This window comes from Chiloscyllium plagiosum, unplaced genomic scaffold (genome assembly GCF_037043375.1).
Source record: "Chiloscyllium plagiosum isolate Xiang-an unplaced genomic scaffold, Cpla_swu_hap1 HiC_scaffold_27, whole genome shotgun sequence".
NCBI lineage: Eukaryota > Metazoa > Chordata > Chondrichthyes > Orectolobiformes > Hemiscylliidae > Chiloscyllium > Chiloscyllium plagiosum.
This window is the reverse complement of record NW_028270165.1, coordinates 91,195,788-91,339,966: the sequence shown is the minus strand read 5'-3', so window position 1 is coordinate 91,339,966 and position 144,179 is coordinate 91,195,788. Positions and strand designations below refer to the sequence as shown.

The window sequence follows — 144,179 nt, the reverse complement described above, 5'->3', positions numbered from 1 at the left end:
TATCCAAAGGAGTCGAGCGTCATGGAAATGTGACACATCAAACAATTTTAGATTAAATCCTTCATCTTTTAGAGTAGGTTTCTGCTCTTTGGTTTGTTAATCCCAGAACTTGTTTTTTGTTACCTTCTCAAGAATGTCATTCAAATGCAGAGCTTTTCTAACAATACGTGTGAATTCTGTCTGCGCCTGAATGTTGAGTCAGACTCACATTTTTCTACATTTAAATTACATTTTTGAGAAGGTAATTTACAGATTAGGGTGTAGAGGTTAGGGTGGATAGGCTGTGCTAAATTACCCATAGTGACCAGGGATGTGAAACTTAGGGTGGATTGGCCATGGGAAATACGGAGTAAGGGGGTGGGTATGTGTGGGATGCTCTTCAGAGGGCCAGTGTGGAATAGATGGGCTGAATGGCCTGTTTCCACATTGTTGGGATTCTATGACTCCCACCACAAAGGAGCATTTTATCTGCATCAATCCTGTCAAGCCCCTTTCAGAATTCTTCTGGTTTCAGTAAGAGCACTTCTGGTTCAGAGAGGTAGACAGCACAAAAATAGACCCTTCGGTCCAACTCATCCATGGCGTCCAGGGTTCCCAAACTAAACTAGTCCCACTTACCTGCGTTTGGCCCATATCCCTCTCAACCTTTCTATTCATGTACCCATCCAAATGTCGTTTAGACTTTGTAAACGTACCTGCATTGATCACATCCTCAGCAAGTTCATTCCACGTGTAAACCGTCCTCTGTCAAAACGTTGCCCCTCGGGTTCCTTTTAAATCTCTCTCCTGTCACTTTAAAGAAATATGCCCCCTAGTCTTGAGCGACCCTACGCTAAGGAAGAGCCCTTTGCTATTCACCTTACCTCCACTCCTCATGATTTTATCAATCTCAATCATGTCACCTCCCAACCTCCTGTGCTCCAGTGAATAAAGTCCCAGCCCCTCCTTATAACTCAAACCCTTCCAGTCCTGGCAACATCCTGGTAGGGGAAACTCCTCAATCCACAAACAACTTATTTATACAGGCCCACAGAACGCTCTTCACCCCAGAGGCAGTAGTATGTTATTCCTCTCTATCAGGACATGACTTACTTGCCCCGTCCCCAGTCCCCGATTCCAATCTATTCATCAGACTTCCTACTGCCGACCCTGCGAAGAGAAATATCACTTTCCAATAGCTCCGGTCTGGGTATACAAACAGCTGGTGTAACACTGGCTGGGGTACAGCAGGCCTTATGCGGCACATGGACCTGGAAGGGAACCCTTCCCTTGTGCATTTACAGGCCTTTTCTCTTTTCAGAACCTGATACTGTCACCAAGACCATGTACAACAGAGTTAAAGGAGAGCCCAATGGGAATAGCATTCTGAGGACCATTGTCTCCCATACAGTGCGAGTGCTCGAGTCACTTGGCCCATTTTTTACAGAGCTCAAGCAACTCCTCTTGCAAAACGTTGACCCTTTACTCCTGTAGACCTGACCAGACCCCCTGCTGTAACATTTCAGTAACCGATTTTGACAAACTCTCCCGAATATACACCAAACCAGACTATTATTTCTTCAGCTAAGGTAAAGCTACCACTTTCCTTGTCCTGGATGGCAAAGATGTCCCTCATAAGGTCACTATCCCACAACAGTACCTTGTCCTGGCCAGTGGACAAGTCGATGGAACCTCCATCTGAGGAGGATGCAGCGGTCAGTCTCAGCCAACCTTGCTCCAACTGGAAGGATCCCAAGGGACTGGGTGACAATACAGGACACCCGATAGGCTGGGGAATCCAGAGTACCCTGGGGTTGGAAGGATCGGCAGGGGTGACAAGTCAACAGAATCGCAATTCTCTCTTTTGCGGCCTGACCATTTGAGGAAATAAGACTAAAGAGGCTCTGGAACAGAGTAAACTGGGATTATCAGAACTGTGTCTTTACTCTGTGCAGAATAGGTATGCCTTAGACTATATACTCCCCCAGGAGGGTGAGGTCTGCACCATTGTCCAAGATAAATGCACTATGGGCATTCCCAATCTCACTGGCAATATTACTAAGATACAAGAAGAGATCCAGGCATTCCTTGACAGAATGACTGAAGGGACCAGTTGGGGAATCTGCAGGTCGGGCTGATGGTACAATTGGCTTATCAATTTAGCTATGTCTGTTTGTCGGTATTGGTATTGTTAGGTATTTAATTGCTCGGCTTATGAGGTCCCTTAGTGATATAGATTTGCCCCAGAAGATGCTCCTTTTGCGATCCGATGGCTCACCCACACGTGTCGATGGCGATGATAAATATGACCAGATGAGCTGCGAAGATGGTGGTGCCGCTCTACAGGATGTTGATGGCTGGACCACCTTGAAGGGCATTTGTTTGGACTGGCCTTTTCTTTCAGTGATCGTGGTGCAATCAAAGGGAGGCATGAGGGTGTGGACATCTGGGTGAGAAAGTCTATAGCCTTAAAACTTGTCTTTAAACATTCAGACTAAAATGTAATGCTGAATTATTGAATACATTTATTGCACTAGAAAATAAACAGGCAGGAAGGCTCAGAAAGAGGAGAGAACTTAAAGATAGAGACACCTAGGCTCACCAAGTGATAACAGGATGCTGTAAGGCAATTATGAACATTTGCCTCAGCATCGGTGAATCTATGTGAACAAGACCCCAAGTGATAACATTCACAGCCGTTCCCTTGTGAAATGAATGATAGTCTTTGAATCTGACCCTGAAACAAGACTCGGTACTATCCATAGCTTTGTAATTAATGGGTGGAGCTTGTCCATTGTGGGCGGCACGGTAGCACAGTGGTTAGCACTGCTGCCTCGCAGCGCCAGAGACCCGGGTTCAATTCCCGACTCAGGCGACTGACTGTGTGGAGTTTGCACGTTCTCCCCGTGACTGCGTGGGTTTCCTCCGGGGGCTCCGGTTTCCTCCCACAGTCCAAAGATGTGCAAGTCAGGTGAATTGGCCATGCTAAATTGCCCGTAGTGTTAGGTAAAGGGGTAAATGTAGGGGTATGGGTGGGTTATGCTTCGGCGGGTCGGTGTGGACTTGTTGGGCCGAAGGGCCTGTTTCCACACTGTAAGTAATCTAATCGAATCATTGTAATAGATTCTTACTACCCCTTGCAAGGGGGCATTCACAAAATAATTCTTTGCTGTCTTGAGATTTCAAAAGGACACGAGAGAGAGAGAGAGAGACCATTTTATTGCTGAGGCTGTTGAATCCCGTAGAGAATTAACTTAGTGCTTATCTGCTATGGATTGAATTGAATTGCATTTTGGGACTTTATGATGAGAGATTTTTATTCCAGGTTTCCAAAGAGTATGATCTCCAGGACAAACCAAGAGAGAGGCTTTACAGGTCTGAGTTCTCAAAGGATTCCCTGCGCCATCTCAATCTCCACTTTAACATGGGAGGTAGGACAAAATGGCTTCTGCTTGGCTAACTCGGTGGGACTGAGTCAGGCAGATACTCACGACTCAGAACAAACAAGAAACCACAGACTGATGTCAATCCAGTGAAAAAAACTGCAAATGTGAACCTAACCATCAATCGCAGAAGTAACGGTTTAATCCTAACCGCCAGACAGGACAAATACGATTCCAAGAACAGGTTGTCTACAAGAAATTATGATAGATTAAATTAGATTCCCTACAGTTTGGAAACAGGCCCTTCGGCCCAACCAGTCCACACTGACCCTCCGAAGAGTAACCCGCCCAGAACCATTTTCCCTCTGACTAATGTACCTAACACTACGGGCAATTTAGCATGGCCAATCCACCTGACCTGCACATCTTTGGACTGTGGGAGGAAACCGGATCACCCGGAGGAAACCCACGCAGACACGGGGAGAATGTGCAAACTCCACACAGACGGTCACTCAAGGCTGGAATCGAACCTGGGACCCTGGTGCTGAGAGGCAGCAGTGCTAACCACTGAGCCACCGTGCCGCCCTAGGCTAAGTCAAAAATGCATGAGGACCTTGCGGGATCTGACTGGTTGTTACTATGTGATCATGCTCAATGTCTGACTCTAAACAATGTACATAAGTTCTATCCAAACTCTGTATAATTTGGTGGATTCTTTTGGCACACTAGAAGTACTCATCGGTGGCCCAGTGGTTAGCACTGCTGCCTCACAGCACCACGGTCCCAGGTTCGATTCCAGCCTTGGGGGACTGTGTGGAGTTTGCACATTCTCCCCATGTCTGCTTGGGTTTCCTCCCACAATCCAAAGATGTGCAGGTTTGGTGAATTGACCATGCTAAACTGCCCATAATGTTAGGTGCATTAGTCAGAAGGAGTTGGGTCTGGGTGGGCTACTCTTCAGAGGGTCGGTGTAGACTGGTTGGGCCGAAGGGCCTGTTTCCACATTGTTGGGAATCTAATCTAATCTAATCTAATCCTTCTGGGCTGATCAGAGTCTACCGTCCGGGCCATATCAAAGAATAAACTATTGCTTGTATGATTGACAAAGTCACTTCCAGGTGTGTTTATTGACCAATCCCAGAAATCCGAAGATCCAGACAGCAGTCCAGATCAGAACAACCAGATAGGAAATGGTTAATGTCCCCAGGATGTGGGGAGCAAAATAAGACACCAAGGCGTTAACACCAACATCAGGGAAAAACTGAACAGACGTGACAAACATTCGTGGCAAGCCAGAATCACAGAAACAGTCCCTTCAGTCCATGCTGACCAGATATCCTAAATCAATCTAGTCCCATTTGCCAGCACTTGGTCCATGTCCCTCTAAATGTTTCCCAACATATACCCATCCAGATATCTTTTAAAGGTTGTAATTGTACCAGGAGCCACTACTTCCTCTGGCAGCTCATTCTTTACACACACCACCCTCTGTGTACAGGAGTTGCCCCTTAGGTTTCTTTTAAATCTCACCCTAAACCTATGAGCAATCCCAGATCAAAGATCTTGTCTACTGACCCTCGCCATGCCCCACATTATTAATACAAGGTTGTAGGGTCACCCCTGTGGGATATAGGTAAAGCAGTGTTACTTCTGCAACCATAATTGCTTCTGCAAGGTAAATGAACTAACGCCAGGGTATAATTGTTTCAGCCAAGAGTGGAGTTAACAAGAATGAAAGCAATGTGAAGGAAATATATCATTGCGTTTGTATTAGCTAAAATGTGCATACATGAAATGGTCCTGCAAACAATGGAAAATGTTACAGACAAACAGATAAGGTGCTGTGAGGGGAGGGGGTGTAGATTAAGCTAGATATGCTCGTATAAACATTTATAAGCATCTGTTTCCTGCTTCTGCAAAAACAAAAAAAACACAATCAGGGAGGTCAGAAGGCTCAGTGTCGGCGAAAAATGTGAGGAAACGTTGCTTTCGCAAACGAGGAAGCAGCTGGCGGTGAAAGAGGATATACGCTAACACTTTGTTCACGCACAAGGCTGAATAAGGCAAGAAATAGACAAGAGTAATGGACGCCACCGGGAAAGAATGGAGGGACAAACCGATCTTTTGAGGATAAGCTTGGAACATCGGGGGGGGGGGGGGGGGCAGGGGGAGGAATGTGAATGAGGGAAAGAAGGTGAATGTGCTGGAGCAAGGTGGAGGAAGAACAGAGGATGTAAAACCGGCTTGAAGCTGCAATGAGGAATATTGCATGTGCTGTACTTGTACCTGTGGCAGTTACTGGTGGGAATCGGTTGCATTTTAAACATCAAAACAGGAGATATCCAGCCCTCCCCCTTCCCAATCTCTATCCTTCAGTCCCTCCTCACCCGGGTAACTAAGACACATACCTGAGTTTGCGGAGGCTGCTCCCTCCCTGCATTCACTCCAGTTGCTACAAGTGACCAATTTCCCCTCCTCCCATCTCTGTCTCCCTCCCAGGATGAAGAGTCGGCCAGAGGGCGGGAGATTCACTTTGAAACTGACAGGGCCACTTCCGCCTTGTGACGTCACAACGGAACTAGGGGCGGGGCTGGGAAAAGTGACGGTTGAGGGGGCGGGGCCATGGCCAACAGCGGGCGCATGCGCTGCGCCTGCAGCAGACCAGGACCGGAACACACTTTCCAAAAAAACCCCTCCCTTCAGAGAATCCCCACAGTGTGGAAGCAGGCCACTCGGCCTCACCGACCCTCAAGGGTCACCCACCCGCACCCATTCCCCTGCATTTAACCCTGAGTAATGCACCTTACCTGCACATTATGCCTAATTTAGCATGGCCAATCCACCCTAAACTGCACATCCCTGGGTACTATGGGTATTACAGCATGGCCAATCCACTTTAGATTAGAGTGGTGCTGGAAAAGCACAGCAGTTCAGACAGCATCCGAGGAGCAGGAAAATCGACGTTTCAGGCAAAAGCCCTTCATCAGGAATAGAGCCTGCAGGGTGGAGAGATAAATGAGAGGAGGGTGAGGGTGGAGGGTGAGGGTGGAGGGTGAGGGTGGAGGGTGAGGGTGAGGGGGGGGGGTGAGGGTGAGGGGGGGGGGTGAGGGGGGGGGGGTGAGGGGGGGGGGTGAGGGGGGGGGGTGAGGGGGGGGGGGTGAGGGGGGGGGGTGAGGGGAAAGTACCATAGAATACAATAGGTGGGGGTGGTGAGGGTGGGGAGAAAGTACCATAGAATACAATAGGTGGGGGTGGTGAGGGTGGGTGTGGGGAGAAAGTACCATAGAATACAATAGGTGAATGGGGGTGGGGATTGAGGGGATAGGTCAGGAAGGAGGGTGGGGGAAGGTAGCAAAGAGTACAATGGGTGAATAGGGGTGGGGATGAAGGTGATCCGGAATCCGTGTAGGATGAGTTGGTTACGGAGGCAGGCACCAAGGAAACAAACGTGGCTGTGGTAGCGAGTCAGGGCAGAGGAAATGCAGTGGGAGAGGGATTCCTTGAGATTCTTGTAGAGAGAGGAGGAAAACTTCTTCAAGGCAGGCATTCTTGCAAGAGGATTCACAGTAGGGTTAAAATCAACTAGGTAAAAACAAGGACTGCAGATGCTAGAAACCAGATTCTAGAATCACACAACTCCAGGTTGTAGTCCAACAGGCTTCTTTGGAAGCAGTAACCTTTGGAGTGCTGCCTCTTCATCAGGTGGTTGTGGAGGATAAGATCTTAAGACACAATTTAGAGCAAAACAGTCCAGTGTCCTGCCACTGAAATGGTATATTGAACAAACCTGGATTGTTAAGTCTTCCACCTTTTCAAATAGGTTACAGGTCTCATTACAATGTCAATCACAGAACATCTTGTTGTCACCTTGAGATAACAAGGTTTTATAGCAAAAGCTCACATCTCAGCTCAGACAATGCATTAAAGGTGTGAGGTCAGAGTCTGCCTGTATCCCAATCTTGAGTCAGACTGGTTCTGTTTCCAAAGTCGAATTTACAAACTATTACATGTATTGACTGCCTGCAGATTTTTCCTTAAAAAAAAAATGCACATAGAATGTATCTGCAAATATACATCGCCAATTTATTTCTAATTTTGTTTCATTTTTCTTGTTTAATTCCCTTCGATGATGTGGGAGAATTGTTAGATTTGGGTCAGCCATTTGGTCACATATTAAAGCCTAGAAACCATTTTGAATCTCAGCTTAGTGCCTGCTTGCTAAAGCTTGTGTTTCCCAGGCTCAGCGGAGACGGTTGGCCTTGCAGCTGTACTGCTTCCTGATAAACAAATTCTTTCCTGACATGGGGCTTTATTTCCATCCCCCACAGTTGGCGAGTCCTGCCAGGTCACCGGCCGATATCCTTTGAGAGATGAAATATAGAGGGTAGTTGCTGCTTTTGTTGTGTCCAAAATAAAGAGGAAAGCTGGCCAGGGACAAAAGTGCTGTGAGAAATTGAGAGACACGATTTCGGTACAAATAGTTAAGATGTGCATGACCTCAGAGTCTAAGGGGAATAGAGCCGTGGGGGTAGGGTAAAACATGCTTCTCTATAATAAAGGACGAGACAGAGTAGAAAAACAAGTCCTTGATTGATAAGACCACTAACTCTGACAGAGAAGAATAAGTCCTTGACTGATAAGACTGCAGGCTAGAAAAACAACTAGGGAGACATATACTGCAGATTTTGTGATAAGGGTCCAGAATGGAAAAATAATGAATGTTCAGAATGTGAACCTCGTGACTCTTTAGAGCTATAGAAGGGAGGAGCTTGAACTGTATTTAATCAGAAACATTGTTAGCCTGGCGTGCCTTTTTTTTCAAGGGTGCCCAACTCTGCAGACTTGTTAATAAAACTTTGTTTTCCTGAATTTGTCTAGAGCGATTATTGAGAAGCGATTTTCGTTTCTAACAAACTTGGGGGCTCGTCCGATCAATACTCCGGCCGCGAGGGGGGGCTGAGGAAGGACATCGGAGAAGGTGCACCCTGCCGAGTTCGGCAGTCCCTGATTCCTTGCTTGTCGCCCCGCGCGGCTTGAGCGAGTGATATCCGGAAGGCTCAGGAGAACAAAGGAGGGGTGTGGTCGAGGCAGTGGGGACGGTTAACGATCGAGTAATTTCGGTGCACCGAACCCAGGTAAGAACAGATTTGCGGGAACCGTCTTTCCGGAGGACTGGGGACCTGCGGAGTGCCTGTAGATTTTTCTACAGAGACGTGGGACTCAGGAATCTAGAGACCGGGGCTCGTCTGTGCGGGATTTTGCAGAGACCGTGTTTGCGGAGGAACGTGGACCTACGGGGTGCCTGTGATCTGTTTCACAGAGACGTAGGACACAGGAATCCAAAGACCGGGGGTGCCTGCAAAGGGACCTGGACGATCACGGGACTGAAGGTCTGGGAATTGGCTAAATAGTGATAGATTATCACGGGATAATACAGGAATCTCCGATTTTACAAAGTCCTCGGCAATGGGAAATAAGGGATCCAAGGCGAATAAGGGAAAGGTAGGCTTGAGCGTAGACAATGAAAAATACCCCGGGGTACCTGACGATAGTCCGTTAGGAATAATGTTAAATAATTGGGATCAGGGTAGGAGAAAAGGAAAATCTAGAAAGAAGATGGTGAGATACTGTCAAACGTGGTCCCAAACACCTATTCAGGGAGACTCAGTGTGGTGGCCTAAATTCGGCACTGATGAAGACTGGGTCCGGCAAGCTCTAATTTTATATGTCAATTCGAAACCTAGTGTTACTCGGGAGGAAAGTGATTACGCCCTTTGTTGGCTGCCAGTCACACTATCTTGCAAAATGAAGGTAACCAATGAAGACTCGACAGGGCAGAAAGAATGGGAACCTTTAGATCACTTACCGCCGCCCTACGTGACCCCGTCGGCCCCGCAAAATGGTCCTTCGGGTGGCGACGATTCAGGGGAAGGGGAAGAAAGCGGGGAGGAACCACCAGGTGCCTCAGGAGTACAGACTAGATCTCAAGCTGAAAAGAGTCACAGACGGAACTCTGTCCCGATTGCAAGAATGAATCCACTCCGGGAAGTGCCCATGGGAGGCGCGGAAGGAGGGACGGGATATGTGAACGTCCCCTTAACGAGTACTGAAGTACGGAATTACAAGCGGGAGATGAAGGGCCTACTGGAGGACCCCATGGGCCTGGCTGAACAATTAGATCAGTTCCTGGGGCCAAATACTTATACGTGGGATGAGATGTATTCCATCATGGGAACATTGTTCTCTAGCCAGGAGCGACAGATGATACGTCAAGCTGCGCTGTTGGTCTGGGAGAGAGGGAGGAGCAGGAGGGGAGCAGAAATTTCCCCTCACCGACCCCGAGTGGGATAAGCAAACGGAAGAAGGAAGACGCAACATGAGGGATATGCGGGAATATTGGATAAAAGGAATAAGGCAGTCAGCCCCGAAGGGGCACAATTTTACCAAGGCCTTTGGGAATCATCAAAACCCGGAAGAAACCCCGACAGACTTCCTAGACAGGATTAGGAAGAACTTGCAGCAGTTCGCTGGGGTGGACCCTGAGACGGAAGTGGGACAGCAACTCATACGGGTAGAGTTTGTGTCAAAAGCCTGGCCGGACATACGAAAGAAGTTAGAGAAAATGGATGATTGGGATAGTAAACCTCTGAGTGAACTACTACGGGAGGCGCAAAAGGTGTTTGTGAGAAGGGACGATGAGAAGCAAAAGAAGGCGACAAAGATAATGATGCAGACGGTGCAACAAGTGACAGCTGGAAGGAGGGAAAAGGGGGAGCCGTGGCAGGAACAGGAAAGGGGAGAGTCGTGGCAAGAGCAGAGGAAAAGAGGACCGGGGCCGGAACAAAGGAAGGGTGGAGGAACTCGAGGCCGCGACAGGGAAACGAGGAGGATACTCCGATGTTACTACTGTAATGAAGAGGGACATTTTAAGCGAGAGTGCCCCCGCTACAAGCGGGCAGCGGTCGAAAAATCCGTCCAATTATTAACATTAATACCGTTGAGGGAAGGGCTCGCTAAACAACCCGTCTTCACCCAGGGGGAGATTGATAAAATGGATCAATTGGGTGCCCGGCTAGAAACTAACGGGAAGTGGACGGTTCCCGATGGGAGACAAGTACTAAACAAACAGATCACCCGGAGTATTCTGCACCGATTACACCATCAGACCCACTGGGGGGTGCAAGCCATGTGTGACACGATCCTGAGAGACTATGTATGTAGGGGGATATACACGTTAGCCCAACAAGAAGTAGTCGGATGCCCCACCTGCCAGCGAATTAACAAGAAAGCCATGCGTTCTATGCCAGCTGGTGGTCAGCCCCTCGCAATTAGGCCATTCCAGAGGATCCAAATTGACTTTACAGACTTACCCCCAGTACAGAGATGGAAGTATCTGCTAGTAATAGTAGACCATTTCACTCACTGGGTAGAGGCTTTCCCAACCGCCAAAGCCGATGCACCAACCGTGGCCCGTCTATTGTTCGAGAACATAATCCCGAGATATGGCATGATGGAATCTATAGACTCAGACTGCGGGACACATTTTGTTGCTAGGCTACACCATTTGATCTGTACTGCCCTGGGTATCCAATGGAAATTCCATGCACCCTGGCATCCCCAGAGCTCGGGTCGAGTGGAGAGAATGAATGGCACACTCAAGACCCAATTGACTAAGCTGATGTTAGAAACTAAGTTACCATGGCCAAAGTGCCTTCCCATTGCCCTATTGAGAATACGTACAGCACCTCGCCAGGATATCGGGGTCTCCCCCTATGAGATGCTGTTCGGATTACCATATTGGAGTAAGGTTGATGGGTGTCCCACTCTACAAGGGGGAGATGTATTTGTCAGAGACTATTTACTGGCCTTATCCCGTTCTTTTGCAGAACTCCGGAGGAAGGGTCTCCTGGCTCAAACTCCGCCGCTCGACTTCCTCTTACATAAGGTGGAGCCCGGAGATTGGGTACTTGTAAAGACCTGGAGGGCCGAAAAGCTCCAGCCGCAGTGGGAAGGACCGTTCCTGGTCCTGTTAACAACTGAAGCCGCTGTTCGGACGAAAGAAAAAGGGTGGGCCCACGCATCGAGGATAAAGGGGCCTGTTCCGCCAGAAGGAGAGAGCACTTGGACATGCGGGCCAGGGGACAAGCCATTGGTGGTAAAGCTGAAAAGACAGCGACAATGAACTCTACCTGGACTGTATTGGTGGGGATATTGATCGGTTTACTCCTGTATGTGGGGGAGGGCGAGGGGAGATGTGACAAATGTCGGACTACGGTGAGGCTTGGGAGTCAGATCTACTCGGGATCATTTGTGTCTCACTCCCATGTGAACGATCGGTGTTACGATGTGAATGCACGGCAAGAATGTTGGGAGGATGGAAAACCCTATTATCAAGTGTATAATAAAGGGTACGGTGGCAAAGTCCGTGGGTGCCCTAAAAATGACCGCTGGGTGTGTGTTAACAAAGATGGGCAGTGGGGCCTACCCTCCGTGTTGCTCAGAGAGCAGGTTGACAGAGTCAAGGAGACCAGAGTTCAGAACACTGAACGGGAGTTAGAGAAAGAGAACGACCGTCAGAGAACGGTCGTTGTCTCTAAAGTGCCGTCTATATACAAAGAGGTAGAAGAGCAGATTGAGCTCCCTGATGTAACACAAAACCTGTTTATTGATCTCACCTCTAGGATTGCCACTGTTTTAAATGTTAGCAATTGCTGGGTTTGTGGGGGGCCACATATGTCAGAACAATGGCCGTGGACTGGGCAAAGCTTAGACATATGGGAATTGCTTCAATACAATTGGACACATGTCAACGAAAGGAAAAGCCAGGGGTGGAGACTGACAAATAGCCCCGAGGGCCAGTTAGGTGTTGAAGGCAAGGGGACCACAAGTATGGTGGCCTGAGAATATTGCTTGGTACATTGCAAACCGAGATCATCAAAATTGCATTCGGTTACGTTCTGATTCCTCCTCTTATGAGCTAAGTGCTGACCCTTCCGATGGCATGAAAAGAGTGTGGAGCGGTGGTTGTCAGGGGAATCAATGCTGGAATAATCCTGTCCAGACTCTGCCACGGGGCCAACAATCCGAATACTGGAATTGCAGTGGTCCTGGTCCTTATGAGGGCGTCCCTGGGGTAAAGGAGTTGTGGGATGACGTTGTGAGGCAGGGAGGGCCTGCTCCAGATGGCCTATTTTGGATATGCGGTAATCAGGCATATTCCAAACTGCCCATGGGATGGGCTGGTGTATGCTTCCTGGGTCTAATAAGACCTGAATTCTTCCTATTACCCCGGGAGGAAGGCGATGATTTGGGAGTTAAACTCTTTGACTCCCTGCGTAGGTCGCCAAGGGATATCCAAGTCGGTGATTGGGGGGGATGAGTGGCCACCGGCCCATATTATTGAATACTACGGGCCTGCTACGTGGGCACAGGACGGATCATGGGGATACCGTACTCCTATCTATATGTTAAACCGAATTATCAGGCTCCAAGCAGTCGTAGAGGTCATTACTAATCAGACCGCCCTGGCCCTGGAGTTGCTGGCTATGCAGCAGGATCAGATGAGGGCTGCTAAATACCAAAACCGGCTTGCCTTGGATTATCTGTTGGCCTCGGAAGGGGGCGTGTGCGGGAAGTTTAACCTGACTAACTGCTGTCTGAAAATTGACGATAATGGTAAAGCGGTTTTGAAGATTACCAATAAAATTCGGAAACTGGCCCATGTGCCGGTTCAATCCTGGCGCCCTCTTGGTGGGATGGTCTCCTAGGTGGTAGTTGGTGGCGCACGGCGTTACTGGTGGCTGGGGGGGGCGTAATGCTTCTACTCATCTTACCCTGCCTGATCCCCTGTGTTCAATCTTTAATCCAGAAAAATATTTCCCAACTCCAGGCAGTGGCGGTACCCCAACATGAAACGCAGGAACTTAAGGTGCTGTTGCTGCGAAAGACCAAGGGTTTCCCGGGCCCCTGATGGGAGGACGCTTATCTTTGTCATGCACATCTTAAAAACAGAAAGGGTGGAATTGTGAGAGACGATTTCGGTACAAATAGTTAAGATGTGCATGACCTCAGAGTCTCAGGGGAATAGAGCCGTGGGGGTAGGGTAAAACATGCTTCTCTATAATAAAGGACGAGACAGAGTAGAAAAACAAGTCCTTGATTGATAAGACCACTAACTCTGACAGAGAAGAATAAGTCCTTGACTGATAAGACTGCAGGCTAGAAAAACAACTAGGGAGACATATACTGCAGATTTTGTGATAAGGGTCCAGAATGGAAAAATAATGAATGTTCAGAATGTGAACCTCGTGACTCTTTAGAGCTATAGAAGGGAGGAGCTTGAACTGTATTTAATCAGAAACATTGTTAGCCTGGCGCGCCTTTTTTTTCAAGGGTGCCCAACTCTGCAGACTTGTTAATTAAACTTTGTTTTCCTGAATTTGTCTAGAGCGATTATTGAGAAGTGATTTTCGTTTCTAACAGAAATGTTGATACAATTCTCCCTACTCAGCCACAAGATACTAGTGAGAGAACTCAACAGGGTCCTAGCATCTGGACGTAATGCTGCTGAGGGCACTTGTGCTTTACAAAGTTAGTAATAAATAATTTGCTTACCGCAGGGTTATGAGAGGTGAAACCCTATTTGATAAGCCCTGGACCCACACTGAGGTCCGTGGCATGCTTCAAGATGCCCTCAATCTGTTCGAGTGCCCAACATTAGTTTTAATTGGCAAGTAGAAATCTGAAGTATAATTGCTCACTTAAGGATATCCAGATTTAAATGAATTTGGCATACAGGACACATTGGGCAACTATTAAAGACTCTGTTGTATTTCCCTGGGTTATGGACTCATGCAGAGACACAAACAACTTGTATTGAAAAGTGTTCGATTTGCAAATAGAACAAAGGAGAGGTATGTAGAGTTTGCACACTTGGTTAAGCAGCAATGTGTCACAGCCAGGATTTATCAGGCTCAATTCCCTAACTTGGGCTGCTCTGGAATGTGAGCGCCTCATTAGCCTTGGAAGGAAGGAAGGAATAAACAAAAGCTGACAAACTGAGATATGAAGCAAGTTAGAAAATGTTACAGAGAGACACACACAGGCAGAAGTTTGCAGGAAAGTTAACACTTCATAATCTGGTTTCAATGCACATTAGCCTGGGTATGGTACTGATATCACAGGGGTCTCAAATAGGGTACTCCCTCAATACGCAAACCAAAACATGGGTGCCCCCTGCTGGACTGGTTTGTGTTCATTCTTTGCTGCTGCCTATTTCAGTTGATGATGTCCATTATTGTGGCACCCAGATTTTCGGAAAGCAGCTAGGAAAAGATCTGAAGCGTGTTATTCAGCTTTTGTACTGGTTTACAACTTGCGTATATAGTATCACCTCGCTTACATTGTCATGAATATTGTCTAATATGAGTAGATGTATTTAGTAGATGAATCAAAACCATCCCAATGACTGAAACAGCTGACACTGCATTGTTGAACAAATGGGAAATATTTGCATCAGTTAATGAAAACTCTTCAAAGTTTACAGTCACGGGTACGTCAAGCTGAAGAATTAGGACCGGGGCATATTGGAGCCTGCTTCCTCGGGCAGAGAATTCCGCAGATACACTACTCTCTGGGAAAACCAGCAGCCCTCACTTCCTCCTCCTCATCTCTGTCCTAAACCTACTCCCCCAAAGCTTGGGGCCTCGTCTCAGCCACCAGCAGAAATGACTGGATAGGGTAGGGCTTCATCCTCTCAGTGCAATGAATTCCCACTTTCCACCAAAATCCCGGATGTACTCACTTAGTTGCTTGCTGTCTCACAAATGAAAGATTTTGTTGTAACTTCTTCCGGTCCCAGTAGGGCAAAACATCTTTGAAAGCTGCTCTGAAAGCCCTGTCTTCACAACCACACTTCTGCTTTCACCGAAGACAGTAAGAGTCATACACCACAGAAACAGATCCTTCCACCCAACTCGTCTATGCCAACCATATATCCAAAATCAATCTATTCCATTTGCCAGCATGTGGCCCATATTCCTCAAAAACCTTCCTCTTCATGTACCCATCCAGATGCTTCTTAATTGTTGTAATTGTACCAGCTTCCACCACTTCCTGTCAGCTCGTTCCATAAATGCAAAACCTTCTGAGAAAAAGTGGCCCCTCGGGTCCCTTTTAAATCTTTGCTCTCTGAGCTCAAACCTCTGCCTTCTAATTTTGCACTCCCCTACCCGCAGGAAAAGACCTTGGCTATTTACCCCTATCCATGCCCCTTATAAACTTCTATAATGTCACCCCTGAGCCTCCGACACGAAGGGAAAACAGCCCCAGCCTATTCAGACTCTCGCTCAAACCCTCCAACTCTGACACCAGCCTTATAAACCTTTTCCAAAACATTTCAAGTTTCACAACATCCTTCCATAGGATGGAGATCAGAATTACACACAATATTCCAAAAGTGGCCTAACCAATGTCCTGTACAGCCACAATATGTCCTCCCAACTCCTTCACTCAATGCTCTGACCAGTAGAGGAAAGCATACCAAACATCATCTTCACTATCCTGTCTACCTGCGACTCCACTCACAAGGAACTATGAACATGCACTCCAAGGTCTCTTTCTTCTGCAACACTCCCCCTGTCTAAGTCCTGCCTGCATTGCTTGACCAAAATGCAACACATCACATTTCTCCAAGTTCAACTCCATCTGCCCCTCCATAGCTTATCAGCTCATCCAATCAATTCTAATTTATCGTGAACTTTCTTTCCTCTCTTATTCCTTAGAAGCTGAAGATCTCCATCCCACACACTCTCCCTCCATTTCCAATTTGCTGAACCTAATCCCTGCTGTACCTCATCCTGAAGGGTTTGGTTCATGCTGATTAACAGGGCCATATTCAGGGGAGATCTAATTGAAACACATAATACTGAACAGCCTGGACAGAGTGGATGTTGGGAAGATGTTCCCCTCGATAGGAGAAACTAAGACCCGAGGGCACAGCTTTAGAGTAAAGGGAAGACTTTTTAGAATGGAGATAAGGAGAAACTTCTTCAGCCAGAGAGTGGCGAATCTATGGAATTCATTGGCACAGAAGACTGCAGAGGCCAGGTCACTGAGGATATTTAGACTGAGATAGCTAGGTTCTTGAGTATTGAGGGGATCAAAGGTGACAGGGAGAAAGCAGAATGGCGCTCAGAAACTGATCAGCCACGATTGAATGGTATGAGCAGACCTGATGGGCTGAATAGCCTACTTTCTACTCCTTTGCCTTATCGTCTCTTGCTGTCCAGGACACAGAATTGGGAGCAGGAGTCGGCCATTTGGTCTTTTAATCCTGCACCAGCAGTGAACAGATCACAAATGGATATGGACCTCCCGACATTGAGATGCAGAGGCTGGAATTTTTCTCACTGGAGCAGAGGTTAAGAGGTGTCCTTAGAGAGGGTTAAAAAATCATGAGGGACTGTGCAAATGGCAGGTGTCATTTCAAGATTAGGAAGCAAATGTCTAAAGTGAGAGTAGAACGAGTCTAAAGACACGAGGAGCACATATTTTTTTAAAGAAAGAGTGTGGTTGTTGTGGAATGAATGTCTAGAGGAAGTGGTGGATTCAAGTACAGATACAATGTTTAAAATACATTTTGATAAGTACGTGAATAGGAAAGGTTCGGAGGGATATGGGTCAAACAGAGGCAGATGGGATTAGTTTGTGAATATAGTCAGCATGGATTCGTTGACCTGAAGGGTGTGTTTCTATGCTGTATGACTGTCACTGTTCTGTACTAGCCTTAAAACTATTTTCTTGCCTTCCCCTATAACCATCCACTTCTCTGTTGTTCAAAAATGATATGAACTCAGCCTTGAATATATTCAATGACCCCCTAACTGCAAGAAGGCACCCCCACTTCTGAACTCAATTCCTCTTGCTAATACACCACTTGTTTTGCTGAATGCTTGTTGCACCTGTCTGACAACTGGCAGTGACTGGTGTAGGAGGACGCTGAGGCTCCTTTGTCCATCCACACATCATTCCTGATGAAGGGCTCTTACCCGAAACGTCAACTATCCTACTCCTTGGATGCTGTCTGGCCTGCTGTGCTTTTCCAGCGCCACACAATTTGACTCTGATCTCCAGCATTGCAGTCCTCACTTTCTACACTTCCCAATATATCACCATTTAAACAATACATCTCATTTCTGCTTTGTTTTTTCCACAGCAAAGACTATAACTTCACCCCGTGGTACTGCACTTGCCAGGTGTTGAGGTGCAGACCTGGACCAGCTTTTCCAGAGTCTGTCCTCTTTCTGGATTCACTCCCTTTCTTCTCAGTTGCTGCAATTCAACAATTGGATCCCAGCATGAAAATAAAAGAAATAGAAAAGGCAGTGAGAGAAGAGTGTGCTGTTGGACAGAGGAAGGAAATTACAGTCTTGGATGAATGTCAATCTTCATTCAGACATAGAGGAGCAGCAACAGCTTCAGAAGCTCATGGGTTAAGATTAAAGTGGTGCTGGAAAAGCACAACAGGTCAGGCAGCATCCGAGGAGCAGGAGAACGGCAAAAGAAATTCATGCACCATTTTTACAGACAGATAGAAGCATGTGCAGTTTTTTGCAGACATCGGCGAACATGCGCAGCGCTTGCTGAACTGAGGGGCACGTGCAGTAGAGGCTTTGTAGATATGCTCGTGTAACTGACAGATTCAACTGGCCAAATGTCAATAGGAGGAAAAAAGGGTAGAGCCACAATTTTGTTTCACCTTCCCACCTCTGGCTCTACATAACCACGCATGTTCCTCGCTTTTCTCCTTACCCTCACCCCTCGTGATTTTTCAAATCTCAATAAGGTCATCCCTCAACCTCCTCCGTTCCAGTGAAAAAGTCCCAGCCTCTCCCGATAACTCAAACCCTCCAGTCCTGGCAACGTCCAAGTAAATCTTTACCGAACCCCCTCTAATAATATTCTTCCTATTACAGGGTGACCAGAACTGTACTCAGTACTCTAAACAAAATGGCCTCACCAACACCCTGTATAACCTCAACATAGAACAAAGAAAATTTACAACCCAGGAACAGGCCCTTCAGCCCTTCAAGCCGAAGCCGATCCAAATCCCCTGTCTAAACCTATCGCGCAATTCCTGAATCTGTATCCCTCTGCTCTCCCCCTACTCATGCATCTGTACAGATGCACCTTTTCTTTTTATAGATATTTTTATTGAAAATTTAACATTTTTACAAGTTTACAAATTAAAAAAAGACAAGTACAAACATTAATATACAATTAAATTTTAAATAAATAGTCAAAACCTGTCAAACAAAAAGAGATACAGAGAAGAAAAAGAAAAAGACAAAACTCATCTAGCTACTAATCTAACCTATAAATAAGGTAAAAACAATAACTGCAGATGCTGGAAACCAGGTCTAACCTATAACTAACCAGAGCGTATGATCAAATATCTTACATTATTCAAAAGAAAACAGGATAACATAGTAATTAAGTAGTGAAGTACACACTCGTAATGAGTTCACATCAAGTTGTAATAAAACCCGTATTCATGTGGGATTCCTCTCCCAAGGGGCCCCGGACCAGCCAGAACTGTTACCTCAACTAGATGAAAGCCCTCAAAAGAATGGCCGAAATATCTATATCCATGTAATTCAAAGAGGGCTGCCATATTTTATAGAATAATTCAGTTTTTTGGTGCACCATATTTGTCAGGAAGTCAAGGGGAACACATTCCATGATTAATCTGTGCCAATTCCGAAGTCCTAGAGGGCCCTCAGCCACCCAGTTTACTAAGATATTTTTCCCTTCATAGAAGGAGAGAATGGAAAATAATTTCCTCCCGTGCACATCCAGAGAAGGTAAGCTCGAGAAGCCCAGAAGAGGAGATACTGGATCTACTGTAATTTCCATTCCCAAGATTTCTGTCAGGGCGTTTACTACTTCGGTCCAGTATTTGTGGATCTTATGGCATGTCCATAAGCGGTGTGTAAGAATGCCCACCTCTTTTACATTTGGGACACATTGGAGATACTCCTACCCTAAATGTTGCCAATCTTTCCGGTACCATATGGGCCCTATGAAGTATCTTTAACTGAATGGCCTGAGTTCTGTTATAAATGGAGATTTTTTTGGCATTTTCCCAGATGTCATTCCACATTTCTGTAGAAATTTCCAGCCCCAAATCCTGATCCCATGTTCTAAGCAGACGGTCCATATCTTCCGATACTTCATCACGTAATAAATGATAAAGAGTGCTGACTGAGGGTACGCCCACTGGCCACAACACTCTTCATTCTCTATCTGATTTATAGAGACTATTTAATAGCGTAGTCGTCTTCTGTATGTAGTCTCGTATTTAGAAGTATCAAAAGAGGTCTCCATTAGGTAATCCAAATTTCTGATGCAGCTGTTCAAAAGACAACAGGACCCCCCCTTCTCAAACAGATCCTCTAAACAGGAGATACCCCTGGATCTCCAGGATTTGAATGTGGCATCTGTAAGCCCCGGTTGAAAACCCCATGCCCCCACTATAGGAGTATAGGGGGATGTTTTATGTGAATTACCCTCGTTTTGCCGCATGAAATTCCAAGCTTTAATTGTGTTTAGTATTATAGGGTTTCACAGTGGTCCGTAATGATTTTCATCTAATCTAAAAATAAGAGGTTAATAAGAGAGCACTGTACTTGAGAAGCCTTGATGTCCATCCAGATTGATTGCGGGTCAGACGTGACCCAATCGGCTATGTAGCTTAACAAGGAACTTAACTGATACTTCCTAAAGTCTGGAAAATCCAGCCCCCCTCCCCCCCATTGCCTGTGGAAGCTGTAGCTTCCTTAACTTAATGAGGGGCTGTCTAGGACTCCAGATGAACGAACCCAGCCAACCATACAATTTGCACAGTGCCAGCCTCAGCAGCATCACCGCAAGCATTCTCATAGGGTATAAGAGACGGGGAAAGACATTCATTTTAATTAGGGCTATTCTACCTAGCCAGGAAATTGGAAGGTCTCCCCAGCGTGAAGGTCCTGCCTTACCCTTTTCAAACAGATGTACAAAATTGGCCTTGTATAGCTGGCCAAATACTGGGGTGATAAAAATGCCGAAGAATAAGAAACCCTCCAGAGACCACCGAAAGGGGAAGTGGGATCCGTCCAATAAGTGGGAAATACTAGTGAGGCATGGCCTCCGATTTTGAAAAATTAATTTTGTAGCCTGAAAATGCACTAAATGTATTAATAACTTGGATTAAGTGAGGCATGGACATCAGAGGATTACTAAGAAAAAGGAGATCATCATCTGCATATAGGGTAATTTTATGTTTACCTGTACCAACCCTCGGGGCCGTTATATTAGAGTCAGCCCGTATCGCTTCCGCCAGTGGCTCAATTATTAACGTGAATAGCAACGGTGAGAGAGGACATCTCTGATGGCAGCCCCTACCCACACTGAAGCTACCTGAGCCTAATCCATTGGTGATCACAACTGCTTTGGGATCATTATACAGTGTTGAGACCCATTTGGCAAATAAGTTTCCAACACCAAACCTTTCTAATGTATAGAACAGGTATGACCATTCATCCTGTTAAATGCCTTCTCCGCGTCCAATGAGACGACTATTTCGGGTATTTTTTCCTGATGACAGACTTGATTCACATTCAAGACCCTTCTAATATCATTAAATGATCGACGGCCCTTAATAAACCAAGTCTGCTCCTCTTTTATGATATATGGCAGTACCCTCTCCAGCCTCAATGCTAATGTTTTAGAGAGAATGTTAAAATCTACAGTTAGCAAGGATATTGGTCTGTGTGATGCACAATCTTCTGGATCTTTTCCTATTTTGAGAATAAGGGAGATATTCACCTCATTCAGTGAAGGCAGGAGGCAGCCCTGACTATTTCTGTAGTTTTACATGTTCATAAGTGGGCCACCTAATACTCCTGCGAACTCTTTGTAAAATTCAACCTGAAAGCCCTCTGGGCCAGGTGCCTTACCGCTCTGAAGTTGCCTGATTGCTAAACCTCACTTATATCCATACCCCTCTCATACAGACGCTCTCTCTCAGACATACACATACAGCACCTTCTCAACACACACACCCTCTCGCAAGCTCATTCTCCATCACAATCACACTTTATCAAGCATGCACACACACAAATACACACTCACTGATGCACAGTCTTATACACAAACTCACATACAAACTCACTTTCCTGATGAAAGGCTTTTCCCCGAAACGTTGATTTTCCTGCTCCTCGGATGCTGCCTGACTTGCTGCAACACCACATTCTTGATCCTAAACTTATTACCCTTTAGTTCTGGGCTCCCCCATCCAAAGGAAAATACCATGTTTATTTACCCTATCCATGTCCCTCATGACGATATAAAAGTGTATAAGGTCACTCCTCAGACTCTGGCACGCTACGGAAAACAGTCCCAGCCTATCCTTATGTCTCTCCTCACCCGGGTAACCATGACACATACCTGAGGTCGTAAAGTCTGCTCCCTTCCTGGATTCAATCCAGTTGCTACAAGTGAGCCTGCTCCACGATCATTAAGATCATGGCTGACCTGTCCATCGTCTCATCTCCTCCTCCTCCCTGCAGTCACGAGGAACTCCTTCATTCCCCTCCCAGACAAAAACCCACCCAACTGTGTCTTGAATATACTTAATGAAGCTGCCTCTATTGCTTCCTTGGCCAGAGTATTCCATAGATTTTGATGGAAGCCCTTTTGCCCAAAACATCGATTTACCTGCTCCTCGGATGCTTCCTGACTTGCTGTGCTTTTCCAGTATCACTCTAATCATGACTGTTCCATAGATTCACAACCTTCGGGGAAAAGCAGTTCCTCCGCATCTCTGTCTGAAAGCTACTCCCTCTAACCTTGAGGCCTAGTCTCACCCACCAGCAGAAATGACCAGACAGGGTAGTGCAATGACATTGGGAAGATGTTTCCATTGGTAGGAGAGACTAGGACCAGAAGGCACAGCTTTAAGAATAAAGGGAAGACCATTAGGAACAGAGATAAGCGATGTCGCCTTTCCTGCCAACAGCGAGGAGCATGGACACCAGCGGGCATGCGTGTTGTTCACACCGAGGAGCAGACACCATATGCTCTGTAGCGATGCTGGTGTTATTGACAGAATTTAAATGTTCAAATGCCAAGGGGAGAAATAAAGGGTAGAGCCACAGTTGTTTTTGCTCATTTTATAGCTTTCGCATTTTGTCTGGCTGCTCAACTATTTTTATTAATGTCTTTTCGTCAGTGTAGGGTTGAGGTTCACAACAAGAGGGCATAGGTTATAGGGTGAGAGCAGAACGATATTAAAGGTATCTAAGTCGCAACTTTTCCATGCAGAGGGTGGTGCATATGGAATGAACTGCCAGAGGAAGTAGTGGAAGCCGGTATAATTACAGCACATAAAACACATCTGGATGGGTATATGAATAGGAAGGGATTAGTGGGATATGAGCCAAGTGTTGGCAAATGGGACTAGATCAATTTAGGATATCTGGTTGGCATGGACAGGTTGGATCAAACGGGTCTGTTTCCGTGCTGCACATCTGTGTGACTCTCAATAAGAAAGTCTACATTTCCAAATAACAAACTATATCCATGTTAACAAGGCTTAGTGCACAACATGCTTTACTAACCATTCTCAACAGGTCCGGCCCCTTCAATGACTGAGGAACATATACATGCTGGTGTATAATCTCCTTCACTAGTATTTACACACTGCCATCAGCAATGGCAAACAGCACAAGGATTAAACCAAACAGTGAGGTGCAAACAGCACAAGGATTAAACAAACAGTGAGGGGGTAAACAGCACAAGGATTAAACCAAACAGTGAGGGGTAAACAGCACAAGGATTAAACAAACAGTGAGGGGTAAACAGCACAAGGATTAAACACAGTGAGGGGCAAACAGCACAAGGATTAAACACACAGTGAGGGGCAAACAGCACAAGGATTAAAACACACAGTGAGGGGCAAACAGCACAAGGATTAAACACACAGTGAGGGGTAAACAGCACAAGGATTAAACACACAGTGAGGGGGTAAACAGCACAAGGATTAAACACACAGTGAGGGGTAAACAGCACAAGGATTAAACACACAGTGAGGGGGTAAACAGCACAAGGATTAAACACACAGTGAGGGGCAAACAGTACAAGGATTAAACACACAGTGAGGGGCAAACAGCACAAGGATTAAACACACAGTGAGGGGCAAACAGCACAAGGATTAAACACACAGTGAGGGGCAAACAGCACAAGGATTAAACACACAGTGAGGGGGAAACAGCACAAGCGCCAGTAAAAGCCGATGGAAAGTGAGTGTAAAATGTCACTATGACAGGACAGGCCCCACATTCCTTCCCCTCCGTCCCCCCCACAACCTGCCTCACCTTTCACGTCCCGGGCCCAGTACCTTCCAGGTGGCCCCATAGTTGACACAGGGGCCGCCCCACGACCAGTAGAACTCCACCACCCCGGCGGCCGACGAGTTCCCAAGCAGGCCCTTAACCCCATCCGCCTCCAGAATGCTCACCGGCTCCTGGCTGCTGTACAGCCGCCCGGTGTGGCCGTGACACAGCAGCTGCGCCAGGAAGGCGGCGGCGGCCAGTGACGGGTGTCTGCCCCGGGCCGCGCGGCGCCATTTTCCTAACGGCCGCCCTCCCGCCGCTTCCTCGCTCGAGCGACTTCTCCTCCCAACCGCCTTCGCCCCCGCGTGACGTCTGCACGGGACGATGGGCGGGGCCGGGCCGGGGGGTGGGCGGGGCCGGGCCGGGGAGCCTCACCGTCACCAAGCAACAGCCACCTCGCGTTACAACTGCTCATTCACAAAAACAAACGCTCCTGTCTCGCTCTGCAGCTGCAGGGGGGACACTGCCACGTTTCCAGGAGCCCTGTCTACATTGGGAAAGCTCACGGCTCAATTTAAACAGATATTCCCACATCTAACGGAACGGCGTCATATCGAAAGGGGGCAATCTGCATTTTAAAGGGACGTGGACATTTTAACGGGTATTTCTGCAAATAAAGAGGTTTAAATGGAAGAGATTATATTTCAAAGGGATGTGGCACATTCAAAGGGATATCTTCATATGTAAAGTGACGCAGTTATATCTAAATGAACCTACATTTCGAAGAGACGTTGCCCTATTTATAAGTCGAGACAGTAGGTGTGAATTCTGTCTGTGTCCCAATGTTGAGTCAGACTGACATTTTTCTTAGAAAAGCTCTGCATTTAAATTACATTCTTGAGAAGGTAATTTATAGATTCGGGTGGAGGTTAGGGAGAATTGGCTGTACTAAGTTACCCATAGTGACCAGGGATGTCCAGGTTAGGGTGGATTGGCCATGGGAAACACTGAGTAAGGAGTTGGGTATGGGTGGGATACTGTTCGGAGGGCCAGAGTGATAGAGATGGGCTGAATGGCCTGCTTCCACATTGTCGGAATTCGATGACCCTCCCCACAAAGGAGCATTTTATCTGCATCTATCCTGTCAAGCCCTGTACAGAATTCTACTGGTTTCAATAGAGGTATACAGCACAGAAACAGATACTTCGGTCCAATTCGTCCATGCCGACCAGGATTCCAAACTAAACCAGTCCCACTTGCCTACATTTGGCCCATATCCCTCTCAACCTTTCTATTCATATACCCATCCGAATGCTGTTTCAATGTTGTCACTGTACCTGCATCTACCACATTCTCAGCAAGGTCATTCCATATGCAAATCACCCTCTTTCAAAATGTTGCCCCTCCGGTTCCTTTTAAATCTCACTCCTTACATTCTAAAAAAATGCCCCCCCCCAGGTTTTGAGTTCCCTGACGCTAAGCAAGAGCCATTTGCTGTTCAGCTTACCTCCACTCCTCATGATTTTATCAATCTCAATGAGGTCACCCCCCACCAACCTCCTGTGCTCCAGTGAATAAAGTCCCAGCCTCTCCTTATCACTCAAACCCTTCCAGTCCTTACAATATTCTGGTAAGTCTTTACCGAACCCTCTCTGATTGTAATTGGAAGAATACTGGGCCATCAGAACTGTACTCAGTACTCTGAAAGTGGCCTCACCATCAGCCTGTACAACCTCAACATGATATCCCAACCCCTATACTTAATGGTGTGAACAATGAATGCTATGCTGCTAAATGCCTTCTTAACTGCCCTGTCTACCTGTGATGCAACTTCCAACGAACTATGTACCTGAACACCACTCCCCCCCATGCCTGTCTGTTCTATAACATGACCCAGGGCCCTACCATTATCTGTACAAGTCCTGCCCTTCCTTGTTTTAGCAAAATGCAACCCCTTGCTTGTATTAATACCTCTCACACACATGCTCCCCCTCAGACACACACACACACGTTTTCCCCTCCCCCAATACTCTCTCAGGCTTATACTCCATCACACACACACACTTTACCAACCATGTACACACACTCACACACAAACTCACATGCACGCGCACACAATTCTTTGGGGTGAATTTGTATTGGCAGAATTATATTTGCAGATACATTCAATTTTGCTTATAAAGCACACAATTTCCAGGCAGTCAATCCATGTAATATTTTATGAATTCCTCCTTGGAAATAGAACCAGTCTGATTCAAGATTGGAATATTGACAGACTCAAATCTCACACCTTTAATGCATTGTCTGATCTGAGATGATATCTTTTTTTTTTTATAAAACCTTAAGTCATCTCAAGAATGTGACTTAAAAGAATGTAACTGTTCTGGCAGTTACACATTAATGAACCAAAACCCGCACCCATTCTAAGAGATGAAAGACTTCACAGCAATCTCGGCTTGTTCAATATATTCTATCAGTTGCATGTCACTGATCTTTTGATATACGTTCTGTGTCTAACGATGCTGCTCCACAGCTACCCGATGAAGGAGCAGCACTCAAAGCTAGTGCTTCCAAATAAACCTGTTGGACAGTAACCTGGTATTGTATGATTTTTTTTAACTTTATCAACCCAGTCTAATACCGACATCTCCACATCGTTTCTAGTGAACACAGCCCACACCTCCTGGTGCTGCCAGTAAACTTTACAATGCTAATGAAACAATGCAGTACCTGAAAGATTTACAATTTCTAACGATACCAGCTACTCATTCACTGCTCCATCTGTTACACGAAATTGGAAACTCTGCAGGAGGTTGAAAGAGAGGAGCAGCTGTAAACAAACAATCTCTTGGAGCTCAAAGCTTTCAATGAGAGTCTGAGCCCGGCGGTAAGTTCAGGTAACCTTTATTGTGACCCGACTCTGTAACAGCTTCAGATGGCCCCCCTGCAAAAAGGCATAGACAAAGTACAGCTTTTTAAACAGCTCAAGAGCAAAGCCCATACACACCCCACTGTCTTTACTATTAGGCAGCACCAGGTTGTAATTGGATCCTTGGCACAGCCGTAATCCAGAGGAAGTATTGCCTCACTCTGCAATTTCAACCCATTCCCTCTCTCCTAGTTAGTTTCTCCCCGCTCAGTTGCCTGTGGGGGAAGGGCAGTGTAGAGTCAACCACACTGCTGTGGGTCTGGGGTCACGTGTAGGCCAGACCGAGTGAAGAATGCAGCTGGAACGACTGAGTGAATCCTTTCCCACAATGGCGGTTCCCTTCCCTAACAAGGGAGAGAGGGAAGCAGATGGGGGCTTTCTCCCCCGTACCACCCTCTCCCTGAAACGGTCTCATCGTTAGATTCCGAACTCCACATTTCTGACCAAATACCAATTCTGCCATCTGTCGTGGCGGGATTCGAACCCGGGAGTCCCCAGAACCGGGTTGATATCCAATCGATAAAGGCACTCGGCCGTCACTCCTTCAATCCCCCTGTGATGGCACGTGAACTCGCTGGTGCTTCCGCAGGTGGGAGGAGCGGGTGAAGCCTTTCCAGCACCAAGAGCAGGTGAACGGCCTCTCCCCCGTGTGGATCCGCTGGTGCCTTAGCAGGGTGGAGACCTGGGTAAAGGCCTTCCCGCACTCGGGGCAGCTGAAGGGCCTCTCCCCTGAGTGAACCCGTTGGTGCCTCAGCAGGTCGGAGGAATAGTTGAAGCCCTTCCCACACACAGAGCAGCTGAACGGTCTCTCCCCCGTGTGGACCCGCCTGTGGGCCAACAGGGCAGAGAAAATTTGAAGACCTTCCCACAATCTGGGCAGCTGAAGGGCCTTTCCCCCCGTGTGGTCCCGCTGGTGGGCCAGTAGGTGAGAGGAATGTCTGAAGGCCTTCCCGCAGACAAGGCAGGGGAATGGCCTCTCCCCAATGTGACTGCGCCGATGACTCTCCAGAGCAGATGGAAAATGAAAGCCTTTCCCACAGTCGCCACACTTCCATCGTTTCTCCACGAGGCGGGATTCCTCAGGTTTCTCCATGGCCGAAGCTTCAGCTGCACATAAACGCATTTCCAGCCCCTCCCTGCTGTGAATTCCTCTTCCCAGGCCGTATAACTGTTTCAGGCTCCACACTCAGTGCGCTGCAACAGTGGGGTCTCTCATCTAGTCCCACTGATGCTGAAAACATACTCAGACAGGACCAAAAAGCTTTGATCCCTCTCACAGAAATCAGTCGAAAATCGTTGCGGTCCTGGTGGACTGAGTGACTGTCAGACATCGATGTTGAAGTGAGGACCGCAAATGCTGGAGAGTCAGTCACAATATGTGGCACTGGAAAAGCATGGGGATGTCAGACAGTATCCGAGGAGCAGGAGGGTCAGGAAGCCCTTCATCTGTTGATTGAGAAACTTCCGCCATCAGATCTTCAAATACGCTGTAAAAAGAGATTACAAAAGTCATCACTGTCAGTGCAGGGTAGAAATTCAGAACAAGCAATTCTACTTTCTGTGGAATATTCTTTTATTATTCCACACAATTGAATGCACCATCCCACTCTCTCCCCCACCAATCTGTTCTCACTCAGCTCTAACTAATTCTCCTGAAGGTGCTGATTCAGGATCTTACAGGGGCAGAAAAGCAAAAATGTCAAGACTGACATCTCAGAACAAGAGGGCAGGTTTAGGGTGAGAAAGAAACAAGAGATCTGAGGGGCAACCTTTTCACACAGAGGGTAGTACATGTATCGAATGAGCTGCAGGAGGAAGTGGTGGAGGCTGGTCCAATTGCAACATTTAAAAGCCATCTGAATGGGTATATGAATGGGAAGAGTTTGGAGGGATATGGGCGAGGTGCTGGCAGATGGGACTAGATTGGGTTGTGATATCTGGTCGGCATGGACGAGTTGGACCGAAGGGTCTGTTTCCATGCTGTATATCTCTATGACTAGTTGGACGTAAGGGTCTGTTTCTGTGCTGTATGACTCTAACTGTTCTGTACTGGTCTTAAACCATGTCCTTGCCTTCCCCCACAAACATCCACTTCTTTGTTGTTCAAAAATCAGATGAACTCAGCCTTGAATATATTCAATGATCCCCTAACTGCAGGAAGACATCCCCACTTCTGAACTCAATTCCTCTTGCTAATATACCACTTGCCTTGCTGATTGTTTGCTGCACATGTCTGACAACTGGCAGCGACTGATGTAGAAGGATGCTGAGGCTCCTTTGTCCATCCACACATCATTCCTGATGAAGGGCTCGTGCCCAAAAAGCCAACTGTCCTGCTCCTCAGATGCTGCCTCACCTACCGTGCTCTTCCAGTCCCACACTTTTTGACTCTGATCTCCAGCATCTGCAGTTCTCACTTTCTCCACATCCAATTACATCTCCATTTAAACAATGCACTTCCTTTCTACTTTTTTTCCACAGCAAAGGCTATAACTTCATATTGTGGTACTGCATTTGCCATGTGTTTGCCAGTTGTGGTCTTCTCTATATCGGGGAGAGCGAGCACAAACTTGGGGAATGGTTCACTGAGCATCATATCCGGGTCCACAGAGCCGACCAGAGTTCCCAGTCACCACCCATTTCAATTCCCCTTCCCACCCCCTTTCTGACATTACCATCTTTGGCCTCCTCTATTGCTACAACGAATCAAACCGCAAATTGGAGGGACAACACCTCAGGGAAGGAAGTAAGCAATAAATAATAGATCCCTACAGAGTGCTCAGGAACAAAAGGACCTTACTGTCCAAGTTCAGAGATCCCCGAAGGTATCAGTACAAGTAAAACGGGGAATGAGGAAGGCATAGATTTGTACTTTTTCACACAGTGTGATGCGTGTGTGCAATGCGCTGCGAGAGGAAGTGGTGGAGGCTGGCACAAATACAACTTTTAAAAGGCACCTGGATGGTACGTGAATGAGTAGGGTTTAGAGGGATATGGGCCAAGTGCTGGTAAATAGGATAGATTAATTTCAGATATCTAGTCAGCATGGACGAGATGGACTGTTTCTGTGCTGTACAGCTCTATGGCCATCCACTTCATTTTGAAATGTTTGCACTACCACTTGGAACATCCTGTTAGGGTTCAGAGAGTGCCAGGTCCTGACATCTCCTTCCTCATGTCTCCCGTGTATTTTAAATCAATAATACCATTTGTATGTTCCTGGGTTCATACTTTAAACACACAGACACATACAATATAATCAGAGTTTCTACTCGGTACAGACAGTGATGATTTATTTCAACTTTGCTAACAGGGTATCAGAAGGGGAGGATCTGCAGACAGAAATCTTGGAAGAAATTCCATAACAAGATCTGACAGGGTCACTCAATATCATTGGTGGTTGAATCTGGAAAGAGAAATCCATTCGACCTGCTTCAAAGAGGAACTACCAGTGAACTGAGCTTTAACTGGTTACACAGAATGAGTGTATGTGTCCCAGTGAGCTGACAAAGGGAAGGAGCTTTCACCAGTTGCACAGACAGAGAGGGGCTGGGGCATTTATTTTATCCCTGGAGCATCAGAGCCTGAGGGGTGACCGTAGAGAGGTTTATAAAATCATGAGTGGCATAGTTAGGGAAAATAGCCTAGGTCTTTTCCCCCAGGGTGGGGGAGTCGAAAACTAGAGGCATAGGTTTAAGGTGAGAAGGGAAAGATTTGAAAGGGACCTAAGGGACAACTTTTCATGCAGAGGGTTGTGCAGGTATGGAATGAACTGCCAGAGGAAGTGGTGGAGGTGGGTACAATTGCAATGTTTAAGAGGCATTTGGTTGGGTATATGAATAGGAAGGGTTTGGAGGGATATGGCTTGGGTGCTGCCAGGGGGAATTAGAGTGGATTGGAATATCTGCTCGGCATGGATGAGTTGGACCGAAGGGTCGGTTTCTGTGCTGTACACCTTTATGTCTCTATGACGAGCACTCGGGGCATGGCTCCTTCATCAGGTGATTGTGGAGTATAAAATCATAAGGCAGAGAATGGATGGAAAAACATTACAGTGCACTGAAATGATATACTGAAAAACCCTGGATTGTTAAGTCTTTCATTTTTTAGTATGAGCTGCTCATATCATTCATTTGAAAATCGCGGAATTTCCTGAAAGACATCTTCTTGAGATAACAAGGTTTTGGAACAAAATGTGACATCTCAGCTCTGACAATGCATTAAAAGTGTGAAGTCAGAGTCTGTCTGCATCACAATCTTGAGTCAGACTGGTTCTATTTCCAAAGTGGAATTTACAAAATATTACATGGATTGAACAGCCTGCAGATTTTATTTTTCTCAAAAAATGCACAATGTCTCTGCAAATATAATTCTGCAAATACAAATTTACCCCCATGGATGTATGTGTGTGAATGAGACAGAGAAAAGTCTATTTTGTGCTGTATATGCCTATGTCTACTTGATAACAGATGCTTTATTTCTGTTGATGTAAATATTGTTGTAAATCATAGCTGGGTATGAATAGTTAGATGTTAGGGAGAGAGAGTGCCTCAAGAGGGGCACTATAAGAATCCTGGGAGAGCCCTATTTCTGGTTTACTTCCTCATGAACAAACATTAAGCACGAGCAATTATTTATTTCTAATTTTATTCTATTTCTCTTGTTTGATTCCCAGCTAGGACTACACTCTGTCTGGATGGTTGACAGGCTGGGAGATTGTGGCTTGAGTCTTGAATAACTGAATGTTTTATTGTTCCAGAAGGTGTGGGGATGCAGGTCAAGGCTTCAGCAGAAATCTAGCAGAGCAGAGAACAGACCAATATCTTACTCTGTGGGAAACTGAAATCCGAGCTGATCGTGGCCGATATATCCATTGGCTCAGATCTTCCTCCCTGCATTATCGCAACTACCCTTAATTCCCTGACCATGAAAACCCATCCAATTGTGTCTTGAATATACTTAATGAAGATGCCTCTCCACTGCTTCCTTGGGCAGAGAATTCCATAGATTGACTACTCTCCAGGAAAAGCAGTTCCTCATCTGTCCTAAATGGCACGGTGGCACAGTGAGTAGCACTGCTGCCTCACAGTGCCAGAGACCCGGGTTCAATTCCTGCCTCGGGCAACTGTCTGTGTGGGTTTCCTCCGGGTGCTCTGGTTTCCTCCCACAGTCCAAAGATGTGTGGGTTAGGTGAATTGGCCATGCTAAATTGCCTGTAGTGTCAGGTTAAGGGGTAAATGTAGGGAAGTAGATCTGGGTGGGTTGCTCTTCAGAGGGGTGGGGAGGTCTTATTGTGGTGAAGGGCCTGTTCCCACACTAAGTAATCTAATATAATCTAAAATCTACTCCCCTCAACTTGAGGCCTGGTCTCATCCACCAGCAGAAATGACTGGATAGGATAGGGGTAAAAACAATGATTGCAGATGCTGGAAACCACATTCTGGGAATAGTGGTGCTGGAAGAGCACAGCAGTTCAGGCAGCATCCAAGGAGCAGGGAAATCGACGTTTCGGGCAAAAGCCCTTCATCAGGAATAAAGACAGTGAGCCTGAAGCGTGGAGAGATAAGCTAGAGGAGAGTGGGGGTGGGGAGAAAGTTGCATAGAGTACAATAGGTGAGTGGGGGAGAGGATGAAGGTGATAGGTCAGGGAGGAGAGGGTGGAGTGGATAGGTGGAAAAGGAGATAGGCAGGTAGGACAAGTCCGGACAAGTCATGGGGACAGTGCTGAGTTGGAAGTTTGGAACTAGGGTGAGGTGGGGGAAGGGGAAATGAGGAAACTGTTGAAGTCCACATTGATGCCTGGGCTGAGATCGCCTGATTTTTGAACAACAAAGTGTGGATATTTATGTTGTGTGGTTGAGGTGGTTTTTTTGACCGCTTTGTGTGTTGGATGCAGGTACAGTAACCACGTTTAAAATGGAAGGCAAGAAAATGGTTTTAAGACCACAACAGAACAGTTACGTTAGACAGCACAGAAACGGATCCTTCAGCCCAACTATTCCAAGCTGACTATGTTCTCAAACTGAACTAGTGCCACTTGCCAGTGTTTAGCCCATATCCCTCCGCACCGTGCCTATTCAGGTATTTATCCAAATGTCTGTTAAACGTTGCATCTGTATGTGCATCCACCACTACCTCTGGACATTCATCCCATACATGAACCACTCTCTGTTCATGAAAACCTTTTCCCGAATCGGTCCACGCCGTGCATTCATTTGCAGCAACCGAAAGGAAAGGGAAGTCAAAGATTGAATCCAAGAATGAAAAAAAAGGAAAAGGAGTTGGGAAGAGAGTGCCGTACTCACAGATGGTTGACAGGGGAGGGAGGTTACAGTCTGGAACAAACTCACTCTTCATTCACAGACAGAGCAGCAGCTGCTTCCGAAGCTCGTGTTGCAACTTCTGCATTCAGACAATAGGAAGGCTCTGATTGGCAGGAGGACCAGTCACCTTCCGGTCCTCCAAGGCTTCCGATTGGCCCACCAGAAGAAAGTCGCGACGCGCGCTTTGCGTGCAGTGAGGAGCATGCGCAGTTTCATCCTTGTACCGGCGAGCACGCGCAGTCTGCTCTCTGGCGATGCTGCTGTTACTGACAGAATTTAAGTGTCTGAATGCCAAGAGAAGTTAAAAAGGGGAGAGCCACCCTTTCTTCCCCCTGTGATATTTACCTTTCCTACACGCCCCATGACTTTATACATCGAAATAAGGTCACCCGACAACTTGTGGTCGTCAATAGGGCGACCAGAATTGTACTCAGTACTCTCCACGTGGTCTCCCCAATATCCTGTACAACCACAACGTGATGTCCCAACTCCTACACTGAACGGGGTGAACAATGAAGGAAAGTGTGCTAAACGCCTCCTTCACAACCCTGTCTACCAATGATGCAACTGCCAAAGAACTATGTCCCCGATTTGGAGATGCCGGTGTTGGACTGGGGTGTACGAAGTTAAAATTCACACCACACCAGGTGATACTCCAACAGGCTCATTTGCAAGCATTAGCTTTTGGAGCGCTGCTCGTTCATCAGATAGTTGTGTCTTATGATCCTGTTCCACAAACACCCCATGAAGGAGCAGCACTCCGAAAGCTTGTGCTTCCAAATAAACCAGTTGGACGATGACCTGGTGTTTAGAGATTTTTAACTTTATGTACCGGAACCCCTCCACGCCACTGCCCCGCCCCCCACAATGCAGGGCCCTACCATTCATGGTCCAAGTCCTGCCCTTCCTTGTTTTAGCAAAATGCAACCCCTTGCCTTTATCTCTCGCTCTCTCAGACACACACACACACCCTAACACACTCACCAACTCACAGGCTTATATTCCATCTCACACACATTTCATTTGCATGTATGCGCAAACTCGCATACGCACGCACATACACTCCTGCAGATACAGTCACACATAAGTCAATGGAGTGAACTTCCATTTGCAGAATTATATTTGCAGATATATTCAATTTTGCTCAAAAATCATACAAACTGCAAACAGTCAATCCGTGTAATATTTATAAATTCCTGCTTTGGTTAGTAGAACCAGTCTGATTCAAGATTGGAATACAGACACTTTTGTGCAGTATCTGAGCTGCGATGTCATCTATTTTTATAAAACCTTGAATCATCTCAAGAAGGTGAATTAAAAGTAGTTCGGGGGATTACATATTAATGAACTGAAACGTGCAACCCATACTAAAAGATGAAAGATTAATCTGCAATCTAGATTTGTTTAATATGTCCTATCTGTTGCATGACACTGTGATCTTTTGCTATAAATTCTGTGACTTATGACCATGCTCCACAGCTACCTGATTAAGCGCTCTGAAAGCTCATGCTTACAAATAAACCTGTTGGACTATTAGCTGGTGTTGTGTGATTTTTAACTTTATCCACCCCAGTCCAACACCAGCACCTCCACATAGTTTCCAGTGGACACAGCCCGCAACTCCCAGTGCTGCCAGGAAACTGTGCAATGCCGATGACATGATGTAGTACCTGCACTCTTGAAAAATTTACAATTTCTAACAATACTGGCTACTCATTCACTGCTGCAACCGATACACAACATTGGAAACATAGAACAGGAGGCTGTAAGAAATGGGCACAGCAGGTCAGGCAGCATCAGAGAAACAGGAAAATCAAAGTTGCCCGAAAAATGTCGATTTTCCTGCTCCTTGGATGCTGCCTGACCTGCTGTGCTTTGCCAGCACCACTCTAATCTTGACTCTGATCTCCAGCATCAGCAGTTCTCACTTTCACCTGTAAGAAATGAGCACTTTAAAAACAAAAAACAGTTGCAGTTCAAAGCTCTCAACGAGAGTCTGAGATCGGCGTGAAGCTCAGGTAATCTTTATGGCGACCCAACTTTGTTCCAGCTTCAGAATCTCTCAGCAGAAAGGTGTAGAAAAAGTAGAAATTTTTTAAAAACACCTCAAGGCCAAAAAGCACACACCCCCTCCAACCCCTCACTTGCTTCATTATTGATCACTACCCAGTTGACCCTTTGTAATTGGATCCTTGGTACAGCCTTAACCCGGAGAAAGTATTGCCTCACTCAGCAATTTCAACCCGTATCCTGTATCCAAGTAAGTTGGATGGGCAGTGTAGAGTCAACCAGACTGCTGTGGGTCTGGAGTCACGTGTAGGCCAGACCGGGTAAAGGATGCAGCTGGGACAACTGAGTCAATCCTCTCCCACAATGACAGTTTCCTTCCCTAAAAAGGAACTGAGTGAATGAGATGGGGGATTTCTTCCACCCCAACCCCACCAACATTGGTTTCACCGTTAGATTCTGAACTCCAGATTTCTGACCAAATTCCAATTCCACCATCTGTCGCAGTGGGAATTGAACCCGGGATCCCTGGAACTGGGTCGATAGTTCAGTCGATAATGGCACTCGGCCATCATTCCTTCAATCACCCTGCAACAGCACGTGAACTCGCTGGTGGCTCCGCAGGTAGGAGGAGCGGGTGAAGACCGGCCCGCACTCGGGGCAGCTGAAGGGCCTCTCCTCTGTGTGGATCCATTGGTGGGTCACCAGGGCAGAGGTGTGGGTAAAGACCTTCCCACATTCGGGGCAGCTGAATTGCCTCTCCCATCTGTGGATCCGCCAGTGCCTCAGCAGGTTGGAGGCCTGGGTAAAGGCCTTCCTGCACGCGGGGCAGGGGAATGGCCTCTCCCCCTTGTGGACCCGCTGGTGAGTCAGCAAGTTGGGGGAAATCACTGAAGGCCTTCCCGCACTTGGGACAGCTGGAGAGACTCTCCCCCGTTTGGACCGGCCGGTAGATCAGCAGGGAAAATACCTGCATAAAGGCCTTCCCAAGAGGTGTGGGAAGGTGAAGGGCCTCTCCCCCTTCTTTGGTGCCTCAGCAGCGTGGATGAATTAGTGAAGGCCTTCCCGCAGCTAAAGGGCCTCTCCCCTGTGTGGATCCGCTGGTGGGTCAGCAAGTTGGAGGACTTGCTGAAGGCCTTCCCGCAGACAGGGCAGGGGAATGGCCTCTCCCTGGTGCGACTGCGCCGATGAATCTCCGGGAAAGGCGGGGCACGAAAGCCATTCCCGCAGTCGCCACACTTCCACGGTTTCTCCACGGGGTGGGATTCCTCAGGTTTCTCCATGGCCAAAGCTTCAGCCACACACAAATGCGTATGGAGCCCCTCCCCACCGTGAGTTCCTCTTCCCAGGTTCTGCACTCAGGGCCTGCAACAGTAGAGTATCTCATCCAGTCGGAGCTGGAAACGTGTTGCTGGAAAAGCGCAGCAGGTCAGGCAGCATCCAGGGAACAGGAGAATCGACATTTCGGGCATAAGCCCTTCTTCAGGAATGAGGAAAGTTTGTCCAGCAGGCTAAGATAAAAGGTAGGGAGGAGGGACTTGGGGGAGGGGCGTCGGAAATGTGATAGGTGGAAAGAGGTCAAGGTGAGGGTGATAGGTCAGACTGGGGTGGGGGCGGAGAGCTCGGGAAGAAGATTGCAGGTTAGGAAGGCGGTGCTGAATTCGATGGATTTGACTGAGACAGGGTGGGGGGAGGGGAAATGAGGAAACTGGTGAAATCCGAGTTCATCCTTTGTGGTTGGAGGGTTCCTAGGCGGAAGATGAGGCGTTCTTCCTCTAACCGTCGTTTTGTTGTGGTCTGACGATGGAGGAGTCCAAAGACCTGCATATCCTTGGTGGAGTGGGAGGGGGAGTTGAAATGTTGAGCTACAGGGTGGTTGGGTTGGTTGGTCCGGGTGTCCCAGAGGTGTTCTCTGAAACGCTCCGCAAGTAGCCGGCCTGTCTCCCCAATATAGAGGAGGCCACATCGGGTGCAGAGGATGCAATAGATGATGTGTGTGGAGGTGCAGGTGAATCTGTGGCGGATATGGAAGTTTCCTTTGGGGCCTTGGAGGGAGGTGAGGGGGGGGGGGGGGGAGGTGTGGGCGCAAGTCTTGCACCTCCTGCGGTTGCAGGGGAAGGTGCCGGGAGTGGAGGTTGGGTTGGTGGGGGGTGTGGATCTGACGAGGGAGTCACTGAGGGAGTGGTCTTTACGGAATGCTGATAGGGGAGGGGAGGGAAATATATCCTTGGTGGTGGGGTCCGTTTGGAGGTAGCGGAAATGACGGCAGATGATGCGCTGTACATGGAGATTGGTGGGGTGGTAGGTGAGGACCAGTGGGGTTCTGTCCTGGTGGCGGTTGGAGGGGCGGGGCTCAAGGGCGGAGGAGCGGGAAGTGGAAGAGATGCGGTGGAGGGCATCGTCGACCACGTCGGGGGGGGGGGAAATTGCGGTCCTTGAAGAAGGAGGCCATCTGGGTTGTACGGTTTTGGAACTGGTCCTCCTGGGAGCAGATGCGGCGGAGTCGAAGGAATTGGGAGAATGGGATGGCGTTTTTTCAGGGGGCAGGATGGGAGGAGGTGTAGTCCAGGTAGCTGTGGGAGTCGGTCGGTTTGTAGTAGTTTGTAGTAGTTGTAGTAGTGGTTTGTAGTCAGTTTGTAGTTTCTCATCCAGTCCCACTGCTGCTGAAAACGTGCTCAAACAGGAACCAAACTGCTTTGCTCCTTCTCACAGAATCAGTCAAAAATCATTATGTTCCTGATGGATTGATGTCAAAGTGAGGACAGCAGATGCTAGAGAGTCAGAGTCGAAAAGTGCACTGCTGGCAAAGCACAGGAGGTCAGACAGCATCCGAGGAGCAGGAGAATCGACGTTTCAGGCACAAGCCCTTCCTCAGGAATGATGTGTGGATGTAAAAAGTGGCCTCAGCGTCCTTCCACACCAGTCACTGCCAGTTGTCAGACGGATGCAGCAAGCAATCAGCAAGGCAAGAGGTATATTAGCAAGAGGAATTGAGTTCAGAAGTCGGGATGTCTTCCTGCAGTTAGGGGGTCATTGAATATATTCAAGGCTGAGTTCATCTGATTTTAGAACATCAATGAAGTGGATGTTTATGGGGGAAGGCAAGTAAAATGATTTTAAGACCAGTACAGAACAGTTACAGAGTCATACAGCACAGAACAGACCCTTTAGCCCAACTAGTCCATGCTGACTATATTCACAAACTAAACTCGTCCCACCTGCCTGTGTTTGCCCCATATCCCCCTGAACCTTTCCTATTCATGTACTTATCCAAATGTCTTTTAAATGTTGTTACTCAACCTGCTTCCACCATTTCCTCTGGACATTCATTCCACACAAACCACTGTTTAAAAAAAAAGGTGCTCCTCATGTGTTTTTTAAGTCTTTCTCCTCTCACCTTAATTTGCAGCCTCATCTTCAAACGACACATGCCGTTCACCTTATCTATGCCCCTTGGGGTTTTGTAAACCTCTATAAAGAGAACAAAGAACCTTACAGCACAGGAACAGGCCCTTCAGCCCTCCAAGGCTATGCTGATCGAGATACTCTATCTAAACCTGCCACCTATTTTCTAAGGATCTGTATCCCTCTGCTCCTTGCCCATTCATGTATCTGTCTAGATACATCTTAAATGATGCTATCGATCCCACCCCTACTGCCTCCGCTGGCAATGCATTCGAGGCGCCCACCACCCTCAGTGTAAAGAACTTTCCATGTATATCTCCCTCAAACCTTACTCCTCTTACTTTGAACTCGTGACCCTGAGTAATTAAATCTTCCCCTCTGGTAAAATAATTCTTCCTATCCACCCCTGTCTACACTCCTCATGGTTTTTATGCCTCAATCAGGACCCCCCCCCCCTCAACCTCCTTATTTCCAATGAAAATAATCCTAATCTACTCAACCTCTCCTCATAGCTAGCGCTCTCCATAACAGGCAACATCCTGGTGAACCTCCTCTGCACTCTCTCCAAACGTATCCACATCCTTTTTGAAATCTGGCGACCCGGAATTGTACGCAGTATTCCAAATGCGGCCGAACCAAAATCTTATATAACTTTAACATGACCTGCCAGCTCTTTTACTCAATCCGTCCGATGATGGAACGCGTGTTGTATGCTGCCTTGACCACTCTATTGACATGCATTGCCACTTTCAGAGAACAATAGACCCGAAATCAGATCTCTCTGTACATCAATTTCCCCCCGGACCTTTCCATTTACTGTATAGCTCACTCTTGAATTGCATCTTCCAAAATGCATCACCTCGCATTTGTCTGGATTGAACTCCATCTGCCATTTCTCTTCCCAACTCTCCGATCTATATTCTGCTGTATCGTCTGACAGTCCCCTTCACTATCTGATATTCCATCAATCTGAATGCCCATCTGCAAATTTGCTAATGAGGCACCCGATACCTTCACCTTTCAACCTCCTGTGCGCCAGTGAAAAAAGTCCCAGCCGACCCACCAATAGGTGTGAATTCTGTCTGGGTCCCAATGTCGAGTCAGCCTGACATTTTTGATAGAAAAGCTCTGCATTTAAATTACGTTCTTGAGAAAGTTACTGAAAACAGGTTCTGGGATTAACATACCAAAGAACAGAAACAGTTAAGCAGTTAGATAACACTTTCGAGTGGGAAGTGTGTATAACATGATCGCACAACTCCTATACTCAATGCTATGAGCAATGAAGGAAAGCAAACCTAACGCTGCCTTCACTAATCTGTCCACCTGAGACTCCAGCACTCCAAGGTCTCTTTATTCTGCAACACCCCCCTTAACTGTGTCAGTCCTGCCTGGATTGCTTGACCAAAATGCAAACCTCTGATTTCTCTAAATTAACCTCCAACTGACACGCCTCGGCTCATCAACCGATCCCATAAATTCTAATTTATAGTGAACTCTTTCCTCTCTTGTTCCTTGGAAGCTGAAAATCTCCATCCCACAATCAGTCCCTCCATTTTCACTAGTTGGACTGAAGGGTCTGTTTCTGTGCTGCATGGCTCTGTAACTCGGCCCTGTACTAGTCTTAAAACCATTTTCTTGCCTTCCCCATAAACATTCACATAAAAATCAGATGAACTCAGCCTTGAATATATTCAATGGCCCCCTAACTGCAGGAAGACATCCTCACTTCTGAACTTAATTCCTCTTGCTCATATACCACTTTCCTTGCTCATTGCCTGCTGCACCTGTCTGACAACTGGCACAGAAGGACACGAAGGGTTCGTGCCCAAAACTTCGACTGTCCTACTCTTCGGATGCTGCTTGACCTGCTGTGCTTTGCCAATTGTGGTCTTCTCTACATCGGGAAATCGAGCGTAAACTTGGGGAACGGTTTGCTGAGCATCACAGCCGGGTCCGCAGAGGCTGAGCTGACTTCCCAGTCTCTACCCATTTTAATGCCCCTTCCCACTCCCCTTCTGACATGACTATTTTTGGCTTCCTCCATTACCACAACAAACCAAACCACAAATTGGAGGAACAAAACCTCATCTTCTGTCTGAGCAGTCAACATCCCGGAGGACTCAACATTGAGTTCTCCAATTTCAAATAATCTCCCATCCCATCCTCTTCCACTCTTCCCTGCCAACTAGATTCCTTCCTCCCATTCACCAACCAGGTCGTACCAGGTTTTGGGGATAAAGCAGGAACGGGATACTGATTGAGGATGATCAGCCATTATCACAATGAATGGTAGTGCTGGCTCGAAGGGCAGAATAGCCTACTCCTGCACCTAATGTACCCTCTACCTGTCTCCACCTATCCCCACTTCAATACCCTGACCCCAGCACACCCTTGTTCCACAGCTCTCCCTCTACCCACCCCAGACCTGAACAAGGGTACACCAGATCCCTCGACTTCTCCACCTCCTGATACTGCCTGGCTTGCTGCGTTCTTTCAGTCTCCTACCTGTCTATTTTGCTAATTGAGAACAAAGGCCTGGACTAACTTTTCCAGACTCTTTCCTCTCACTGGATTCACTCCCATTCCATTCAGTTGCTCCAAGTCAACAACTGAACTTCAGAATGAAACGTAAACGGAAATGGGGGTCAGAAAAGAGAGTGCCGCACTCTCAGATGTTGGACAGAGGAAAGAAGTTGCAGTCTGAGGTGAAGCTCAATCTTCATTCAGAGAGAGGAGGAGCAGGAGCTTCAGAACCTCATGGTCCAACTTCCACATTCACCAATAGGGGAGCTCCGAATGGCAGGAGGACAATTCTCCCTCCGGTCCTCCTTATTTGTCCATCAAACGTAGGTCTCGCCCCTTTTCTGCCGACAGCAAGGAAAACGCCCAATATTTTGGTGACACCAGCAAACGTGTGCCCTGCTTGTTGACACTGAGGAGTGTACACAATATGCACTGTAGCAATGCTGGTGTCATTGACAGATTTTAAGTGTCCAAATTCCTATGGGAGAACAAAAAGTGCACAGTCGTAATTTTTTTTCCATGTGGCTCAATATTTGATTGCTTTTGCATTTGTCTGGCTGCTCAATGTTTTGATGTCTTTTCCCCAGTGTTGGGGTGAGATTCACAACTAGAGGGCATAGGTTTAGGGTGAGACCACAAAGGTAACTGAGGGGCAACGGTTCGATGCAGAGGATGGTGCATCTATGGAATGAGCTGCCAGAGGAAGTAGTGGAAGCCGGTATAATTACAGCATTTGAAAGGTATCTGGCTGAGTATCTGAATAGGAAGGGTTTAGAGGGATGAGTCAAGTGCTGGCAAAGGGGACTATATTAATTTAGGATAGCATGTTGGCATGGACAGGTTGGACCGAATGGGTCTGTTTCCGTGCTATACATCTCTATGACTCAAAATAATAAAAAGTCTACTTTTCCAAATAACAAACTATATCCATGTTAACAAGGCTCAGTGCACCACATGTTTTACTAACTATTCGCAACAGGTCCTGCCCTTCAATGACTGAGGAACATATACATGCTGGTGCATAATCTCCTTCACCAGTATTTACACACTACCCTCAGCAATTGCACAAGTAACAGCAAAGGGTACACAGGACAAGGATTAAACACACAGTGAGGGGTAAACAGCACAAGGATTAAACACACAGTGAGGGGGCAAACAGCACAAGGATTAAACACACAGTGAGGGGGCAAACAGCACAAGGATTAAACACAGTGAGGGGCAAACAGCACAAGGATTAAACACACAGTGAGGGGGAAACAGCACAAGGATTAAACACACAGTGAGGGGGAAACAGCACAAGGATTAAACACACAGTGAGGGGGAAACAGCACAAGGATTAAACACACAGTGAGGGGGAAACAGCACAAGGATTAAACACACAGTGAGGGGGAAACAGCACAAGGATTAAACACACAGTGAGGGGGAAACAGCACAAGGATTAAACACACAGTGAGGGGCAAACAGCACAAGGATTAAACACACAGTGAGGGGCAAACAGCACAAGGATTAAACACACAGTGAGGGGGAAACAGCACAAGGATTAAACACACAGTGAGGGGGAAACAGCACAAGGATTAAACACACAGTGAGGGGGAAACAGCACAAGGATTAAACACACAGTGAGGGGCAAACAGCACAAGGATTAAACACACAGTGAGGGGCAAACAGCACAAGGATTAAACACAGTGAGGGGTAAACAGCACAAGGATTAAACACACAGTGAGGGGGAAACAGCACAAGCGCCAGTAAAAGCCGATGGAAAGTGAGTGTAAAATGTCACTATGACAGGACAGGCCCCACATTCCTTCCCCTCCGTCCCCCCCACAACCTGCCTCACCTTTCACGTCCCGGGCCCAGTACCTTCCAGGTGGCCCCATAGTTGACACAGGGGCCGCCCCACGACCAGTAGAACTCCACCACCCCGGCGGCCGACGAGTTCCCAAGCAGGCCCTTAACCCCATCCGCCTCCAGAATGCTCACCGGCTCCTGGCTGCTGTACAGCCGGCCGGTGTGGCCGTGACACAGCAGCTGCGCCAGGAAGGCGGCGGCGGCCAGTGACGGGTGTCTGCCCCGGGCCGCGCGGCGCCATTTTCCTAACGGCCGCCCTCCCGCCGCTTCCTCGCTCGAGCGACTTCTCCTCCCAACCGCCTTCGGCCCCGCGTGACGTCTGCACGGGACGATGGGCGGGGCCGGGCCGGGGATGGGCGGGGCCGGGCCGGGGATGGGCGGGGCCGGGCCGGGCGAGCCTCACCGTCACCAAGCAACAGCCACCTCGCGCTACAACTGCTCATTCACAAAAACAAACTCTCCTGTCTCGCTCTGCAGCTGCAGGGGGGACACTGCCACGTTTCCAGGAGCCCTGTCTACATTGGGAAAGCTCACGGCTCAATTTAAACAGATATTCCCACATCTAACGGAACGGCGTCATATCGAAAGGGGGCAATCTGCATTTTAAAGGGACGTGGACATTTTAACGGGTATTTCTGCAAATAAAGAGGTTTAAATGGACGAGATTACATTTCAAAGGGATGTGGGCACATTCAAAGGGATATCTTCATATGTAAAGTGACGCAGTTATATCTAAATGAACCTACATTTCGAAGACTCGTTGCCCTATTTATAAGTAGAGACAATAGGTGTGAATTCTGTCTGTGTCCCAATGTTAAGTCAAGACTGACATTTTTCTTAGAAAAGCTCTGCATTTAAATTACATTCTTGAGAAGGTAATTTATAGATTCGGGTGTAGGTTAGGGAGGATTGGCCGTGCTAAGTTACCCATAGTGACCAGGGATGTCCAGGTTAGGGTGGATTGGCCATGGGAAACACGGAGTAAGGAGTTGGGTATGGGTGGGATACTGTTCAGAGGGCCAGAGTGATATAGATGGGCTGAATGGCCTGCTTCCACATTGTCGGAATTCTATGACCCTCCCCATAAAGGAGCATTTTATCTGCATCTATCCTGTCAAGCTGCCATCAGAATTCTACTGGTTTCAATTGAGGTATACAGCACAGAAACAGATACTTCGGTCCAATTCGTCCATGCCGACCAGGATTCCAAACTAAACCAGTCCCATTTGCCTACATTTGGCCCATATCCCTCTAAACCTTTCTATTCATGTACCCATCCAAATGCTGTTTCAATGTTGTAAATGTACCGGCAACTACCACATCCTCAGTAAGTTCATTCCACATGCAAATCACTCTTTCAAAATGTTGCCCCTCCAGTTCCTTTTAAATCTCTCTCCTCACATTAAAAAAAAGCCCCCTAGTTTTGAGTTCCCCTACGCTAAGCAAGAGCCATTTGCTATTCACCTTACCTCCCACTCCTCATAATTTAATCAATCTCAATGAGGTCACCCCCCCCAACTTCCTGTGCTCCAGTGAATAAAGTCCCAGCCTCTCTTTATAACTCAAACCCTCCAGTCCTGACAACATCCTGGTAAATCTTTATCAAACCCTCTCTAATAGTATTCTTCCTATTACAGGGCCACCAGAACTGTACTCAGTACTGTGAAAGTGACCTCACCAACATCCTGTACAACCTCAACATGATGTCCCAACCCCTATACTCAATGGGGTGAACAATGAAGGCAATGTTGCGAAATGCCATCTTAACCACCCTGTCGAGCAGTGATGAAACTTCCAAGGAACTATGTATCTAAACACCCCCCGCCCCCCCATGTCTGTCTATGAGACCATAAGACATAGGAGCGGAAGTAACGCCATTCGGCCCATCGAGTCCACTCCACCATTCAATCATGGCTGATGGGCATTTCAACTCCACTTACCCGCATTCTCCCCGTAGCCCTTAATTCCTTGTGACATCAAGAATTTATCAATTTCTGCCTTGAAGACATTTAGTGTCCCAGCCTCCCTGCACTCTGTGGCAATGAATTCCACAGGCCCACCACTCTCTGGCTGAAGAAATGTCTCCGCATTTCTGTTCTGAATTTACCCCCTCTAATTCTAAGGCTGTGTCCACGGGTCCTAGTCTCCTCGCCCAATGGAAACAATTTCTAGCGTCCTCCCTCTCCAAGCCATGTATTATCTTGTAAGTTTCTATTAGATCTCCCCTTAATCTTCTAAACTCCAATGAATACAATCCCAGGATCCTCAGCCGTTCCTCATATGTTAGACCTACCAGTCCAGGGATCATCTGTGTGACTCTCCGCTGGACACGCTCCAGTGCCAGTATGTCCTTCCTGAGGTGTGGGGACCAAAACTGGACACAGTACTCCAAATGGGGCCTAACCAGAGCTTTATAAAGTCTCAGTAGCACAACAGTGCTTTTATGTTCCAACCCTCTTGAGATAATTGACAACATTGCATTTGCTTTCTTAATCACGGACTCAACCTGCATGTTTACCTTGAGAGAATCCTCAACTAGCACTCCCAGATCCCTCTGTACTTTGGCTTTACGAATTTTCTTACTGTTTAGAAAGTAGTCCATGCTTCTATTCTTTTTTCCAAAGTGCAAGACCTCGCATTTGCTCACATTAAATTCCATCATCCATTTCCTTGACCACTCCTCCAAACTGGCTAGATCCTTCTGCAGCCTCCCAATTCCTCAGTACTACCTGCCTGTCCACCTAACTTTATATAATCGGCAAACTTCGCTAGAATGCCCCCAGTCCCTTCATCCAGATCATTAATATATAATGTGAACAGCTGCGGCCCCAACACTGAACCCTGCAGGACACTGCTTGTCACCGGCTGCCATTCCAAAAAAGACACTTTTATCCCAACTCTCTGCCTTCTATCAGACAGCCAATCCTCAATCCATACCAGTTGCTCACGCCGAACACCATGGGCCCTCACCTGGCTCAGCAGTCTCCCGTGCACACACTCTCATTCTCTCATGCACACACACTATTCTATGGGGTGAAATTGTATTGGCAGAATTATATTTGCAGATACATTCAATTTTGTTCAAAAAGCACACAATCTGCAGGCAGTCAATGCATGTAATATTTTACAAATTCTGACTTTGGAAACAGAACCAGTCTGATTCAAGATTGGAATACTGACAGACACAAATCTCACCTTTAATGCATTGTCTGAGCGGAGATGTCTTTTTTTTTAAATAAAACCTTAAGTCATCTCAAGAACATTGTTACATATTAATGAACCAAAGCCCGCACCCATTCTAAGAGATGAAGACTATCTAAGTTTGTTCAATATATTCTATCAGTTGCATGACACTGATCTTTTGATATAAGTTCTGTGTCTTATGATGCTGTTCCATGAGGCTTATGTATTGATGAGGCAATATGGTACACATGAGGTGATAGAGAATTACAGATCATCGAGGAAGGATTGAAAGAGAGAGTTAAGAAGAGCAAAGAGAGGACCGAAGCAGTCTTTATTCTATTTGCTAAATGAAATAGAATAAAGGGGGAGGGGAAGGTCTTATGAGGAAAGGCTGATAGACTTGGGTCTTTTCTCAATGGAAAGAAGAAGGCTTAAGGGGGGATTTGAAAGAGACATACAAGATGATCAGAGGATTAGATATGGTAGACAGTGAAAGACTCTTTCCAAGGATGGCAACGTCAGCTTGTACGAGAGGGCATAACTACAAATTGAGGGGTGATAGATTAAAGACAGATGTCAGAGGCAAGTTCTTTTTGCAGAGAGTGGGAAGGATGTGAATGCCCTCCCTGCTAAAGTAGTCAACTCAGCCACATTGGGGAGATTTAAACATTCCTTAGATAAGTGCATGGTTGTTTTTCGGATAGTGTAGGGGGACAAGCTGAGAATAGTTCACAGGTCGGCGCAACATCGAGGGCCTGTTCTGCGCTGGATTCTTCTATGTTCTATGTTCTAAACTTAGTGCAGGAGGTGGAAAGAAATGAGCAGCTTTAAAACTGCTCTTGGAGCTCAAAGCTTTCAATGAAAGTCTGAGCCCGGTGTTAAGTTCAGGTAACCTTTATTGCAACCCAAACTTTGTTGCAACTTCAGATCCCCCCCCAGCAAAAAGGCAGAGAAAAAGTAGTTGCTTTTTGAACATCTCAAGGTGAAAGTGCACACACCACACCTCCCCTTGTCCCACCCCCCTCACTGTCTTTACTATTGACCAGCACCAAGTTGTCCCTTTGTAATCGGATCCTTGGTACAGCCGTCACCCGGAGGAAGTATTGCCTCACTCAGCAATTTCAACCCTTACCCTGTCTCCAACTAAGTTTCTCCCTGCTCATTTGCCAGTGGGGGGAGGGCAGTGTAGAGTCAACCTGACTGCTGTGGGTCTGGAGTCACGTGTAGGCCAGACCAGGTAAAGGGTGCAGCTGGAACGACTGAGTGAATCCTTTCCCACAACGGCGGTTCCCTTCCCTAACAAGGGAGAGAAATGGGGGCTTTCTCCCCCCCACCCCCAACCCCCTCCCTGAAAGGGTCTCATCGTTAGATTCCGAACTCCACATTTCTGACCGAATACCAATTCTGCCATCTGTCGTGGCGGGATTCGAACCCGGGAGTCCCCGGAACCGGTTGATAGTCCAATCGATAATGGCCCTTGGCCGTCACTCCTTCAATCTCCCTGCGATGGCACGTGAACTCGCTGGTGCTTCCGCAGGTGGGAGGAGTAGGTGAAGCCCTTCCCGCACTGAGAGCAGGTGAACGGCCTCTCCCCTGTGTGTATCCGCTGGTGCCTCAGCAGGGTGGAGGATGTGCTGAAAGCCTTCCCACACTCGGGGCAGCTGAAGGGCCTCTCCCCCGTGTGGACCCGCTGGTGGCTCCGCAGGTTGGAGGAGCAGGTAAAGCCCTTCCCGCACTGAGAGCAGGTGAATGGCCTCTCCCCCGTGTGGACATGCTGGTGGGTCAGCAGGGTGGAGGAACTGCTGAAGGCCTTCCCACACTTGGGGCAGCTGTAGGGCCTCTCCCCCGTGTGGACACGCTGGTGGGTCAGCAGGGTGGTGGCCTGGGTAAAGGCCTTCCCGCACTCGGGGCAGGTGAAGGGCCTCTCCCCTGTGTGGATCTGCTGGTGCCTCATCAGGGAGGAGATGTGGCTAAAGGCCTTCCCGCACTCAGGGCAGCTGAACGGCCTCTGCCCTGTGTGGACACGCCGGTGACTCCGCAGAGTGGAGGAATCGCTGAAGGCCTTCCCACACTCGGGGCAGCTGAAGGGCTTTTCCCCCGTGTGGACACGCCGGTGGCTCAGCAGGGTGGAGGAATACCTGAAGGCCTTCCCACACTCAGGGCAGCTGAACGGCCTCTCTCCTGTGTGGACCCGCTGGTGGGCCAACAGGGCCGAGAAAAACACGAAGGCCTTCCCGCACTCGGGACAGCAGAAAGGCCTTTCCCCAGTGTGGTCCTGCTGGTGGTCCAGCAGGTGGGAGGAATGTCTGAAGGCCTTTCCGCAGTCGGTGCAGGGGAATGGCCTCTCCCCGGTGTGACTGCGCCGATGAGTCTCCAGGGCAGACGGGAAACGGAAGCCTTTCCCACAGTTGCCACACTTCCACGGTTTCTCCACAGGGCGGGATTCCTCAGGTCTCTCCATGGCCACAGCTTCAGCTGCACACAAACACGTGTAGAGCCCTCCCTGCCGTGAAATGCCTTTTCCAGGCCGTATCACGGTTTCAGTCTCCACGCACAGTCCCACCTGATGCTGAAAACATACTCAAACAGGAACCAAAAAGCTTTGATCCCTCTCACAGAAATCACGGTCTAAAATGTTTGCTGGCCCCAGTGGATTGAGTGACCGTCAGACATTGACATCAAAGTGAGGACCGGAGATGCTGGAGAGTTAGTTGAAAAATGTGGCACTGGAAAAGCACAGCAGGTCAGGCAGCATCCGAGGAGCAGGAGGGTCAATATTTCGGGCATAAGCCCTTCATCTGTTGATTTTGAAATTTTCCTCTTCAAATCTTCAAAAACTCTGTCAGAATAGATTACAAAGCTCATCACTGCCAGTGCAGGGTAGAAATTCTGAACAAGCAATTCTACTTTTTGCAGAATATTCTTTTCTTTTATTATTCCACAAAATTGAAAGCACCATCCCACTCTCTCCCCCCCCCCCCCTCTGTTCTCACTCCGCTCTAATTCTCCTCATCAGGATCTTACAGGGACGAAAAAGCAAAAAAAATGCCAAGACATGACTCCTCCCTGCCACCAACCAGACTCATTCCACCCATTGACCAACCAGGTGGTACCCTCTAACTGTCTCGACCTATCCCTACTTCACCACCACCCCCTTTTATCTGCAGCTTCTGCACCCAGCCCCAGCCCTGAAGAAGGATTACACCCGATACGTCGACTTCTCCACCATCTGATGCCTCCTGCCGAACTATTTTGCCAATTGAGATACAGACTTGGATCAATGTTTCCGGAGTCTGTACCTGCCGAATTCACTCTCTTTCCTTTCAGTTGCTGAAAGTCAACAATTGAATCACAGAATGAAAAAAGATGGAAAAGGGAGCGAGATAAGAGAGTGCCGTACTCACATATCTGGGACACAGGAAGGAATCTGCAGTCTGGGTAAAGCTCAATCTTTACTCGGAGAGAGAGGATCAGGAGTCGCAGCTTGAGAAGTTCATGGTCCAACTTCCGTATTCAGACAATGGACTGGCTCTGATTGGCAGGAGGACCAGTCTCCTTCCAGTCCTCCAATGCTGCCTATTGGTCAATCAAAAGAAGGTCTCGCGCCTTGTTTGCGTTCAGCGATGAGCATGCCCAGTGTTTTGCTGACACTGGCCAGCATGCGCACTGCGTTGCTGACACCGATAAACATGCGCAGTATGCTCTACGGGGATGTTGGTGTTACTGACAGATTTTAAGTGTCCAAATGCCAACAGGGGAAAAAAGATAGAGCCACAATTTTTTCCCCCTGTGGCTCGGTATTTTATTCCTTTTGCATTTTGTCTGGCTGCTCAATTTTTGTATGTTTTTCCCCCTTATTGTGGGGGCAAGACGCCGAGACCAGAACTGGAGGGCATAGATTTAGGGTGAGAGGGGAAAGATTTCTGAGGGTCCTAAGGGGCAATCTTTTCGCACAGAGGATGGTATGTATATGGAATGAGCTGCCAGAGGAAGTGGTGGAGGCTGGTACAATTACATTATTTAAAATGCATCTGGATGCAGATATGAATAGGAAAGATTCAGAGGGATAGGGGGCAAATGCTGGGAAATGGGTCACTAGATTAATTTAGGACATCTGGTCGGTGTGGACCGAAGGGTTTGTTTCTGTGCTCTACAACTCTGAGCCTATTTTTAGATAGTATGGAAAATAAAGAGCATGAAAGCATGGGAAGGGTTAGAGCATGGAGACCACTGCCGGTTTGTTGCAAAGGATAGTGGAAAGCTCTTACACGAATTACCAGAGTAAGGTTGAGGCTGAAAGGTCACTATGGCAAGATGAGATAACAGTCAGTAAAGTTAGCCTCACCTGCTAAATATGATTGACAGGATTGGGACAATAAATATTTGGGACATGATATTAAATATCTAATTAATAATTAGTAGAGTCAGCCTGCTTGAGACTATTGATAATAAATATCTAATCATGACATGAGGAAAATATTAAGTAGGGTCTGGAATGCAAGACCATTGTTCCAAAAGCTGACATTAAATCTCTAACCGTGATATTAGAATACCATTAAGTAGAATGTAGGAAAAACTATAAGGGCGCAACTAAAGAGATAATGGGAACTAACATCATGGTTTATTGTATAGCTAGCGTGAGGTACTTTTAATTAATATAGTTGAACATGCTGATTAGCTAACAAACACACTGCTGAGCTGGAGACAGTGCTGTCCCCTCTGTCCAGGAGTAAATGCTGGAAAGGTGGTATTGTTCATAGGGAGGAGGATGGTCTCCGGCTACACTCTGATATCTATCAGCTAGTAAATGGGGCAGAACTATGGAATTTAATCTGCAGGCAGTTTGGGAAATTTAATAAGGGAAGGAAGTAAGCAATAAATAGTAGATCCCTACAGAGTGCAGTGGAACAAAGGGTCCTTGCTGTCCAAGTTCAGAGATCCCCGAAGGTATCGGTACAGGTAAAACGGGGGATGAGGAAGGCATAGATTTGTACTTTTTCACACAGAGGGTGGTGCGTGTGTGCAATGAGCTGCTAGAGGAAGTGGTGGAAGTTGGCACAAATACAATTTTTAAAAGGCAGCTGGATGGATATGTGAATAGGCAGAGTTTAGAGGAATATGGGCAAGTGCTGGTAAATTGGATAGATTAATTTCGGATATCTATTCAGCATGGACGAGATGGACTGTTTCTGTGCTGTACAGCTCTATGGCCATCCACCTCATTTTGAAATGTTTTGGAACACCCTCTTAGGGTTCAGAGTGTGCCAGGACCTGACACCTCCCTCCTCACGTCTCTTGTGTATTTTAAATCAATAGTACCGTTTGCATGTTACTGGGTTAGTACTTTAAACACACAGACACAAACAATATAATCAGAATTTCTATTCGGTACAGACAGTGATGACTTGTTTCAACTTTGCTAACAGGGTATCAGATCTGCAGACAGAAATCTTGGAAGAAATTCCAAAATAAGATCTGACAGGGTCACTCAATATCATTGGGGGGGGGGGGGGGGTTGAATCTGGAAACAGAAATTCGACCTGCTTCAAAAGGAACTGGACATCAATGTGAGCAGAGAAGCACTCAGAGAGGAACACACCAGTGAACGGAGCTTTATCTGGTTACACAGAATGAGTGTATGTGTCCCAATGAACTGACAATGGGAAGGAGCTTTAACCAGTTACACAGACTGAGAGGGGCTGGGGCATTTATTTTACCCCTGGAGCATCAGTGCCTGGGGGGTGACCTTAGAGAGGTTTATAAAATCGTGAGGGGCATAGACAGGGCAAATAGCCTAAGTCTTTTCCCCCCAGGGTGGGGGAGTCAAAAACTAGAAGGCATAGGTTTAAGGTGAGAAGGGAAAGATTTAAAAGGGGCCTAAGGGACAACTTTTCATGCAGAGGGTTGTGCAGGTATAGAATGAACTGCCAGAGGAAGTGGTGGGTAGAATTGCAATGTTTAAGAGGCGTTTGGTTGGGTATATGAATAGGAAGGGTTTGGAGGGATATGGGCTGGGTGCTGCCAGAGGGGATTAGATTGGGTTGGGATATCTGGTCGGCATGGGTGGGTTGGATGAAAGGTTTGTTTCCATGCTGTACATCTCTATGACTAGCACTCGGAGCATGGCTCCTTCATCACGTGATTGTGGAGAATAAAATCATAAGGCATAGAATGGATGGAAAAACATTACAGTGCACTGAAATGATATATTGAAAAACTCTGGATTGTTAAGTCTTTCATCTTTTAGTATGGGCTGCTTGTATCATTCATTTGTAAATCGCAGAATTTCCTGAAAGACATCTTCTTGAAATAACTCAAGGTTTTAGAACAAAAGGTGACATCTCAGCTCTGACAACGCATTAAAGGTGTGAAGTCAGGATCTGTCTGTATCCCAATCAGACTGGTTCTATTTCCAACGTGGAATTTACAAAATAATACATGGATTGACTGCCTGTATATTGTACATTTTTTGAGAAAAATAGAATGTATCTGCAAATACAAATTCACCCCCATGGATGTGTATGTGTGTGAATGAGACAGAGAAAAGTCTATTTCATGCTGTATATCCCAATGTCTACTCGACAACAGATGCTTTAATTCTGCTGGTGTAAATATTGTTATAAATCATAGCTGGGTATGAATAGTTAGATGTTAGGGTGAGAGAATGCCTCAAGAGCGGCACTATAAGAATCGTGGGAGAGCCCTATTTCTGGTTTACTTCCCCATGAACAAACATTAAGCATGAGCATTTATTTATTTCTAATTTTGTTCTGTTTTTCTTGTTTGATTCCCCGCTAGGACTACTCTCTGTGTCTGGGGATGGTTGACAGGTTGGGAGATTGTGGCTTGGGTCTTGAATAATTGAATGTTTTATTGTTCCAGAAGGTGTAGGGGTGTGGGGTCAAGGCTTCAGCAGAAATCTAGCAGAGCAGAGAATAGACCAATATCTGACTCTGTGAGAACAGGGACATCCCAGAGGACAGAGAAATCAGGACCTGAATCCAAGCTGACACCTGTGATTAGTACTTTGATGAGCAGCGTCAAGCCTCTACCTTCACCTAGCTTCCGATTTGACTACTACCTCGATATTCAGGATCCAATCCTTGTCATCCTGAAGCCATGCCTCTGTAAGGAGTCTCAGATCATAATTATTCTCTTCAATGTGTGCAGTCAATTTTGTTACAATGCACACCATTCAGAAACATCGTTTTTAGTTTCAAGTTTTGTGACCTTCAGAATCCAGTTTTGATTGTTGGTACATTTACTCACCTTGTCCCTTTCTATCGTTCTCAAGAGACGGGAGAGTTTGTTTTTGTGAATGAGCAGTTGTAGCGCGAGGTGGCTGTTGCTTGGTGACGGTGAGGCTCCCCCGCCCCGCCCACCCTCCGGCCCTGCCCCGCCCCGCCCACCCCCGGCCCCGCCCCGCCCACGCCCGGCCCCGCCCACGCCCGGCCCGGCCCCGCCCACCCCCGGCCCCGCCCATCCCCGGCCCCGCCCATCCCCCCGTGCAGACGTCTTGCGGGGGCGATGGCGGTTGGGAGGAGAAGTCGCTCGAGCGAGGAAGCGGCGGGAGGGCGGCCGTTAGGAAAATGGCGCCGCGCGGCCCGGGGCAGACACCCGTCACTGGCCGCCGCCGCCTTCCTGGCGCAGCTGCTGTGTCACGGCCACACCGGCCGGCTGTACAGCAGCCAGGAGCCGGTGAGCATTCTGGAGGCGGATGGGGTTAAGGGCCTGCTTGGGAACTCGTCGGCCGCCGGGGTGGTGGAGTTCTACTGGTCGTGGGGCGGCCCCTGTGTCAACTATGGGGCCACCTGGAAGGTACTGGGCCCGGGACGTGAAAGGTGAGGCAGGTTGTGGGGGGGACGGAGGGGAAGGAATGTGGGGCCTGTCCTGTCATAGTGACATTTTACACTCACTTTCCATCGGCTTTTACTGGCGCTTGTGCTGATTGCCCCTCACTGTGTGTTTAATCCTTGTGCTGTTTGCCCCTCACTGTGTGTTTAATCCTTGTGCTGTTTGCCCCTCACTGTGTGTTTAATCCTTGTGCTGTTTGCCCCTCACTGTGTGTTTAATCCTTGTGCTGTTTGCCCCTCACTGTGTGTTTAATCCTTGTGCTGTTTGCCCCTCACTGTGTGTTTAATCCTTGTGCTGTTTGCCCCTCACTGTGTGTTTAATCCTTGTGCTGTTTGCCCCTCACTGTGTGTTTAATCCTTGTGCTGTTTACCTCCTCACTGTGTTTAATCCTTGTGCTGTTTACCCCTCACTGTGTTTAATCCTTGTCCTGTTTCCCCCTCACTGTGTGTTTAATCCTTGTGCTGTTTGCCCCTCACTGTGTGTTTAATCTTTGTGCTGTTTGCCCCTCACTGTGTGTTTAATCTTTGTGCTGTTTGCCCCTCACTGTGTGTTTAATCTTTGTGCTGTTTGCCCCTCACTGTGTGTTTAATCTTTGTGCTGTTTGCCCCTCACTGTGTGTTTAATCCTTGTGCTGTTTCCCCCTCACTGTGTTTAATCCTTGTGCTGTTTGCCCCTCACTGTGTGTTTAATCCTTGTGCTGTTTGCCCCTCACTGTGTGTTTAATCCTTGTGCTGTTTGCCCCTCACTGTGTGTTTAATCCTTGTGCTGTTTGCCCCTCACTGTGTGTTTAATCCTTGTGCTGTTTGCCCCTCACTGTGTGTTTAATCCTTGTGCTGTTTGCCCATCACTGTTTAATCCTTGTGCTGTTTACCCCTCACTGTGTGTTTAATCCTTGTGCTGTTTGCCCCTCACTGTGTTTAATCCTTGTGCTGTTTGCCCCTCACTGTGTTTAATCCTTGTGCTGTTTACCCTTCACTGTGTTTAATCCTTGTGCTGTTTGCCCCTCACTGTTTGGTTTAATCCTTGTGCTATTTGCCCCTCACTGTTTGGTTTAATCCTTGTGCTGTTTGCCCCTCACTGTGTGTTTAATCCTTGTGCTGTTTGCCCCTCACTGTGTGTTTAATCCTTGTGCTGTTTGCCCCTCACTGTGTGTTTAATCCTTGTGCTGTTTGCCCCTCACTGTGTGTTTAATCCTTGTGCTGTTTGCCCCTCACTGTGTGTTTAATCCTTGTGCTGTTTGCCCCTCACTGTTTGGTTTAATCCTTGTGCTGTTTGCCCCTCACTGTGTGTTTAATCCTTGTGCTGTTTGCCATTGCTGAGGGTAGTGTGTAAATACTAGTGAAGGAGATTATACACCAGCATGTATATGTTCCTCGGTCATTGAAGGGGCCGGACCTGTTGAGAATGGTTGGTAAAGCATGTTGTGCACTTGGCCTTGTTAACATGGATATAGTTTGTTATTTGGAAATGTAGACTTTATTATTGAGAGTCACACAGATGTGCAGCACGGAAACAGACCCATTTGATCCAACCTGTCCATGCCAACCAGATATCCTAAATTGATCTCGTCCCATTTGCCAACACTTGGCTCATATCCCACTAATCCCTTCCTATTCATATACCCATCCAGATGTGTTTTATGTGCTGTAATTAAAGCGGCTTCCACTACTTCCTCTGGCAGTTCATTCCATATGCAACACCCTCTGCATGGAAAAGTTGCGACTTAGATACCTTTTAATATCGTTCTGCTCTCACCCTATAACCTATGCCCTCTTGTTGTGAACCTCAACCCTACACTGACGAAAAGACATTAAAAAAAATAGTTGAGCAGCCAGACAAAATGCAAAAGCTATAAAATGAGGAAAAACAACTGTGGCTCTACCCTTTATTTCTCCCCTTGGCATTTGAACACTGTCAATTCTGTCAATAACACCAGCATCGCCACAGAGCATATGGTGTCTGCTCCTCGGTGTGAACAACAGCACGCATGCCCGCTGGTGTCCATGCTCCTCGCTGTTGGCAGGAAAGGCGACATCACTTATCTCTGTTCCTAATGGTCTTCCCTTTATTCTTAAAGCTGTGCCTTCTGGTCCTAGTCTCTCCTACCAATGGAAACATCTTCCCAATGTCATTGCACTACCCTGTCCGGTCATTTCTGCTGGTGGGTGAGACTAGGCCTCAAGGTTAGAGGGAGTAGCTTTCAGACAGAGATGCGGAGGAACTGCTTTTCCCCGAAGGTTGTGAATCTGTGGAACAGTCATGATTAGAGTGATACTGGAAAAGCACCGCAAGTCAGGAAGCATCCGAGGAGCAGGAAAATCGATGTTTTGGGCAAAAGGGCTTGCATCAAAATCTATGGAATACTCTGGCCAAGGAAGCAATAGAGGCAGCTTCATTAAGTATATTCAAGACACAGTTGGGTGGGTTTTTGCCTGGGAGGGGAATGAAGGAGTTCCTCGTGACTGCAGGGAGGAGGAGGAGATGAGACGATGGACAGGTCAGCCATGATCTTAATGATCGTGGAGCAGGCTCACTTGTAGCAACTGGATTGAATCCAGGAAGGGAGCAGACTTTACGACCTCAGGTATGTGTCATGGTTACCCGGGTGAGGAGAGACATAAGGATAGGCTGGGACTGTTTTCCGTAGCGTGCCAGAGTCTGAGGAGTGACCTTATACACTTTTATATCGTCATGAGGGACATGGATAGGGTAAATAAACATGGTATTTTCCTTTGGATGGAGGAGCCCAGAACTAAAGGGTAATAAGTTTAGGATCAAGAATGTGGTGTTGCAGCAAGTCAGACAGGATCCGAGGAGCAGGAAAATCAACGTTTTGGGGAAAAGCCTTTCATCGGGAAAGTGTGTTTGTATGTGAGTTTGTGTATAAGACTGTGCATCAGTGAATGTGTATTTGCGTGTGTGCATGCTTGATAAAGTGTGATTGTGATGGAGAATGAGCTTGCGAGAGGGTGTGTGTGTTGAGAGGGTGCTGTATGTGTATGTCTGAGAGAGAGCGTGTGTCTGAGAGGGGTATGGATATAAGTGAGGTTTAGCAATCAGGCAACTTCAGAGCGGTAAGGCACCTGGCCCAGAGGGCTGTTAGGTTGAATTTTACAAAGAGTTCGCAGGAGTATTAGGTGGCCCACTTATGAACATGTACAACTACAGAAATAGTCAGGGCTGCCTCCTGCCTTCACTGAATGAGGTGAATATCTCCCTTATTCTCAAAATAGGAAAAGATCCAGAAGATTGTGCATCACACAGACCAATATCCTTGCTAACTGTAGATTTTAACATTCTCTCTAAAACATTAGCATTGAGGCTGGAGAGGGTACTGCCATATATCATAAAAGAGGAGCAGACTTGGTTTATTAAGGGCCGTCGATCATTTAATGATATTAGAAGGGTCTTGAATGTGAATCAAGTCTGTCATCAGGAAAAAATACCAGGAATAGTCGTCTCATTGGACGCGGAGAAGGCATTTAACAGGATGAATGGTCATACCTGTTCTATACATTAGAAAGGTTTGGTGTTGGAAACTTATTTGCCAAATGGGTCTCAACACTGTATAATGATCCCAAAGCAGTTGTGATCACCAATGGATTAGGCTCAGGTAGCTTCAGTGTGGGTAGGGGCTGCCGTCAGGGATGTCCTCTCTCACCGTTGCTATTCACGTTAATAATTGAGCCACTGGCGGAAGCGATACAGGCTGACTCTAATATAACGGCCCCGAGGGTTGGTACAGGTAAACATAAAATTACCCTATATGCAGATGATGATCTCCTTTTTCTTAGTAATCCTCTGATGTCCATGCCTCACTTAATCCAAGTTATTAATACATTTAGTGCATTTTCAGGCTACAAAATTAATTTTTCAAAATCGGAGGCCATGCCTCACTAGTATGTCCCACTTATTGGACGGATCCCACTTCCCCTTTCGGTGGTCTCTGGAGGGTTTCTTATACTTAGACATTTTTATCACCCCAGTATTTGGCCAGCTATACAAGGCCAATTTTGTGCATATATTGGAAAGGGTAAGGCAGGACCTTCACGCTGGGGAGACCTTCCAATTTCCTGGTTAGGTAGAATAGCCCTAATTAAAGTGAATGTCTTTCCCCGTCTCTTATACCCTATGAGAATCCTTGCGGTGATGCTGCTGAGGCTGGCACTGTGCAAATTGTATGGTTGGCTGGGTTCGTTCATCTGGAGTCCTAGACGCCCCCTCATTAAGTTAAGGAAGCTACAGCTTCCACAGGCAATGGGGGAGGGCTGGATTTTCCAGACTTTAGGAAGTATCAGTTGCTTGTTAAGCTACATAGCCGATTGGGTCACGTCTGACCCGCAATCAATCTGGATGGACATCAAGGCTTCTCAAGTACAGTGCTTTCTTATTAACCTCTTATTTTTAGATTAGATGAAAATCATTACGGACCACTGTAGAAACCCTATAATACTAAACACAATTAAAGCTTGGAATGTCATGCGGCAAAACGAGGGTAATTCACATAAAACATCCCCCTATACTCCTATAGTGGGGGCATGGGGTTTTCAACCGGGGCTTACAGATGCCACATTCAAATCCTGGAGATCCAGGGGTATTTCCAGTTTAGGGGATCTGTTTGAGAAGGGGGGGTCCTGATGTCTTTTGAACAGCTGCATCAGAAATTTGGATTACCTAATGGAGACCTCTTTTGATACTTCTAAATACGAGACGACATACAGAAGACGACTACGCTATTAAATGGTCTCTATAAATCAGATAGAGAATGAAGAGTGTTGTGGCCAGTGGGCGTACCCTCGGTCAGCACTCTTTATCATTTATTACGTGATGAAGTATCGGAAGATATGGACAGTCTGCTTAGAATATGGGATCAGGATTTGGGGCTGGAAATTTCTACAGAAATGTGGAATGACATCTGGGAAAATGCCAAAAAAATCTCCATTTATAACAGAACTCAGGCCATTCAGTTAAAGATACTTCATAGGGCCCATATGGTACCGGAAAGATTGGCAACATTTAGGGTAGGAGTATCTCCAATGTGTCCCAAATGTAAAAGAGGTGGGCATTCTTACACACCGCTTATGGACATGCCATAAGATCCACAAATACTGGACCGAAGTAGTAAACGCCCTGACAGAAATCTTGGGAATGGAAATTACAGTAGATCCAGTATCTCCTCTTCTGGGCTTCTCGAGCTTACCTTCTCTGGATGTGCATGGGAGGAAATTATTTTCCATTCTCTCCTTCTTCTATGAAAGGAAAAATATCTTAGTAAACTGGGTGGCTGAGGGCCCTCTAGGACTTCAGAATTGGCACAGATTAATCATGGAATGTGTTCCCCTTGACTTCCTTACAAATATGGTGCACCAAAAAACTGAATTATTCTATAAAATATGGCAGCCCTCTTTGAATTACATGGATATAGATATTTCGGCCATTCTTTTGAGGGCTTTCATCTAGTTGAGGTAACAGTTCTGGCTGGTCCGAGGCCCCTTGGGAGAGGAATCCCACATGAATACGGGTTTTATTACAACTTGATGTTAACTCATTACGAGTGTGTACTTCACTACTTAATTACTATGTTATCCTGTTTTCTTTTGAATAATGTAAGATATTTGATCGTACGCTCTGGTTAGTTATGGGTTAGATCTGGTTTCCAGCATCTGCAGTTATTGTTTTTACCTTAGTTATAGGTTAGATTAGTAGCTAGATGAGTTTTGTCTTTTTCTTTTTCTTCTCTGTATCTCTTTTTGTTTGACAGGTTTTGACTATTTATTTAAAATTTAATTGTATATTAATGTTTGTACTTGTCTTTTTTTAATTTGTAAACTTGTAAAAATGTTAAATTTTCAATAAAAATATCTATAAAAAGAAAAGGTGCATCTGTACAGATGCATGAGTAGGGGGAGAGCAGAGGGATACAGATTCAGGAATTGAGCGATAGGTTTAGACGGGGGATTTGGATCGGCTTCGGCTTGATGGGCTGAAGGGCCTGTTCCTGGGTTGTAAATTTTCTTTGTTCTATGTTGAGGTGATACAGGGTGTTGGTGAGGCCATTTTGTTCAGAGTACTGAGTACAGTTCTGGTCACCCTGTAATAGGAAGAATATTATTCGAGGGGGTTCGGTAAAGATTTACTTGGACGTTGCCAGGACTGGAGGGTTTGAGTTATCGGGAGAGGCTGGGACTTTTTCACTGGAACGGAGGAGGTTGAGGGATGACCTTATTGAGATTTGAAAAATCATGAGGGGTGAGAGTAAGGAGAAAAGCGAGGAACATGCGCGGTTATGTAGAGCCAGAGGTGGGAAGGTGAAACAAAATTGTGGCTCTACCCTTTATTCCTCCTATTGACATTTGGCCAGTTGAATCTGTCAGTTACACGAGCATATCTACAAAGCCTACTGCATGTGCCCCTCGGTTCAGCAAGCGCTGCGCATGTTCGCCGATGTCTGCAAAAAAACTGCACATGCTTCTATCTGTCTGTAAAAATGGTGCATGAATTTCTTTTGCCGTTCCTCTGCTCCTCGGATGCTGCCTGACCTGTTGTGCTTTTCCAGCACCACTCTAATCTTGACCCATGAGCTTCTGAAGCTGTTGCTGCTCCTCTCTGTCTGAATGAAGATTGAGATTCATCCAAGACTGTAATTTCCTTCCTCTGTCCAACAGCACACTCTTCTCTCACTGCCTTTTCTATTTCTTTTATTTTCATGCTGGGATCCAATTGTTGAATTGCAGCAACTGAGAAGAAAGGGAGTGAATCCAGAAAGAGGACAGACTCTGGAAAAGCTGGTCCAGGTCTGCGCCTCAAACACCTGGCAAGTGCAGTACCACAGGGTGAAGTTATAGTCTTTGCTGTGGAAAAAACAAAGCAGAAATGAGATGTATTGTTTAAATGGTGATATATTGGGAAGTGTAGAAAGTGAGGACTGCAATGCTGGAGATCAGAGTCAAAATGTGTGGCGCTGGAAAAGCACAGCAGGTCAGACAGCATCCAAGGAGTAGGATAGTTGACGTTTCGGGTAAGAGCCCTTCATCAGGAATGATGTGTGGATGGACAAAGGAGCCTCAGCGTCCTCCTACACCAGGCGCTGCCAGTTGTCAGACAGGTGCAACAAGCATTCAGCAAGGCAAGTGGTGTATCAGCAAGAGGAATTTAGTTCAGAAGTGGGGGTGCCTTCCTGCAGTTAGGGGGTCATTGAATATGTTCAAGGCTGAGTTCATATCATTTTTGAACAACAGAGAAGTGGATGGTTATTGGGGAAGGCAAGAAAATAGTTTTAAGGCGAGTACAGAACAGTGACAGTCATACAGCATAGAAACACACCCTTCAGGTCAACGAATCCATGCTGACTATATTCACAAACTAATCCCATCTGCCTGTGTTTGGTCCATATCCCTCCGAACCTTTCCTATTCACGTACTTATCAAAATGTATTTTAAACATTGTATATGTACTTGGATCCACCATTTCCTCGAGACATTCATTCCATAAACAACCACGCTCTTTCTTTAAAAAAACACGTGCTCCTCATGTCTTTCGACTCGTTCTACTCTCACTTTAGACGTTTGCTTCCTAATCTTGAAATGACACCTGCCATTGTCTCTCACCTGCCATTTGCACAGTCCCTCATGATTTTTTAACCCTCTCTAAGGACACCTCTTAACCTCTGCTCCAGTGAGAAAAGTTCCAGCCTCTGCATCTCAATGTAGGGAGGTCCATATCCATTTGTGATCTGTTCACTGCTGGTGCAGGATTAAAAGACCAAATGGCCGACTCCTGCTCCCAATTCTGTGTCCTGGACAGCAAGAGACGATAAGGCAAAGGAGTAGAAAGTAGGCTATTCAGCCCATCAGGTCTGCTCATACCATTCAATCGTGGCTGATCAGTTTCTGAGCGCCATTCTGCTTTCTCCCTGTCACCTTTGATCCCCTCAATACTCAAGAACCTAGCTATCTCAGTCTAAATATCCTCAGTGACCTGGCCTCTGCAGTCTTCTGTGCCAATGACTTCCATAGATTCGCCACTCTCTGGCTGAAGAAGTTTCTCCTTATCTCCATTCTAAAAAGTCTTCCCTTTACTCTAAAGCTGTGCCCTTGGGTCTTAGTTTCTCCTATCGAGGGGAACATCTTCCCAACATCCACTCTGTCCAGGCTGTTCAGTATTCTGTGTTTCAATTGGATCTCCCCTGAATATGGCCCTGTTAATCAGCATGAACCGGACCCTTCAGGATGAGGTACAGCAGGGATTATGTTCAGCAAATTGGAAATGGAGGGAGAGTGTGTGGGATGGAGATCTTTAGATTCTAAGGAATAAGCGAGGAAAGAAAGTTCACGATAAATTAGAATTGATTGGATGAGCTGATAAGCTACGGAGGGGCAGATGGAGTTGAACTTGGAGAAATGTGATGTGTTTCATTTTGGTCAAGCAATGCAGGCAGGACTTAGACAGGGGGAGTGTTGCAGAAGAAAGAGATCTTGGAGTGCATGTTCATAGTTCCTTGTGAGTGGAGTCGCAGGTAGACAAGATAGTGAAGATGATGTTTGGTATGCTTTCCTCTATTGGTCAGAGCATTGAGTGAAGGAGTTGGGAGGACATATTGTGGCTGTACAGGACATTGGTTAGGCCACTTTTGGAATATTGTGTGTAATTCTTATCTCCATCCTATGGAAGGATGTTGTGAAACTTGAAATGGTTTGGAAAAGGTTTATAAGGCTGGTGTCAGAGTTGGAGGGTTTGAGCGAGAGTCTGAATAGGCTGGGGCTGTTTTCCCTTCGTGTCGGGAAGTTTATAGAAGTTTATAAGGGGCATGAATACGGGTAAATAGCCAAGGTCTTTTCCTCCGGGTAGGGGAGTGCAAAATTAGAAGGCAGAGGTTTGAGCTCAGAGGGCAAAGATTTAAAAGGGACCCGAGGGGCCACTTTTTCTCAGAGGGTTTTGCATTTATGGAACGAGCTGACAGGAAGTGGTGGAGGCTGGTACAATTACAACAATTAAGAAGCATTTGGATGGGTACATGAAGAGGAAGGTTTTTGAGGAATATGGGCCACATGCTGGCAAATGGAATAGATTGATTTTGGATATATGGTTGGCATAGACGAGTTGGGTGGAAGGATCTGTTTGTGTGGTGTATGACTCTTACTGTCTTCGGTGAAAGCAGAAGTGTGGTTGTGAAGACAGGGCTTTCAGAGCAGCTTTCAAAGATGTTTTGCCCTACTGGGACCAGAAGAAGTTAGAACGAAATCTTTCATTTGTGAGACAGCAAGCAAATAAGTGAGTACATCCAGGATTTTGGTGGAAAGTGGGAATTCATTGCACTGAGAGGATGAAGCCCTATCTTATCCAGTCATTTCTGCTGGTGGCTGAGACGAGGCCCCAAGCTTTGGGGGAGTAGGTTTAGGACAGAGATGAGGAGGAGGAAGTGAGGGCTGCTGGTTTTCCCAGAGATTAGTGTATCTGCGGAATTCTCTGCCCGAGGAAGCAGGCTCCAATATGCCCCGGTCCTGATACTTCAGCTTGACGTACCCGTGACTGTAAACTTTGAAGAGTTTTCATTAACTGATGCAAATATTTCCCATTTGTCCAACAATGCAGTGTCAGCTGTTTCAGTCATTGAGATGGTTTTGATTCATCTACTAAATACATCTACTCTTATTAGACAATATTTATGACAATGTAAGCGAGGTGATTCTATATACGCAAGTTGTAAACCAGTACAAAAGCTGACCAGGCAAGGAAGTGGTTAACAAACACAGGGCATCCCTCTTCGAGTATGCACCTTGTTTGTTTACAAATTAAACACGCTTCAGATCTTTTCCTAGCTGCTTTCCGAAAATCTGGGTGCCACAATAATGGACATCATCAACTGAAATAGGCAGCAGCAAAGAATGAACACAAACCAGTCCAGCAGGGGGCACCCATGTTTTGGTTTGAGTATTGAGGGAGTACCCTATTTGAGGCACCTGTGATATCAGTACCATAGATGGAAATGTGTTGCTGGAAAAGCGCAGCAGGTCAGGCAGCATCTAGGGAACAGGAGAATCGACGTTTTAGGGCATTAGCCCTTCTTCAGGAAATTTTCCTGAAGAAGGGCTAATGCCCGAAACGTCGATTCTCCTGTTCCCTCGATGCTGCCTGACCTGCTGCATTTTTCCAGCGACACATTTCCATCTCTGATCTCCTCCAGCACCTGCAGACCTCACTTTCTCCTCAAAGATATCAGTACCATACCCAGGCTAATGTGCATTGAAACCAGATTATGAAGTGTTAACCTTCCTGCAAACTTCTGCCTGTGTGTGTCTCTCTGTAACATTTTTTAACTTGCTTCATATCTGAGTTTGTCAGCTTTTCTTTATTCCTTCCTACCTTCCAAGGCTAATGAGGCGCTCACATTCCAGAACAGCCCAAGTTAGGGAGTTGAGCCTCATAAATCCTGGCTGTGACACATTGCTGCTTAACCAAGTGTGCAAACTCTAAATACCTCTCAGCTGTTCCATTTGAAAATCGAACACAAATTGTTTGTGTTTCTGCATGAGTCCATAACCCAGGGAAATACAACAGAGTCTTTAATAGTTGCCCAATGTGTCCTGTATGCCAAATTCATTCAAATCTGGATATCCTGAAGTGAGCAATTATACTTCAGATTTCTACTCGCCAATTAAAACTAATGTTGGGCACTCAAACAGATTGAGGGCAACTTGAAGCATGCCACGGACCTCAGTGTGGGTCCAGGGCTTATCAAATAGGGTTTCACCTCTCATAACTCTGCGGTAAGCAAATTATTTATTACTAACTTTGTAAAGCATAAGTGCTCTCAGCAGTATTACGTCCAGACGCTAGGACCCTGTCGAGTTCTCTCACTAGTATCTTGTGGCTGAGTAGGGAGAATTGTATCAATATTTCTAACAGCACTTTTGTCCCTGGCCAGCTTTCCTCTTTATTTTGGACACAACAAAAGCAGCAACCATCTTCTATATTTCATCTCTCAAAGGATATCGACCGGTGACCTGGCAGGACCAGGGTATTTCCTGCCTGACTCGCCAACTGTGGGGGATGGAAATAAAGCCCCATGTCAGGAAAGAATTTGTTTATCAGGAAGCACTACAGCTGCAAGGCCAACCGTCTCCGCTGAGCCTGGGAAACACAAACTTGAACAAGCAGGCACTAAGCTGAGATTCAAAATGGTTTCTAGGCTTTAATATGTGACCAAATGGCTGACCCAAATCTAATAATTCTCCCACATCATCGCAGGGAATTAAACAAGAAAAATGAAACAAAATTAGAAATAAATTGGCGACCATGCTTAATGTTTGTTCATTATGAAGTAAACAGGAAATAGCAGTCTCCCAGGATTCGTATGGTGCCCTACTTGAGAAATTCTGTCCAACAAGTTTAATTGGAAGCAGTAGCTTTCGGAGTGCAGCTCCTTCATCAGGGGATTGTGGAATATAAAATTGTAAGACACAGAATTTATAGCAACAGTTTATAGTGTGATGTAACTGAAAGTACATATTGAAAAAGACTTGGATTGTTTAAGTCTTTCATCTGTTCAAATGACCATGATAGTTTCAGTTCTTTCAAATGTAAATCACAAAACCTTTTAAAATAGTTAAATCCTCAAGTGAACTTTACCAATTGGTGTCGCGTCAGCCCAGATAATGTATTGAAGGTGTGAGCTCCCCTGTGTGAGACTCTGTGCCACAATGGTTAAACTGATTTACAGAATCTTACATGGATTCATGCAGTTTTTCAGCAAAGTAAGACATAATTCTGCAAGTACAAATTCACCCAACAAACTTGCGCGTGCACGCGTGTGTGTGTGTGTGTGTGTGTGGGGGGGGGGGGGGGGAGGGGGGAGAGATGTATATTTGCAGATACATTCTATGTGCATTTTTTAAAGGAAAAATCTGCAGGCAGTCAATACATGTAATAGTTTGTAAATTCGACTTTGGAATCAGAACCAGTCTGACTCAAGATTGGGATACAGGCAGACTCTGACCTCACACCTTTAATGCATTGTCTGAGCTGAGATGTGAGCTTTTGCTATAAAACCTTGTTATCTCAAGAAGATGACAACAAGAAGTTCTGGGATTTACATTGTAATGAGACACGTAACCTATTTGAAAAGGTGGAAGACTTAACAATCCAGGTTTGTTCAATATACCATTTCAGTGGCAGGACACTGGAAAGTTTTGCTCTAAATTGTGTCTTAGGATCTTATCCTCCACAACCACCTGATGAAGAGGCAGCACTCCAACAGCTCCTGCTTCCAAAGAAGCCTGTTGGACTACAACCTGGAGTTGTGTGATTCTAGAATCTGGTTTCTAGCATCTGAAGTCCTTGTTTTTATCTAGTTGATTTTAACCCTACAGTGAATCCTCTTGCAAGGATGCCTGCCTTGAAGAAGTTTTCCTCCTCTCTCTACAAGAATCTCAAGGAATCCCTCTCCCACTGCAACTCCCAGGTCATTTCCTCTGCCCTGAAGCTCTTCAACCATGTCCTGAAACAGACTCGCTACCACAGCCACATTTGCTTCCTCAGTGCCTGCCTCCGTAACCAACACATCCTACACGGATTCCGGATCACCTTCATCCCCACCCCTATTCACCCATTGTACTCTTTGCTACCTTCCACCACCCTCCTTCCTGACCTATCCCCTCAATCTCCACCCCCATTCACCTATTGTACTCTATGGTACTTTCTCCCCTCTGCACCCTGCATGCTCTATTCCTGATGAAGGACTTTTGCCTGAAACGTCGATTTTCCTGCTCCTCGGATGCTGTCTGAACTGCTGTGCTTTTCCAGCACCACTCTAATCAAAAGTGGATTGGCCATGTTGAATTACCCATAGTGCTGTGAGAAACGAACCCCACTTAATCAATAATTTTCAGTCAGAGTCAGAGTTCTGAAGCAGCACATTTATTCAAACATCTTGCAAGATGGGTGGCTGTATGAAGAGAGACATACCCGACAGTAAAATACAGAGCTTTTTATACTTTTGAGGGCTCTCTCGACACCCCTACACTGAGCAATAAACCTATTATGATTGTCTATTTCATTCTATCCCTTTATTTGGTTATTACTTGCACCCGTTATTCCTTCATTTGGTAATTCCCTGCACCCAAGCCTAAGCCTATCATACTTATTAATTACCGCGCTTGTTTTTCTTTAAATCTGCCTTATTTGGCTGTCCTTGTTCGTTACAGCCTTCCTGTTACTTTGTCCAGTTCCCCTTATCTTATCGAACCGTCTGACTTCTGAGATCATCCTTTACTATCTTGATAGTCCAAAAAGCAGACCTACAAACTGAGCTTATTGCGAAATGCCCCTGCTGCCCTTTTTTTGTGGTCAGCTACAAGTAATTTCTCAGCTTCAAAGTATCCATTAAAATCAATATACAACTGACAACCTGAAATTTATCTCTATCAATCCCCACCCCCACTCCCGCGCCCCTCTCATTTATCTCTCCACCCTGCAGGCACTCTGCCTCTATTCCCAAGGGCTTTTGTGCGAAAACGTCAATTTTCCTGCTCCTCGGATGCTGCCTGAACTGCTGTGCTTTTCCAGTACCACTCTAATCTAAAGTGGATTGGCCATGCTGTAATACCCATAGTACCCAGGGATGTGCAGGTTAGGGTGGATTGGCCATGCTAAATTAGGCATAATGTGCAGGTAAGGTGCATTACTCAGGGTTAAATGTAGGGGAATGGGTGTGGGTGGGTGACCCTTGAGGGTCGGTGAGGCCGAGTGGCCTGCTTCCACACTGTGGGGATTCTCTGAAGGGAGGGGTTTTTTTGGAAAGTGTGTTCCCGTCCTGGTCTGCTGCAGGCGCAGCGCGTGCGCCCGCTGTTGGCCATGGCCCCGCCCCCTCAACCGTCACTTTTCCCCGCCCCGCCCCTAGTTCCGTTGTGACGTCACAAGGCGGAAGTGGCCCTGTCAGTTTCAAAGTGAATCTCCCGCCCTCTGGCCGACACTTCATCCTGGGAGGGAGGCAGAGATGGGAGGAGGGGAAATTGGTCACTTGTAGCAACTGGAGTGAATGCAGGGAGGGAGCAGCCTCCGCAAACTCAGGTATGTGTCTTAGTTACCCGGGTGAGGAGGGACTGAAGGATAGAGATTGGGAAGGGGGAGGGCTGGATATCTCCTGTTTTGATGTTTAAAATGCAACCGATTCCTACCAGTAACTGCCACAGGTACAAGTACAGCACATGCAATATTCCTCATTGCAGCTTCAAGCCGGTTTTACATCCTCTGTTCTTCCTCCACCTTGCTCCAGCACATTCACCTTCTTTCCCTCATTCACATTCCTCCCCCTGCCCCCCCCCCCCCCCCCCCCCGATGTTCCAAGCTTATCCTCAAAAGATCGGTTTGTCCCTCCATTCTTTCCCGGTGGCGTCCATTACTCTTGTCTATTTCTTGCCTTATTCAGCCTTGTGCGTGAACAAAGTGTTAGCGTATATCCTCTTTCACCGCCAGCTGCTTCCTCGTTTGCGAAAGCAACGTTTCCTCACATTTTTCGCCGACACTGAGCCTTCTGACCTCCCTGATTGTGTTTTTTTTGTTTTTGCAGAAGCAGGAAACGGATGCTTATAACTGATTATACGAGCATATCTAGCTTAACCTACACCCCTCCCCTCACAGCACCTTATCTGTTTGTAACATCTACAATTGTTTGCAGGCACATTTCATGTATGCACATTTTAGCTAATACAAACGCAATGATATATTTCCTTCACATTGCTTTCATTCTTGTTAACTCCACTCTTGGCTGAAACAATTATACCCTGGCGTTAGTTCATTTACCTTGCAGAAGCAACACTGCTTTACCAATATCCCACAGGGGTGACCCTAATAATGTGGAGCATGGCGAGGGTAAGTAGACAAGATCTTTGATCTGGGATTGCTCATAGGTTTAGGGTGAGATTTAAAAGAAACCTAAGGGGCAACTCCTATACACAGAGGGTGGTGTGTGTAAAGAATGAGCTGCCAGAGGAAGTAGTGGCTCCTGGTACAATTACAACCTTTAAAAGATATCTGGATGGGTACATGTTGGGAAGCATTTAGAGGGACATGGACCAAGTGCTGGCAAATGGGACTAGATTGATTTAGGATATCTGGTCAGCATGGACTGAAGGGACTGTTTCTGTGATTCTGGCTTGCCACGAATGTTTTTTACGTCTGTTCAGTTTTTCCCTGATGTTGGTGTTAACGCCTTGGTGTCTTATTTTGCTCCCCACATCCTGGGGACATTAACCATTTCCTATCTGGTTGTTCTGATCTGGACTGCTGTCTGGATCTTCGGATTTCTGGGATTGGTCAATAAACACACCTGGAAGTGACTTTGTCAATCATACAAGCAATAGTTTATTCTTTGATATGGCCCGGACGGTAGACTCTGATCAGCCCAGAAGGATTAGATTAGATTAGATTAGATTCCCAACAATGTGGAAACAGGCCCTTCGGCCCAACCAGTCCACACCGACCCTCTGAAGAGTAGCCCACCCAGACCCATCTCCTTCTGACTAATGCACCTAACATTATGGGCAGTTTAGCATGGTCAATTCACCAAACCTGCACATCTTTGGATTGTGGGAGGAAACCCAAGCAGACATGGGGAGAATGTGCAAACTCCACACAGCCCCCCAAGGCTGGAATCGAACCTGGGACCGTGGTGCTGTGAGGCAGCAGTGCTAACCACTGGGCCACCGATGAGTACTTCTAGTGTGCCAAAAGAATCCACCAAATTATACAGAGTTTGGATAGAACTTATGGACATTGTTTAGAGTCAGACATTGAGCATGATCACATAGTAACAACCAGTCAGATCCCGCAAGGTCCTTATGCATTTTTGACTTAGCCTAGGGCGGCACGGTGGCTCAGTGGTTAGCACTGCTGCCTCACAGCACCAGGGTCCCAGGTTCGATTCCAGCCTTGAGTGACCGTCTGTGTGGAGTTTGCACATTCTCCCCGTGTCTGCGTGGGTTTCCTCCGGGTGATCCGGTTTCCTCCCACAGTCCAAAGATGTGCAGGTCAGGTGGATTGGCCATGCTAAATTGCCCGTAGTGTTAGGTACATTAGTCAGAGGGAAAATGGTTCTGGGTGGGTTACTCTTCGGAGGGTCAGTGTGGACTGGTTGGGCCGAAGGGCCTGTTTCCAAACTGTAGGGAATCTAATTTAATCTATCATAATTTCTTGTAGACAACCTGTTCTTGGAATCGTATTTGTCCTGTCTGGCGGTTAGGATTAAACCGTTACTTCTGCGATTGATGGTTAGGTTCACATTTGTTACTTCTGCATTTGCAGTTTTTTTTCACTGGATTGACATCAGTCTGTGGTTTCTTGTTTGTTCTGAGTTGTGAGTATCTGCCTGACTCAGTCCCACCGAGTTAGCGAAGCAGAAGCCATTTTGTCCTACTTCCCATGTTAAAGTGGAGATTTGAGGTGGCCCAGGGAATCCTTTGAGAACTCAGACCTGTAAAGCCTCTCTCTTGGTTTGTCCTGGAGATCATACTCTTTGGAAGCCTGGAATAAAAATCTCTCATCATAAAGTCCCAAAATGCAATTCAATTCAATCCATAGCAGATAAGCACTAAGTTAATTCTCAACAGGATTCAACAGCCTCAGCACTAAAATGGTCTCTCTCTCTCGTGTCCTTTTGAAATCTCAAGACAGCAAAGAATTATTTTGTGAATGCCCTGCTTGCAAGGGGTAGTAAGAATCCGTTACAATGGACAAGCTCCACCCATTAATTACAAAGCTATGGATAGTACCGAGTCTTGTTTCAGGGTCAGATTCAAAGACTATCATTCATTTCACAAGGGAACGGCTGTGAATGTTATCACTTGGGGTCCTGTTCACACAGATTCACCGATGCTGAGGCAAACGTTCTTAATTGCCTCACAGCATCCTGTTATCACTTGGTGAGCCCAGGTGTCCCTATCTTTAAGTTCTCTCCTCTTTCTGAGCCTTCCTGTCTGTTTATTTTCTAATGCAGTAAAGGTATTCAATAATTCAGCATTACATTTTAGTCTGGATGTTTAAAGGCAAGTTTTAAGGCTATAGACTTTATCACCCAGATGCCCCCACCCTCATTCCTCCCTTTGATTGCACCACGATCACTGAAAGAGAAGGCTAGTCCAAACAAATGCCCTTCAAGGTGGTCCAGCCATCAACATCCTGTAGAGCGGCACCACCATCTTCGCAGCTCATCTGGTCATATTTATCATCGCCATCGACACGTGTGGGTGAGCCATCGGATCGCAAAAGGAGCATCTTCTGGGGCAAATCTATATCACTAAGGGACCTCATAAGCCTAGCAATTAAATACCTAACAATACCAACAAACGGACATAGTTAAATTGATAAGCCAATCGTACCATCAGCCCGATCTGCAGTTTCCCCAACTGGTCCCTTCAGTCATTCTGTCAAGGAATACCTGGATCTCTTCTTGTATCTTAGTAATTTTGCCAGTCAGATCGGGAATGCCTGTAGTGCATTTATCTTGGACAATGGTGCAGATCTCACTCTCCTGGGCAAGTATATAGTCTAAGGCAGACCGATTCTGCACAGAGTAAAGACACAGGTCTGATAATCCCAGTTTAGTCTGTTCCAGAGCCTCTTTAGTCTTATTTCCTCGAAAGGTCAGGCCGCACAAGAGGGAATTGTGGTTCTGTTAACTTGTTACCCCTGCCGATCCTTCCAACCCCAGGGTACTCTGGATTCCCCGGCCTATCGGGTGTCCTGTATTGTCACCCAGTCCCTTGGGATCCTTCCAGTTGGAGCAAGGTTGGCTGAGACCGACCGCTGCATCCTCCTCAGATGGAGGTTCCATCGACTTGTCCACTGGCCAGGACAAGGTACTGTTGTGGGAACATGGGCTCTGATAGTGACCTTATGAGGGACATCTTTGCCATCCAGGACAAAGAAATTGGTAGCTTTACCTTAGCTGAAGAAATAATAGTCTGGTTTGGTGTATATTACGGAGAGTTTCTCAAAATAGGTTACTGAAATGTTACAGCAGGGGGTGTGGTCAGGTCTACAGGAGGAAAGGGTTGACGTTTTGCAAGAGGAGTTGCTTGAGAGCTGTAAAAAATGGGCCAAGTGACTCGAGCACTCGCACTGTATGGGAGACAATGGTCCTCAGAATGCTGTTCCCATTGGGCTCTCCCTTAGCTCTATTGTACATAGTCTTGGTGACAGTATCAGGTTCTGAAAAGAGAAAAGGCCTATAAATGCGCAAGGGAAGGGTTCCGTTCCAGGTCCATGTGCCACATAAGTCCTACTGTACCCGAGCCAGTGTTACACCAGCTGTTTGTATACACAGACCAGAGCTATTGGAAAGTGATATTTCTCTTCGCAGGGTCGGCAGTAGGAAGTCTGATGAATAGATTGGAATCGGGGATTGGGGGCGGGGCAAGTGAGTCATCTCCCGATAGAGAGGAGAGAAATACTACTGCCTCTGGGGTGAAGAGCGTTCTGTGGGCCTGTATAAATAAGTTGTTTGTGGATTGAGGAGTTTCCCCTATCTGGCTTCCCTTTTCTCGAGTCGGCCTTCCTGCAAAAAGGGATGGTGTTCCTGAGTTGATCATTTTTATCCTCACTAGGCTTGCGTCTGCAGGTAAAATAAAAAAAAATGGTAACTCCCACTGATTTCTACTGTCCAGATGGACCATCTGGTCTTTCTGATCGAAGAGTCCATTGCAATAGTCAATCTTCATCACGTTCCACACGTCAAAGGCGTCTGGTCCGGTGCACTGGACAACATCATCTCAGCATGGGTGGTGGATAATCTCTGATCATTCCTGGTCGCATCCATACTTAGTAGCTTTACCCATCAGAATGTTGTACGTGATCAGAAAGGTAAGGAGATAGGCGATCCCCCACAAGTCCCTCCTCTTAGTTCAAGTATCTGTCATAAGATTAACATGAGAATAACAGCAAGATTCAAAAACCCAACAGGACAAGGTCCATTCCTTTTGTTGGGATTCCAGGATTCTCTCCTCCTCTTCCCCCCTTTTGATTGGTGCGGTCAATCAATTGACAATGGTGCAGTTGGACCCAAGCTGAGCGCCCAACGACTGCGACTGCCGTAGGGGTGGGAAGTAAAACCTGGAAGGGGCCATCACAACAAGGTTGGAGACCTTTGACAGTTCAGTTCTTGACAAGCACCAACGAACCAGGCTCGACCCGTGACGAGGTTGAAAGGGAGGGAACATCGCTGTAGGCCGCACGCTCCTGGGAGTGAAAGGCACGCATCATGTTAGAGCAAGAACATAACCACTCATTGCTTCGGTCATGTGGTGGAAGTGGACTGAGAAGGGAGCCGAATCGTTCCAAGGGGTACGGAGGGGGTGATCAGAGAGACTCTCAGCTGGAGACAGTCGTGTCTTGCTCGCAGACATGGATCGCATCTTGAATAAGGCCACAGGGATTAGCATAACCAGGAGAGGCCAGACTCTGCCATCCATTTGGCAAGTTTAGTCTTGAGTCTGGTTAAAACATTGAATAAGGCCGGACGCCTGAGAATGATAAGCACCATGCAGTTGCCGACAAACACAAAGCTGGGAACAGAGTTCTCCGTTAATATTACCTACAAAGTGTGGTCGATTGTCCGAGCTAATGCACGCAGGTATACTGAAGCAGGGAATTATTTCCTTGAACAAAATCTACACCACAGTCTCAGCAGTCGCGTTAGGAGGAGGGGAGGCTTCAATCCACTCAGAAAAGACATCAGCAATAAGCAAAACACATTTATAGCAACTCAACTGATTTCTCCAACTCAATGAAGTCCAGTTGAAGTGTCTCCAAGGGACCCTCCAGCAAGGGAGTTCTCATAGAGATACTTGAACTAAGAGGTGGGCGATCGCCTACTCACTGACCTGTTTGATCACGTACAACATCCTGATCGGGAAAGCCACTGACTGAGTATCGATGCGATCTGGAACGATCTGAGATTATCCTGGTGTCATCTGGTGCAACAGACCAGACGCTTTCAACGTGGAGTCACTTGAGCAATGGCATGAGCTGCCAGAGGTAGTAGTGGGTGCTGGTACGATGACAAGTTAATAGGCTCCAGGATGGGCATCTGAATATGAAGGGTTCAGATGGGTCAGGGCCAAGTGATGGCAAACGGAACTGGAGTCATAGAGATGTACAGCACAGAAACAGACCCTTCGGTCCAACTCGTCCTTGCTGACAAGATAGCCAACCCAATTGAGTCCCAGCTGCCAGCACCCGGCCTTAATAGAGGCCAAGTGATGGCAAACGTGACTAGATTAATTTAGGATATCTGGGCAGGTTGGGCCAAAGGGTCTGTTTCTGTGCTGTGTGATTCTAATTGTCTTCAGTGAAATCAGAAGTGTGGTTGTGAAGGCTGGACTTTCAGAGCATGTTTTGCCCTGACTGGGAGCAGAAGAGTTTGACTGAGGTGTGTTGGTGTTAATGCCTTGATGTCTAATTTTGCTCCCACCTTCCCGGGGTCATTAACCATTTTGTGTCTGGTCCTTCCTCAAGAAGTTGTTTTGCAGGTTTACCCTGAATGGACACTTTTTTGCTTCTCAAAATCAGACCTGCTCACTCTCAGCAGGATCCCAGTGTTGTGAAAGATATTAACTTTCAGGTGGAGGTATCCAAAATTCAGAGAGATGTCAGTCTTGATGTTTTTGCTTTTTCTGCCCCTGTAAGATCCTGAATCAGCACCTTCAGGGGAATTAGTTAGAGCGGAGTGAGAACAGAGCGGGAGAGAGAGTGGGATGGTGCTTTCAATTTTGTGGAACAACAAAAGAATATTCCACAGAAAGTAGAATTGCTTGTTCTGAATTTCTACCTTGCACTGATAGTGATGACGTTTGTAATCTCTTTTTGCAGAGTATTTGAAAATCGGAAGACTGAAGTTTCAAAATCAACGGATGAAGGGCTTATGCCCGAAACATTGACCCTCCTGCTCCTCGGATGCAGCCTGACCTGCTGTGCTTTTCCAGCGCCACATTTTTCGACTGACTGTCCAGCATCTGCAGTCCTCACTTTGATGTCAATGTCTGACAGTCACTCAATCCATCGGGACCGCAACGATTTTTGACTGTGATTTCTGTGAGAAGGATCAACGCTTTTTGGTTCCTGTTTGAGGATGTTTTCAGCATCAGTGGGACTGGACGAGAGACCCCACTGTTGCAGTGCACTGTGCGTGGAGCCTGAAACAGGAATACGGCCTGGGAAGGCATTTCACGGCAGGGAGGGGCTCAACACGTGTTTGTATGCAGCTGAAGCTGTGGCCATGCAGAAATCTGAGGAATCCCACCCCGTGGACAAACGATGGAAGTGTGGTGACTGTGGGAAAGCCTTCCGTTTCCCGTCTGTCCTGGAGACTCATCGGCGCAGTCACACCGGGGAGAGGCCATTCCCCTGCACCGACTGCGGGAAGGCCTTCAGCACATCCTCCCACCTGCTGGCCCACCAGCGTGTCCACACGGGGGAGAGGCCCTTCAGCTGCCCCGAGTGCGGGAAGTCCTTCAGCACATCCTCCCACCTGCTGACCCACCAGCGGATCCACACGGGGGAGAGGCCGTTCACCTGCTCTCAGTGCGGGAAGGGCTTCAGGTATTCCGCCCATCTGCTGATCCACCGGCGGGTCCACACGGGGGAGAGGCCCTTCAGCTGCCCCGAGTGCGGGAAGTGCTTCAGCACTTCTTGCAATCTGCTGACCCACCAGCATGTCCACACGGGGGAGAGGCCGTTCACCTGCTCTCAGTGCGGGAAGGGCTTCACCTGCTCCTCCAACCTGCAGAGCCACCAGCGGGTCCACACGGGGGAGAGGCCCTTCAGCTGCCTCAAGTGTGGGAAGGCCTTTACCCAGGTCTCCACCCTGCTGACCCACCAGCGGGTCCACACCGGGGAGAGTCCGTTCACCTGCTCTCAGTGCGGGAAGGGCTTCACCCGCTCCTCCCACCTGCGGAAGCACCAGCGAGTTCACGTGCCATCGCCGGGGGATTGAAGGAGTGACGGCCGAGTGCCATTATCGATTGGATATCAACCCGTTTCCGGGGACTCCCGGGTTTGAATCCCACCGTGACAGATGGCAGAATTGGTATTCGGTCAGAAATGTGGAGTTCGGAATCTAACGATGAGACCGTTTCAGGGAGGGGGTGGTGCGGGGGAGAAAGCCCCCATCTGTATCACTCTCTCCCTTGTTAGGGAAGGGAACCGCCGTTGTGGGAAAGGATTCACTCAGTCGTTCCAGCTGCATCCTTTACCCGGTCTGGCCTACACGTGATTCCAGACCCACAGCAGTCTGGTTGACTCTGCCAGTGTGGGGAGGCCAGTGTAAAGGAGCCGGGAGAAACTTAGTTGGAGACAGGGAATGGGTTGAAATTGCTGAGTGAGGCAATACTTCCTCCGGGTTATGGCTGTACCAAGGATCCAATTACAAATGGACAACTTGGCGCTGGCCAACCTTGAAGAAGTCTTCCTCCTCTCTACAACAATCTCCCACTGCAACTCTCAGGTCATTTCCTCTGCCCTGCAGCTCTTCACCCATGTCCTGAAACAGACTCGCTACCACAGCCATATTTGCTTCCTCGGTGCCTGCCTCCGTAAGCAACTCATCCTACACGGATTCCGGACCACCTTTAAACCAGCCGAGTTCGGACCCAACAGGACAAACAGTACAGACTACAGATTCAAAAACACCAGCAACGGTTCTCCGTCAAGATCCTCTACTCCACGCTTGCAGCAATGCGCCGGCACCTAACCTCTCTCCAGTCTGCCCTGCCTCAGCTGAGGGCCACACTCTCTCAGAATTGCAAAGGACCCACTCGACTACATCCTCAGGAGAATTCATACTCTCAACAAACAGTATTTCAACTCCATCTCAAACATCAAAAACTGTAAGTACAACAAACTTTTATCTATCCACCTCCATAACCAGTGCTCCTCAAACATTCCAGAAGGTTCCCCCGGCCTCTGAAACTGCTCGGATGCCATTAGCCATACGGCTGGTGCAGCTGCCACCCCCACGCTGATTGATGTCACTTCTGCCCCCATCATGGCCACTCCCACAGCCACTTCCACCCCTCTCAATTCCTCATGCATCACGTGACATCACTTCCGCCCCTCACATCATCGCTGATGTCACACGCTCAGTGACTTCCGCCACCCCTACTGCTGTGTCTGCCATCACTTCCGCCCCCACCAGCGCCACTCGCCTGCATTCTGCTGACATGCCCCCCACTGATCCCACTGTCACCATTCCTGGCCCCCAGAACTCTGAGGGGAACAGCACCCCTGCTCATGACTCCACCCCCATTCCCTCCACCATCACACCCACTCCAGTTACCGGCTCCGCCACCACTCCCAGCTCCAGACCCACACCAGATCCCAGCTCTGCCGAGTTTTCACCATCCGTCCAGACCTCCCCCTCACTGAGGACGAACGATCAGTCCTCACAAAGGACTCACCTTCATCCCCCTCCGTCCACGCATCAATGAATTTAATACACGCCGTGACATCAAACACTTCCGCCGCCTCTGCCTCCGAGCTTACTTTCACAATCTGGACTCCTGCCCACCTTCCGAGGACCCCTTCACCCACCTCCAACGCACTGCATCCACCTGGACACCCCGCGCTGGCCTATTACCTGCTCTCGACCTCTTCATTTCCAACTGCCGCTGGGACATTAACCACCTCAACTGTCTACCCCCATCCCCCACTCCAACCCCTCACCCTCACAACTCGCAGCACTCCAATCCCTCTGCTCCAATCCTGAAGAAGGGCTTATGCCCGAAACGTCGATTCTCCTGTTCCCTGGATGCTGCCTGACCTGCTGCGCTTTTCCAGCAACACATTTTCAGCTCCAATCCCGACCTCACCATCAAGCCAGCAGATAAAGGGGGCGCAGTGGTAGTCTGGCGCACTGACTTCGACACCGCTGAAGCCAAACGCCAACTCGATGACACCTCTTCCGACTGCCTCCTCGACCATGACCCCAACCCCCATAACCAACCCATCATCTCCCAGACCATACAGAACCGCATCACCTCAGGAGATCTCCCACCCACAGCTACCAACCTCATAGTCCGGGAACCCGCACTACCCGGTTCTACCTCCTTCCCAAGATCCACAAGCCTGGCCGACCCATTGTCTCAGCATGCTCCTGCCCCACTGAACTCATTTCTACCTACCTCGACACTGTCCTAACCCCCCTAGTCCAGGAACTCCCCACATACGTTCGAGACACCACCCATGCCCTCCAACTCTTCCAAGACTTCCGTTTCCCCGGCTCCTAACACCTCCTCCTCATCATGGATATCCAATCCCTCTACATCTCCATTCGCCACGACCAGGGCCTCCAAGCCCTCCATTTTTTCCTCTCCCAACGTCCCCAACAGTACCCTTCCACCGACACTCTCATTCGTTAGGCTGAACTGGTCCTCACCCTTAACAATTTCTTCTTCGAATCCTCCCACTTCCTCCAGACCAAAGGGGTAGCCATGGGCAACGTATGGGCCACAGGTATGCCTGTCTCTTTGTTGGCTACGAAGAGAATTGATGTTCTGTAATTACACTGGCACCACTCCCCACCTCTTCCTCCACTACATTGATGACTGCATTGGTGCCACCTCGTGCTCCCGCGAGGAGGTTGAGCAATTCATCAACTTCACCAACACATTCCACCCTGACCTTAAATTTACCTGGACCTTTCCATCTCCATTAGTGACGACCAACTTGACACCGACAGTTTTTACAAACCCACCGACTCCCACAGCTACCTGGATTACACCTCTTTCCACCCTACCTCTTGCAAAAATGCCATCCCGTGTTCCCAATTCCTCCGCCTCTGCCGTATCTGCTCCCAGGAGGACCAGTTCCACCACAGAACACACCAGATGCCCCCCCCTTCTTTAGAGACCGCAATTTCCCTTCCCACGTGGTTAAAGATGCCCTCCAATGCATCTCGTCCACATCCCGCACCTCTGCCCTCAGACCTCACCCCTCCAACCGTAACAAGGACAGAACGCCCCTGGTGCTCACCTTCCACCCTACCAACCTTCGCATAAACCAAATCATCTGCCGACATTTTCGCCACATCCAAAAAGACCCCACCACCAGGGATATATTTCCCTCCCCAGCCCTTTCTGCCTTCCGCAAAGATCGTTCCCTCAGTATCTACCTGGTCAGGTCCACGCCCCCCCCCACAACCCACTCTCCCATCCTGGCACCTTCCTCTGCCACCGCAGGAATTGCAAAACCTGCGCCCACACCACTTCCCTCACCTCCATCCAAGGCCCTAAAGGAGCCTTCCACATCCATCAAAGTTTTACCTGCACATCCACCAATATCATTTTATTGTATCTGTTGCTCCCGATGCGGTCTCCTCTACATCGGGGAGACTGGGCGCCTCCTAGCAGAGCGCTTTAGGGAACATCTCCGGGACACCTGCACCAATCAACCAAACCGCCCCGTGGCCCAACATTTCAACTCCCCCTCCCACTCTGCTGAGGACATGGAGGTCCTGGGCCTCCTTCACTGCCGCTCCCTTGCCACTAGATGCCTCATTATTTGCGTCGGAACACTTCAACCCCAGGGCATCAATGTGGACTCAACAGTTTCCTCAGTTCCCCTTCCCCCACCTCACCCTAGTTCCAAACTTCCAGCTCAGCAATGTCCCCATGACTCGTCCTACCCGCTTATCTTCTTTTCCACCTATCCACTCCACCCTCCTCCTTGACCTATCACCTTCATCCTCTTCCCCCACTCACCTATTGTACTTTATGCTACTTTCTCTCCACCCCCCCCCACCCTCCTCTCACTTGTCTCTCCACCCCCCCCACCCTCCTCTCACTTGTCTCTCCACCCTTCAGGCTCTCTGCCTTTATTCCTGATGAAGGGCTTTTGCCCGAAACATCGATTTTACTGATCCTCAGATGCTGCCTTAACTGATGTGCTCTTCCAGCACTAATAATCCAAAATCTGGTTTCCAGCATCTGCAGTTATTGTTTTTACCCAATAGTACAAACAGGGTGGGGAAGTGTGGTGTGGGGGGGTGAGGAGGGGGGCAAGTGTGGTGTGGGGGGGGGGGAGAGGAGGAGGGCAAGTGTGGTGTGTGCACACTTGAGCTGTTCAAAAGGCAACTGCTTTTTCTCTGCCTTTTTGCTGGGGGGATCTGAAGCTGTAACAAAGTTTAGTTGCAATAAAGGTTACCTGAACTTCCCGCCGGGCTCAGACTCTCATTGAAAGCTTTGAGCTCTAAGAGGTTTTTGTTTTAAAGCTGCTCATTTCTTTTAGCCTCCTGCACTAAGTTTAGAACATAGAACAATCCAGCGCAGGGGAACTCAACTAGGCGGGCATTTTTTTTAATGTAAGGTGAGAGATTTAAAAGGAACCGGAGGGGCAACATTTTGAAAGAGAGTGATTTGCATGTGGAATGACCTTGCTGAGGATGTGGTAGATGCAGGTACAGTTACAACATTTAAACGACATTTGGATGGGTACATGAATAGAAAGGTTTAGAGGGATATGGGCCAAATGCAGGCAAGTGGGACTGGTTTAGTTTGGAATAATGGTCGGCATGGACGAATTGGACCGAAGGGTCTGTTTCTGTGCTGTATACCTCTATTGAAACCAGGAGAATTCTGAACGGGGCTTGACAGGATAGATGCAGATAAAATGCTCCTTTGGTGGAGAGGGTCATCGATTTCTGACAATGTGGAAGAAGGCCATTCAGCCCATCTATTTCACTCTGGCCCTCTGAACAGGATCCCACCCGTACCCAACCCCTTACTGCGTATTTCCCATGGCCAATGCACCCTAACCTGTACATCCCTGGTCACTATAGGTAACTTAGCACGGCCAATTCTCCCTAACCTACACCAGAATCTATAACTTACCTTCTCAAGAATGTAATTTAAATGCAGAGCTTTTCTCAGTAAAATGTCAGTCTGACTCAACATTGGGACACAGACAGAATTCACACCTACTGTCTCTACTTATAAATAGGGCAACGTCTCTTCGAAATGTAGATTCATTTAGATAAAACTGCGTCACTTTACATGTGAAGATATCCCTTTGAATGTGCCACATCCCTTTGAAATATAATCTCGTCCATTTAAACCTCTTTATTTGCAGAAATACCCGTTAAAATGTCCACGTCCCTTTAAAATGCAGATTGCCCCCTTTCGATATGACGCCGTTCCGTTAGATGTGGGAATATCTGTTTAAATTGAGCCGTGAGCTTTCCCAATGTAGACAGGGCTCCTGGAAACGTGGCAGTGTCCCCCCTGCAGCTGCAGAGCGAGACAGGAGAGTTTGTTTTTGTGAATGAGCAGTTGTAGCGCGAGGTGGCTGTTGCTTGGTGACGGTGAAGCTCCCCCGCCCCGCCCATCCCCCGGCCCGGCCCCGCCCACCCCGGCCCGGCCCCGCCCCCGCCCATCCCCCCGTGCAGACGTCACGCGGGGCCGAAGGCGGTTGGGAGGAGAAGTCGCTCGAGCGGGGAAGCGGCGGGAGGGCGGCCGTTAGGAAAATGGCGCCGCGCGGCCCGGGGCAGACACCCGTCACTGGCCGCCGCCTTCCTGGCGCAGCTGTTGTGTCACGGCCACACCGGCCGGCTGTACAGCAGCCAGGAGCCGGTGAGCATTCTGGAGGCGGATGGGGTTAAGGGCCTGCTTGGGAACTCGTCGGCCGCCGGGGTGGTGGAGTTCTACTGGTCGTGGGGCGGCCCCTGTGTCAACTATGGGGCCACCTGGAAGGTACTGGGCCCGGGACGTGAAAGGTGAGGCAGGTTGTGGGGGGGACGGAGGGGAAGGAATGTGGGGCCTGTCCTGTCATAGTGACATTTTACACTCACTTTCCATCGGCTTTTACTGGCGCTTGTGCTGTTTCCCCCCTCACTGTGTGTTTAATCCTTGTGCTGTTTGCCCCTCACTGTGTTTAATCCTTGTGCTGTTTGCCCCTCACTGTGTGTTTAATCCTTGTGCTGTTTGCCCCTCACTGTGTGTTTAATCCTTGTGCTGTTTACCCCTCACTGTGTGTTTAATCCTTGTGCTGTTTACCCCTCACTGTGTGTTTAATCCTTGTGCTGTTTGCCCCTCACTGTGTTTAATCCTTGTGCTGTTTGCCCCTCACTGTGTGTTTAATCCTTGTGCTGTTTTCCCCCTCACTGTGTGTTTAATCCTTGTGCCGTTTGCCCCTCACTGTGTGTTTAATCCTTGTGCTGTTTGCCCTTTGCTGTTACTTGTGCAATTGCTGAGGGTAGTGTGTAAATACTAGTGAAGGATACTGTGCACCAGCATGTACATGTTCCTCAGTCATTGAAGGGGCAGGACCTGTTGAGAATGGTTAGTAAAGCATGTGGTGCACTAAGCCTTGTTAACATGGATATAGTTTGTTATTTGGAAAAGTAGACTTTTTATTATTTAGAGTCATAGAGATGTACAGCACGGAAATAGACCCATTCGGTCCAACCTGTCCATGCCAACCAGATATCCTAAATTAATCTAGTCCCCTTTGCCAGCACTTGACTCACATCCCTCTAAACCCTTCTTATTCAGATACCCAGCCAGATACCTTTCAAATGCTCTAATTATACCGGCTTCCACTACTTCCTCTGGCAGCTCATTCCATAGATGCACCTCCCTCTGCATGGAAACGTTGCCCCTCAGTTACCTTTGTGGTCTCACCCTAAGCCTATGCCCTCTAGTTGTGAATCTCACCCCAACACTGAGGAAAAGACTTACACATTGAGCAGCCAGACAAATGCAAAAGCAATCAAATATTGAGCCACATGGAAAAAAAATTATGGCTGTACCCTTTTTGTTCTCCCATAGGAATTTGGACACTTAAAATCTGTCAATGACACCAGCATTGCTACAGTGTATATTGTGTACACTCCTCAGTGTCAACAAGCAGGGCACACGTTTGCTGGTGTCACCAAAACATTGGGCATGTTCCTCGCTGTCGGCAGAAAAGGGGCGAGACCTACGTTTGATGGACAAATAAGGAGCACTGGAGGACCGGAGGGAGAATTGTCCTCCTGCCATTCGGAGCTCCCCTATTGGTGAATGTGGAAGTTGGACCATGAGGTTCTGAAGCTCCTGCTCCTCTCTCTGAATGAAGATTGAGGTTCACCTCAGACTGCAACTTCTTTCCTCTGTCCAACATCTGAGAGTACGGCACTCTCTTTTCTCACCCCCATTTCCATTTACGTTTCATTCTGAGGTTCAGTTGTTGACTTGGAGCAACTGAAAGGAATGGGAGTGAATCCAGGTGAGGGGACAGAGTCGGGAAAAGTTGGTCCAAGCCTTTGTTCTCAATTAGCAAAATAGACCGGCAGGAGATTGAAAGAACGCAGCAAGCTAGGCAGTATCAGAAGGTGGAGAAGTTGAGGCATCTGGTGTAACCCTTGTTCAGGACTGGGGGTGGGTATAGGGAGAGCTGTGGAACAAGGGTGTGCTGGGGTCAGGGTATTGAAGTGGGGAAAGGTGGAGACAGGTAGAGGGTACAATAGACAATAGGTGCAGGAGTAGGCAATTCTGCCCTTCGAGCCAGCACCACCATTCGTTGTGATAATGGCTGATCATCCTCAATCAGTATCCTGTTCCTGCTTTATCCCCATAACCTGGTACGACCTGGTTGGTGAATGGGAGGAAGGAATCTAGTTGGCAGGGAAGAGTGGAAGGGGTTGGGAAGTGTGTTGGGGGATGGGATGGGAGATTATTTGAAATTGGAGAACTCAATGTCGTGTCTTCCGGGCTGTTGACTGCTCAGACAGAAGATGAGGTTTTGTTCCTCCAATTTGTGGTTTGGTTTGTTGTGGTAATGGAGGAAGCCAAAGATAGTCATGTCAGAAGGGGAGTGGGAAGGGGCTTTAAAATGGGTGGAGACTGGGAAGTCAGCTCAGCCTCTGCGGACCCCTGCTGTGATGCTCAGCAAACCGTTCCCCAAGTTTACGCTCGGTCTCCCCGATGTAGAGATGACCACAATTGGCAAAGCACAGCAGGTCAAGCAGCATCCGATCAGTAGGACAGTCAAAGTTTTGGCCACGAACCCTTCATCAGGAATGATGCGTGGATGTTCAGAGGCGCATCAGTGTCCTTCTGTGGCAGTTGTCAGACAGGTGCAGCAGGCAATGAGCAAGGTAAGTGGTGTATTAGCAAGAGGAAATAAGTTCAGAAGTGGGGATGTCTTCCTGCAGTTAGGGGGTTATTGAATATATTCAAGGCTGAGTTCATCTGATTTTTATGTGAATGTTTATGGGGAAGGCAAGAAAATGGTTTTAAGACTAGTACAGGGCCGAGTTACAGAGCCATGCAGCACAGAAACAGCCCCTTCAGTCCAACTGGTGAAAATGGAGGGACTGATTGTGGGATGGCGATTTTCAGCTTCCAAGGAATAAGAGAGGAAAGAGTTCACTATAAATTAGAATTTATGGGATCGGTTGATGAGCCGAGGAGTGTCAGTTGGTGTTTAATTTAGAGAAATCAGAGGTTTGCATTTTGGTCAAGCAATCCAGGCAGGACTGACACAGTTAAGGGGAGTGTTGCAGAATAAAGAGACCTTGGAGTGCTGGAGTCTCAGGTGGACAGATTAGTGAAGGCAGCGTTAGGTTTGCTTTCCTTCATTGCTCATAGCATTGAGTATAGGAGTTGTGAGATCATGTTATACATACTTCCCACTCGAACGTGTTATCTAACTGCTTAACTGTTTCTGTTCTTTGGTATGTTAATCCCAGAACCTGTTTTCAGTAATTTTCTCAAGAACGTAATTTAAATGCAGAGCTTTTCTATCAAAAATGTCAGGCTGACTCGACATTGGGACCCAGACAGAATTCACACCTATTGGTGGGTAGGCTGGGACTTTTTTCACTGGAGCATAGGAGGTTGAAAGGTGAAGGTATCGGGTGCCTCATTAGCAAGTTTGCAGATGGGCATTCAGATTGATGGAATATCAGATAGTGAAGGGGACTGTCAGACAATACAGCAGAATATAGATTGGAGAATTGGGAAGAGAAATGGCAGATGGAGTTCAATCCAGACAAATGCGAGGTGATGCATTTTGGAAGATGCAATTCAAGAGCGAGCTATACAGTAAATGGAAAGGTCCTGGGGGAAATTGATGTACAGAGAGATCTGGCTGTTTGGGTCTATTGTTCTCTGAAAGTGGCAATGCATGTCAATAGAGTGGTCAAGGCAGCATACAACACGCGTTCCATCATCGGACGGATTGAGTAAAAGAGCTGGCAGGTCATGTTAAAGTTATATAAGATTTTGGTTTGGCGCATTTGGAATACTGCGTACGATTCCGGGTCGCCAGATTTCCAAAAGGATGTGGATACGTTTGGAGAGAGTGCAGAGGAGGTTCACCAGGATGTTGCCTGTTATGGAGAGCACGAGCTATGAGGAGAGGTTGAGTAGATTAGGATTATTTTCATTGGAAATAAGGAGGTGGAGGGTGGGGGTCCTGATTGAGGCCGAAAAACCATGAGGGGTCTAGACAGGGGTGGATAGGAAGAATTGTTTTCCCAGAGGGGAAGACTTAATTACTCAGGGTCACGAATTCAAAGTGAGAGGGGAAAGGTTTGAGGGAGATGTACATGGAAAGTTCTTTACACTGAGGGTGGTGGGTGCCTCGAATGCATCGCCAGCGGAGGCAGTAGGGTTGGGATCGATAGCGTCATTTAAGATGTAGCTAGACAGATACATGAATGGGCAAGGAGCAGAGGGATACAGATCCTTTGAAAATAGGCGGCAGGTTTAGATAAGAGTATCTCGATCAGCATAGCCTTGGAGGGCTGAAGGGCCTGTTCCTGTGCTGTAAGGTTCTTTGTTCTCTTTATAGAGGTTTACAAAACCATGAGGGGCAAAGATAAGGTGAACGGCATGAGTCGTTTCAAGATTAGGGAGCAAATTAAGGTGAGAGGAGAAAGATTTAAAAAACACATGAGGAGCACCTTTGTTTTAAACAGTGGTTTGTGTGGAATGAATGTCCAGAGGAAATGGTGGATGCAGGTTGAGTAACAACGTTTAAAAGACATTTGGATAAGTACATGAGTAGGAAAGGTTCATGGGGATATGGGGCAAACACAGGCAGGTGGGACTAGTTTAGTTTGTGAATATAGTCAGCATGGACTAGTTGGGCTGAAGGGTCTGTTTCTGTGCTGTATGACTCTGTAACTGTTCTGTACTGGTCTTGAAACCATTTTACTTGCCTTCCCCCATAAACATCCACTTCATGGTTGTTCTAAAATCAGATGAACTCAGCCTTGAATATATTCAATGACCCCCTAACTGCAGGACGACATCCCGACTTCTGAAATCAATTCCTCTTGCTAATATTCCTCTTGCCTCGCTGATTGCTTGCTGCATCCGTCTGACAACTGGCAGTGACTGGTGTGGAAGGACGCTGAGGCCACGTTTTACATCCACACATCATTCCTGAGGAAGGGCTCATGCCTGAAACGTCGATTCTCCTGCTCCTCGGATGCTGTCTGACCACCTGTGCTTTTCCAGTGCCACACTTTTCGACACTCATCTCCAGCATCTGCAGTCCTCACTTTCTCCACATCCCAATATGTCACCATTTAAACAACGTACCTCCTTTCAGCAGTTATTTTTTCATAACCGAGGCTATAACTTCACACTGTGGGCCTGCATTTGCCGTGCGTTTGCCAATTGAGACACAGTCCTGGACAAACGTTTCCCGACTCTGTCCCTTCCCTAGATTCACTCGCTTTCTTTTCAGTTGCTGCAAGTCAACAATTTAACCCCAGAATGAAAAAACGAAATGGTAAAGACAGTGCCGTACTCACAGATGGCGGAGAGAGGAAGGGCGTTGCAGTCTGAGGTGAAGCTCGATCTTCATTTGGAGAGGAGCAGCAGCATCAGCTTCAGAACCTGATGGTCCATCTTCCGCATTCAGACAGTTGGGGAGCTCTGATTGGCAGGAGGACCAAGCTCCTTGTCTGGCTTCTCATTGATCCATTTACAGAAGGGTTTGCACTGTTTCTGCAGACAGAGCATGCGCGGCTTTTGCTGAACCAGCATAGAGTCAGAAGTGTACAGCATGGAAACAGACCCTTCGGTCCAACCCGTCCATGCCGACCAGATATCCCAACCCAATCTAGTCCCGTTCCTCAACACCTAGCCCACATCCTTCCAAACCTTTCCTATTCATATACCCATTCAAATGCCTCTTAATTGTTGCATTTGTACCAGCCTCCACCACTCCCTCTGGCAGCTCATTGCATAAACGTACTACGCTCTGTGTGAAAAAATTGCCCCGTAGGTTTCTTTTCTATTTTTCCCCTCTCACCCGAAATCTATGCCCTCTAGTTCTGGACTCCCCAACCCAAGGGAAAAAACTTTGTCTATTTATCTTGTCCATGCCCCTCATAATTTTTTAAACCTTTATAAGGTCACCACTCAGCCTCTGACACTCCAGGGAAAACAGCCCCAGCCTGTTCAGCCTCTCCCTCCAACTGTACCTCTTATGCTCGCATCCAAATCATTTATATAAGTGACAAAAAGTAGAGGACCGAGCACCGAACCTTGTGGCACTCCACTGGTCGCAGGCCTCCAGTCTGAAAAACACCCCTCCACCACCACCCTCTGTCTTCTACCTTTGAGCCAGTTCTGTATCCAAATGGCTAGTTCTCTCTGTATTCCTTGAGATCTCACCTTGCTAATCAGTTTCCCATGGGGAACCTTGTCAAACGCCTTACTGAAGTCCATATACATCACATTACTGCTCTGCCTTCCTCAATCCTCTTTGTTACTTCCTCAAAAAACTCAATCAAGTTTGTGAGACATGATTTCCCACACAAAACCATGTTGACTATCCCTAATCAGTCCTTGTCTTTTCAAATACATGTACATCCTCTCCCTCAGGATTCCCTCCAACAATGTGCCCACCATTGATGTTGGCCTCACTGGTCTATAGTTCCCTGGCTTGTCCTTACCACCCTTCTTAAACAGTGGCCCAATGTTAGCCAACCTCTAGTCTTCTGGCATCTCACCTGACATGCACAGTATGCTATATGGAGATGCTGTTCCTGATGGATTTAAAGTGTCCAACTGCCACAATTTCTACCCACCCCCTCCTCCCCCCAGTCACTTGACATCACCGTGCAGGCTCCTCGCTATTTTTGATGTTCATGTTACCTAGAACCTCATGATTATATCAATCTCAATGAGGTCACCCCTCAACCTCCTGTGCTCCAGTGAAGAGATTCACAGCCTCTCCTTATAACTCAAACCCTCCAGTCTTGGTAATATCCTGGTGAATCTTTACTGAACCCTCTGTAATAGTATTCTTCCTATTACAGGGCCACCAGAAACGTTCTCAGTACTCGACAAGTGGCTTCACCAACATCCTGTACAACTTCTAAATGATGTCCCAACTCCTTTATTTAATGGTGTGAACAAATAAGGTAAGTGTGCTGAATGCCTTCTGAAGCACCCTTCCAACCAGTGATGCAACTTTCAATGAAGTGTGTACCTGAACCCCCACCCCATATCCCTCTGTACAAGTCCTGCCCTTATTTTAGGAAAATGCAATCCCTCACTTTTATCTGTACCTCTCTCATACACACGCTCTCTCTCAGATGTACACACACCCTCTTACAGGCTTCTCCTCCATCACACTCCCTTTACAAAGCATGTGCACACATTCTCTCTCGCGTGCGCGCACACACACATAACGATGGGGTGCATTTGCAGAATTATATTTACAGATCTATTCAACTTTGCACAAAAAGCGCACAACATGCAGGTAGTCAATCCATGTAATATTTTATAAATTCCTAGTTTGGAAATAGTACCAGTCTGATTTAAGATTGGGATACTGACACACCTTTCATGCATTGTCTGGGCTGAGATGTCACCAGTTTAAAAAAACCCTTGTGATCTTGAGAATATGACTGAATAGTAGTACTGCGATGTACACATTAATGAAATAAAACCTGCAACCCATTCTAAAAGATGAAAGACTTAACAGCAATCTACATTTGTCAATATATCATATCAGTTGCATGACACTGTGACCTTTTGCTCTTAACTCTGTGTCTTATGATCCTGCTCCACAGTTACCCGATGAAGGAGCAGCGCTCCGAACGCTAGTGCTTCCAAATAAACCTGTTGGACTATAACCCGGTGTTGTGATTTTTAAACCGTGTCCCACCTAGTCCAACAGCAGCACCTCCACCTCCTTTCTAATGAACACAGCCCACACTTCCCAGTGCTGTCAGTAAACTGCCGCTGAAACAATGCAGTGCCTGCACTCCCGAAAAATGTAAACTTCTAACGAAACCAGCTACTCAGTCACTGCTCCATCTGATATACAACATTGGAAACTTAATGCAGAAGGCTGCAAGAAATGAGCAGCTTTAAAACAAAAACCGCTTGGAGCTCTAAGCTTTCAATGAGAGTCTGAGTCCGGCCGAATGTTCAGGTAACCTTTATAGTGTCCCAACATTGTTACAGCTTCAGTTGCCCCCAACAAAAAGGCAGAGAAAGAGTAGATGTTTGTTAGACAGCTCAACAACAGGGGGAGGAGCAAGGGGTGGAGCAAGGCCAACAGCAGGCCCCCGCACTACGCCTGCATTGCCTTGCACATTTTACAAAAATCCCTTTCCCTTCAGAGACTCCAAACAGTGTGGGAGCAGGCCACTCGGCCCAAAGACTACACACTGATTCTCCGAAGGGTAACCCACCCACGCAATTCCCCTGCCCGTATTGCTCAACATTTACCCGTGACTAATGCACCGAACCTGCACATCCCTGTGCATGATATCCCAATCCCATCTCGTCCCGCCTGCCAGCACGGGGCCCATATCCCTCCAGTTGCTTTTTAAGTGTTGTAATTGTACCAGTCTCCACCACTTCCTCTGGCAGCTTATTCCATACACGTACCACCCTCTAAATGAAAAGGTTGCCTCTTAGGTCTCTTTCATATCTTTCCCCTCTCACTGTAAACCTATGCCCTCTATTTCTGGACTCTCCCACCTCAGGGAAAAGACTTTGTCTATCTATCCTATCCATGCCCCTCATGATTTCATAAACTTCTATAAGGTCCCCCCTCAGCCTCTGACGTTCCAGGGAAAACAGCCCCAGTCTGTTCTGTCTCTCCCTATAGCTCAAATCTTCCAGTCTTGGCAACATCCTTGTAAATCATTTCTGAACCCTTAAGTTTCATAACATCTTTCTGATAGGAAGGAAACCAGAATTGCACGCAATATTCCAACTGTACAGCAGTAACATGAACTCCCAACTCCTGTACTCAATATTCTGACCAAATAAAGGAAAGCATACAAAACACCATCTTCACTATCCTATCAACCTGCGACTCCACTTTCAAGGAGCTATGAACTTGCACTCCAAGGTCTCTTTGTTCAGCAACACCCCCTAGGACCTTACCATTAAGTGTATAAGTCCTGCTAAGATTTGCTTTCCCAAAATGCAGCACCTCATATTTATCTAAATTAAACTCCATTTGCCACTTCTCAACCCATTGGCCCATCTGATCAAGATCCCATTGTAATCTGAGGTAACCTCCTTCGCTGTCCACTACACCTCCAATTTTGGTGTCATCAGCAAACTTACTATACCACTTATGCTCACATCCAAAAAGTAGTGGGCCCATTATCTATTTTCCAAGCGGAATTGACAATATATTACATGTACTGACTGCCTGCAGATTGTGCAGTCTTTCAGCAAAGTAGAATGTTTAGGGTGCAGGTTTGCTCGCTGAGCTGTAGGTTTGATATCTGGACGTTTCATTACCTGGCTAGGTAACATCATCAGTGGTGACCTCCAAGTGAAGCGAAGCTGTTGTCTCCTACTTTGTATTTATATGTTTGTTCTGGATGGGGTTCCTAGGATTTGTGGTGATATCAAAGTTATGAAGAGAGATACATATTTTGTTGAACCAAATACAATGGCAGAGCAGAGAATTTCAGAAAAGGGCAATAAATATTTACTTTTTACCCCTTATTCAACTCATTCAAGAATTTCAAATTGAATCTGAGTGAACTTGAGAGCAAATGGCAACATTCGTTTGTTAATAGACTCACTATAAATTATGAAAGATCACTTTTATCTAAGTCACAATGTTTAATCCCAAATGGAGCAATTCAGTGCAAAGTTACTTTCAACCATTTAATAAAACACTGCAAATTTTATTTCATATGAAAATACATTCATTTTATAATTTGGATACGATCTTTACAAAGGAAATATACGAAACAAAATAGCTTTCCTGAATATCAATATTGACAACAGTTATGCAGCTATTATTTGGCAATTGACCAACTAATTGAAATGATTTCAGAATAAATGAGCTGCTTCATTATTATACATTGAGATATTGCATATCTTGGCTCTCACCCAAGTATTCTCCGAAGAAAAAAATGCATCTGGATGGGGACATGAATAGGAAGAATTCAGAGGGATATGGGCCAAATGCTGGCAAATGGGTCATTAGATTAATTTAGGATATCTGGTTGGCCTGGACTGAAGGGTTTGTTTCTGTGTGCTCATTACAGACTCCCCTCTTCTGGGATCCCCATACCAGCTGTTATTTTCATGAAATAATCTGACAATTGTTGACTTCCATCAACCTATTCCATCCAGAGAAATTTCCTCTCTCTGCAAAGTATGGTTCACGTTGGCAAATTCAATCCTCCTCCGGTCCTCAAGAACGCAATCTATAATGCGCAACGTTCTCAATACCTGTTTCACGTTCAGTGGGGAAACTATTTTCAGTCCAACAGTTACACAGAATTCCTCCGAAATGTTTTGGCAAATGCACTGCTCCCACGAGAGCTCATGGGCCCACAGTTCAAATGCTTTTAACAGCTTTTTTTCTCATTTCCCTGCCTTCCCAGGATGCAGAATTTCTCCCACCAGAAATTGTTTGTCCTGAAAAAAATCCAGCAGGAACGTGATTATGGAGCTATCAGTAAAAATGCTTCATATGGGTCAACCAAGGTTAGAAATGGAAGAACATCTCTGTTCAAAGTTACTGTTCATTTGCCCTTTGTTATTCACCTTACCTCCACTCCTCGTGATTTTATCCATCTCCATGATGTCACCCCCCAACCTCCTGTGCTCCAGTGAAAAAAGTCCCAGCCTGTCATTATAACTCAAACCCTCCAGTCCTGGCAACATCCTGGTAAATTTTTACCGAACCCTCTCTAATAGTATTCTTCCTATTACAGGGACACGAGAACCATACTCAGTACTCTGAAAGTGGCCTCACCAACATCCTGTACAACCTCAACATGATGTCCCAACTCCTATACTCAGTGGGGTGAACAATGAAGGCAAGTGTGCTAAACGCCTTCTTAACCACCCTGTCTCGCAGCGAAGCAACTTTGAAAGAACTGTGTACCTGAACCCCACCATGTCTCTCTCTTACAGCATGACATAGGGCCCTACCATTAACTGTACAAGTCCTGACCGTCCTTGCTTTAGCAAAACGCAAGCCCTTGCTTTTATTCATACCTCACTCATACACACGTGCTCTCTCAGACACGCACATACACCCCCAACATACTCACAGGCATATACTCCATCACACTCTTATGTGCACTCATGCATAAACTCACATATCATTTTTGGGTAAATTTGTATTGGCAGAATTATGTTTGCAGATACCTTCAATTTTGCTCAAAAAGTGCACAGTCTGCAGGCAGTCAATCCATGTAATATTTTATAAATTCATACTTTGGAAATAGAACCAGTCTGATTCAAAATTGGGACATTGACAGACTCGAACCTCACACCTTTATCTGGGCTGAGTTGTGACCTTTTTCAAAAAAAAACTGAAGTCATCTTGAGAATGTGAATCAAAAGATGTTATGGGATTTACATATTGTTGGGGAGATTTCACTGGGATGTTTAATGTAGGGCTAGGGAGGGTGACACTAGTTCTGCAACAGACACTTCTAGTTCCAGCCCTGAAATGGTTAACAACAGCCAAGCGAGCTGCTGCTGGCGACTGCATGACTACCTGGCTGGAACTTGTAAGGGATATGCATAATGTTAATTAAATCTTGGAGCCTGTAAATACCAGCCAGTATCAATTGCCCCATCGAAACTCGGGATTAATAAAGAAACCGATCGGAATCTGTAACTGTTAGACAAGTGTGAATTGCTCATCGGAACCTGTAACTGTTAAGTGTGAATGGCTCTATTTAAGTCTAAAGTTGATAAGTGTAATTGTCAATTTAGTTAAACTGAAACTATTGAAAATGGCTAGCCTGTCAGACGCATAGTAATTCCTTGAAACAATGAACTATTGAATACGGGATCGGAACCGCTCCCGGGGATGGCTGAGCCATTGTCAAGCACAGCAGGAGCTGGACAGGCACTTCGATGCGGCCAATAGGAGGACGGATCCCCAGCGCGCGCAGATGAATGGACCAATGGGGAAGGCGAACTGACCGGGAACTCCAGGCAGCGCGAAGTATAATTGTGTCAAGTTTGAACGAGAAGACAGAACGCCTTCTCCAACGAATGCATGCTTGTAGATTCATTGTACCAGTTAAGATTCTGTGAATAAACGGCTGTCTGCATCTAACCATAGTTGCCAGTGTGAGTCTCTCCTTCCGAAAGAACACGCAAAGACGGGACCCCGCGGGTCCGTCTTAACATTTGGTGAGCCCGACGCGTGAAGGAAAAGAGACAACGGCAAGTTGGCAACGTTGGCGGAACAGGGAGCAGACAACCTTCGGTCGAAGTTTTCTAAAGGTGGGGGAAGCGCCTGTTAAATCTAAGGCTTCCAGTAGTTAGATTTACTCTGTTAGTTTCTTGTCTGCTCTCTGACCCTCACCAGCCCAAAAAGCCTGATCAATTTGACAGCAGCATCGCAGAGTCCTGATTGGTAAGCTTTTCCTAACCTTTTAACTTACCTAGAGTGTTTATTTCACTAACGCCTAACTGTTTTTGCCTGAGTCCCTTGCGCAGCTTTCGGAGCCGGAGCGCATATCTGTTTTTGCCTGAGTCCCTTGCGCAGCTTTCGGAGCTGGAGCGCATATCTGTTTTGCCCGATTTTGCAGATTGTTCTGCCTGACAATTACCTGATGTTACCTACCTGAGCGCTGACCATATTCGACTTCCTGGATCCATGTTACTGAGCACTTAAAACTGACAAATTTTTTGTTTGCATATTCGTTGTGACCACCGAACATACCCGGGGTGACAGAGGTTGGAACTCTTCTCCTAAAGAGGATTTAACCGTACAGACGTCTACCTTAGACCAGTTGTTAAGAGCAGAGATCTTTGAGGAGAAAGTGAGGTCTGCAGATGCTGGAGATCAGAGCTGGAAATGTGTTGCTGGAAAAGCGCAGCAGGTCAGGCAGCATCCAGGGAACAGGAGAATCGACGTTTCGGGCATAAGCCCTTCTTCAGGAATGAGGAAAGTTTGTCCAGCAGGCTAAGATAAAAGGTAGGGAGGAGGGACTTGGGGGAGGGGCGTCGGAAATGTGATAGGTGGAAAGAGGTCAAGGTGAGGGTGATAGGTCAGACTGGGGTGGGGGCGGAGAGGTCGGGAAGAGGATCTCAGGTTAGGAAGGCGGTGCTGAATTTGATGGATTTGACTGAGACAGGGTGGGGAGAGGGGAAATGAGGAAACTGGTGAAATCCGAGTTCATCCCTTGTGGTTGGAGGGTTCCTAGCCGGAAGATGAGGCGTTCTTCCTCCAACCGTCGTTTTGTTGTGGTCTGACGATGGAGGAGTCCAAAGACCTGCATATCCTTGGTGGAGTGGGAGGGGGAATTGAAATGTTGAGCCACAGGGTGGTTGGGTTGGTTGGTCCGGGTGTCCCAGAGGTGTTCTCTGAAACGCTCCGCAAGTAGCCGGCCTGTCTCCCCAATATAGAGGAGGCCACATCGGGTGCAGAGGATGCAATAGATGTGTGTGGAGGTGCAGGTGAATCTGTGGCGGATGTGGAAGTTTCCTTTGGGGCCTTGGAGGGAGGTGAGGGGGGAGGTGTGGGCGCAAGTCTTGCACCTCCTGCGGTTGCAGGGGAAGGTGCTGGGAGTGGAGGTTGGGTTGGTGGGGGGTGTGGATCTGACGAGGGAGTCACGGAGGGAGTGGTCTTTACGGAATGCTGATAGGGGAGGGGAGGGAAATATATCCTTGGTGGTGGGGTCCGTTTGGAGGTAGCGGAAATGACGGCGGACGATGCGCTGTACATGGAGATTGGTGGGGTGGTAGGTGAGGACCAGTGGGGTTCTGTCCTGGTGGCGGTTGGAGGGGCGGGGTTCAAGGGCGGAGGATCGGGAAGTGGAAGAGATGCGGTGGAGGGCATCGTCGACCACGTCGGGGGGGGGAAATTGCGGTCCTTGAAGAAGGAGGCCATCTGGGTTGTGCGTTTTTGGAACTGGTTCTCCTGGGAGCAGATGCGGCGGAGTCGAAGGAATTGGGAGAATGGGATGGCGTTTTTACAGGGGGCAGGATGGGAGGAGGTGTAGTCCAGGTAGCTGTGGGAGTCGGTCGGTTTGTAGTAGATGTCCGTGTTGATTCGGTCACCTGAGATAGAAATAGAAAGGTCGAGGAAGGGGAGGGAGGAATCTGAGACTGTCCAGGTGAATTTGAGGTCGGGGTGGAAGGTGTTGGTGAAGTGGATGAACTGTTCAACTTCCTCGTGGGAGCACAAGGCGGTGCCAATACAGTCATCGATGTAGCGGAGGAAAAGGTGGGGGGTGGGGCCAGTGTAGTTGCGGAAGATGGATTGTTCCACATATCCTACGAAGAGGCAGGCATAGCTGGGGCCCATGCGGGTGCCCATGGCTACTCCTTTCGTTTGGAGGAAGTGGGAGGATTGGAAAGAGAAGTTGTTCAGTGTGAGGACCAGTTCAGTCAGTCGAAGGAGGGTGTCAGTGGAAGGGTACTGGTCGGTACGGCGGGAAAGAAAGAAGCGGAGGGCTTTGAGTCCTTCGTGATGGGGGATGGAGGTGTACAGGGACTGGATGTCCATGGTGAAAATAAGGCGTTGGGGACCGGGGAAGCGAAAATCATGGAGCAGGTGGAGGGCATGGGTGGTGTCCCGAACGTAGGTGGGGAGTTCTTGGACTAAGGGGGACAGGACGGTGTCAAGGTACGCAGAGAGGAGTTCGGTGGGGCAGGAGCAGGCGGAGACAATGGGTCGGCCGGGGCTGTCAGGTTTGTGGATTTTGGGCAGGAGGTAGAAGCGGGAGGTGCGGGGTTGTGGGACTATGAGGTTGGAGGCGGTGGATGGGAGATCCCCCGAGGTGATGAGGTTATGGACGGTCTGGGAGATGATGGTTTGGTGGTGGGGTCATGGTCAAGAGCAGAGATCTGCCACGCGAAGGTCAGGCTTTGAAAGACGTACTGTTCTTGAAGCGGTTCCCTTCAGGGGAAATCCGACATGGGGAACCTGAATTTCGGACCACCTAAGTTGACTCACCTCAGGACAGCACGTCCCGGAGTGCCCTGGTGGCACTGCAGGGACGGTGGGGACATGCCTATTCACAGTCAGTTACTGCTGGATAGCGTAGCCCTGCATAAGGAAAAGTTGGACCTGGTGATTGCCCAAGCACCAGAACAAAAGGGAATTATCCTGACAAGATTGAGGGAAACATTTAAAAATCCCACATTAATGATCAAGATTCTGGACGGTACACCCACAGGACACTGGCCAACTGGACGGGGCAGTCCACCTGCAGCTGAAACCTTCCGTTAAATGCTGCATCTGGGTGACACAATATCCTCTCACCTTAGAACAGAGGGAAGGGATTCGCCCAACAATCAGGGGACTGCTAGAAGTGGGGGTCCTCAGGAAAATGAAGGGGGGACACTGGAATACGCCAATCCTTCCCATCTCCAAGGGGATGGGCAAGGGGTGGTGCATGGTCCATGACCTCCGAAGGATAAATGAAGCCACGGAGACTTTAAACCTGAAGGTCCCTGACCCCTACGTTGCACTGCAGGCGCTCACGCCTGCCAGCCGCTTTTTCTTTGTCATAGACCTGGCTAACGCTTTCTTCTGCCTTCCACTGCACCCAGAGTGTCAGGAGTGGTTTGCCTTCACCTTCGAGGGAGAGCGGTACACATACAATCGCCTCCCACAGGGGTACAAAGACTCCCCAGGCCTGTTTAGTGCGGCTTTGACCCCTATACTTAAACAGATATCGCTTCCCACCAGCACCACAATCATACAGTATGTCGATGATTTGTTGATTGCCAGTGAAACTGACACCCAAAATTTGGAGGCGGTCCGCACTTTGCTGGACACCCTTGTGGCAGCCGGTTTTAAAGTAAAACGGGAAAAGTGCCAGATAGCCCGAAAATCAGTATCCTTTATGGGATGGATAGTTGGAAAAGGGGGCACCACACTTTCAAGAGCGCACAGGGAAGCGATCCTCTCCTATGGCACCCCTATAACAGTACAGGACATGATGGCCTTCCTGGGGTTATGTGGGTATTCTCGCACCTACGTCCCTGACTTTGTGACTATGACATCCCCACTCAGGGAAATGATCACGGAGGTTGGGGCAAAGAGGCTCAAGAGTCAGTTGCGATGGAACGCGGAGAGAGAGAAATCATTCAAGGAGGTGAAGCAAGCTTTGGGAGCAGCGGCCACGCTAGCGCACCCAGACTATAAGAAAGGTTTCCACCTGGACGTGGCAGAGACTGAGGGGATAGTAAACGCCGTCCTGTACCAAAAGGACCGAGGCTGCAGGAGAGTGCTGGGGTATTACAGCTGCCGTTTGGAGCCCATTGAGAAAGGGCAGCCAGGCTGTGCCAGATTTGTGGCAGCAGTAACGAAAGTGGTCAACAACACTGACCATCTAGTACTCTGCCATCCCTTAACTATTCACACAGATCACAGCATAGGAGCCTTTCTGGCCTCCAACTCATTCAGCTTTTCAGCTAGGCGGCAGGTTAGAATTGAGAATGCCCTTCTATCACCGCACATTACATTTGCATCTGATAGGGGGAGTACTAGGAATATGATGGTGGGAGTGAATGGGGGATCCTTGAAGCCCCATGACTGTGTGGCCAGAGTGGCTGAGGAGAGGAGGATACGTAAGGGGTTGCACACACAACCCCTGGCCGAGGCAGACTGGGACCTGTACACTGATGGCAGCAGCCTTCGGGAAGCAGGCGGCGTACGAGTCTCGTATGCCGTGGTCAGAGATTCAGGGGGGGTATACGACACCATCGAGTCTGGGGAAATCCCACAGCCTGCATCTGCACAGCTAGCAGAGATTACAGCCCTGACAAGGGCATTAGAACTGAGTGAGGGACACCGCGTTAACATCTTCACTGACTCCAATTATGCATGGACCGCAGTCCAGTAGAGGGCACAGCATGGGTTAGACATGGTTTTAAAACCAGCACGGGGAGGCCGGTAAAACATGGCCAGAGTTTGCGACGGTTGCTCCAGGCAGTGCATCGTCCAAGGGAAGTGGCAGTAGTGAAAGTGCAAGGACACTCTGCCTTACGTACCAGGGAAGCGCTGGAAAATGATGCAGCTGACAGGGCAGCCAGGCTCGCAGTGCAGATGGTCACCTTGAGGTCAGGGACAGACACCCAACAGAGTCCGGGGCCGGGGGAGGGTAGCAGTGATTCCCCTGGGGAGGCGGCTAGGGTTGATGCCATTAGGCATCTGTGTGAGCTGCAGGGACGGGCGAGCAGTGCTGAATATGGGAATGGGAATGGGAGAATAAAGGATCCCCGGGAGGAGAGGTAGTGGCCCCGAGGGCTCTCCTGCCAAGACTTTTCTCTGAAATACATGGGCCAACACAAGTGGGAGTTGCCCAAGTTGTAAGAACCGTCCAGAACCACTGGTGGGCACCCCGGCTGCGGGAACATATAGAGAACCTGAGGGCTGAGTGCAGGGTGTGTAATGAGTACAACACCAGGAGAGTTCTCCCACACCCGATGTTAAAGTTCCCAACCCCGACAGGGCCGTGGCAGGAGATCTGCATGGACTTTACGGACATGGGAGTCAAATGGAGGACCCCAGATAAATACAGATACATGCTAGTCGCAGTGGACAGATTCTCCCGGTGGGTAGAGGCAACTCCTACAAAGACGGAGGATGGGGAAGTTGTTGTGAAGTGGCTCACAAAGGAACTGATTCCCCGCTATGGCGTCCCCCCAAAAATCTGCACAGACAATGGGACACATTTTAAAAACGAACATCTTGCCCGGGTGGAGGTTACTCTAGGGATACTTCACCGCTACGGCAGTGTCTACCACCTTGAGAGTCCGGGGTTAGTAGAGAGGGCCAATCGCACGCTTAAAGACAAGATTGCCAAGGTCATGGCAGGGACTGCATTGACGTGGGTGCAGGCACTCCCCCTAGCCTTGCTGTCAATGAGGCAGGAAAGGAGTGGCGATACCTTCCTGACACCCCATGAAATCCTGACAGGTCGCTCCATGCCTGGCCCCCGAACATCACCCCTGTGGGAAACAGATTGGGATACAATGAATCAGGACATGACACAGTACATGCAAGTACTGGGGGAAATGGTCCGGCTAATATCCAACCAGGTTACGGCTGCATGGCCGGACACCCCCGACAGGTCCCGACCCCTTCGAGAGGGGGACAAGGTCTACCTCCGGCAGATGGGCCATACAACCTGGGACGAGGGGCGGTGGCATGGCCCCTACCCAGTGACGGGGGTCGCTGCCAATGCCTTGAGGGTGAACCGGGAGGGGGACAATAACTGGCACCAGTTCTCTCATTGCTCCAGGTCAGGAAAGCCTAACACTACTCTGACTCCAGTTGCGGAGGTCGCGCCCGACAAGGAGCTGGAAAATGAGGGAAAGTAACAGACTCCTGAACTGGCTGGGTTTCTGCCTAGTGATACAGATGCTGCAGTTTGCGTGCATGTCCGTTCCCGGTAGACGGGGGACTATCATTAATGTACGGCAATTCACACTGCTCACGGTGACAGGTCTATTTCAGGTTCGTCTATTTCCGTAGGGTACGGGGTTCCAATAGGTGTGTGCTTATGCTTCTTTTTTCCCCCACTACTACCCAATACTATCCCTTCTCCCTCAGTGTAACATCTGCTGTTCAAAAAAAATAAACCCCTTCCATGTTAGTTTTGCCCACCTACATTGGCAGCACTTTGACTTATACTGTACACTGCAGTCAGGGGCCGAGAAGTACTGTATGCCCCGGGATTCAACTGCTGATCACACCAGTGACTACTACACTGCAATCGGAGGTTCTACGTGGGTTTTGATCGGATTGCCACTGCCCGGCTCTGTCCTCAGCGGCACCTAGATGGAGGTTGCTGTCCGTTACTGACTGGAGGTTATCCAGTGGCAGAAGAGTCTCCTCTGGCACGGGTCAGCCTGGTACAGGTGCAATTGCGCTGTGCACTCGGAGGAGATTGCCTCCGACCACATGGCCTGCAGTCCATACATCAGACGCCTGGACGGGCCTGCAGGCCTGTGAACCATTCTGGCCGGCGGGAAGGCCGGGGCAGATTACACTGTTCCAATGGTTTTCCGATCGCTGGCGTGTACCTGACTGCGGGCAGGATGCCCTTACATTTTCTTGTTTGTTTTAAAAAAAAACACAAGACAAAACACACACCACCGTAGCGAATGGGCATTTACACTTGGGACTTTTTTTGGACAGCAGACGTGGCACCCGATGTAGTTTACTTTCCCCCCTTCCGGACCTCTTACATTCGTTAATGTTTACATGGGTTGGTGTGGCCTCAGTTGAGGCCAAGGGAGGGAATGTTGGGGAGATTTCACTGGGGTGTTTAATGTAGGGCTAGGGAGGGTGACACTAGTTCTGCAACAGACACTTCTAGTTCCAGCCCTGAAATGGTTAACAACAGCCAAGCGAGCTGCTGCTGGCGAATGCATGACTACCTGGCTGGAGCTTGTAAGGGATATGCATAATGTTAATTAAATCTTGGAGCCTGTAAATACCAGCCAGTATCAATTGCCCCATCGAAACTCGGGATTAATAAAGAAACCGATCGGAATCTGTAACTGTTAGACAAGTGTGAATTGCTCTATCGGAACCTGTAACTGTTAAGTGTGAATGGCTCTATTTAAGTCTAAAGTTGATAAGTGTAATTGTCAATTTAGTTAAACTGAAACTATTGAAAATGGCTAGCCTGTCAGACGCATAGTAATTCCTTGAAACAATGAACTATTGAATACGGGATCGGAACCGCTCCCGGGGATGGCTGAGCCATTATCAAGCACAGCAGGAGCTGGACAGGCACTTCGATGTGGCCAATAGGAGGACGGATCCCCAGCGCGCGCAGATGAATGGACCAATGGGGAAGGCGAACTGACCGGGGACTCCAGGCAGCGCGAAGTATAATTGTGTCAAGTTTGAACGAGAAGACAGAACGCCTTCTCCAACGAATGCATGCTTGTAGATTCGTTGTACCAGTTAAGATTCTGTGAATAAACTGCTGTCTGCATCTAACCATAGTTGCCAGTGTGAGTCTCTCCTTCCGAAAGAACACGCAAAGACGGGACCCCGCGGGTCCGTCTTAACAATATTAATGAACTGAAACCTGCAACGCATTCTAAAAGGTGAAAGACTTAACAACAATCTTGGTTTGTTCAATGTATTCTATCAGTTGCATGACACTGGGATCTTTTGCTATAAAATCTGTGTCCACCACCGACTCCTCCAGATAATTTCTAGTGAGCACAGCCCACACCTCCCAATGCTGCCAGTAAACTTTACAATGCCAATGAAGCAGGGTGGAGGCCTGGGTAAATCTCTTCCCGCACCCAGGGCAACTGAAGGACCTCTCCCCCATGTGGACCCGCTGGTGCCTCAGTAGGGTGGAGGAATCGCTGAAGGCCTTCCTGCACACTGGGCAGCTGCAGGGCATCTCCCCAGTGTGGATCCGCTGGTGGGTTAGCAGGGTGGAGGAAGTGCTGAAGCCCTTCCCGCAGACGGGACAGGGGAACGGGCTCTCCCTGGTGTGGCTGCGCCGATGAGTCTCCAGGACAGATGGGACACAGAAGCTTTTCCTGCAGTCGCCACACTTCCATCGTTTCTCCACGGGGCTGGATTCCACGGGTTTCTCCATGGCCGAAGCTTTAGTTACACACAAATGTGTGTGGAGCCCCTCCCCACCGTGAATTCCTCTTCCCAGGCCGTATAACTGTTTCAGGCTCAACACTCAGTGCACTGCAAAAGTAGGGTCTCTCATCCAGTCCCACGGATGCTGAAAACGTACTCAAACAGGAACCAAAACTTTGCTCCTTCTCACAGAATCACAGTTGAAAATTGTTGCGGTCCCGATGGATTGAGTGACTGTCAGACATTGATGTCAAAATGAGGACTGCAGACGCTGGAGAGTCAGTGTCGAAAAATGTGCCGCTTGAAAAGCACAACAGGTCAGGCAGCATCAGAGGAGCAGGAGAGTCAATGTTTTGGGCATAAGTCCTTCATCTGTTGATTTTGAAGCTTCAGTCTTCAGATCTTCAAATACACTGTTAAAAACAGGTTACAAAAGTCATCACTATCAGTGCAGGGTAGAAATTCAGAACAAGCAATTCTACTTTGTGGAATATTCTTTTCTTTAGTTGTTCCACAAAATTGAAAGCACTCCCACACCCTCTTCCCCCTCTGTTCTCACTCTGCTCTATCTAATTCTCCTGAAGGTGTTGATTCAGGATCTTACAGGGGCAGAAAAGCAAAAACATCAAGACTGACATCTCTCTGAATTTTGGATACCTCCACCTGAAAGTTAATATCTTTCACAACGCTGGGATCCTGCTGAGAGTGAGCAGGTCTGATTTTGGGAAGCAAAAAAAAAGTGTCCATTCAGGGTGAACCTGCAATGCAGTTTCTTGAGGAAGAACCAGACACAAAATGATTATCGACCCCGGAAGGTGGGAGTAAAATGAGACGTCAAGGCATTAACACCGACACACTTCAGTCAAACTCTTCTGCTCCCAGTCAGGGCAAAACATGTTCTGAAAGTCCAGCCTTCACAACCACACTCCTGATTCCACTGAAGACAATTAGAGTCACAAAGCACAGAAACAGACCCTTTGGCCCAACCTGCCCAGATATCCTAAATTAATCTAGTCACGTTTGCCATCACTTGGCCCCTATGGGGGCTGGGTGCTGGCAGCTGGGACTAAATTGGGTTGGCTATCTTGTCAGCAAGGACGAGTTGGACCGAAGGGTCTGTTTCTGTGCTGTACATCTCTATGACTCCAGTTGCATTTGCCATCACTTGGCCCTGACCCATCTGAACCCTTCATATTCAGATGCCCGTCCAGGAGCCTTTTAACTTGTCATCGTATCAGCACCCACCACTTTCTCTGGCAGCTCACGCCATCGCTCAAGCGACTCCACGTTGAAAGCGTCTGATCTGGTAAACCAGATGACACCAGGATAATGTCAGATCATTCCAGATCGCATCGATACTCAGTGGCTTTCCCGATCAGGATGTTGTACGTGATCAAACAGGTCCATGGGTAGGCGATCCCACACCTCTTAGTTCAAGTATCTCTACGAGAACTCCCTTGGAGACATTTCAACTGGACTTCATTGAGTTGTAGAAATGAGTTGTGTTGCTATAAATATGTTTAGCTTATTGCTGATGTCTTTTGTAAGTGGATTGAAGCCTACCCTCCTCCTAACGCTGCTGCTGAGACTGTGGTGTAGATTTTGTTTAAGGAAATAATTCCCCACTTCAGTATACCTGCCTGCATTAGCTCCGTACCCCTTGGAACGATTCGACTCCCTTCTGAGTCCACTTCCACCAAATGACCGAAGTAATAATTGGTTATGTTCTTGCTCTAACTCGTGTTATGCGTGCCTTTCACTCCCAGGAGTGTGCGGCCTACAGCGATGTTCCCTCCCTTTCAGCCTCATCATGGGTAGAGCCTGGTTCATTGGTGCTTGTCGAGAACTGGACTGGCAAAGGTCTCCAACCACATTGGGATGGCCCCTTCCAGGTTTTACTTCCCACCCCTACGGCAGTCACAGTCGTTGGGCGCTCCACTTGGGTCCAACTGCACCATTGTAAATTGATTGACCGCACCAATCAAAAGGGGGAAAGAGGAGGAGAGAATCCTGGAATCCCAACAAAAGGAGTGGACCCTGTCCAGTTGGGTTTTTGAATCTTGCTGTTATTCTCATGTTAATCTTATGACAGATACTTGAACTAAGAGGAGGGACTTGTGGGGGATCGCTTATCTCCTCACCTTTCTGATCACATACAACATCCCAATGGGGAAAGCCACTAAGTATGGATGCGACCAGGAATGATCAGAGATTATCCACCACCCATGCTGAGGAGATGTTGTCCAGTGCACCGGACCAGACGCCTTTGACGTGTGGAACGTGATGAAGATTGATTATTGCAATGGACTCTTACATCAGAAAGACCAGATGGTCCATCTGGACAGTAGAAATCAGTGGGAGTTACCATGTCGTTACCATGTTTTTATGATTTTACCTGCAGATGCAAGCCTAGTGAGGATAAAAATGATCAACCCCGTTATTATGGTAAATATTTTAAGGACACGCAGGAACACCATCCCATTTTGCAGGTCGGGCTGACTTGAGAAAAGGGAAGCCTGATAGGGGAAACTCCTCAATCCACAAACAACTTATTGATACAGGCCCACAGAACGCTCTTCACCCCAGAGGCAGTAGCATGTTACTCATCTCTATCGGGAGATGACTTACTTGCCCCATCCCCAGTCCCCGATTCCATTCCATTTGTCAGACTTCCTACTGCCGACCCTGCGAAGAGAAATATCACTTTCCAATACCTCCGGTCTGTGTATACAAACAGCTGGTGTCACACTGGCTGGGGTACAGCAGGCCTTATGTGGCACATGGACTTGGAACGGAACCCTTCCCTTGTGCATTTATAGGCCTTTTCTCATTTCAGAACCTGATACTGTCACCAAGACCATGTACAATAGAGCTAAGGGAGAGCCCAATGGGAACAGCATTCTGAGGACCATTGTCTCCCATACAGTGCGAGTCCTCGAGTCACTAGGCCCATTTTTTACAGCGCTCAAGCAACTCCTCTTGCAAAACGTCAACCCTTTACACCTGTAGACCTGACCAGATCCCCTGCTGTAACATTTCAGTAACCGATTTTGACAAACTCTGTAATATACACCAAACCAGACTATTATTTCTTCAGCTAAGGTAAAGCTACCAATTTCCTTGTCCTTGATGGCAAAGATGTTCCTGATAAGGTCACTATCGGAGCCCTTGTTCCCACAACAGTACCTTGTCCTGGCCAGTGGACAAGTCGATGGAACCTCCATCTGAGGAGGATGCAGTGGTCGGTCTCAGCCAACCTTGCTCCAACTGGAAGGATCCCAAGGGACTGGGTGACAATACAGGACACCCGATAGGCTGGGGAATCCAGAGCACCCTGGGGTTGGAAGGATCGGCAGGGGTGTCAAGTCAACAGAATCGCAATTCCCTCTTTGACGGCCTGACTGGCAATATTACTAAGATACAAGAAGAGATCCAGGTATTCCTTGACTGAATGACTGAAGGGACCAGTTGGGGAAACTGCAGATCGGGCTGATGGTACAATTGGCTTATCAATTTAGCTATGTCTGTTTGTCAGTATTGGTATTGTTAGGTATTTAATTGCTAGGCTTATGAGGTCCCTTAGTGATATAGATTTGCCCCAGAAGATGCTCCTTTTGCAATCCGATAGCTCACCGACACGTGTCGATGGCGATGATAAATATGACCAGATGAGCTGCGAAGATGGTGGTGCCGCTCTACAGGATGTTGATGGCTGGACCACCTTGCAGGGCATTCGTTTGGACTAGCCTTCTCTTTCAGTGATCGTGGTGCAATCAAAGGGAGGAATGAGTGTGTGGGCGTCTGGGTGATAAAGTCTATAGCCTTAAAACTTCCCTTTAAACATTCAGACTAAAATGTAATGCTGAATTATTGAATACATTTACTGCACTAGAAAATAAACAGGCAGGAAGGCTCAGAAAGAGGAGAGAACTTAAAGATAGGGACACCTGGGCTCACCAAGCGATAACAGGATGCTGTAAGGCAATTAAGAACGTTTGCCTCAGCATCGGTGAATCTGTGTGAACAGGACCCCAAGTGATAACATTCACAGCCGTTCCCTTGTGAGACCATTTTAGTGCTGAGGCTGTTAAATCCCGTAGAAAATTAACTCAGTGTTTATCTGCACTGGATTGAAATGAATTGCATTTTGGGACTTTCTGATGATATTGAGTAGCCATTACTGGTTATTAAATACAAACTCTGTAAAAGGAAATATTGATAAAGCTTGACCTTTGGCTCCAACGGAGGAAACAGGCCGCGGGCACACTTCCGGCTTCGGGATGGCCACGCCCCCTGGTCCCGCCCCCTCCTCGGCCAAGGAGACACGTAAGACTCGCCCCTTCCGAATGCAGATCGTAAACGCCCCCCCTTGGTAAACCCCGCCCACCCAGGTGTATTTGGAAGCACTAGCTTCTGCAGCGCTGCTCCTTCTGCGAGTTGCTGTGCTGCAGGATCATAAGACACAGAATTAATAGCAAAACATCACAGTGTCATGCAACCGATGCAATATTTGGAACAAACCTGGACCGCTGCTGAGTCCTTCATCTTTTAGAAGGGGTTGCAGGTTTCAGTTCATCAATATATAAATTCCAGAACTTTAGATCAGATTCCCTACAGTGTGGAAACAGGCCCATCGGCCCAACAAGTCCACACCGACCCGCCGAAGAGCAAAACACCCAGCCCCATTCCCTGTCAGCCAACACTACGGGGCAATTTAGCGTGGCCAATTCACCCTAACCTACACGTCTTTGGACTGTGGGAGGATACCCGCGCAGATGTGGGGGGGAATTGAACCTGGGGCTCTGGCGCTGTGAAGCAGTAGTGCTAACCACAAAATAAAAGTGACATTTTCTGTTTTTCAGCGGCAGCTGCATCCCAGGAGTGGGGAATCACTGATTTGAGGTTTTAAATTTGAAGTCAGAGAGCAGAGGTTCCTCGGAGAGGAGGGACGACTTATTTGTATTTCCTTCTTGCTGTATCAGTCAGTGGGTACTGTTGAGGGGGGGAAAACGACCTACCAGGGGTATGCACTGGGGCCCAGGTCTCTGGCACAGAACTGTCCCTGTTGCACCAGAAGGGAAGGAGGGAAACGAGAAGAGTGTTCGTCTTTGGGGACTCAATAGTTAGAGGGTCAGATAGAAGGTGTGTTGGGAACGAACAAGACTCGCGGTTAGTGTGTTGCCTCCCAGGTGCCAGGGTGCGTGATGTCTCGGATCGTATCTTTGGGGTCCTGAAGGGAGAGGGTTTACAACCCCAAGTCATGGTCCATGTAGGTACCAACAACATAGGTAGAAATGTGAGAAACAGAACTCACTCACCAAATCAATCAGCCTGAGACAAAGCCTTGGAAACAAGAACAATTTATTATAGTCTTGCAAGTACCGGACGCTTCTGCAATCAAGCAGAAATGTGCGCCAAAACAGAGCCTTTTAGCTTTCTTATTGAGTTTACAAGTTGCGGGATCACGCCTCCCTTTTCCCATCCTATCATAAGCCGATTACCTCACTTGTCAGTTATTTTCTTATCTGGCCATCCTGCTGTCCTTGTCTGCATTCTTTGTTACAGCTTGTTCTTTTATCCAGTTTCTCTTATCATACTATAAGCTTTATTGTGAAATGCCCCTGTTGCTTCTTTTTGTGGTCAACTACAACACTTTAAAGTTATTTCCCAGCTTAAAACTATTCTCTTTAAAAGACCCTCTATATTCATTAAAGTCTTAGCCTTACGTATGCGACATGCTACAAGAATTCTGCGACCGTTTGTATAATGTTCCCCTTCATTTCCCTCACTACACCCCCTCACCTGGTGGTGCTATTCGAGTGGGTTTAAACTAGCTCAGCGGGGGATGGGAACCGGGGGGCGTAGCTGTAGTGCACAGGAGGATGAGAGTAGGAAGGACAGGGACAGGATTTCAGGGTCACAGGAATGTGCTGGCAGACAGCGAAGTGATTTGAAGTGTTTCTATTTCAACGCCAGAGTATCCACAATAAGGTAGGTGAGCTTGCAACACGGCTAGGTACCTGGGACTTGGATGTTGTGGCGGTTTCGGAGACATGGAGAGAGCAGGGTGAGGAATGGATGTTGCAGGTTCCAGGGTTTTGATCTTTCATTAAGAACAGCCAAGGCGGTAAAAGAGGGAGAGGCGTGGACTTGTTGGTCAAGGATAGTATAACGGTGGCTGACAGAACTTTTGAAGAGGACTCATCTACTGAGGTAATGTGGGCTGAGGTTAGAAACTGGAGCGGAGAGGTCACACTGCTTGGAGTTTTTTTATAGGCCTCCGCAGAGTTCCAGGGAGGTGGAAGAGAGGATTAGCAAAATTATTCTGGGTAGGAGTGAAAGGAACAGGGTGGTCATTATGGGGGACTTTAACTTCCCCAACATTGACTGGAAATGCTTTCACTCTAGTACGTCGGATGGATCAGTTTTAGTCCCGTGTGTGCAGGAGGGCTTTCTGACACAGTATGTTGAAGGGCCGACAAGAGGGGAGGTCACACTGGATCTGGTGCTTGGTAATGAACCAGGCCAGGTGTTTGATTTAGTGGAAGGTGAACACTTTGGAGAGAGTGACCATAATTCAGTTCGGTTTCATTTAGCGATGTAAAGAGATAGGAACATGCCACAGGTCAAGAGTTATCGATGGGGCAAGGGCAATTATAATGCAATTAGGCAAGACTTAGGATGCATAGAATAGGGTAGCAAAATGCAGGGGATGGGAACAATTGAAATGTGGAGCTGGTTTAAGGAACGGATATTGTGTGTCCTTGATAGATATGTTCCTGTCAGGCAGGAAGTGATAAGGTAAGGGAACCGTGGTTTACAACAGAAATTGCATCTCTTGTTACAAAGAAGGAGGAGGCTTATGTGTTGATGAGGCAAGATGGTTCAGATGAGGCGATGGAGAGTTACAGATCAGCTAGGAAGGATTTAAACAGAGAGTTAAGAGCAAAGAGAGGACATGAGCAGTCTTTAACACATAAAGGAGAACCCTAAAGCTTTCCATAGGAATGTGAGGAATAAAAGGATGATTAGGGTAGGAGTAGGGCCAGTCAAAGACAGAAGTGGGAAGTTGAGTGTGGGCCCTGTGGAGATTGGAGAGGTGTTAATGAATATCTCTCATCGGTCTTCACTCAGGAAAAGGAGAATATTGTAGAGGAGAAGAATGAGGTACGAGATATTAGACTCGAAAGGATCGAGGTTAGTTGCACACAGGTGTTATCAATTCTAGAAGGAGTGAAAGTAGACAAGTGCCCTGGGCCGGATGGGATTTATCCAAGGATTCTCTGGAAAGCGAGGGAGGAGATAGCAGAGCCTTTGGCTTTGATATTTGAGTCGTCATTGTCTACAGGTTTAGTACCAGAATGGAGAATTGCAAATGTTGTGTCCTTGTTCAAGAAGTGCAGCAGAGATGACCCAGGTAATTATAGACCAGTGAGCCTTACTTCTGTTGAAGGAAAGCTTTTGGAAAGGAATAATAGAGATAGGATTTATAATCATCTAGCAAGCAACAATTTGATTTCAGATAGTCAACATGGTTTCATCAAGAGCAGATCGTGTCTCACAAACCTCTGTGTTTTTTGAGAAAGTGACCAAGCATGTAGATGAGGGTAGGGCAGTTGACGTGGTGTACATGGACCTCTGTAAAGCCTTTGATAAAGTTCCACATGGTAGGCTGTTGGAGTAAATGCAGAGGCATAGGATTGAGGCTGATTTAGCAGTTTGGATTACAAACTGGGCTTTCTGAAAGAAGGCAGCGAGTGGTGGTTCATGGAAAATATTCAGCCTGGAGTCCGGTTACTAGTGGTGTGCCACAAGGATCTGTTTTGGGACTACTGCGGTTTGTCGTTTTTTTAAATGGCTTAGACACAGGCATAAGTGGATGGATTAGTAAATTTGCAGACGACACTAAAGTCGGTGGAGTAGTGGACAGTTTGGAAGAATGTTACAGGTTGCAGGGGGACTTGGATAAACTGCAGAATTGGACTGAGAGGTGGCAAATGGAGTTCAATGCAGCTAAATGTGAGGTGATTCACTTTGGGAAGAATAACAGGAAGGCAGTGATCTTGGAGTCCATGTGCATAGATCCCTGAAAGTTGCCACCCAGGGAGACAGTGCTGTGAAGAAGGCATACGGGGTGTGAGGTTTCATTCGTAGAGGGATTGAGTTCCGGAACCGCAACATCATGCTGCAACTATACAAAACGCTGGAGCAGCCACACTTGGAATGTTGTGTATAGTTCTGGTCCCCATATTTCAGGAAGGATGTGGGAAGCATTGGAAAAGGTGCAGAGGAGATTTACCAGGATGTTGCCTGGTCTGGAGGGAGGGTCTTATGAGGAAAGGCTGAGAGACTTGGGTCTGTTCTCATTGGAAAGAAGGCGGCTAAGGGGGGATTTGATAGAGATATATAAGATGATCAGAGGATTAGATAGGGGAGACAGTGAAAGACTTTTTCCGAGGATGGTGACATCAGCTTCCTAAAGTGAATCACCTCACATTTAGCTGCATTGAACTCCATTTGCCACCTCTCAGCCCAATTCTGCAGTTTATCCAAGTCCCCCTGCAACCTGTGCAAATTGAGGGGTGATAGATTTAAGACAGATGTCAGAGGCAAGTTCTTTATGCAGAGAGTGGTAAGTGCGTGGAATGCCCTACCTGCTAAGGTAGTCAACTCAGCCACATTAGGGAGATTTAAACAATCCTTAGATAAGCGCATGGTTGATTTTGGGATAGTGTAGGGGAACGAACTGAGAATAGTTCACAGGTCGGTGCAACATCGTGGGCCGAAGGGCCTGTTCTGCGCTGTATTGTTCTAGTTTCTTTGTTCTATGTTCTAAACTTAGTGCAGGAGGCTGAACGAAATGAACAGCTTTAAAACAAAAACCTCTTGGAGCTCAAAGCTTTCAATGAGAGTCTGAGCCCGGTGGTAAGTTCAGGGTAACCTTTATTGCAACCCAACTTTGTTTCAGCTTCAGATCCCCCCAGCAAAAAGGCAGGGAAAAAGTATCTGCTTTTTGAACACCTCAAGGTCAAAGTACACACACCACACCTCCCCTCCCCGCCACCACACTTCCCCTCCTCACCACGCTGTCTTTACTATTGGTCAGCACCAAGTTGTCCCTTTGTAATCGGATCCTTGGTACAGCCGTCACCCGGAGGAAGTATTGCCTCACTCAGCAATTTCAACCCATACCCTGTCTCCAAGTAAGTTTCTCCCTGCTCATTTGCCAGGAAGGGGCAGTGTAGAGTCAACCAGACTGCTGTGGGTCTGGAGTCACGTGTAGGCCAGACCGGGTAAAGGATGCAGCTGGAACGACTGAGTGAATCCTTTCCCACAATGGCGGTTCCCTTCCCTAACAAGGGAGAGAGTGAATCAGATGGGGGCTTTCTCCCCCACACCACCCCCTCCCTGAAACGGTCTCATCGTTAGATTCCGAACTCCACATTTCTGACCGAATACCAAATCTGCCATCTGTCGTGGGGGGATTCGAACCCGGGAGTCCCCGGAACCGGGTTGATAGTCCAGTCGATATTGGCACTCGGCCGTCACTCCTTCAATGCCCCTGCGATGGCACGTGAACTCGCTGGTGCCTCAGCAGGTGGGAGGAGCAGGTGAAGCCCTTCCCGCACTGAGAGCAGGTGAACGGCCTCTCCCCTGTGTGGATCCTCTGGTGTCTCAGCAGTGTGGAGGCCTGGGTAAAGGCCTTCCCGCACTCGGGGCAGCTGAAGGGCCTCTCCCCCGTGTGGACCCGCTGGTGGGTCTGGAGGTGGGAGGAGGTGGTGAAGCCCTTCTCGCACTGAGAGCAGGAAAATAGCCTCTCCCCTGTATGGACCCGCTGGTGCCTCAGCAGGGTGGAGGCCTGGGTAAAGCCCTTCCCGCACTCGGGGCAGCTGAAGGGCCTCTCCCCCGTGTGGATCCACTGGTGGCTCTGGAGGTGGGAGGAGGTGGTGAAGCCCTTCTCGCACTGAGAGCAGGAAAATAGCCTCTCCCCGGTGTGGATACGCTGGTGCTTCCGCAGGTGGGAGGCCTGGGTAAAGGCCTTCCCGCACACAGGGCAGCTGAAGGGCCTCTCCCCCGTGTGGACCCGCCGGTGGTTCCGCAGGTTGGAGGAGGTGATGAAGCCCTTCCCGCACTGAGAGCAGGTGAACGGCCTCTCCCCGGTGTGGATACGCTGGTGGGTCAGCAGGGTGGAAGATCTGTTGAAGGCCTTCCCACACTGAGAGCAGGTGAACGGCCTCTCTCCGGTGTGGATCCACTGGTGGGTCAGCAGGGAGGAAGATGTGCTGAAGGCCTTCCCGCACTCGGGGCAGCTGAAGGGCCTCTCCCCCGTGTGGATGCGCTGGTGGCTCTGCAGGTTGGAGGAGTGAGTGAAGCCCTTCCCACACTGAGAGCAGGTGAACGGTCTCTCCCCGGTGTGGACACGCTGGTGGGTCAGCAGGATGGAGGATGTGCTGAAGGCCTTCCCGCACTCGGGGCAGCTGAAGGCCCTTTCCCCTGTGTGGACCCGTTGGTGGGTCTGGAGGTAGGAGGATGTGCTGAAGGCCTTCCCGCACTGAGAGCAGGTGAACGGCCTCTCCCCGGTGTGGACCCGCTGGTGGGCCAGCAGGTGGGAGGATGTGCTGAAGGCCTTCCCGCACTGAGAGCAGGTGAACGGCCTCTCCCCCGTGTGGACCCGCTGGTGGGTCAGCAGGGAGGAGGATGTGCTGAAGGCCTTCCCGCAGTCGGTGCAGGGGAATGGCCTCTCCCCGGTGTGACTGCGCCGATGAATCTCCAGGACAGACGGGACACGGAAGCCTTTCCCACAGTCACCACACTTCCACGGTTCCTCCACAGGGTGGGATTCCTCAGGTTTCTCCATGGTCACAGCTTCAGCTGCACACAAACACGTGCAGAGCCCTCCCTGCCGTGAAATCCCCTTTCCAGGCCATATAACTGTTTCAGGCTCCACGCACAGTGCGCTGCAACAGTGGGGTCTCTCGTCCAGTCCCACTGATGCGGAAAACGTCCTCAAACAGGAACCAAAAAGCGTTGATCCCTCTCACAGAAATCACAGTCAAAAATCGTTGTGGTCCTGATGGATTGAGTGACTGTCAGACATTGACATCAAAGTGAGGACTGCAGACGCTGGACAGTCAGTCGAAAAACGTGGCGCTGGAAAAGCACAGCAGGTCAGGCAGCATCCGAGGAGCAGGAGAGTCAATGTTTCGGGCATAAGCCCTTCATCTGTTGATTTTGAAACTTCAGTCTTCAGATCTTCAAATACTCTGTAAAAAGAGATTACAAAAGCCATCACTATCAGTGCAGGGTAGAAATTCAGAACAAGCAATTCTACTTTCTGTGGAATATTCTTTTGTTGTTCCACAAAATTGAAAGCACCATCCCACTCTCTCTCCCCCTCTGTTCTCACTCCGCTCTAACTAATTCCCCTGAAGGTGCTGATTCAGGATCTTACTGGGGCAGAAAAAGCAAAAACATCAAGACTGACATCTCTCTGAATTTTGGATAACTCCACCTGAAATTAATATCTTTCACAACGCTGGGATCCTGCTGAGAGTGAGCAGGTCTGATTTTGGGAAGCAAAAATAAGTGTCCATTCAGGGTGAACCTGCAATGCAGCTTCTTGAGGAAGGACCAGACACAAAATGGTTAATGACCCCGAGAAGGTGGGAGCAAAATGAGACATCAAGGCATTAACACCAACACACTTCAGTCAAACTCTTCTGCTCCCAGTCAGGATAAAACATGCTCTGAAAGTCCAGGCTTCACAACCACACTTCTGCTTCCACTGAAGACAATTAGAGTCACACAGCGCAGAAACAGACCCTTTGGCCCAACCTGCCCAGATATCCTAAATTAATCTAGTCACGTTTGCCATCACTTGGCTCCTATATGGGCCGGGTGCTGGCAGCTGGGACTAAATTGGGTTGGCTATCTTGTCAGCAAGGACGAGTTGGACCGAAGGGTCTGTTTCTGTGCTGTACATCTCTATGACTCCAGTTGCATTTGCCATCACTTGGCTCTGACCCATCTGAACCCTTCATATTCAGATGCCCGTCCAGGAGCACTTTAACTTGTCATCGTATCAGCACCCACCACTTCCTCTGGCAGCTCATGCCATCGCTCAAGTGACTCCACGTTGAAAGCGTCTGGTCTGGTGCACCAGATGACATCAGGATAATCTCAGATCGTTCCAGATCGCATCGATACTCAGTCAGTGGCTTTCCCGATCAGGATGTTGTACGTGATCAAACAGGTCAGTGGGTAGGCGATCCCCCACCTCTTTGTTCAAGTATCTCTACGAGAACTCCCTTGCTGGAGGGTCCCTTGGAGACACTTCAACTGGACTTCATTGAGTTGGAGAAATGAGTTCAGTTGCTATAAATATGTTTTGCTTATTGTTGTCTTTTCTAAGTGGATTGAAGCCTACCCTCCTCCTAACGCTACTGCTGAGACTGTAGTGAAGATTTTGTTTAAGGAAATAATTCCCTGCTTCAGTATACCTGCGTGCATTAGCTCGGACAATGGACCACACTTTGTAGGTAATATTAACGGAGAACTCTGTTCCCAGCTTTGTATTTGTCGGCAACTGCATGGTGCTTATCATCCTCAGGCGGCCGGCCTTATTCAATGTTTTAACCAGACTCAAGACTAAACTTGCCAAATTAATGGCCCAGTCTGGCCTCTCCTGGTGATGCTAATCCCTGTGGCCTTATTCCAGATGCGATCCATGTCTGCGAGCAAGACACGACTGTCTCCAGCTGAGTGTCTCTCTGATCACCCACTCCGTACCCCTTGGAACGATTCGGCTCCCTTCTCAGTCCACTTCCACCAAATGACCGAAGCAATGATTGGTTATGTTCTTGCTCTAACTCGTGTTATGCGTGCCTTTCACTCCCAGGAGCGTGCGGCCTACAGCGATGTTCCCTCCCTTTCAGCCTCGTCACGGGTAGAACCTGGTTCGTTGGTGCTTGTCAAGAACTGAACTGGCAAAGGTCTCCATCCTCGTTGGGATGGCCCCTTCCAGGTTTTACTTCCCACTCCTACGGCAGTCACAGTCGTTGGGTGCTCAGCTTGGGTCCACCTGCACCATTGTAAATTGATTGACCGCACCAATCAAAAGGGGGGAAGAGGAGGAGAGAATCCTGGAATCCCAACAAAAGGAGTGGACCCTGTCCAGTTGGGTTTTTGAATCTTGCTGTTATTTTCATGTTAATCTTATTACAGATACTTGAACTAAGAGGAGGGACTTGTGGGGGATCGCTTATCTCCTCACCTTTCTGATCACATACAACATCCTGATGGGGAAAGCCACTAAGTATGGATGCGACCAGGAATGATCAGAGATTATCCACCACCCATGCTGAGGAGATGTCATCCACTGCACCGGACCAGACGCCTTTGACGTGTGGAACGTGATGAAGATTGATTATTGCAATGGACTCTTACATCAGAAAGACCAGATGGTCCATCTGGACAGTAGAAATCAGTGGGAGTTACCATGTCGTTACCATGTTTTTTTTATTTTACCTGTAGAAGCAAGCCTAGTGAGGATAAAAATGATCAACCCTGTTATTATGGTAAATATTTTAAGGACGCCCAGGAACACCATCCCTTTTTGCAGGACAGGCCGACTCGAGAAAAGGGAAGCCTGATAGGGGAAACTCCTCAATCCACAAACAACTTATTTATACAGGCCCACAGAACGCTCTTCACCCCAGAGGCAGTAGCATGTTACTCATCTCTATCGGGAGATGACTTACTTGCCCCGTCCCCAATCCCCGATTCCATTCCATTTGTCAGACTTCCTACTGCCGACCCTGCGAAAAGAGATATCACTTTCCAATACCTCCGGTCTGTGTATACAAACAGCTGGTGTAACACTGGCTGGGGTACAGCAGGCCTTATGCGGCACATGGACCTGGAACGGAACCCTTCCCTTGTGCATTTATAGGCCTTTTCTCTTTTCAGAACCTGATACTGTCACCAAGACCATGTACAATAGGTCTAAGGGAGAGCCCAATGGGAACAGCATTCTGAGGACCATTGTCTCCCATACAGTGCGAGTGCTCGAGTCACTTGGCCCATTTTTTACAGCGCTCAAGCAACTCCTCTTGCAAAACGTCGACCCTTTACTCCTGTAGACCTGACCACACCCCCTGCTGTAACATTTCAGTAACCGATTTTGACAAACTCTCCGTAATATATACCAAACCAGACTATTATTTCTTCAGCTAAGGTAAAGCTACCAATTTCCTTATCCTGGATGGCAAAGATGTCCCTCATAAGGTCACTATCGGAGCCCTTGTTCCCACAACAGTACCTTGTCCTGGCCAGTGGACACGTCGATGGAACCTCCATCTGAGGAGGATGCAGCGGTCGGTCTCAGCCAACCTTGCTCCAACTGGAAGGATCCCAAGGGACTGGGTGACAATACAGGACACCCGATAGGCTGGGGAATCCAGAGTCCCCTGGGGTTAGAGGGATTGGCAGGGGTGACAAGTCAACAGAACCGCAATTCCCTCTTTGACAGCCTGACCTTTCGAGGAAATAAGACTAAAGAGGCTCTGAAACAGAGTAAACTGGGATTATCAGACCTGTGTCTTTACTCTGTGCAGAATCGGTATGCCTTAGACTATATACTCACCCAGGAGGGTGAGGTCTGCACCATTGTCCAAGATAAATGCACTATGGGCGTTCCCGATCTCACTGGCAATATTACTAAGATACAAGAAGAGATCCAGGTATTCCTTGACAGAATGACTGAAGGGACCAGTTGGGGAAACTGCAGATCGGGCTGATGGTACAATTGGCTTATCAATTTAGCTATGTCTGTTTGTCGGTATTGGTATTGTTAGGTATTTAATTGCTAGGCTTATGAGGTCCCTTAGTGATATAGATTTGCCCCAGAAGATGCTCCTTTTGTGATCCGATGGCTCACCCACACGTGTCAATGGCGATGATAAATATGACCAGATGAGCTGCGAAGATGGTGGTGCCGCTCTACAGGATGTTGATGGCTGGACCACCTTGAAGGGCATTCGTTTGGACTAGCCTTCTCTTTCAGTGATCGTGGTGCAATCAAAGGGAGGAATGAGGGTGGGGGCATCTGGGTGATAATGTCTATAGCCTTAAAACTTGTCTTTAAACATTCAGACTAAAATGTAATGCTGAATTATTGAATACATTTACTGCACTAGAAAATAAACAGGCAGGAAGGCTCAGAAAGAGGGCAGAACTTAAAGATAGGGACACCTGGGCTCACCAAGTGATAACAAGATGCTGTGAGGCAATTAAGAACGTTTGCCTCAGCATCGGTGAATCTGTGTGAACAGGATCCCAAGTGATAACATTCACAGCCGTTCCCTTGTGAAATGAATGTAAGTCTTTGAATCTGACCCTGAAACAAGACTCGGTACTATCCATAGCTTTGCAATTAATGGTTGGATCTTGTCCATTATAACATATTCTTACTACCCATTGCAAGCGGGGCTTTCACAAAATAAATCTTTGCTGTCGTGAGAGTTCAAAAGGGAGAGACACAGACAGACACAGAATTGAATTGCATTTTGGGACTTTATGATGAGAGGTTTTTATTCCAGGCTTCCAAAGAGTGCGATCTCCAGGACAAACCAAGAGAGAGGCTTTACAGGTCTGACTCCACAAAGGATTCCCTGGGCTGCATCAAATCTCCACTTTAACATGGGAGGTAGGACAAAATGGCTTCTGCTTGGCTCACTCAGTCAGAACTGAGTCAGGCAGATACTCGTGACTCAGAACAAATAAGGATCCACAGACTGGTGTAAATCCGGTGAAAAAAAATTGCAAATGCTGAAGTAACAAATGTAAACCTAACCATTAATCGTAGAAATTACAGTTTAATGCTAACTACCAGACAGAACAAATACGATTCCAAAAACAGGTTGTCTACAAGAAATTATGATAGATGGACGCCACAGTGGCACAGTGGTTAGCACTGTTGCCTCACAGCGCCAGAGACCCGGGTTCAATCCCGCCTCAGACGACTGACTGTGTGGAGTTTGCACATTCTCCCCGTGTCTGCGTGGGTTTCCTCCGGGAGCTCCGGTTTCCTCCCACAGTCCAAAGATGTGCAGGTCAGGTGAATTGGCCATGCTAAATTGCCCGTAGTGTTAGGTAAAGGGTAAATGTCGGGGTATGGGTGGGTTGCGCTTCGGTGGGGTGGTGTGGACTTGTTGGGCTGAAGGGCCTGTTTCCACACTGTAAGTAATCTAATCTAATCTAATTAGATTAGATTCCCGACAGTGGGGAAACAGGCCCTTTGGCCCAACCAGTCCACACTGACCCTCCGAAGAGTAACCCACCCAGACCCATTTTCCCTCTGACTAATAATGTATCAAACACTATGGGCAACTTAGTATGACAAATCCACCTGACCTGCACATCTTTGGACTGTGGGAGGAAACCAGAGCACCCAGAGGAAACCCACGCAGACACGGGGAGAATGTGCAAACTCCACACAGACGGTCACCCAAGGCTGGAATCGAACCTGGGACCCTGGTGCTGTGAGGCAGCAGTGCTCGCCACTGTGCCGCCCTAGGCTAAGTCAAATGTGCGCGAGGACATGGCAGGATCTGATTGGTTGTTACTATGTGATCATGCTCAATGTCTGACTCTAAACAATGGACATAAGTTCTATCCAAACTCTGTAAAAGTCGGCGGATTCTTTTGGCACACTAGAAGTACTCATCGGTGGCCCAGTGGTTAGCCCTGCTGCCTCACAGCACCAGGGTCCCAGGTTCAATTCCAGTCTCGGGGGGCTGGCTGGTGGAGTTTGCACATTCTCCCCATGTCTGCGTGGGTTTCCTCCCACAATCCAAAGATATGCAGATGTGGTGAATTGGCCATGCTAAACTGCCCATAATGTTAGGTGCATTGGTTAGAGGGAGATGGGTCTGAGTGGGCTACTCTTCAGAGGATCGGTGTGGACTGGTTGGGCCGAAGGGCCTGTTTCCACATGTTGGGAATCTAATCTAATCCTTCTGTGCTGATCAGAGTCTACTGACCCGGCTGTATCAAAGAATAAACTATTCTTTGTGTGATTGACAAAAGAGTCATTTCCAGGTGTGTTTATTGACCAATCCCAGAAATCCGAAGATCCAGACAGCAGTCCAGATCAGAACAACCAGACAGGAAACGGTTAATATCCCCAGAATGTGGGGAGCAAAATAAGACATCAAGGCATTAACACCAACACCAGGGAGAAACTGAACATAGAGACGTGACAAACATTAGTGGCAAGCCAGAATCACAGATGTACAGCACAGAAACAGTCCCTTCAGTCCATGCTGACCAGATCTCCTAAATCAATCTAGTCCCATTTGCCAGCACTTGGCCCATGTCCCTCTAAATGTTTCCAGACATATACCCATCCAGATACCTTTTAAAAGATTGTAATTGTACCAGCAGTCATCACTTCCTCTGGCAGCTCATTCTTTACACACACCACCCTCTGTGCATAGGAGTTGCCCCTTAGGTTTATGGTGAGGGTGAGATTTAAAAGAAACCTATGAGCAATCCCAGATCAAAGATCTTGTCTGTTTACCCTCGCCATGCCCCACATTATTTTATACAAGGTTGTAGGGTCACCCCTGTGGGATATAGGGAAAGCAGTGTTACTTCTGCAACCATAATTGCTTCTGCGAGGTAAATGAACTAACGCCAGGGTATAATTGTTTCAGCCAAGAGTGGAGTTAACAAGAATGAAAGCAATGTGAAGGAAATATATAATTACTTTTGTATTAGCTAAAATGTGCATACAAGAATGAAATGTGCCTGCAAACAATGGCAGATGTTACAAACAGATAAGGTGCTGTGAGGGGAGAGGGTGTAGGTTAAGCTAAATTCCTCTTACTAATAGTAATAAGCATCTGTTCCCTGCTTCTGCCAAAACAAAAAAAAAGCCACAATCAGGGAGGTCAGAAGGCTCAGTGTCGGCGAAAAATGGGAGGAAATGTTGCTTTCGCAAACAAGGAAGCAGCTGGCAGTGAAAGAGGATATACGCTAACACTTTGTTCACGCACAAGGCTGAATAAAGCAAGAAATAGACAAGAGTAATGGACGCCACCGGGAAAGAATGGAGGGACAAACGGATCTTTTGAGGATCAGCTTGGAACATCGGGAGGGGGTGGAGGAGGAATGTGAATGAGGGAAAGAAGCTGAATGTGCTGGAGCAAGGTGGAGGAAGAACAGAGGATGTAAAACCGGTTTGAAACTGCAATGAGGAATATTGCATGTGCTGTACTTGTACCTGTTGCAGTTACTGGTGGGAATCGGTTGCATTTTAAACATCAAAACAGGAGATATCCAGCCCTCCCCCTTCCCAATCTCTATCCTTCAGTCCCTCCTCACCCGGGTAACTAAGACACATACCTGAGTTTGCGGAGGCTGCTCCCTCCCTGCATTCACTCCAGTTGCTACAAGTGACCAATTTCCCCTCCTCCCATCTCTGCCTCCCTCCCAGGATGCGCCTTGTGACGTCACAAAGAAACTAGGGGCGGGGCGAGGAATAGTGACGGTGTAGGGGGCGGGGCATGGCTAACAGCGGGACGCCGCACCGCGCATGCGCTGTGCCTGCAGCACACGGGGAGGAGGACACACTTTCCAAAACAACCCCTCCCTTCAGAGAATCCCCACAGTGTGGAAGCAGGCCACTCGGCCTCACCGACCCTCCCAAGGGTCACCCACCCACACTCATTCCCCTATCCCCATTGCTCTTCATTTATCCCTGAGTCATGCACCTTACCTGCTTAGCATGGCCAATCCACCCTCACCTGCACATCCTTGGGCACTGTGGGTAATTTGGCATGGCCAATCCACTTTTGATTAGAGTGGTGCTGGAAAAGCACAGCAGTTCAGGCAGTGTGAGAGACAATTTCGGTACAAACAATTGAGATGTGCATGACCCCAAAGTCTAAGGGGAATAGAGCCATAGGGGTAGGGTAAAACATGCTTCTCTATAATAAAGGACGAGACATCTGCTGCTACGGATTGATAAGACCACTCACATAGACAGAGTAGAAAAACAAGTCCTTGACTGATAAGACACCAGGGTCGAAAAACAACTCGGGAAACGTCTGCTGCAGACTTTGTGATAAGGGATGGAAAAATACTGACTGTTTAGAATGTGAACCTCGTGACTCTTTAGAGCTATAGAGGGGAGGGACTTGTCCTGTATTTAATCAGAAACATTGTTAGCCTCGGGTGCCTTTTTCTCAGAAGGGTGCCCAACTCTGCAGACTTGTTAATAAAACTTTGTTTTCCTGAATTTGTCTAGAGCGATTATTGAGAAGCGATTTTCGTTTCTAACAAACTTGGGGGCTCGTCCGATCAACACTCCGGCCGCGAGGGGTGGCTGAGGAAGGACATCGGAGAAGGTGCACCCTGCCGAGTTCGGCAGTCCCTGATTCCTTGCTTGTCGCCCCCCGTGGCTTGAGCGAGTGATATCCAGAAGGCTCAGGAGAACAAAGGAGGGGTGTGGCCGAGGCAGTGGGGACGGTTAACGATCGAGTAATTTCGGTGCACCGAACCCAGGTAAGAACAGACTTGCGGGAACCGTCTTTCCGGAGGACTGGGGACCTGCGGAGTGCCTGTAGATTTTTCTACAGAGACGTGGGACTCAGGAATCTAGAGACCGGGGCTCGTCTGTGCGAGATTTTGCAGAGACCGTGTTTGCGGAGGACCGTGGACCTACGGGGTGCCTGTGATCTGTTTCACAGAGACGTAGGACACAGGAATCCAAAGACCGGGGGTTCCTGCAAAGGGACCTGGGCGATCACGGGACTGAAGGTCCGGGAATTGGCTAAATAGTGATAGATTATCACGGGATAATACAGAAATCTCCGATTTTACAAAGTCCTCGGCAATGGGAAATAAGGGATCCAAGGCGAATAAGGGAAAGGTAGGCTTGAGCGTAGACAATGAAAAATACCCCGGGGTACCTGACGATAGTCCGTTAGGAATAATGTTAAATAATTGGGATCAGGGTAGGAGAAAAGGAAAATCTAGAAAGACGATGGTGAAATACTGTCAAACGTGGTCCCAAAAACCTATTCAGGGAGACTCAGTGTGGTGGCCTAAATTCGGCACTGACGAAGACTGGGTCCGGCAAGCTCTAATTTTATATGTCACTTCGAAACCTAATGTTACTCGGGAGGAAAGTGATTACGCCCTTTGTTGGCTGCCAGTCACACTATCTTGCAAAATGAAGGTAACCAATGAAGACTCGAAAGGGCAGAAAGAATGGGAACCTTTAGATCACTTACCGCCGCCCTACGTGACCCTGTCTGCCCCGCAAAATAGTCCTTCGGGTGGCGACGATTCAGGGGAAGGGGAAGAAAGTGGGGAGGAACCACCAGGTGCCTCAGGAGTACAGACTAGATCTCAAGCTGAAAAGAGTCACAGACGAAACTCTGTCCCGATTGCAAGAATGAATCCACTCCGGGAAGTGCCCATGGGAGGCGCGGAAGGAGGGACGGGATATGTGAACGTCCCCTTAACGAGTACTGAAGTACGGAATTACAAGAGGAAGATCTGAAGGATGCCTTCTGGAGTTGCCCCCTTGACGAAGAAAGTCGGAACCTTTTTGCATTTGAATGGGAGAATCCCTTCACAGGACGAAAGCGACAGTTAAGATGGACAGTCTTGCCGCAGGGATTCACGGAGTCACCCAACTTGTTTGGACAAATACTGGAGCAGATCTTAGGAGGATTTTGGTGTAACGCGGAGAATCAATTGCTCCAATATGTCGATGATCTCTTACTCTCAGGACCGAGAGAAGAGGAGGTACGAGCAGACACCGTTGCCCTGCTGAACTTCCTGGGGAAACAGGGCCTACCCGTCTCCAGGACAAAACTCCAGTTTGTGGAGCAAGAAGTAAGATATCTGGGCCATCAGGTCAGTAAGGGGCATCGCCGTATCACGCCAGAACGAATATCGGAGATTACGGGTATGCCAATACCCAGGACGAAGAAGGAAATCAGACAATTCCTGGGGCTAGTAGGGTATTGCCGGATATGGATTGAAAGTTACACCACTCTAATAAAGTTTTTGTACGACAAACTGGGACAAGAAGAACAAAAACTGGACTGGTCAGATGAGGAGGAGCAGCAATTTAATATTATTAAAAGTAAACTGATCCGAGCTCCGGTATTGGCTTTACCCACCCTGAAGGAACCGTTCCAGTTATATGTTAATAGCGCCGGCGGAATTGCCCAGGGTGTGCTTACTCAGCTGCGGGCAGGGAAACGTCAGCCGGTTGCATTTTTGTCAAAAATGTTAGACCCTGTGTCACGTGGATAGCCGACCTGTATCCAGGCAGTGGCAGCTACGGCAATGTTAGTCGAAGAGGCCCGGAAACTTACCTTTGGAGGAAGAATCACAGTATACTCCCCACATTCGGTTAGTGCCATACTGGCTCAAAATGCTCACCGCTGGTTAACAGACTCTCGCATCCTGAAGTATGAGACGATTTTGATGACCGGAGACGATCTCAATTTTGCAAAAGATCTCAGTTGCAACCCTGCCCAGTTTCTATACGGACGTCCTGCAGATGGGGAACAGGAGCATGATTGTGTGGAATTTGTAGACTTACAGACCAAAAGCCGAGAGGACCTGCAAGAGGCCCCGCTGGGTGAACGACAGGAACTGTACATCGACGGGTCCTCCCAGTGCATCAGTGGAGTACGATACAGTGGCTATGCTGTCGTAGATGGCGCAACGAAACGGACGATCGAGTCCGGACGACTGCCCGGGAAGTGGTCAGCCCAATCCTGTGAGTTGTACGCCCTCCAGAGGGCCCTAAAGTTGTTGGAAGGGAAAGTGGGGACCATATATACTGACTCAAAGTATGCATACGGAATCGTTCATACTTTCGGGAAAATCTGGAAAGAGCGAGGATTGATAACTTCCCGGGGAAAAGAATTAGCTCACGAACAAATGATCAGCCTAACGTTGGAAGCCCTGGCGTTGCCTATAGAACTTGCAGTAGTCCATGTACCCGGTCACCAGAAGGGGTCGACACCGGAAGCGGTGGGAAACCGGCTGGCAGATGAGGAAGCCAAGCGGGCAGCGGTCGAAAAATCCGTCCAATTGTTAACGTTAATACCGTTGCGGGAAGGGCTCGCTAAACAACCCGTCTTCACCCAGGGGGAGATTGATAAAATGGATCAATTGGGTGCCCGGCTAGATACTAACAGGAAGTGGATGGTTCCTGATGGGAGACAAGTACTGAACAAACAGATCACCCGGGGTATTCTGCACCGATTACACCATCAGACCCACTGGGGGGTGCAAGCCATGTGTGACACGATCCTGAGAGACTATGTATGCAGGGGGATATACACATTAGCCCAACAAGAGGTAGTCGGATGCCCCACTTGCCGGCGAATTAACAAGAAAGCCATGCGTTCTATGCCAGCTGGTGGTCAGCCTCTCGCAATTAGGCCATTCCAGAGGATCCAAGTCGACTTTACAGACTTACCCCCAGTACAGAGATGGAAGTATCTGCTAGTAATAGTAGACCATTTCACCCACTGGGTAGAGGCTTTCCCAACCGCCAAAGACGATGCACCAACCGTGGCCCGTCTATTGTTCGAGAACATAATCCCGGGATATGGCATGATGGAATCTATAGACTCAGACTGCGGGACGCATTTTGTTTCTAGGCTACACCATTTGATCTGTACTGCCCTGGGTATCCAATGGAAATTCCATGCACCCTGGCATCCCCAGAGCTCGGGTCGAGTTGAGAGAATGAATGGCACGCTCAAGACCCAATTGACTAAGCTGATGTTAGAAACTAAGTTACCATGGCCAAAGTGCCTTCCCATTGCCCTATTGAGGATACTTACAGCACCTCGCCAGGATATCGGGGTCTCCCCCTATGAGATGCTGTTCGGATTACCATATTGGAGTAAGGTTGATGGGTGTCCCACTCTACAAGGGGGAGATGTATTCGTCAGAGACTATTTACTGGCCTTATCCCGTTCTTTTGCAGAACTCCGGAGAAAGGGTCTCCTGGCTCAGACTCCGCCGCTCGACTTCCTCTTGCATAAGGTGGAGCCCGGAGATTGGGTACTTGTAAAGACCTGGAAGGCCGAAAAGCTCCAGCCGCAGTGGGAAGGACCGTTCCTGGTTCTGTTAACAACTGAAGCCGCTGTTCGGACGAAAGAAAAAGGGTGGGCCCACGCATCGAGGATAAAGGGGCCTATTCCGCCAGAAGGAGGGAGCACTTGGACATGCGGGCCAGGGGACAAGCCGTTGGTGATAAAGCTAAAAAGACAGCGACAATGAACTCTACCTGGACTGTATTGGTGGGGATATTGATCGGTTTACTCCTGTATGTGGGGGAGGGCGAGGGGAGATGTGACAAATGTCGGACTACGGTGAGGCTTGGGAGTCAGATCGACTCGGGGTCATTTGTGTCTCACTCCCATGTGAACGATCGGTGTTACGATGTGAATGCACGGCAAGAATGTTGGGAGGGTGGAAAACCCTATTATCAGGTGTATAATAAAGGGTACGGTGGCAAAGTCCGTGGATGCCCTAACAATGACCACTGGGTGTGTGTTAACAAAGCTGGGCAGTGGGGCCTACCCTCCGTGTTGCTCAAAGAACATGTGGACAGAGTCAAGGAGACAATAGTACAGAACACTGAACGGAAGTTAGAGAAAGAGCGCGACCGTCAAAGGACGGTCGTTGTCTCCAAGGTGCCGTCTATATACAAGGAGGTAGAAGAAAAGATCAAACTCCCCGATGTAACACAGAACCTGTTTATTGATCTTACGTCGAGGGTAGCCACCGTGTTAAATATTAGCAATTGCTGGGTTTGTGGGGGGCCACATATGACTGAACAATGGCCGTGGTCTGGTCAAAGCTTAGATATATGGGAGTTGCTTCAGTATAATTGGACACATGTCAACGAAAGGAAAGGGCAGGTGTGGAGACTGACTAACAGCCCGGAAGGCCAGTTGTGTGTTGAAGGGAAAGGGAAGGTTGAGGTGGGTATCAGCCCCTGTCAGAGTGTGTTGAATGCAACCACACAAGTCTGGTGGCCTGAGGATATCACATGGTACATTGCGAAACAGGAGAACCGCAATTGTGTGAGGCTGGGTGATGACTCTCGGTTTTGGAATTGTAGCGGCTCCGGCCCTTATGAGGGCATCCCTGGGATAAAAGAGGTGTGGAACGAAGTTGCGAAACAGGGGGGCCCTGCCCCAGATGGCCTATTCTGGATATGCGATAATCAGGCATATGCCAAGTTGCCCATGGGATGGGCTGGGGTATGCTTCCTGGGTCTAATTAGACCAGAGTTCTTCTTATTACCCCGGGAGGAGGGCCACGACTTGGGGGTTAAACTATTTGACTCCCTGCAGAGGCCAACAAGGGATATCCAAGTTGGTGATTGGGGGGGGATGAATGGCCACCGGCCCGTATTATTGAATACTACGGACCTGCTACGTGGGCACAGGACGGATCATGGGGATACTGTACTCCTATCTATATGTTAAATCGAATTATCAGGCTCCAATCAGTCGTAGAGGTCATTACTAATCAGACCGCCCTGGCCCTGGAGTTGCTGGCTAAGCAGCAGGATCAGATGAGGGCTGCTATATACCAAAACCGGCTTGCCTTGGATTATCTGTTGGCCTCAGAAGGGGGCGTGTGCGGGAAGTTTAACCTGACTAACTGCTGTCTGAAAATTGACGATAATGGTAAAGCGGTTTTGAAGATTTCCGATAAAATTCGGAAACTGGCCCATGTGCCGGTTCAATCCTGGCGCCCTCTTGGTGGCATCGGATGGTGGGATGGTCGTCTCGGTGGTAGTTGGTGGCGCACGGCGTTACTGGTGGCTGGGGGGGGCGTAATGCTTCTACTCATCTTACCCTGCCTGATCCCCTGTGTTCAATCTTTAATCCAGAAAAATATTTCCCAACTCCAGACAGTGGCGGTACCCCAACATGGAACGCAGGAACTGAAGGTGCTGTTGCTGCGAAAGACCAAGGGTTTCCCGGGCCCTTGATGGGAGGAGGCTTATCTTTGTCATGCACATCTTAAAAACAGAAAGGGTGGAATTGTGAGAGACGATTTCGGTACAAACAATTGAGATGTGCATGACCCCAAAGTCTAAGGGGAATAGAGCCATAGGGGTAGGGTAAAACATGCTTCTCTATAATAAAGGACGAGACATCTGCTGCTACGGATTGATAAGACCACTCACATTGACAGAGTAAAAAAACAAGTCCTTGATTGATAGGACCACTAACTCTGACAGAGAAGAATAAGTCCTTGACTGATAAGACTACAGGGTAGAAAAACAACTAGGGAGACGTCTGCTGCAGACTTTGTGATAAGGGTCCAGAATGGAAAAATACTGACTGTTTAGAATGTGAACCTCGTGACTCTTTAGAGCTATAGAGGGGAGGGACTTGTGCTGTATTTAATCAGAAACATTGTTAGCCTCGGGGCGCCTTTTTCTCAGAAGGGTGCCCAACTCTGCAGACTTGCTAATAAAAAACTTTGTTTTCCTGAATTTGTCTAGAGCGATTATTGAGAAGCGATTTTCGTTTCTAACATGTTTCAAGTCGTATTTACAAACTATTACATGTATTGACTGCCTGCAGATTTTTCCTTTAAAAAAAATGCACATAGAATGTATCTGCAAATATACATCTCTCCCCCCCCCCAACACACACACACACACACACACACAAAACACACATGCACAAGTTTGTTGGGTGAAATTGTACTTGCAGAATTATGTCTTACTTTGCTCAAAAACTGCATGAATCCATGTAAGATTCTGTAAGTCAGTTTAACCATTGTGGCACAGACAGTCTCACACAGGGGAGCTCACACCTTCAATACATTATCTGGGCTGACGCTGTTTTAAAAAAATTCTCAAGGTCAGGTTCGTAGGAGAGTAGTCTGACACAGAACAAACGACCAAGAGGCGAGTCTGCTAGAATATGAGCATTTTATTCCCCGCAGCGTCGCCACAACCAGGTCTCATACTTACAACGGGTCTGGCTTATACTCACTCTACATGTTACCGGAACTGGGAGCCGTCAGTTCTCGTAGAGCGGTTGCCAACAACCCACGCTCTGTGGTTAAACGTAACCCCGGAGCAGACTCACCGAACTGGAGACTTTTCCAGCTGATATACTCTTTTCCAGATATAAACATTCATGTGAACAGCAGAGCAAGGCTAAAAAACACATTCCATTCTGGTTACATACAGATAAGAAGATTCACACGGGGAGGTGTGTAATAAGATTCACACGGGACTAAGCAACACCTCCATTCCGGTTAGATTCACACATGTATTGGGACATAATTTTTAACCGTTTCACCACAGACGCGACACCAATTGGTAAAGTTCACTTGAGGATTTAACTATTTTAAAAGGTTTTGTGATTTACATTTGAAAGAACTGAAACTATCATGGTCATTCGAACAGATGAGAGACTTAACAAACAATCCGGGTCCTTTTCAATACATAATTTCAGTTACATCACACTATAAACTGTTGCAATAAATTCTGTGTCTTACAATCTTATATTCCACAATCCCCTGATGAAGGAGCTGCACTCCGAAAGTTAGTGCTTCCAATTAAACTTGTTGGACAGAATTCCTCAAGTAGGGCACCATAAGAATCCTGGGAGACTGCTATTTCCTGTTTACTTCATAATGAACAAACATTAAGCACGGTCGCCTATTTATTTCTCATTTTGTTTCATTTTTCTTGTTTAATTCCCTGCGATGATGTGGGAGAATTATTAGATTTGGGTCAGCCATTTGGTCACATATTAAAGCCTAGAAACCATTTTGAATCTCAGCTTAGTGCCTGCTTGCTAAAGTTTGTGTTTCCCAGGCTCAGCGGAGACGGTTGGCCTTGCAGCTGTACTGCTTCCTGATAAACAAATTCTTCCCTGACATGGGGCTTTATTTCCATCCCCCACAGTTGGCGAGTCAGGCAGGAGGTACCCTGGTCCTGCCAGGTCACCGGCCGATATACTTTGAGAGATGAAATATAGAGGGTGGTTGCTGCTTTTGTTGTGTCCAAAATAAAGAGGAAAGCTGGCCAGGGACAAAAGTGCTGTTAGAAATTGTGAGAGACGATTTCGGTACAAACAATTGAGATGTGCATGACCTCAGAGTCTAAGGGGAATAGAGCCATAGGGGTAGGGTAAAACATGCTTCTCTGTAATAAAAGACGAGACATCTGCTGCTACGGATTGATAAGACCACTCACAGAGAGAGAGTAGAAAAACAAGTCCTTGATTAATAGGACCACTAACTCTGACAGAGAAGAATAAGTCCTTGACTGATAAGACTACAGGGTAGAAAAAAACAACTCGGGAGACATCTGCTGCAGACTTTCAGATAAGGGATGGAAAAATACTGAACGGTTTAGAATGTGAACCTCGTGACTCTTTAGAGCCACAGAGGGGAGGGACTTGTCCTGTATTTAATCAGAAAGCATTGTTAGCCTCGGCGCGCTTTTCTCAGAAGGGTGCCCAACTCTGCAGACATGCTAATAAAACTTTGTTTTCCTGAATTTGTCTAGAGCGATTATTAAGAAGCGATTTTCGTTTCTAACAGAAATGTTGATACAATTCTCCCTACTCAGCCACAAGATACTAGTGAGAGAACTCAACAGGGTCCTAGCGTCTGGACGTAATACTGCTGAGAGCACTTGTGCTTTACAAAGTTAGTAATAGTGAATTTGCTTACTCCAGGGTTACGAGAGGTGAAACCGTATTTGAATGAATTTGGCAAACAGGTCACATTGGGCAACTATTAAAGACTCTGTTGTATTTCCCTGGGTTATGGACTCATGCAGAGACACAAACAACTTGTGTTGAAAAGTGTTCGATTTGCAAATGGAACAAAGGAGAGGTATGTAGAGTTTGCACACTTGGTTAAGCAGCAACGTGTCACAGCCAGGATTTATGAGGCTCAACTCCCTAACTTGGGCTGCTCTGGAATGCGAGTGCCTCATTAGCCTTGGAAGGAAGGAAGGAATAAACAAAAGCTGACAAACTGAGATATGAAGCAAATTAGAAAATGTTACAGAGAGACACACACAGGCAGAAGTTTGCAGGAAAGTTAACACTTCATAATCTGGTTTCAATGCACATTAGCCTGGGTATGGTACTGATATCACAGGGGTCTCAAATAGGGTACTCCCTCAATACTCAAACCAAAACATGGGTGCCCCCTGCTGGACTGGTTTGTGTTCATTCTTTGCTGCTGCCTATTTCAGTCGATGATGTCCATTATTGTGGCACCCAGATTTTCGGAAAGCAGCTCGGAAAAGATCTGAAGCGTGTTTAATTTGTAAACAAACAAGGTGCATACTCGAAGAGGGATGCCCTGTGTTTGTTAACCACTTCCTTGTCTGGTCAGCTTTTGTACTGGTTTACAACTTGCTTATATAGTATCACCTCGCGTACATTGTTATGAACATTGTCTAATAAGAGTAGATGTATTTAGTAGCTGAATCAAAACCATCCCAATGACTGAAACAGCTGACACTGGATTGTTGGACAAGTGGGAAATATTTGCAGTTAACCAAAACACTTCAAAGTTTACAGTCACGGGTACGTCAAGCTGAAGAATTAGGACCGGGGCATATTGGAGCCTGCTTCCTCTGGCAGAGAGTTCTGCAGATACACTACTCTCTGGGAAAAGCAGCAGCCCTCACTTCCTCCTCCTCATCTCTGTCCTAAACCTACTCCCCCAAAGCTTGAGGCCTAGTCTCAGCCACCAGCAGAAGTGACTGGATAGGGTAGGGCTTCATCCTCTCAGTGCAATGAATTCCCACTTTCCACCAAAATCCCGGATGTACTCACTTAGTTGCTTGCATTGTAACTTCTTCCGGTCCCAGGAAGGGCAAAGCTTCTTTGAAAGCTGCTCTGAAAGCCCTGTCTTCACAACCACACTTCTGCTTTCACCGAAGACAGTTGGAGTCATACACCACACAAACAGGTCCTTCAGCCCAACTCGTCTATGCCAACCATATATCCGAACTCAATCTATTCCATTTACCAGCATGTGGCCCATATTCCTCAAAACCCTTCCTATTCATGTACCCATCCAGATGCAGAGGGATGTGGGCCAAATGCTCGCAAATGGGACAAGATGAATTTTGGATATCTGGTCGGCATGGACGAGTTGTACCAAATGGGCTGTTCCCGTGCTGTATGACTCTAATCTTCTTCGGTGAAAGCAGAGGTGCGATTGTGAAGGCTGAAGTTTCAGAGCAGCTTTCAGAGATGTTTTGCCCTTAATGGGAGCAGAAGTTACAATTAAATCTTGCATTGGTGAGACAGCAACTGAGTGAGTAAGTTAAGTACATCCGGGATTTTGATGGAAGGTGGGAATTTGTTGCACTGTGGGGATGAAGCCCTACCCAATCGAGTCATTTCTGCTGCTGGATGAGACCAGGCCTCAAGATTAGGAGAAGCAGATTTAGGACCGAGATGAGGAGGAACTGCTTTTCCCAGAGAGTAGTGAATCTATGGAATTCTCTGACCATGGAAGCAGTAGAGGCATTTTCACTAAGAGAGACCTTGGAGGGCAGATTCATAGCTCCTTGAAAGTGGAGTCACAGATCGATAGGATGGTGAAGATGGCGTTTGGTATGCTTTCTTTTATTGGTCAGAGTATTGAGTACAGGAGTCGAGAGGTCATGTTGTGACTGTACAGGACATTGGTTAGGCCACTGTTGGAATATTGCGTGCAATTCTGGTCTCCTTCATATCGGAAAGATGTTGTGAAACTTGAAAGGGTTCAGAAAAGATGTATAAGGATGTTGCCAGGGTTGGAGGATCTGAGCTACAGGGAGAGACTGAACAGGCCGGGACTGTTTTCCCTGGAGCGTCAGAAGCTGAAGGGTGACCGTATAGAGGTTTATAAAATCATAAGGGGCATGGATAGGATAAATAGACAAAATCTTTTCCCTGGGGTGGGGGAGTCCAGAACTCGAGGGCATAGGTTTAGGGTGAGAACGGAAAGATATGAAAGAGACCAAAGGGGCAACTTTTTCACACAGGGGCTGGTGTGTGTATGGAATGACCTGCCAGAGGAAGTTGTGGAGACTGGTGCAATTGCAACATTTAAGAGGCATTCGGATGGGTATATGAATAGGAAGGGTTTGGAGAGATATTGTTTGGGTGCTGGCAGGTGGGACAAGATTGGGTTGGGATATCTGGTCGGCATGGGACGGGTTGGACCAAAGGGTCTGTTTCCATGCTGTACATCGCTATGACTCTAAACTCAATACACAGTTGAATGGGTATTTGCAATGGTAGGGGAATGAAGGGTAGTTGGGACAATGCAGGGAGGAGGAGCTGAGTTGATGGATAGATCAGCCATGATTTTAATGAATGGTGGAGCAGGCTGGATGGGCCAAATGGCTGACTCCTGCTTCTATTACTATGAAACTATAACCCTGCATTTCCCATGGCTAACCCACCTAACCTACACGTCCCTGGACATTCTGGGCAATTTAGCATGGCCAATCCAAATCAAGGCCAGTCAGCAGTATAGTGATGTGGAAAATGAACATCAGAGAGTGATAGAAAGGGACAAGGGGAGTAAATGTACCAGCAATCAAAACTGGATTTTAAAGGTCACAAAAATTGAAACTAAAAACAGTGTGTCTGAATGTGTGCTGCATTGTAACAAAAGTGAATGAGTTGACTGCACACATTGAAGAGAATAATTATGATCCGAGACTCCTTACAGAGACATGGCTTCAGGATGGCAAGGATTGGATCCTGAATATCAAGGGGATAGTCAGATGGGAAGCTCGGTAAAGGTAGAGGGTTGGCACTGCTAATCAAAGCACTGATCACAGGGTAGTCTGGTGTCACCTCGGATTTCAGGTCCTGATTTCTCCGTCCTCTGTTGATCTCCCTGTTCCCTATTACCCCTTCTGGAACAATAAAACATTCAGTAATCATGCCCCAACCCACAATCTCCCAGCCTGTCAACCATCCAGGCACAGAGTGTAGTCATAACAGGGAATTAAACAAGAAAAATGAAACAAAATTAGAAATAAATAGGTGCTTATGCTTAATGTTTGTTCATTCAGAAGTAAACCATAAATAGGGCTCTCCCAGGATTCTCATGGTGCCCTACTTGGGAAATTTTGTCTCCCTTCCATCTAACTATTAGCACCCAGCTATGATTTACAACAATATTTACAACAGAAGTAAGGCACCTGTTCTCAAATAGGCAGAGATATACTGATGTCGATTTTTGTTTCTCTTTTGTGCAAACACACACACACGTCCATGGGGGTGAATTTGTATGTGCAGGTTCGGGGGGATTGGCTATGCCAAATTACCCATAGTGCCCAGGCACGTGCAGGTTAGGGAGGGGGATTGGCTATGCCAAATTATCCATAGTGCCCAGGGATGTGCAGGTTAGGGGGGGGGATTGGCTATGCCAAATTACCCATAGTGCCCAGGCACGTGCAGGTTAGGGTGGATTGGCCATGCTGAATTATTTAGTGCCCAGGGATGTGCAGGTTAGACGGGGTAAATGTAGAGCAACAGGTGTAGGGGAATGGGTGTGGGTGGGTTAACCTTCAGAGGGTCGGTATGGAGACTTTAGGCCCAGTGGCCTGCTTCCACACTGTGAGGGTTCTCTGAAGGGAAGGGGTTTTGCAAACTGTGACTCGTCTCTTGATATGTTGATGTCACAGCAGGGAAGTGGCCCTGTCCGTTTGAGTGAATCTCACTCTGTCTGGGAAACTCTTCATCCTGGGAGGGAGACAGACATGTGGGGAGGGGAAATCTATTCACTTGTAGCAACTGGAGTGAATGCAGGGAGGGAGGAGACTCCACAAACTCAGGTATGTGTCTTAGTTACCCGAGTGAGGAGGGACAGAGGGATCGACGTTGGGAAGGCGGGAGGAGTAGATAGCTTTTCTGTTTTGATGTTTAAAATGCACCCGATTCCCACCAGTAACTGCAACAGGTACAAGTACAGCACATGCAATATTCCTCATTGCAGCTTCAAACCGGTTTTGCATCCTCTGTCCTTCCTCCACCTTGCTCCAGCACATTCACCTTCTTTCCCTCATTCCCATTTCCCCCCCACCCTGATGTTCCAAGCTGACCCGCAAAAGATCGGTTTGTCCCTCCATTCTTTCCCGGTTGTCTTTTGTGAGTTTTGAAAACTTTCCCAGTCCTCTGAGGATTGGAGTTGGGAGGTTACGTTGTGCACTCTCCAGGACATTTGTTTGGCTACTTTTGGAGTATTGTGTGCAGTTCTGGTCTCTCTGCTAGAGGAAGGATGTTGTGAAACCTGAAAGGATTCAGATAAGATTGACAAGGATGTTGTCAGGGTTTGAGCTGAACAGGGTGGAGCTGTTTTCTGTTGAGTTTTCAAAGGCTGAGGGTGACCCTACAACCGTTTATAAAATCATGAGAGGCATGGATAGGGGAAATAGAAAAGATTAGATTAGATTAGATTAGATTAGATTAGATTACAGTGTGGAAACAGGCCCTTCGGCCCAACAAGTCCACACCGCCCCGCCGAAGCGAAACCCACCCATACCCCTACATTTACCCCTTACCTAACACTATGGGCAATTTAGTATGGCCAATTCACCTGACCCTGCACATCTTTGGACTGTGGGAGGAAACCGGAGCACCCGGAGGAAACCCACGCAGACACGGGGAGAACGTGCAAACTCCACACAGTCAGTCGCCTGAGGCGGGAATTGAACCCGGGTCTCTGGCGCTGTGAGGCAGCAGTGCTAACCACTGTGCCACCGTGCCGCCCACATTTCCCTGGATGGGTCATAGGTTCAGGGTGAGGGTGAGATTTAAGAGGAACCTAAGGGGCAACTCCTATATTCAGAGGGGGCTGTATGTAAGGAATGAACTGCCAGAGGAAATGGTGATGGCTGGTACAATTACAGCACTTAAAAGGCATCTGGATGGGTATCTGAATAGGAAGGGTTTAGAGGACATAGGCCAAGTGCTGACAAATGTGACTGGATTAATTTAGAATACCTGGTTGGTACTGATGAGTTGGACCAAAGGGTCTGTTTCTGTGCTGTACATCTCTATGACTCTGGCTTTCCACTACCATTTGCCACGTCAATAGGTCCACTTTCTCTCTAATGTCGGTGTTAATGGCTTGACATCTCATTTTGCTCCCACCTTCCTGCGGACGTTAACCATTTCGTGTCTGGTTCTTCCTCAAGAAGCTGCATTCCCGATTCACCCTGAATTGACACATTTTATTTGCTTCCCAAAATCAGACCTGCTCACTCTCAGCGGTATCCCAGTGTTGTGAAAGATATTAACTTTCAGGTGGAATTATCCAAAATGCAGAGAGAAGTCAGTCTTGATGTTTTTGCTTTTCTGCCCCTGTAAGATCCTGAATCAGCACCTTCAGGAGAATGAGCTAGAGTGGAGTGAGAACAGAGGGGGAGGGAGAGTGGGATGGTGCTTTCAATTTTGTGGAATAACAGAACACAAGAATATTCCATAGAAAGTAGAATTGCTTGTTCAGAATTTCTACCCTGCACTGACAGTGATGAGCTTTGTAATCTCTCTTTAGAGTATTTGAAGATCTGAAGACGGAAGTTTCAAAATCAACAGATGAAGGCCTTATGCCTGAAATGTTGACTCTCCTGCTCCTCTGATGCTGCCTGATCTGCTGTGCTTTTCCAGCGCCACACTTTTCGACTCTGACTCTCCAGCGTCTGCAGTCCTTATTTTGACGTCAATGCCTGACAGTCACTCAATCCATCGGGACCACAACAATTTTCAACTATGAGTCTGTGAGAAGGAGCAAAGCTTTTTGATTCCTGTTTGAGTAGATTTTCAGCATCAGTGGGACTGGATGAGAGACCCTACTGTTGCAGCGCACTGAGTGTGGAGCCTGAAACAGTTATATGGCCTGGGAAGGGGCTCCACACACGTTTGTGTACATCTGAAGCTTCAGCCATGGAGAAACCCGTGGAATCCCGCTCCGTGGAGAAACCGTGGAAGTGTGGCAACTGTGGGAAAGGCTTCCGTTTCCCATCTGCCTCGGGTGGATTCCTCGGGTTGGGATTTTTGCAAATGGTGCAGGGACTGCTTTCGGCTTGGCCCCACCCCATTACCCAGACACCTTACCCCAACCCCTCGTTCCATTGTTGATGTCACTGCGCAGAACTGGTCTTGAGGGGTTCAGAGTGAAACCCCCTCCCTCTGGGCAACTCTTTATCCTGTGGGGGGAGAAAATGAACTTTAGTATCTTTTTTCCCCAGGTTTAGGGGTAGGGGGTAGTCCAGAACTAGAGGCCATAGATTTAGGGTGGTGGGGGGGGGGGGGGGTGGAAGATTTGTGAGGGACCTAAGGGGCAACCTTTTCACGTAGAGGGTGGTGCGTTTATGGAATGAGCTGCCAGAGGAAGTGGTGAAGGCCGATATAATTACAGCATTTAAAAAGGCATCTGGATGGGGATATGAATAGGAAGGGTTTAGAGGGACATTGGCCAAATTCTGGAAAATGGGTCACTAGGTTAAGTTAGAATATCTGGTCAGCGTGGACTGAAGGGCTTGTTTCCATGCTGTACAATGCTATGACTCTATTTCTACATAGTCAGAACCAATATCACAAGACGAGGAACAGGCCATTCACCCCTTCCAACCTGTCCTGAGCTGTGGTTAAACTGCATATAATTCAGTGCAAGTTTCAGAAAGGTTTCAACAGCTCTTAAAAAATTTAACACGCTTTCAGACTTCAGCTATGTTTCTGAATATATCATTTTAGGTATTCTTAATTGTAAAGATACGCGTATCTAGTGAACACAGCCCACACCTCCTGGTGCTGCCAGGAAACGTTACAATGGCGATGAAACGATGCTGTACCTGCACTCTCAAAATTTACAATTTCTAACAATACTAGCTCCTCATTCACTGCTCCATCTGATACACAACATTGGGAACTCAGTACAGGAGGCTGAAAGAAAGGAGCAGCTTTAAAACTGAAACCTCTTGGAGCTCAAAACTTTCAATGAGAGCCCGAGTCTTGCAGTAAGTAAGTTCAGGTAACCTTTATTGTGACCCAACTTTGTTACAGCTTCAGATTCCACCCCCGCACCCCCCTCACCAAAAAGACATAGAAAAAGTTGCTGTTTTTTTTAAATAAGCAGCTCAAAGTCAAAGCGCTCACACTGCCACCCCCTCCGCCTCTCTTCCTCTACTATTGGTCAGCACAGAGTTGTCCCTTTGTAATTGGTTCCTTGCTACAGCCGTAACCCAAAGGAAATACTGCCTCACTCACCAATTTCAACCCATACCTTGATTCCAAGTAAGTTTCTCTCCACGCATTTGCCAGTGGAGGGGGGGGGGGGGGGTGGAGGAGGTGGTGTGGCAGGGCACAGTCAACCAGACTGTTGTGGGTCTGGAGTCACGTGTAGGCCAGACCGGGTAAAAGGAGATAGCTGGAACGACTGAGTGAATCCTCTCCCACCACGACAGTTTCCTTCCCTAAAAAGGACGTGAGTGAATCTGATGGGGGTTTCACCACCTCCAACCCCTGAAAATGTTTTCACCGTTAGATTCTGAACTCCAGATTTCTGACCAAATTCTAATTCCGCCATCTGCTGCGGTGGAATTCAAACCCAGGAGTCCCCGGAACTGGGTTGATAGTCCGGTCAATAATGGCACTGGGCTGTCGTTCCTTCAATCCCCCTGCGGTGGCACGTGAACTCGCTGGTGCCTCCGCAGGTGGGAGGAGCAGCTGAAGCCTTTCCAGCACTCGGGGCAGCTGAAGGGCCTTTCCTCTGTGTGGACCCGCTGGTGGGTCAGCAAGTTGGAGGCCTGGGTAAATCTCTTCCCACACTCAGGACAGCTGAAGGGCCTCTGCCCCGTGTGGACCCGCTGGTGGGTCAGGAGGTGGGAGGCCCGGACAAAGGCCTTCCCGCACTCGGCGCAGCTGAAGGGCCTTTCCCCAGTGTGGAGCCGCTGGTGCCTGAGCAGGTTCGAGGAATTCCTGAAGGCTTTCCCACAGTCGGGGCAGTTGAAGGGCCGCTCCCCTGTGTGGATACGCCAGTGGGTCAGCATGGTAGAGTCCTGAGTAAAGCCCTTACCACATTCGGGGCAGGAGAACGGCCTCTCCCCTGTGTGGATGTGCCGATGAACCTCCAGGGCAGACGGAGCACGGAAGCTTTTCCCGCAGTCACCACACTTCCACCGTTTCTCCACAGGGCGGGATTCCTCGGCTTTCTCCATGGCCACAGCTTCAGCTGCACACAAACGTGTTGAGACCGATCCCAACATGAATTCCTCTTCCCAGGCCGTATAGCTATTACACGCTCCTCACCGAGTGCACTGCACTGGTAGGGTCGCTCATCCAGTCCCACTGATGCTGAAAACCTACTCAAACAGGAACCAAAACGCTTTGCTCCTTCTCACAGAATCAGAGTTGAAAACTGTTGCTTTCCCAATGGCTTGAGTGACTGTCAGACATTGACATCAAAGTGAGGACTGCAGACACTGGATAGTCAGTGTTGAAAAGTGCAACGCTGGAAAAGCGCAGGAGGTCAGGTCGCACCCGAGGAGCAGGAGAGTCAACGTTTCAGGCATAAGGCCTTCATCTGTTGATTTTGAAACTTCAGTCTTCAGATCCTCAAATGTAAAAAGAGATTACAAAGCTCATCATTGTCAGTGCAGGGTAGAAATTCTGAACAAGGAATTCTACTTTGTGTGGAATATTCTTTTCTTTTGTTATTCCACAAAATTGAAAGCACCATCCCACTCTCCCTCCCCCTCTGTTCTCACTCCACTCTAATTCTCCTGAAGGTGCTGATTCAGGATCTTACAGGGGCAGAAAAGCAAAAACATCAAAACTGACATCTCTCTGAATTTTGGATACCTCCACCTGAAAGTTAATATCTTTCACAATATTGGGATACTGCTAAGAGTGAGCAGGTCTGAATTGGGAAGAGTGTCAATTCAGGGTGAACCTGCAATGCAGCTTCTTGAAGAAGAACTAGACACAAAATGGTTAACGTCCCCGGGAAGCGGGGGAGCAAAGTGAGACATCAAGGTATTAACATAGACACCAGAGAGAAACTGAACGTAAAGATGTGGCAAATGTTTGTGGAAAGCCAGAGTCACAGATATACAGCATAAAAACAGACACTTGGATCAAACTCTTTGGTGCTGACCAGATATCTGAAATTAATCTAGTCCCATTTGCCAGCACTTGGCCCATATCCCTCTGAGCCCTTCCTATTCATATCCCCGACCAGATGACTTTTAAAATACTGCAGTTCTACCAGCCTGAGCCACTTCCTCTGGCAGCTCATTCCATACATGCACCACCCTCTGCGTGAAAACAATACCCCTTTAGGTCGCTTAAATCACCACCGCCCCCACCCCCGTCCTCAACCGTAACTTATTAACCTCCAGTTCTGGACTCCCCCATCCCAAGGAAAAGACCTTGTCTAATTACCCTCTCTCCCCTCACCTCTTCATTTTATAAAAGTCTTTCAGGTCACCCACCCCCCCATCTATCCGTCTCTCCTCACCTTGAGTTTGCAGAGTCTGCTCCCTCCCTGGATTCACTCCAGTTGCTACAAGTGAACAGATTCCCCTCCCTCCCTGGATGAAGGGTTCCGCATAGGGAAGGAGTTGCACTCTGAAACTGATATGGCCACTTCCGTGTTGTGACGTCACCAATGGAGCGAGGCCGGCAGCGGGAGGGACACCCCCACACTGCGCCTGCTCCGGACGGCGGCCGTCTGGTCCGCAGTGCGCATGCGCGGTTTGCAAAACATCTTCCCTTCCGAGAAGCTCCATCGTGTGGAAGCAGGCCACTCGGCCCAGGGAGTCCACACCGACCCTCCGAAGGGTAACCCACCCACACCCATTCCCCAACGCCTATTGCTCTGCATTTAACCCTTACTAATGCACCTAACCTGCACATCCTATGGCTAATCCACCCTAACCTAGACAGATGCCAGCCAGACATCCTAAATTAACGTAGTTCCATTTGCCAGCATTTGGCCCATATCCCTCTAAACCCTTGCTATTCATGTAGGCAGATGCCTTTTATATTGTGTCATTATGCCAGCCTCCACGACTTCCTCTGGCAGCAGGTTCCATACATCCACCACCCTCTGCGTGAAAACGTTTCTACTCACTTCCCATTTGCCCATTCACCTTAAACCGATGTTCTTCTAGTTCTGGACTCCCCTATCCTGGGGGAAAGACCTTGCCCTGATCCATGCCCCTTATATATTTTTATAAGGTCACCCCTCAACCTCTGATGCTCCAGGGAAAATATCCCTGGCCTATCAGCCTCTCCCTGTACCTCAAACGTTCCAACTCTGCCAACAAGCCTTATAAAAGTTTTTCCACCCCTTTCAAAGTTTCACAACATCTTTCCTATTGCAGGGAGACCAGAACTGAATGCAGTATTCCAAAAGTGGCCTAACCACATGTCCTGCACAACAGCAACAGGACTTCCCAAATCCTGTACTCAATGCTCTGACCAATAAAGGAAAACATACCAAGGTCTCTTTGTTCTGCAACACTCCCCTTAACTGTGTAAGTCTTGCCTGGATTGCTTGACCAAAATGCAAACCTCACATTTCTCTAAATTAAACTCCACCTGCCACTCTTTGGCCGATCAGTTCTGATTTATCGCTTTTTCCTCCCTTATTCCAGAGAAGCTGAAAATCTCCATCCCACACATTCTCCCTCCATTCTCACTTTGCTGAACCTCATCCCTGCTGTACCTCATCCCGAAAGGTCTGGTTCATGCTGATTAACAGGCCTACACTCACCAGGGGGGGGGGGGGGATCTAATTGAAACATACATAATACTGAACGACCTGGACATTGGAAAGATGTTTCAATTGGTAAGAGAGACTAGGACCACAGGACCTTTTAGAATGGAGAAAAGAAAAAACTTCAGCCAGAGAGTGGTGAATCTATGGAATTCCTTGACACAGAAGCTGTGGAGGCCAGGTCACTGAGGATATTTAAAACTAAAATAGATAGGTTCTTGAGTATCAAGGGGATCGAGAGGTATTGGGAGAAAGCAGGTGAATGGGGTTGACAAACTGATCAGCCACAATTGAATGTTATGAGCAGACCTGATGTGGTGAATGGCCAAATGTCTGCTCCTGTCCTATAGTCCCTTACTGTCCTGGACATAGTGAGAGAGTTGGGAGCAGGAGTAGGTCAGTTGGTCTTTCGAGCCTGCACCAGCTTTGAACAGATCATAACTAGATATTAATCTACCTACATCTAGGTGGACAGGCTGCGATGTTTTCAATGGAATACAGGAGGTTGAGATGCAACATTATAGAGAATTATAAAACCATAGATGAGGTGAATGGCAGGTGTCGTTTCAAGATTAGGAGCAAATTTTTAAAGGTGCGAGGAGAAAGATTTTAAGATAGATATGAGGAGCACCTTTTTCCTTTGAGAGAGTGGTTTGTGTGTGGAATGAATGTCCAGAGGAAATGGTGGATGCAGGTACAGTAACAACGTTTATAAGATGTTTGGATAAGGACATGAATAGGAAAGGTTAGGAGGGATATGGGCCAAACACAGGCAGGTGGAACGAGTTTAGTTTGTGAACATAGTCAGCACGGACTAGTTGGGCTGAAGGGTCTGTTTCTGTGCTGTCCGATTCTGTAACTGTTCTATATTGGTCTTGAAACCATTTTCTTGCCTTCCCCCAGAAACATCCACCTCTTTGTTGTTCAAAAATCAGAGGAGTTCAGCCTTGAATATATTTAATGACCCCCCCCCGAACAGCAGGAAGGCATCCCCACTTCTGAACTCAATTCCTCTTGCTAATATAACACTTGCCTTGCTGATTGCTTGCTGCACCTGTCTCACAACAGGCAGTGACTGGTGTAGGAGGACGCTGAGGCCCCTTTGTACATCCACACGGCATTCCCGATGAAGGGCTCGGGCCCGAAACGTCGAACTCCTGCTGCTTGGAAGCTGCCACACTTTTTGACTCTGATCTTCAACACCTGCAGTCCTCACTTTCCCCACATCCCAATATATCACCATTTAAACAATGCACTTCCTTTCTGCTGTTTTATCCCCCCACAGCAAAGGCTATAACTTCACACTGTGGGACTGTTTTTGCCAACTGAGACACTGATCTGGATCAACATTTCCTGAGTCTGCTCCTCCCTGGATTCACTGTCTTTACATTCAGTTGCTGCGAGTCAACAACCGAAGCCCACAATGAAATAAAGAAATGGAAAAGAGTGTGCGGTACTCACAATGTTAAACAGAGGAAGGAAGTTGTAGTCTGGAGTGAAGCTCAATCTTCTTTCAGAGAGAGAGGTGCAGCAGCTTCAGAAGCTCATGGGACAACTTCCGCATTCAGACAATAGTGGATGTTCTCATTGGCAGGAGGACTACCCTACTTCCGGTCCTCCAAGGCTCCCCATTAGCTTCTAAAGAAGGTCGCGCCCCGTTGCAGCGGACAGCTAGGAGCATGCGCCGTTCTTGCTGACACCGAGGAGCATGCGCTGTACACTCTGTGGCAATGCTGCGATGACTGACAAATTTAAGTGTCCAAATGCCAATAGGAGAAAAAGAAACGGTAGAGCCAATATTTATTTATTTAGGACTCGACATAACCAAACATGCTCCTCACTATTTTTGCTCCTCACCTTGCCGACACCCCTCATGATTTTACAAATCTCAATAAGGTCACCCCTCAACCTCCTCCACTCCAGTGAATAAAGTCTCAGCCTCTCCTTATAACTCAAACCCTTCAGTCCTGACAACATCCTGGTACATCTTTACCGAACCTTCTCTAATAGTATTCTTCCTATAACAGGGCGACCAGAACTGTACTCAGTGTTCTAAAAGTGGCCTCACCAACATCCTGTATAATTTCAAAATGATGTCCCAACTCCAACATTCACCACACCCCCATGTCTCTGTTCTACAACATAACCCAGGGCCCCGCCAGTAACTGCTACAAGTCCTTCCCTTTTTTTTAAAGCAAAATGCAATTCCTCACTTTTATCTATACCTCTCTCATACACACGCTCTCTCTCAGGCACAGACACACACCACCCAACACTCTCATAGGCTTATACTCCATCACACTCATACATTATCAAGCATGCACACAGGCAAACATATACTCTTGTGCAAACTCTCACACACAGTCACATGCATACACACACTCTCTGATGCATGCACAGACACACACAGGTCTATGGGGTAAATTTGCATTTGCAGATACATTCAATTTTGATCAAAAAAAGCACACAGTCTGCAGGCAGTCAATCCATGTAATATCTTTTAAATTCCTACTTTGGAAATGGAACCAGTCTGATTCAAGATTGGGATACAGACAGAGTCAAACCTCACATCCTTCATGTACTGAGCTGAGATATCACTGATTTTTTATAAAACCTTAAGTCATCTCAAGAATGTGACTCAAAAGTACTTCTAAGCTTTACATATTAATGAACCAAAACCCGCAACCCATTCGAGAAGATGAAAGACTAAACCACAATCTTGATTTGTTCAATATATCCTATCAGTAGTATGACACTGTGATCGGTTGCTGGATGTTCCTGCTCCATAGCTACCTGTGGTGAAAGGGTTAAAATTGTGTCCCAATACATGTGTGAATCTAACCGAAAATGGAAGGTGTCGCTTGGTCCCGTGTGAATCTTGTTATACACCTTCCCGTGTGAATCTTCTTATCTGTATGTAACCAGAATGGAATGTGTTTTTTAGCCTTGCTCTGCTGTTCACATGAATGTTTATATCTGGAAAAGGGTATATCAGCTGGAGAAGTCTCCAGTTCGGTGAGTCTGCTCCGGGGTTGCGTTTAACCGCCGAGCGTGGGTTGTTGGCAACCGCTCTACGAGAACTGACGGCTCCCAGTTCCGGTAACACGTAGAGTGAGTATAAACCAGACCCGTTGTAAGTACGAGACCTGGTTGTGGCGACGCTGCGGGGAATAAAACACTTATATTCTAGCAGACTCGCCTCTTGGCTGTTTGTTCTGTGTCAGACTACTTTCCTGCGAGCCTGGTCCTTGACCTTGAGAATTTTTTAAAACATTTTGGCGTAGCCGGCAGGATCAATCGCAATTGAGGAAAGATTTTGATACAGAACAATGTTTTGGAAAAAGGCTAAGAAACCAGAGGAACAAACTGTGGAGGTCCTGACCGTCCCGGGATGGCATGGGCCGTGGCATAGCGTGGCAGTTTGTTTGAGAAATGGTGGGGGGCGACCGGAGGACTGGGAGGCCGAGGGCGTAGGAACCCCAGG

At 47.6% G+C, this 144,179-nt stretch overlaps 4 protein-coding genes and 1 long non-coding RNA gene across 6 annotated transcripts in view; 3 read left to right on the top strand and 2 right to left on the bottom strand.

Annotated features, from left to right (window-relative positions):
* The window catches only part of LOC148144999 (uncharacterized), a 15,193-nt gene extending 11,516 nt beyond the window's left edge, over positions 1-3,677 (top strand). The window contains exon 3 of the long non-coding RNA XR_015751720.1: positions 3,305-3,677. This is a non-coding gene — a long non-coding RNA (uncharacterized LOC148144999). The remainder of the gene's footprint in view (positions 1-3,304) is intronic.
* A 23,946-nt stretch (positions 3,678-27,623) lies between these two features.
* LOC148144998 (sulfhydryl oxidase 1-like) lies at positions 27,624-44,968 on the bottom strand. The gene is made up of 3 exons (XM_087975454.1): positions 44,928-44,968; positions 42,765-43,094; positions 27,624-28,153 (listed from the first exon to the last, which is right to left on the bottom strand). The coding sequence occupies exons 1-3, from the start codon at positions 44,966-44,968 to the stop codon at positions 28,036-28,038; spliced, it is 489 nt and encodes a 162-aa protein (XP_087831580.1). The 3' UTR covers positions 27,624-28,035.
* A 768-nt stretch (positions 44,969-45,736) lies between these two features.
* On the bottom strand, positions 45,737-138,113 carry LOC122546867 (uncharacterized). Its single transcript, XM_087975453.1, has 4 exons — positions 137,990-138,113; positions 111,405-113,109; positions 49,258-49,288; positions 45,737-48,538 (listed from the first exon to the last, which is right to left on the bottom strand). Exons 2-4 carry the CDS (start codon positions 112,701-112,703, stop codon positions 47,451-47,453), a joined length of 2,418 nt encoding a protein of 805 aa, XP_087831579.1. The 5' UTR covers positions 112,704-113,109; positions 137,990-138,113; the 3' UTR covers positions 45,737-47,450.
* LOC122547636 (uncharacterized) lies at positions 53,484-74,932 on the top strand. Its single transcript, XM_087975642.1, has 2 exons — positions 53,484-53,799; positions 74,675-74,932. Exons 1-2 carry the CDS (start codon positions 53,486-53,488, stop codon positions 74,883-74,885), a joined length of 525 nt encoding a protein of 174 aa, XP_087831768.1. The 5' UTR covers positions 53,484-53,485; the 3' UTR covers positions 74,886-74,932.
* LOC148144997 (endogenous retrovirus group 3 member 1 Env polyprotein-like) lies at positions 117,026-127,389 on the top strand. 2 transcript variants are annotated; one of them, XM_087975557.1, is made up of 2 exons: positions 117,026-117,551; positions 124,878-127,389. In XM_087975557.1, exon 2 carries the CDS (start codon positions 125,119-125,121, stop codon positions 126,388-126,390), a length of 1,272 nt encoding a protein of 423 aa, XP_087831683.1. In that variant the 5' UTR covers positions 117,026-117,551; positions 124,878-125,118; the 3' UTR covers positions 126,391-127,389. The 2 variants fall into 2 exon arrangements, with proteins under 2 accessions (XP_087831683.1, XP_087831682.1); XM_087975556.1 differs by lacking the exon at positions 117,026-117,551 and adding an exon at positions 121,274-121,414.
* Positions 138,114-144,179: the final 6,066 nt, after the last annotated feature.

Excerpts from the sequence above, each read along its gene's own strand:
- LOC122546867 (XM_087975453.1), bottom strand. The coding sequence starts at position 112,703 with ATGGAGAAACCTGAGGAATCCCACCCTGTGGAGGAACCGTGGAAGTGT. Across the intron at positions 49,289-111,404 it reads TTCACGTGCCATCGCAGGGG|CAACTGAAAGGAAAGAGAGT; the intron begins CATTGAAGGAGT and ends GTTGACTTTCAG. Across the intron at positions 48,539-49,257 it reads AAAGAGAGTGAATTCGGCAG|TATGTTTTCAGCATCAGGTG; the intron begins GTACAGACTCCG and ends TTCCTGTTTGAG.
- LOC148144997 (XM_087975557.1), top strand. The coding sequence starts at position 125,119 with ATGCGGGCCAGGGGACAAGCCGTTGGTGATAAAGCTAAAAAGACAGCG.
- LOC148144998 (XM_087975454.1), bottom strand. The coding sequence starts at position 44,968 with ATGGCTTGGAGAGGGAGGACGCTAGAAATTGTTTCCATTGG. Across the intron at positions 43,095-44,927 it reads CTAGAAATTGTTTCCATTGG|ACGTCACGCGGGGCCGAAGG; the intron begins GCGAGGAGACTA and ends CGTCCCGTGCAG. Across the intron at positions 28,154-42,764 it reads CTGGGCCCGGGACGTGAAAG|CGTATTTGAAGATCTGATGG; the intron begins GTGAGGCAGGTT and ends CTCTTTTTACAG.
- LOC122547636 (XM_087975642.1), top strand. The coding sequence starts at position 53,486 with ATGGCGGTTGGGAGGAGAAGTCGCTCGAGCGAGGAAGCGGCGGGAGGG. Across the intron at positions 53,800-74,674 it reads CTGGGCCCGGGACGTGAAAG|AGTATTTGAAAATCGGAAGA; the intron begins GTGAGGCAGGTT and ends CTCTTTTTGCAG.